The sequence below is a fragment of the Ranitomeya imitator genome, chromosome 2, assembly GCF_032444005.1.
Source record: "Ranitomeya imitator isolate aRanImi1 chromosome 2, aRanImi1.pri, whole genome shotgun sequence".
Taxonomy (NCBI): Eukaryota; Metazoa; Chordata; class Amphibia; order Anura; family Dendrobatidae; genus Ranitomeya; species Ranitomeya imitator.
Genome location: NC_091283.1, coordinates 287,007,044 through 287,148,494, shown reverse-complemented (window position 1 = coordinate 287,148,494; position 141,451 = coordinate 287,007,044). Strand labels below are relative to the sequence as shown.

Here is a 141,451-nt window from a genome sequence, read left to right as displayed (position 1 = left end):
CTGCTGATGATGCTGTATGGCGGCTTTTTTTTGCGGGACAAGATGACGTTTTCAGGGGTACCATGGTTATTTATATCCGTCGTTTTGATCGCGTGTTATTCCACTTTTTGTTCGCCTGTACGATAATAAAGCAATGTTTTTTGCCTTGTTTTTTCTTTTTTTTTTTGCGGTGTTCACTGAAGGGGTTAACTAGTGGGATAGTTTTATAGAGCGGGTCGTTACGGACGTGATGATACCAAATATGTGTACTTTTATTGTTTTTTTTAATTTACATAAATAAATGGATTCACTGGGAAATGTTTTTTTTTTTTGGGGGGGGGGGGGGGGGGTTTCATACATTCTATTTTTCTTTTTTTACTTTCTACCATTGTCCCAGGGTGGGACATCACTGTATTAGATCAGATCGTTGATCTGGCAGTGTGCATAGCACTCTGTCAGATCAATGATCTGACAGACAAGCTTAGGTGGCTTTCCGGCGCCTGCTCTCAGCAACTCTCAGCAGGCGCCGGCTAGCCAGGTCATTTCATGACCCGGAAGGAGTCCGGCGGCCATCTTGGATCCGGGGACTCCTTCCGGGTCACCGGAGCAACGTGATCTAATTGCGTTGCTCCGGTGGGAGAGCGCAGGGAGCCCCCGTCCCTGCGCGATCCCCCACTATGCCGCTGTCACTACTGACAGCGGCATCAGAGGGGTTAAATGCCCGCTATCGGCGATAGCGCCGATCATGGGTATTGCTGCGGGGTGTCAGCTGTCATATACAGCTGACACCCGCACCCGATCACCGCGGTGCTCAGCGCGAGACCGCGGTGATCGGTGCGCCGTACTAGTACTGCTGCTGGCACAAATGCAGTGCCGGCAGCGCAGTACTAGTACGGCGCATGGTGCGAAGGGGTTAACCTATTTCTAAACAAAATTTTGCTGTAAAAAATAAAATACAGGCCACATATTTTACAGTGTGGTATCTCCGTGACACGCCTCTTCTATCTGTGGGCTACAAATTGTGGCATTTCAGGGCTACATTCACCTTTTTTTGCTGTGTGTTACCCTAGTTTTATACAGTATTTTGCTGTAATAAAATAGTTAATACTGTTAGCCTATGCATTGAATGCAAGGCCTGCCCTGCCACAAAGTAACATGCACCCCAATAACACATGGAACAGACGTCCTGGATGGACACATGAAATCAAAGTTGCCATTACGCTTATTTTCTTACTGCCATACAGTTTGCCCATGAAGTGAATGCAAGGCCTGCCCTACACCAAAGTAACACGCACCCCAATAAGCCTTTGAGCCCACATACTGGATGGCCTGTTGTGAATTCTGCTTTTGGGCTCCCTCCGGTGGCTGTAGGTGGTAATGCAGTTGTCCCTGGCCTGCAGTCCTGGACAGGTGTATCTGCTGATTGCAAATCTGACTGGGGTATTTAGGTTTGCAGGACTCATTAGTCCTTGCCAGTTGTCAATGTTTCTTACGAAGTGTTGGATCTTTGTCTGGCTTCTCCTGCTTAGCTGCCAATTCAGCAAAGATAAGTGTCTGTTTCTTTTTCTATGGCACACAAGCTGTGTGCTTGTTTTTTGATTGTATTCCTGCTCTGAGTGTAGTAGTCTCTGGAGTTGCAGATATACGTTCCACGTCTTTAGTTAGATGGAGGAATTTTTTGTATAATCTGCTGTGGATATTTTTGGAAGGGTTTTAATACTGACCGCACAGGACTCTATTCTATCCTTTCCTATTTTAGCTAGAGTGGCCTCTTGTGCTAAATCCTGTTTTCTGCCTGTGTTTGTCTTTCCTCTCCTACTCACAGCCAATATTTGTTGGGGGCTGCCTATCCTTTGGGGTTCTGCTCTGAGGCAAGATAGTATTCCTATTTCCATCTATAGGGGTATCTAGTCCTCCGGCTGTGACGAGGTGTCTAGGGTTTGTTAGGTACACCCCACGGCTACTTCTAGTTGCGGTGTTAAGATCAGGATTTGCGGTCAGTATAGTTACCACCTACTCCAGTGAAAGTTTTCATGCTGCTCCAAGGTCACCGGATCATAACAGTACAACTGGCCCATGATGAGTTAAATGCATCTCAGAAGAAGGGAAGAAAGGTGTTGAGCCATTTTTTTTTCCTCAGTCTGCTTTATCTTCTCTTCCCTCTTTATCTCTGGGTGGCTGAGGAGCCTAGTGCTAGCATGAATGTTCAGGAATTAGCTTCTCGGGTAGACCAGCTTGCTGCTAGGGTACAGGGTATTTCTGATTATATTGTTCAGACTCCTGTTTTAGAACCGAAGATTCCTACTCCGGATTTGTTTTTTGGTGACAGGTCCAAATTTTTGAGTTTTAAAAACAACTGTAAACTGTTTTTTGCTTTGAGACTGGAATCTGGGAGTCCGGCTTTGCTTGATGTAGACTCCTTTTTTCAGGCTTTGGGATTATTATATGATGAACCTAATTCTATGGATCAAGCTGAGAAGACCTTGTTGGCCTTGTCTCAGGGTCAAGAGGCGGCAATTTTCAGAAAGGGTCTTTCTGAATCCGTTAAAGATGTTATGGTGGGGTTTCCCACGCTTTCCGGTCTGAGTGATTCTATGTCTCTGGCCATTCAGATTGACCGGCGCTTGCGGGAGCGCAGAACTGTGCGCGCTGTGGCGTTGTCCTCAGAGCAGATTCCTGAGCCAATGAAGTGTGATAGGATTCTGTCTAGAACGGAACGACAAGGATTCAAACGTCAGAATAGGTTGTGTTATTATTGTGGTGACGCTTCTCATGTCATTTCAGTCTGCCCTAAGCGGACAAAGAGGATCGCTAGTTCATTTACCATCAGTACTGTACAACCTAAATTTCTGTTATCTGTGTCCTTGATCTGCTCATTGTCATCATTTTCTGTCATGGCGTTTGTGGATTCAGGTGCCGCCTTGAACTTAATGGACTTTGAGTTTGCCAGGCGTTGTGGTTTTCCCTTGCAGCCTTTGCAGAACCCTATTCCTTTAAGGGGCATTGATGCTACACCCTTGGCTAAAAATAAGCCCCAGTTTTGGACACAGGTGACCATGCGCATGGCGCCAGCCCATCAGGAAGAATGTCGATTTCTGGTGTTGCATAATTTGCATGATGCTATCGTGCTGGGTTTTCCGTGGTTGCAGGTACATAATCCTGTGTTGGATTGGAAGTCCATGTCTGTGACTAGTTGGGGTTGTCAGGGGGTTCATAATGATGTTCCTTTGATGTCAATCTCTTCTTCCTCTTCTGAAATTCCAGAGTTTTTGTCTGATTTTCAGGATGTATTCGATGAGCCCAAGTCCAGTTTCCTTCCACCGCACAGAGACTGCGATTGTGCTATTGACTTGATTCCAGGCTGTAAGTTTCCTAAGGGTCGACTTTTCAACCTGTCTGTGCCTGAACTTACCGCCATGCGGAGCTATATTAAGGAGTCTTTGGAGAAAGGGCATATTCGGCCATCTTCTTCACCGTTGGGAGCGGGGTTCTTTTTTGTTGCTAAAAAAGATGGTTCCTTGAGACCCTGTATTGATTATCGCCTCTTGAATAAAATCACGGTCAAGTTTCAATACCCTTTACCTTTGCTTACCGATTTGTTTGCTAGGATTAAGGGAGCTAGTTGGTTTACGAAGATTGACCTTCGGGGGGCATATAATCTTGTTCGTATTAAGCAGGGTGATGAATGGAAAACTGCGTTTAACACGCCCGAAGGCCATTTTGAATACCTTGTGATGCCATTCGGGCTCACTAATGCTCCATCTGTTTTTCAGTCCTTCATGCATGATATTTTCCGGACTTATATTGATAAGTTCTTGATTGTATATTTGGACGATATTTTGATTTTTTCCGATGATTGAGAGTCTCATGTGGAACAGGTCAGGATGGTATTTCAGATCCTTCGTGACAATGCCCTGTTTGTGAAAGGGTCTAAGTGTCTCTTTGGGGTGCAGAAGGTTTCCTTTTTGGGCTTTATTTTTTCTCCCTCGTCTATAGAGATGGATCCGGTTACGGTTCAGGCCATTCATGATTGGATTCAGCCCACATCCGTGAAGAGCCTTCAGAAATTTTGGGGTTTTGCAAATTTTTATCGCCGTTTCATTGCTAATTTTTCCAGCGTGGTTAAACCCTTGACCGATTTGACGAAGAAAGGCGCTGATGTGGCGAATTGGTCCTCTGCAGCTGTTTCTGCCTTTCAGGAGCTTAAACGTCGATTTACTTCTGCTCCGGTGTTTTTCTTCCGTTTCAGGTTGAGGTTGACGCTTCTGAGATTGGGACAGGGGCCGTTTTGTCTCAGAGGGATCCTGGTGGTTCCTTGATGAAACCGTGTGCCTTCTTTTCCCGTAAGTTTTCGCCTGCTGAACGCAATTAGGATGTCGGCAATCGAGAGTTGTTGACTATGAAGTGGGCGTTTGAGGAGTGGCGACATTGGCTTGAGGGAGCTAAGCACCGTATTGTGGTCTTGACCGATCATAAGAATTTGATTTACCTCGAGTCTGCCAAGCGGCTGAATCCTAGACAGGCTCGATGGGCCTTGTTTTTTTCCCGTTTTGATTTCGTGGTCTCGTACCTTCTGGGTTCTCAGAACATTAAGGCTGATGCCCTCTCTAGGAGTTTTTTGCCTGATTCTCCTGAGGTCTTAGAATCGGTCGGTAATCTGAAAGAAGGGGTGGTCCTTTCTGCCATTTCCCCTGATTTACGACGGGTTCTTCAGAAATTTCAGGCTGACAAACCTGACCGCTGTCCTGTGGGGAAACTGTTTGTTCCTGACAGATGGACTAGTAGAGTGATTTCTGAGGTTCACTGTTCCGTGTTGGCTGATCATTCTTGCATTTTTGGTACCAGAGACTTGGTTGGTAGGTCCTTTTGGTGGCCTTCTTTGTCGCATGATGTGCGTTCTTTTGTGCAGTCCTGTGGGACTTGTGCGCGGGCCAAGCCTTGTTGTTCCTGTGCTAGTGGGTTGCTTTTGCCATTGCCAGTCCCTGAGAGGCCCTGGACGCATATTTCTATGGATTTTATTTCCGATCTTCCGGTTTCCCAGAGGATGTCGGTTATCTGGGTTGTTTGTGACCGGTTCTCTAAGATGGTTCATTTGGTGCCTTTGCCTAAATTGCCTTCCTCTTCGGATTTGGTTCCGTTGTTTTTTCAGCATGTGGTCCGGTTGCATGGTATTCCGGAGAATATTGTGTCCGACAGAGGTTCCCAGTTTGTTTCTAGGTTTTGGCGGGCCTTTTGTGCTAAGCTGGGCATTGATTTGTCTTTTTCTTCTGCATTTCATCCTCAGACAAATGGTCAGACCGAGCGAACTAATCAGACTTTGGAGACTTATTTGAGATGCTTTGTGTCTGCTGGTCAGGATGATTGGGTGGCTTTCTTGCCATTGGCCGAGTTTGCCCTTAATAATCGAGCTAGTTCGGCTACTTTGGTTTCGCCTTTCTTTTGTAATTTTGGTTTTCATCCTCGTTTTTCTTCTGGGCAGGTTGCGCCTTCTGACTGTCCTGGTTTTGATTCTGTGGTTGACAGGATGCAGCAGATTTGGGCTCATGTGGTGGACAATTTGGTGTTGTCTCAGGAGGAGGCACAACGTTTTGCTAACCGTCGTCGGTGTGTTGGTTCCCGGCTTCGGGTTGGGGATCTGGTCTGGTTGTCTTCCCGTCATGTTCCTATGAAGGTTTCTTCTCCTAAGTTTAAGCCTCGGTTTATTGGTCCTTATAGGATTTCTGAGATTATTAATCCGGTGTCTTTTCGACTGGCGCTTCCGGCCTCTTTTGCGATCCATAATGTCTTCCATAGATCTTTATTGCGGAAATATGTGGAGCCCGTTGTTCCCTCTGTTGATCCTCTGGCCCCTGTGTTGGTTGATGGGGAGTTGGAATATGTTGTTGAGAAGATTTTGGATTCCCGTTTTTCGAGGCGGAAGCTTCAGTACCTTGTCAAATGGAAGGGTTATGGCCAGGAGGATAATTCTTGGGTTTTTGCCTCTGATGTCCATGCCGCTGATTTGGTTCGTGCCTTTCATCTGGCTCATCCTGATCGGCCTGGGGGCTCTGGTGAGGGTTCGGTGACCCCTCCTCAAGGGGGGGGTACTGTTGTGAATTCTGCTTTTGGGCTCCCTCCGGTGGCTGTAGGTGGTAATGCAGTTGTCCCTGGCCTGCAGTCCTGGACAGGTGTATCTGCTGATTGCAAATCTGACTGGGGTATTTAGGTTTGCAGGACTCATTAGTCCTTGCGAGTTGTCATTGTTTCTTGGGAAGTGTTGGATCTCTGACTGGCTTCTCCTGCTTAGCTGCCAATTCAGCAAAGATAAGTGTCTGTTTCTTTTTCTATGGCACACAAGTTGTGTGCTTGTTTTTTGCTTGTATTCCTGCTCTGAGTGTAGTAGTCTCTGGAGTTGCAGATATACGTTCCACGTCTTTAGTTAGATGGAGGAATTTTTTATATAATCTGCTGTGGATATTTTTGGAAAGGTTTTAATACTGACCGCACAGGACTCTGTTCTATCCTTTCCTATTTTAGCTAGAGTGGCCTCTTGTGCTAAATCCTGTTTTCTGCCTGTGTTTGTCTTTCCTCTCCTACTCACAGCCAATATTTGTTGGGGGCTGCCTATCCTTTGGGGTTCTGCTCTGAGGCAAGATAGTATTCCTATTTCCATCTATAGGGGTATCTAGTCCTCCGGCTGTGACGAGGTGTCTAGGGTTTGTTAGGTACACCCCACGGCTACTTCTAGTTGCTGTGTTAAGATCAGGATTTGCGGTCAGTATAGTTACCACCTACCCCAGTGAAAGTTTTCATGCTGCTCCAAGGTCACCGGATCATAACAAATTGGCCACAGGAAAACCAACTTCACATTTTTCAATTGGTACAACCATAATGTTTGCTTATGCATTGAATGCAAGGCCTGTCCTGCACCAAAGTAACACACACCCCAATAAGCCTTTGAACCCACGTACTGGATAGCCACAGGAAACCAACTTCACAATATTATTATTTTTTTAAGTTATATAAAGTTTGCCCATGAAGTGAATACAAGGCCTGCCCCAAACTTGCACACACTCCAATCACTCAAGGGAGAAATGTGGAGGATGGCCTCCGAAAAATGTTTTCCCAGGTTAAAGGAGCGGGTCTCCTATACTTGTAATGCCCATACAGTAAGTGTATGGGCTGACAAACATTTCACCCTAAGGGGTACGCATAAACCTACTGTGTCAACATTTTTTATAATAGCATCATAAACACCCTTGCCAACAGTAACGTGGCTGTTGCATCAAGGATCACGTTCACCCTGGTGATCTAGTGATGGTGGATGAGGAGAAAGAGGATAGCAGCAAGTAGCCAAAATCAGGAAGCGTATACCCATGTATGGATGTGAAAAGGTGCATGAGAATATACCTCCACCCTAAACATCTGGATTTTAGGCTAGGTTTCACTGTTATCATCCCCTGGTGTACAGAAGTCTAGCCCAATCCAGCCCTTGTTCATTTTTATAAGAGTAAGCCTGTCAGCATTTTCAGTTGTCAGGCAGATGCACTTATCAGTTATCATTCCACCAACGGCACTAAAAAAACATGCTTTGACAAACCGCTAGCGACAGGGCAGGCCAGGACCTCCAAGGCGTAGAGAGCCAGTTCATGCCACGTGTCCAGCTTTGAGACCGAATAATTATAAGGCACAGAGGAACCACGGAGGACGTTGGTAAGGTCAGCAAGGTACTCCCTCAGCATCTTCCAAAACTTTGCACTCCTTGTTACATTACCCCATGCCTCATGGCCACTGCAATTGGAGGGTCTGAGAAAACTGTCCCAGAATGTTGCCAGTGTTCCCCTGCCTCTGCTGGTTTGGAGTTTTGTCTCACCTGTACTCCTTGGTTGTCCAATGAACTGTGACGTCTACCGCCAGCGTTTACAGATGGGAATTTTTTTTAATAATTACGCAACAAGGGCTTTCTGGTAAAGCATCATTTTAGTACACCTGTCTGCCTCTGGTAGAAGAGATTGAAAGTTCTCCTTGTAGCGTGGATCTAAAGGTGTCACTAACCAGTAATGACTGTCACCCAAAAGGCAGCGCAACATAAAGTCAGCCATGCGTGCCAGACTGGATACAGGCAAGACTTCTGTGTCCTGTGTCCAAGAGGACGACTGACTATGCTCTCCTCCTCCTCCTCCCTGTCATCAGGCCATCCACGCTGAATAGATGGTATAACAATAGTGCTTGTAGTGACGTCTATAGCGCATGAAATTGGCTCCTGTTCTTCCTCCTCCTCCTCTTCTGCATTGTCACCCAAGCCACGTTGGGATAAGATGAGGCTGGGCTGTGTGTAATCACCCTGTATGGTTCTTTGAACCATCTCATCGTGCGCTGCCTCTAATGCATCCTCTTTGATTGTGAGCAGAAAGCATTTCAGAACACAGAGAAGTGGGATGGTGAAGCTAATTATGGCATCATCGCCGCTCACCATCTTGATGGAGTCCTCGAAGTTTTGGAGGATGGTACATATGTCTGACATCCATGTCCACTATTGAGGTCTTATGTGTGGAGAACTGAATACCAACGGCCTACTTGTTGGTAGTCAACAACCGCCCTCTTCTGCTCACAAATCCTTTCCAACATCTGCAGTGTAGAGTTCCAGTGCGTGGGGACATCACACACCAGTCGGTGAGCCGGAAGCTATAAACTCTGCTGAAGCACGGCAAGGGGGACTGAAGCTGTATCTGACTTTCTAAAATAGGCAAGCAGGTGGCATACTTTGACAAGCAGATTCGGCAGCTCCGGGTAGGTATTGTCAAACCGCTGAACCACGAGGTTCAGGCATGGCCGTGTGTGAGCTGGCCTCAGAGCCGCCACCATGTTCCAGCCATTGTCACACATGACCATGCCTGGCTGTAGGTTCAGCGGTGTCAGCCCCAGATCTGCCTGCTCTTTCAAAGCTGTCCACAACTCTTCAGCATTGTGCAGTTTGTCACCTAAGCATATTATCTACAGCACAGCCTGTTGGCATTTGGCTGAGGCAGTGCTGCAGTTCTTCCAGCTTGTGACTGATGTGGTAATTTCGAAGATGGAGGCTGAGGAGGAGGAAGTGCAGGAGCTGTAGACTATGGGTGGGCAACCCTGATTGATGTAGGGCCCACAATCCTCAGCATCGGGAGTACAAGTTCCATCACAAGGTCTGACTGCTTCCACTATGTTACCCAGTGTGCCATCAGTGAGATGTACCGTCCCTGCCCACAAGCACTTGTCCATGTGTCCGTGGTTAGGTGGACTTTTCCAGTAACAGCATTGTTGAGGGCACGAGCAATGTTGTGGGACATGTGCTTGTGTAATGCTGGGGTGGCACACCTGGAGAAATAGTGGCGGCTGGGGACTGAATAAATTGGGATGGCCACTGCTATCAGGTTGCGGAAAGTTTCCGTCTCCACGAGCCTAAAAGGTAACATTTTGAGCGCAAACAGATGAGAAATGTGTGAATTTAGTACTGTGGCCTGTGGGGCGTTGGCTGCATATCTCCGCTTGCGTTCCAGTGACGGGTATGGACAACTTAAGGCTGCATAGGGACAAGGACGTGGTGCTTCATGATGGTGCTAGTTGAGTGTGGGCAACGACAGATGCAGGGCAGGAGGCATCTTTGTATGCACCGTGGACAGTGGATTGGCTTGCACGTAAAACAGTGGAAGAAGCAGTGGTGTCACCCACAGACACTGTTCCTGGAGCATGTGGTTCAGCCCACAAAGTCGGGTGCTTTCCTGCCATGTGCATGATCATGAAGGTGGTGGTCAGGCTGGTAGTTTTCCCTCCTGATGCGAGCATGGCAGGTGGTGCAAATGGCCTGTTTGGGGTTATCGGCAGAGTTTTTAAAAAGCAACCATACTTGGGATCATCTAACAATTGGACTGGCAACTTCCGTCATGTTGGTGTTACGGGGAATGGTTGCCAGCCTTCTGTCTGCAGCCAACACACTGTTCTTCCTGCCTGTTGGGGTGATACACCTTACTATATCATCAATCACCTCGTCTTCCACTTCCATACCCTAGTCCTCCTTCTGACTTTCTGGCAATTTGTCACGGAGTTACCGCGACAAAGCAATACCAGAAGACCACGGTGTCTGACGGCTTCTGCTTCATCGCTGAGAAGAAGCACTTCTCCTGTGTATTAAGGGTGTTTTGTTTTCTTTCAGCAGGACAGGGGTTAATAGGCCATGTGGAAATTCCTGCTTTCAGCTGTGCTCAGTTAGCCACTCCTTTCTCCTATAAAAGCTAGGCTTTCTGATCAGATCCTTGTCTGAAATAGCACTTGCTTGATAGACCTGGAGTAGTGAGGAGCTGGTGTTTGGAGAGCTGGAGGAATTTATTGTGCGACAGTTGTATGGTTTGTACGCTTGGAATATTCCTCATCCTTACCTGCTTTATTTACCCTCCCCGTCCTTCATACCCTGGTGGATACCTTTGTTATTTGTGAGAGCATATTTTGTGTGAGTGGAGTTTTATTTTTACCCTTGTCTTTGTTCCCCTGTTTTTCGGGTTGGTGTACTGTTGTACACTGTAGCACCTCTCTTCCCCGGGTGGGGGAGGGCGACAGACGCAGGGCAGCAGTCAGGAGACAGGTCGAGGGCAGAGGCCCCAGCATCCTCGCCATCTGAAGTATCCCGGGGAACAGGGCGAGTCAGGGCGCCCCTAGAGCTAGGGCCAGGAAATGTGCCCCTGGTCCCAGTTTACTCGCCAGTACAATTGTACTAGAACTAGGGTAACACAGCAAAAAAAGGTGAATGTAGCCCTGAAATGCCACAATTTGTAGCCCACAGATAGATGAGGCGTGTCACGGAGATACCACACTGTAAAATATGTGGCATGTATTTTTATTTTTTTACAGCAAAATAGTGTATAGAACTAGGGTAATACACAGCAAAAAAAGGTGAATGGAAGCCTCAAATGTCACAATTTGTAGCCCACAGATGAGGTGTGTCACGGAGATACCACACTGTAAAATATGTGGCCTGTATTTTTTTTAACAGCAAAATAGTGTGGCGTCCCAGGGTCCTGGTCGTCACAGTAGCATTGCTTTCCTCATGCGGAGAGTAATGTTACGTTTGGAAGCAATGAAGGACATCTTTTCTCAGGTAACCAAAATGTATACAATATGTTCACACTCCAGACCAGAAGGGGGAGCTCTAAGCCTGTTTAAGGTGATCTTCCCTGTTGTGAATTCCGCTCCTGTGCTCCCTCCGGTGGTTGTAAGTGGCACTTTTGTGAGTTCTGCTCTTGGGCTCCCTCTGGTGGTTTCAAGTGGTATGGCTGCTCCTTGGATTTAGCTGTCTTCAGTTGCTTCCACTGATCGTCTTTTCTGCTCGGCTATTTATGCCTGGCTTTTCCTTCAGCCAGTGCCACTTGTAAATGGTTCCTGGTTGGATTCACATCTCTTTGGATTTCCCTGTTATCCTGACCAGTTCAGCAAAGCTAAGTTCTTGCTTGCTATTTTCTGTCCACAGATTGTGGACTTATCCGTTCTGTGCTTTCTATGTTTGTCCAGCTTATCAGTATGAATTAATTCTGTCTTGCTGGAAGCTCTGGGAAGCAGATTTACCCTCCACACCTTTAGTCAGGTGTGGAGATTTTTTGTAAACTATGCGTGGATTTTTGTAGTGTTTTATACTGACCGCACAGTATTCCATCCTGTCCTATCTATCTAGCTAGACTGGCCTCCTGTGCTCATCCTGGTTTCATTCTGTGTATGTCTTTTCCCTCTCCACTCACAGTCATTATTTGTGGGGGGCTAATCTATCCTTTTGGGATTTTCTCTGAGGCAAGATAGTTTTCCTGCTTCTATCTTTAGGGATAGTTAGCTCTTAGGCTGTGACGAGGTGCCTAGGGAGAGTTAGGAGCATCCCACGGCTACTTCTGGTGTTGTGTTGAGCTTAGGGACTGCGGTCAGTACAGATACCACTTCCTTCAGAGCTCGTTCTATGTTGCTCCTAAACCACCGCATCATAACACTTCCCTATAAAGACATTCTGTTCTGGAGGTAAAGGGTGAGAGAGTGCAGAGAGATCAGAGAGTACAGTTCTTGTCAGAGAGACAGAGGGAAAGGAAGCAGAAGAGCCGTGTAGCCTGATGTGCTACAGCTCCTGGAAAGAGATTATACAGAAAGCCGATTATATTGCAGTGAGCGTTCAGGAGAGTGAAGCAAAAGAGAGGATACCAGAGGAAGACCAGCTGCGAGCAGGCTGCCTCCTTCTAAGGCGCAGACACCGGTAGCTGGAACACCGAGGACTGTAAGGGACTCCATGACTTACATCAAAGACCGGTAGGACAGCTTAACTGCAAGTTACCTGTCCGCCACACACACCTGAGACACAATAGCACATAGAGCCTGGGGCGTGCTGGAGTCCCTATAAACCGGCTCGAGTTACCTGTCATAAGGGTTGTGTCCTATCCTATACAGGGGACAGAGATAAAAACTGTGAGGACTTTATGTGAAGCCATAGGCAGTAAGGAACTACAACACCACCGTGCTAGAGGAAGGCTTTAATCTCCACCTGGAAAAGGGGACTCCCAACTTGCCTCCAAGCCGGCCGGACCCTGCCTGCCCTGTGATCTGGTGCCCTGGACTGTGGCTGCTGAAGTCTTCAGTAAACCAGGTAAAGAGACTGCAAACCTGTGTCCTCATTCTTTACTGCATCATTCACCATCTTCCATCTATACACCGGGAGCCCTGTGGACAGTGGCGTAACTACCGCGGTCGCAGCAGTCGCCAGTGCGACCGGGCCCGGCAGGTCAGGGGCCCGGGCCCGGCAGGCAGGCTCGGACTGGCAGTGCCTCCCCCCGCTCCAGGGCCTCCCCCCCCTTCCCCGCCGCCGCCGCCGCTGCCTTGAATACTCACCCTGCTCCAGCGATGGTCTCGGCGTCTGCACTGCAGCTCGTTCCTGCTTGAGCGGTCACGTGACACCGCTCATTAAGATCATGAATATGCGCATATTCATGATCTTAATGAACGGTGTCACATGACCGCTCAAGCAGGAAGAAGGTGCTGCGCCGGCGCCGCCGTCTGGAGTCGGGACAGAGCGCGAGGGATGTCGGCACGGCCGTGCAGTGGGAAGACAGGTGAGTATGAGGGACGGGGGAACGGGGGGATGAAGGAGGACATAAGCCGGCGCGCCGAGCAGGAGCGGAGAGCTAAGCCTGCATACAGGGGGGAATATGAGCCATGCAGGGGGGAATATGAGCCATGCAGGGGGGGATATGAGCCATGCAGGGGGGAATATGAGCCATGCAGGGGGGAATATGAGCCATGCAGGGGGGAATATGAGCCATGCAGGGGGGAATATGAGCCATGCAGGGGGGAATATGAGCTATGTATATGGGATAGGAGGGAGATGAGCCATGCATACAGGAGGGGGGTCATTATACAGTATTGAGCATCATGTGTGGCCGTTATACAGTATGCAGCATCATGTGTGGCCATTATACAGTATGGAGCATCATGTGTGGTGGCCGTTATACAGTATTGAGCATCATGTGTGGCCATTATTCTATGGGGGTTACATTGAGTTGTATGGCAGGGCTGCAGGGGGGGGGCCCCATTTGGAAGTTCGCACCGGGGCCCCTAACTTTGTAGTTACGCCACTGCCTGTGGATATACTTTACCTGTGGATAGATACACCATCTAGCTGCCATAACATCACCCCAGAGGACCCCTTAAAGCAGCGTTGGTCCCTTCTGACTGAATACCACAGGTGGAGTCACGAACTCTATTCACCAATTCCCTTAAAGACATTTCCCCTTTTACATGGGCGCCCAGGGCCACGGACTGGGTCGCCACCGTGATATCCCACTGGGAACACCGGACCCGGTACCGAGTACCCCACGGCTCTGACGGGCGACTCATCTTGGCGTCACAAACAGGATGGACTGTGATTTATGCTGAGAGACTGTGTATTGCAATTTGCCACCAAAACTGCAGCCATTACAGCGCCACGAGGAAAGTAGGGACATACCTTCGTGGGCGGAGCCAGCAATAACAAGCGCACAGAAGGAAACGGGTGCCGCGCTGCCATAGGAAGGCCGAAAAGTGAAGACGCCGTACAGCGGAGCCAGAAGTGAGGATGCTGCAAAGTGCCGAGCGGCGCACCAGAGGAACCGCTGCAGAATCCGGAGAGGAGACACCGGCCCCTATAAGGTTAGCAAGGGGCAGAAGCTATGTCGGACGAGGGGGAAGAAATGGTAGCGGACGCAGCCGCAGCCCCTGTCATACCCCAAGACCCTGTGGGGGATGCAGCCGCCGGTCTCATGGCACCCCCGGGCCCCACCGCAGACGCACCTGCAGGCCCCATATTGCCACCAGGTCCCGCAAGGCCCACAGCGTCTACCAGCAGACCGGACCCCGCTGCAGCTACTGTGCCCATTATGCCACTGTCCATGCCTTATATTCCTGGGGCGGCCTGGTTTCCACAATATTCCGGGGAGTCACCTACTTTAAGAGACTTTAAGGAAAGACTTTGCAGCCTATTTGAGGTAGTTGGAGCGCCCCCAGACACAGGGCCACGAGTTCTCGGTACCGGGCCTCTCTAGTTCGGTTCTGAGGCTGTCGCGGTGGCTAGACCCGGTCCGCAACCCTGCTAAGGGGCGTCCAATAAAGGTGGTGCAGTCTGTCAGGGGTTCGTGACGCCACCTGTGGTGTTCGGTCAGGGTGACCGACGCTGCTGTGGGGTCCGCTGGGGTGATGGAATGGCAGCTGGATGGTATACCTTCCCACAGGTGAAGTATGTCCCCAGGGCTTCCCAGTAGGGTAGATGGTGATGGTGTGAGGTGCAGTCAATAACGAGGACACCAGGTTGCAGTCTCTTTACCTCTTTACTGAAGACTTCAGGATCCTCACTCCAGAGCACGTTTAACAGGGCTATCTGAGACCAGCCGGTCCGATGGGCACTTCCAGAGTTTCCTTCGCAGATGGAAATCGTTGCCTACCACTAGCGCCTGTGTGTTGTAGTCCTACCCTGCTGAGCATTCGGAATAGTCCTCACAACTGCTGTTCTCGTTCGTCGTTCTCTACAGCTCTCTCTCTTTAGTTCCAGATGTTGCTAGTTTCTCGTCCCCCAGATATGTTATGGCTAGGACGCACCCGTATGACGGGAAGGCCTGGAGGTCTTCCGGGACCCTAGAGATGCCCCTCTCCCACTGTTGCCCTCTATGTCTTCGTAGGAAATTTAAGGTAGACAGCCAACCTATAATTAACTGTCCTGCGGAGTTCGAAGTAAGGCCTAGAGTCAGTTACTCCGGCGGTGTTCCGGCCACCGGCTACACGCCTCTGTAGGATGTTGCCTCGGTCTCACGGCACGACTCCTACTGGTACTCCTTTGTGCTTGATCTCGTTTACACTATTCCACAATATCCTTCCCTTCGTGTCTCTTTCTTAGGATACCGCCGCAAGGTAGTGCAGGCGTGGTTCCGTTACGTTCTGTTCTGTTCACTAGGCACCTGCCAGGTTCCCACGCCTGACAGGGACCCCCCTGTGTCTTCTCCCTGCAACACCCCCTGCCACGGGATGTTGCCTGAATCCAACCCAGTCAGCTTCTGACTAACTTCCTCCCCAACCCCTAGTTTTACCAGTGTGAGGAGTGGCCCAATAAATAAAGCATTTTTCTCCCCCTAGTGGCCGGAGTGTGAAGTGTAATGTGTTCTGGTGATATCTGGTCAGGAGAACTCCTTTAGCGCCATCAGACAAACCATCACTGCCCTTAGTGGCAGAGCGTCATACTGCAACGACCAGGTCTCTGGGGCGCTGCATATATCCCTTGACCGAGCATCAGAAGGTCAGCATCTTGATTGGACAATTGATAGGCGCAACCCTACGAGAAGTGAAATCCTTGTCAAATATGGAAAAAGGAACTGTGCGGCAGATATTTGCTAAATTTAAAACCACCTTTGACACCCGCAGTTTTTTGGGTGCAGGCAGAGGGCACATCAGGTCCCAGCTGAGGCTGACGTACAGACTCTGGATGATAACTCCTTAGCAGTACTGCGCCTCCAGGTCCAGGAACTGACAAAGCGTAGCTGCACTAGCTAAAACCATGCAGTCCCTGCAGGAATCCCCAAAGGAGAAGATCAAGGTGGCTTGCAGACCGGAGGATATCCCCTGGCGATGACAGAAGAGGATTCGCCGATCAGAGGGAGAGACGATGATCGCTATCATCTGGACGGACGACCCATCTGCCGCCACTGTGACCAGACAGGACACATCGCAAGATACTGCCATTTAAAATGAGCGACCCTTGGGGTAGAGGGCCAGCCCCCAGGAGTAGGACGACCAAGCCCACAAAATTGGCGAGCCAAGTACGTCCTCCCTATTGTGATCGATGGCATCCCGATGAACGCTTTATTGGACACCGGTTCTCAGGTAACAACTATGCCTTATATCCTTTATAAACGTTATTGGGCTGACACAGACATTACTCGTGGCCCCGATGATGATTTGACAATAGTAGCCAGTAACAGTCAGTCATTGCCACAAGTGGGATACAAAGAGGTCACCATTAAAGTGGGGCGGGTAGAATTGAAGGCCCAAGGAATGGTGATTGTTGATATTAACCGACGTGAACATAACCCCATGATAACCATTGGCACTAATGTTATAGAAAATTGTCTTGCAGAGGTTATTGTCTTATTACAACAGGTGGCCGAAACTGCTGGTTTCAGTGAACAATGTGGCCCCCCAGGGTCCTGGTCATCACAGTAATGTCGCTTTCCTCACGGGGAGAGTGATATTACGTTTGGAGGCAAGAAAGGATAACTGTCACCAGGTAACCACAAGCATGCAACATATTCACACTCCAGGCCACAAGGGGCAGCTTTTGATCCTATTTACTAGGTGACTCCCCTATATATAGTGGTTTTGGAGGGAAAGTTAGTCCCTCAGGGAGACTGAGGAGAGAGGGTTTACGAAGCTGTGTATGCAACAGCGCTGCAGCTCCTGGGAAGAGACACATAGAAAGTCGGATATATTGCAGTGAGCGTGCAGGAGAGCAAAGCACAGGCGAGGATACCAGAGGGGGACCAGCCACGAGCAGGTTGCCTCCTTCTGAGGTGCAGAAAACCGGTAGCCGGAACACCGAGGTTGTAAGGACCTCTACGCCTTACTTCAGAGACCTGCAGAACAGCTAACTGTACGTTACCTGTCCGTATCTACACCCAGGAGGCACGGTGACACCCCTCAGAGCCGGGTCATCTAAGGGATCCTATAAACAGGCTCAAGTCACTAGTCATACGGATTTTGTCCTATCCTACCCGGGGGACAGAGAGAGAGATAACATCTGTGAGGACCTTATGTGGAGCTTAGCAGTAAGGGACTACACCACTACAGTGCAAAGGAAGGCTTTTATTTCCACCTAGACAAGGGGACTCTGGACTTGCAAAACATCCGGACCCTACGTGCCCTGTGATCTGGTGCCCTGGACTATGGCTGCTGAAACCAACAGTAAACAAGGTAAAGAGACTGCAAACCTGTGTCCTCTTTCTTCTCTGCACCTTTCATTATTCTACCATCCACACACTGGGAAGCCCTGGGGATATACTTCACCTGTGGGAAGGTATACCATCTAGCTGCCATAATATCACCCTAGTGGACCCCTTAAAGCAACGTCGGTCCACACTGACCGAATACCACAGATGGCGTCACGAACACAAACTTTATCCATTTCCCTTTTACATGGACATCCCTGGGCCACGGACTGGGTCGCTGTCGTGACATCCCCCTGTGAAGTACTGGACCCAGGTACCGAGTAATCCCTTGCCCATGGGGTGCCCCAACAACGTGTCCTACAGAAAGAAATCAGAGCTCTGGTGCAGAGACAGCAGGTAGAACTATCTGGTGGAGAAATTGGCAGTGCCACAGAGAGTGATTCGATCCCCATTGCAATACCCCCCAGGAGTGAAATGTTAATATGTTGTCGGGCAGCAATGGCCTCAGAGGTAAAGACTACTAGGCCCTGGTAGAACCTGTGTATTTAGATAGTAGGGCCAGAATCCTGACAGCCAGAGGGGTGGTTGAAATCCGCAAGGGGAGGGTACCAGTACGTGTCCTTAACTGTGGAGAGAAAGAGGTCCACCTAACCAGATATGCCACACTTGCCAAACTGTTTACTGTTGATAATAATGTAATACAGGCAACAGAACCCTTGGACCCATCCAACAAGGTGGAGGGCAATGGCTCTGCAGGACAAATGGAGGATTGGTGTCAGACATTACACGTGGGAACTGACTCTACCACATCACACCAAAAACAAGGGGCTTACCGGGTGGTCCATGAGTATGAGCGGGTATTCAGCAAGCACCCACTAGATTTTGGGCAGGTAAAAGGGGTTCAACATCATTTCCCCACGGGAGATCATCCGCCCATTAAGGAGAGATACTGACCTGTACTTCCAGCTCATTATCAGTGTGCCAAAGACATGTTACGAGTGATGGAGGAGGCTGGGGTAATTAGAGACAGTTGTAGCCCCTGGGCAGCTCCATTAGTCCTCATCAGGAAAAAGGATGGAACAATGAGAATGTGTTATTACAGGCAAACAAACCGCATTACACACAAAGATGCATACCCATTGCCCCGAATAGAAGAGTCATTAGCTGCTTTAAAATCTGCTAACTACTTCTCTACCTTGGATCTCACCAGTGGGTACTGGCAGGTTCCTGTAGCAGAGGCGGATAAGGAAAAGACGGCCTTCACCACACCAATGGGTCTCTGTGAATTCAACTACATGACGTTCGGAATCTGCAACGCCCCAGGAACATTTCAGAGAATGATTGAGTGCTGTCTCGGGCACAAGAACTTCGAAACCGTCTTGCTGTACCTGGACGATGTCATATCTTCTCCAAGACTTATGAGGAACACCTGAAGCATCTGGCAGAGGTGTTCAAAGCTCTGTCCAACTTTGGCCTAAAGATAAAACCATCCAAATGCCATCTCTTAAAGCCCAAAGTGCAGTACCTGGGCCATGTGGTAAGCGCCAAAGGAGTGGCCCCAGAACCTGACAAGGTCACTGTGATCAGAGACTGGCCGAAGCCCAGCAACCTCCATGAAGTCCGGCAATTCCTCGGGTTGGTAGGCTACTACAGAAGATTTATCAAATACTTCACCAAGAAAGCTGCACTACAAAACCTGTTAGTGGGCCAATCTAAGAAAACCAAGGGTAAGAATACCCCATTCGACTGGGACGACGGGCTGTAGAGATCATACACTCAATTGAAGTTGGCTCTCACGGGAGACGAGGTACTGGCCTACACTGAATATGACCAACCGTTTGTGCTATACACAGACCCTAGCAACATGGGACTGGGAGCCGTGCTGTCCCAGGTACAGAAAGGCTACAGTTCCTTTAAGCTGGAGTTCCTCGCTATCGTCTGGGCGGTGACAGAGAGATTCAAGCACTACCTGGCCTCAGCAAGATTCACCGTCTTCACGGACAACAATCCACTGACACACTTGTACACGGAAAAACTAGATGCCTTGGAGCAACGGTGGATGGCCCGGTTGTCCAATTATGAATTCACCATCAAGTACCGTGCAGGGCACAAGAATGTGAATGCTGATGCATTGTCCAGGATGCCCAACTTACCGGGGATGGGAGAAGATTCAGAAACACTCAAAGAAATAGTGTTACTAGCTTTCCATCACCCCAGAGCGACTCAGTATTCCCATTATGTAAGGAACAGGCGCAAGAACAAACAAAAAGCCACGCTTAACCCATTGCCCCACCATGGATGGGCAGAGACCCAGGACAGTGACCCCGCGGTCCATCTGGTGAAAGAGCTGCTGACTCAGGCAGATTCACATCCTGGTCCCGATGATCCGCTAGAGACACAACAGTTGTGGAAGGAGAAAGGTAAACTATTTATCTACGATGGTAAGCTATGGCAGAGAAACATTGATCCACGTACTCATGAGTTAGTCTGGCAGATAGTGGTCCCAAGACAAGACGCGTCAATGGTTCTGGAAGCATATCACGATGGAGCAGGACACTTTGGAAGGAAGAAGTTAGGGATCCTACTTCGTGAAAGGTTCTACTGGATTGGTATGAGAAAAGCCATCAAAAAATGGTGCTGAGAGTGTGGCCCATGTAGCCTGCACAGAAAGGACCGTGACAGCCAGAGGGCTCCCCTACAACCCATAGTCATCAAACAGCCACTTGCATTGGTTGAGCTAGATCATGTGAAGCTAACACCCAGCCAATCAGTCTATGTCTACGCTTTGACTATTGTGGATCATTACTTCAGATTCCTGGTAGTTGTGCATGTCAAGGACCAGACAGCGAGGACAGCAGCCAAAGCCTTCCAACAGCACTTCTGTAGACCACACGGATACCCAGAGAAGGTACTCACTGATCAAGGCCCAGCCTTTGAAGCGGAAGTGTTTCAAGAATTCTGCAACTTGTACAGATGCAAAAAGATCTGAACAACACCGTACCACCCACAAACCATCGGAATGTGTGAAAAGATGAACCAAGTAGTAATTGAATTACTGAAGACTTTGCCTTTACACGAAAGAAACTTATGGCCAGAAAAGTTACTAGACTTGGTAGATTTGTACAACCACATTCCAGTAAATTCCACCAACTGCACTCCAGCATACCTGTCGAGAGGAAGATCCAGTAAACTACTTGTTGATCTAGACATGGGAGTCCTAACCCCAGAAAATACCTCATCTGATGCAGATTGGGATACCGAGAGACAACAAAAGTACCGCCAAGTACAAGAGTGCGTCAAAAGAAGTCTATCTCAAGCCAGACAAAAACAAGAGAGAGACTATAACCAACGTGCTCCTGCAATTCCCTTGTCACCAGGTGAACAAGTGTTAAAGCGTAAAAGGAAAATGCACAAACTTGATGACCAGTGGGATGCAGAACCATATACCATCTTACCATCCAACTTTGACAATACTAAAGTCTGCCTTATCAGTAAAGATGGAGGAGAAACTTCAACCGCAGTATCCAGAGATCAACTCAAAGTATGCCCTAACAAACTGAGAGACCAAGAAAAAGATTCAAGTACTACTCAACCCATGGCAGAAGAAGAAAAGAAAATCCATATTGTTCTTGGAGATTTTCCCCAGTCTTGGACTCAAGTACATCAGGCCATAGTGATACCTGTCTTGACTTTTCCCCAGCTGGAAATGCCAGAACAAATGTGATTCCAGACCATCCTGAACCAGAAGAGACTGTACACCAGCGGGTTCAAGCAGCAAATGTCACCCCAGCAGTGGAACCAGAGAATCCACCCTCTGCTATTGGTGAATCTGTCAGATCTATGGTGAATCTAAGACAACGTAGACACTTGCCTATCTTACCTACACAATGCAGGCCTAAAAATACACACACTAGTGGGTCCACTCCAGTAACAACAGACATGTTAGACCAGGAATTACGTAGGTCTACTCGTAGTACTAAAGGTCAAATCCCAGCCAGGTACAGGGACTAAAAATGTAAATAATTGCTGTTACCTATTTGAATTGCTTGCTTACATTTGTTTCAGGTTTAAAATGGACAATATAGTAATGGACGGTGAATTACTCAAAAACTGTATTTGTACATAGGAACACATGGGCTACTTGCACAGTGAACAAGTCTGTATGATCATGTTCACACACCACCAAGAAACCTGAAGACACAAAAGAGAATAGTAAAACCAAAAACACTCAGTTTGAAAAAATGTTGCAGTAATCCGCAAGTGCTAGTAAAAGATGTAAAAAACAGGGTATTTGGTTGATACGTTTTTTGCAAAAAATGTATACTAAGCTGCTCTACCAATCTTCACGGTATACCCTTATCAGAGCAGTCCTAACTAATGTATGCAATCCCTATCTGATGTATTTAAAAACCTGATCATCTGTATATAACCTGTGTGAACAGGGTTCAGAGAGGAAAAATCCATGTGTGCATACAGGGTAGAACAGCTTTTGTGCAGATAGCCCAAGAGGAGTGGTAGAACTCCCCAGTCTTGTAGACACAAGAGAACAATTATGGAAACAGGAACACATGGGCTACTTGCACAGTGAACAAGTCTGTATGATCATGTTCACACACCACCAAGAAACCTGAAGACACAAAAGAGAATAGTAAAACCAAAAACACTCAGTTTGAAAAAATGTTGCAGTAATCCGCAAGTGCTAGTAAAAGATGTAAAAAACAGGGTATTTGGTTGATACGTTTTTTGCAAAAAATGTATACTAAGCTGCTCTACCAATCTTCACGGTATACCCTTATCAGAGCAGTCCTAACTAATGTATGCAATCCCTATCTGATGTATTTAAAAACCTGATCATCTGTATATAACCTGTGTGAACAGGGTTCAGAGAGGAAAAATCCATGTGTGCATACAGGGTAGAACAGCTTTTGTGCAGATAGCCCAAGAGGAGTGGTGGAACTCCCCAGTCTTGTAGACACAAGAGAACAATTATGGAAACAGGAACACATGGGCTACTTGCACAGTGAACAAGTCTGTATGATCATGTTCACACACCACCAAGAAACCTGAAGACACAAAAGAGAATAGTAAAACCAAAAACACTCAGTTTGAAAAAATGTTGCAGTAATACGCAAGTGCTAGTAAAAGATGTAAAAAACAGGGTATTTGGTTGATACGTTTTTTGCAAAAAATGTATACTAAGCTGCTCTACCAATCTTCACGGTATACCCTTATCAGAGCAGTCCTAACTAATGTATGCAATCCCTATCTGATGTATTTAAAAACCTGATCATCTGTATATAACCTGTGTGAACAGGGTTCAGAGAGGAAAAATCCATGTGTGCATACAGGGTAGAACAGCTTTTGTGCAGATAGCCCAAGAGGAGTGGTGGAACTCCCCAGTCTTGTAGACACAAGAGAACAATTATGGAAACAGGAACACATGGGCTACTTGCACAGTGAACAAGTCTGTATGATCATGTTCACACACCACCAAGAAACCTGAAGACACAAAAGAGAATAGTAAAACCAAAAACACTCAGTTTGAAAAAATGTTGCAGTAATCCGCAAGTGCTAGTAAAAGATGTAAAAAACAGGGTATTTGGTTGATACGTTTTTTGCAAAAAATGTATACTAAGCTGCTCTACCAATCTTCACGGTATACCCTTATCAGAGCAGTCCTAACTAATGTATGCAATCCCTATCTGATGTATTTAAAAACCTGATCATCTGTATATAACCTGTGTGAACAGGGTTCAGAGAGGAAAAATCCATGTGTGCATACAGGGTAGAACAGCTTTTGTGCAGATAGCCCAAGAGGAGTGGTGGAACTCCCCAGTCTTGTAGACACAAGAGAACAATTATGGAAACAGGAACACATGGGCTACTTGCACAGTGAACAAGTCTGTATGATCATGTTCACACACCACCAAGAAACCTGAAGACACAAAAGAGAATAGTAAAACCAAAAACACTCAGTTTGAAAAAATGTTGCAGTAATCCGCAAGTGCTAGTAAAAGATGTAAAAAACAGGGTATTTGGTTGATACGTTTTTTGCAAAAAATGTATACTAAGCTGCTCTACCAATCTTCACGGTATACCCTTATCAGAGCAGTCCTAACTAATGTATGCAATCCCTATCTGATGTATTTAAAAACCTGATCATCTGTATATAACCTGTGTGAACAGGGTTCAGAGAGGAAAAATCCATGTGTGCATACAGGGTAGAACAGCTTTTGTGCAGATAGCCCAAGAGGAGTGGTGGAACTCCCCAGTCTTGTAGACACAAGAGAACAATTATGGAAACAGGAACACATGGGCTACTTGCACAGTGAACAAGTCTGTATGATCATGTTCACACACCACCAAGAAACCTGAAGACACAAAAGAGAATAGTAAAACCAAAAACACTCAGTTTGAAAAAATGTTGCAGTAATCCGCAAGTGCTAGTAAAAGATGTAAAAAACAGGGTATTTGGTTGATACGTTTTTTGCAAAAAATGTATACTAAGCTGCTCTACCAATCTTCACGGTATACCCTTATCAGAGCAGTCCTAACTAATGTATGCAATCCCTATCTGATGTATTTAAAAACCTGATCATCTGTATATAACCTGTGTGAACAGGGTTCAGAGAGGAAAAATCCATGTGTGCATACAGGGTAGAACAGCTTTTGTGCAGATAGCCCAAGAGGAGTGGTGGAACTCCCCAGTCTTGTAGACACAAGAGAACAATTATGGAAACAGGAACACATGGGCTACTTGCACAGTGAACAAGTCTGTATGATCATGTTCACACACCACCAAGAAACCTGAAGACACAAAAGAGAATAGTAAAACCAAAAACACTCAGTTTGAAAAAATGTTGCAGTAATCCGCAAGTGCTAGTAAAAGATGTAAAAAACAGGGTATTTGGTTGATACGTTTTTTGCAAAAAATGTATACTAAGCTGCTCTACCAATCTTCACGGTATACCCTTATCAGAGCAGTCCTAACTAATGTATGCAATCCCTATCTGATGTATTTAAAAACCTGATCATCTGTATATAACCTGTGTGAACAGGGTTCAGAGAGGAAAAATCCATGTGTGCATACAGGGTAGAACAGCTTTTGTGCAGATAGCCCAAGAGGAGTGGTGGAACTCCCCAGTCTTGTAGACACAAGAGAACAATTATGGAAACAGGAACACATGGGCTACTTGCACAGTGAACAAGTCTGTATGATCATGTTCACACACCACCAAGAAACCTGAAGACACAAAAGAGAATAGTAAAACCAAAAACACTCAGTTTGAAAAAATGTTGCAGTAATCCGCAAGTGCTAGTAAAAGATGTAAAAAACAGGGTATTTGGTTGATACGTTTTTTGCAAAAAATGTATACTAAGCTGCTCTACCAATCTTCACGGTATACCCTTATCAGAGCAGTCCTAACTAATGTATGCAATCCCTATCTGATGTATTTAAAAACCTGATCATCTGTATATAACCTGTGTGAACAGGGTTCAGAGAGGAAAAATCCATGTGTGCATACAGGGTAGAACAGCTTTTGTGCAGATAGCCCAAGAGGAGTGGTGGAACTCCCCAGTCTTGTAGACACAAGAGAACAATTATGGAAACAGGAACACATGGGCTACTTGCACAGTGAACAAGTCTGTATGATCATGTTCACACACCACCAAGAAACCTGAAGACACAAAAGAGAATAGTAAAACCAAAAACACTCAGTTTGAAAAAATGTTGCAGTAATCCGCAAGTGCTAGTAAAAGATGTAAAAAACAGGGTATTTGGTTGATACGTTTTTTGCAAAAAATGTATACTAAGCTGCTCTACCAATCTTCACGGTATACCCTTATCAGAGCAGTCCTAACTAATGTATGCAATCCCTATCTGATGTATTTAAAAACCTGATCATCTGTATATAACCTGTGTGAACAGGGTTCAGAGAGGAAAAATCCATGTGTGCATACAGGGTAGAACAGCTTTTGTGCAGATAGCCCAAGAGGAGTGGTGGAACTCCCCAGTCTTGTAGACACAAGAGAACAATTATGGAAACAGGAACACATGGGCTACTTGCACAGTGAACAAGTCTGTATGATCATGTTCACACACCACCAAGAAACCTGAAGACACAAAAGAGAATAGTAAAACCAAAAACACTCAGTTTGAAAAAATGTTGCAGTAATCCGCAAGTGCTAGTAAAAGATGTAAAAAACAGGGTATTTGGTTGATACGTTTTTTGCAAAAAATGTATACTAAGCTGCTCTACCAATCTTCACGGTATACCCTTATCAGAGCAGTCCTAACTAATGTATGCAATCCCTATCTGATGTATTTAAAAACCTGATCATCTGTATATAACCTGTGTGAACAGGGTTCAGAGAGGAAAAATCCATGTGTGCATACAGGGTAGAACAGCTTTTGTGCAGATAGCCCAAGAGGAGTGGTGGAACTCCCCAGTCTTGTAGACACAAGAGAACAATTATGGAAACAGGAACACATGGGCTACTTGCACAGTGAACAAGTCTGTATGATCATGTTCACACACCACCAAGAAACCTGAAGACACAAAAGAGAATAGTAAAACCAAAAACACTCAGTTTGAAAAAATGTTGCAGTAATCCGCAAGTGCTAGTAAAAGGCGTGGCGAACTCTGGAACTGGGTACGCCTTGTAGCCCACCCAAACCCTACGTTGGGGGTTTATGACGGGTCCATCGCTTCGGTACTTTCATTTATAAACAAAGCCACGCTGGTATAAGACCAGATGTACATTTATAAACTTGTTTTTGCAACATTCAAAGCCAACAGTACCTCCCATAAAGGGAAGCCAAAGTTTTATAATTGTTCAAATGATATTCAAATTGTTCGCATTATTTAACATGTATTTTGTTGTTCTTCTTTTCCTAGTTTGGGAATACTGGATTCAATGGGGGGGGGAATGAAATGCCCCAGGGTCCTGGTTGTCACAGTAGCATTGCTTTTCTCACGGGGAGAGTGATGTTACGTTTTGAAGCGATGAAGGAGATCTTTTATCAGGTAACCACAATGCATACAACATGTTCACACTCCAGACCAGAAGGGGGAGCTCTAAGCCTGTTTAAGGTGATCTTCCCTATAAAGACATTCTGTTCTGGAGGAAAAGGGTGAGAGAGTGCAGAGAGATCAGAGAGTACAGTTCCTGTCAGAGAGACAGAGGGAAAGGAAGCAGAGGAGCCATGTAGCCTGAAGTACTACAGCTCCTGGAAAGAGATTATACAGAAAGCCGATTATATTGCAGTGAGCGTGCAGGAGAGCGAAGCACAGGAGAGGATACCAGAGGGAGACCAGCTGCAAGCAGGCTGCCTCCTTCTAAGGCGCAGACACCGGTGGCTTGAACACCAAGGACTGTAAGGGACTCCATGACTTACATCAAAGACCGGCAGGACAGCTGAACTGCAAGTTACCTGTCCGCCACACACCTGAGACACAGTAACACATAGAGCCTGGGGCGTGCTAGAGTCCCTATAAACCGTCTCGAGTTACCTGTCATAAGGGTTGTGTCCTATCCTATACAGGGAACAGAGATAAGAACTTTGAGGACCTTACGTGAAGCAATAAGCAGTAAGAAACTACAACACCACCACGCTAGAGGAAGGCTTTTATCTCCACCTGGAAAAGGGGAATCCCAACTTGCCTGCAAGCCGGCCGGACCCTGCCTGCCCTGTGATCTGGTGCCCTGGACTGTGGCTGCTGAAGTCTTCAGTAAATTAGGTGAAGAGACTGCAAACCTGTGTCCTCGTTCTTTACTGCACCTCTCACCATCTTCCATCTATACACCGGGAGCCCTTGGGACATACTTCACCTGTGGGAAGGTATACCATCTAGCTGCCATAATATCACCCCAGAGGACCCCTTAAAACAGCGTCAGTCCCTACTGCCTACTGACCAAATACCACAGGTGGCATCAGGAACTCTATCCACCAATTCTCTTAAAGACATTTCCCCTTTTACATGGGCGCCCAGGGCCACGGACCGGGTCACCACCGTGACAACCCCCTGTGAACACCGGACCCGGTACCGAGTACCCCACAGCCCTGGCAGGCGACTCAATAGTGTTTAGAACTAAGGTATCACACAGCAAAAAAGGTGAATGGAAGCCTCAAATGTCATAATTTGTAGCCCACAGATGAGGGGTGTCACGGAGATACTACACTGTAAAATATGTGGCCTGTATTTTTATTGTTTACAGCAAAATAGTCTATAGAACTAGGGTAACACACAGCAAAAAAAGGTGAATGGAGGCCTCAAATGCCACAATTTGTAGCCCCCAGATAGATGAGGCGTGTGACAGAGAAAGCCCACATTCACATATACAGGCCTGTTTTTGTGTTTTTTTTTGCCAAGAAAATTGTGTCAATAAGTAGGCATTGGCACAACAACAAAAACAATTCTATGGAGCCCTGAAATGGCACAATTTTGAGCGCAGTGATATGCGACCAGAGTGGCGTACAAAACTCAGTTTAAAATATCTGCCCTGTTGCTAAATATTTTTTGGGCAGCAAAATGGTGTCAAGAAATTGTATAAGAAACTTCAAATTTTTTTTACAGTACCACAAAAAATGGCAGAATTATCTGCGCACTCAGATGTGATCGCTGGGACGGACAAACCCATGTAAAATAGCTGGATTTTTACGCTGAACTATGAAAAGGATCTGGCTGTAGTCTGCAGGGACAACAAGCAAATGGAGAAAAAAAGGGAGCTCTGGATTGCTTTGGAATAACATAATCAGGATTAAGATGCAAAACAAATTATTCCTGGCCACTGGTACCTGGGGCTATGTACATATGTAATAGGCAGCAGCAGACAGTAATGGAATGGACCCTCTTGATGTATGCAGTGATATCTATATACCCACATACAGTGCCTGCAGGCCTTGCACTGATGTGTATAGAGCCACATACACTCCCCTGCCTACCTAGCACTGCAATCTATATACTCCGTAATTAGTCCTCACAAGGACTGTTAGTTTAGCTGGATTTAAGGATTCTATGAGGGTAGACCCTCAGTAACTGAAAACCCCCCACATCTGACCCGGTCTCGGCAGAAGCTCTCCCTACACTGTCTGAATCCAGAGCTGAATGCGACGAGCAGGGTGGCACCAAGTCTCTTATAAACCTGATGATGCTGTTCGGCCAGCCAATCACTGTAATGCCACCACCAACATGGCTACGGCATTACAGTGTGTGGTAGACAATCCCTGCATATTTATTGGCACCAAACATGCAGCGTGGGGACCCAAACTCCCACTGAGCAAACCCGGAAATGCTCGGTGCTCACCGAGTACAGCGATGCTCGGGCTAGTAACGAGCATTACCGAGTATGCTCCCTCATCACTAGTGTACTTCGTTCCCCCAGGTTTTTAGTTGTCTCTGGCATCCAGAGCGCTCCTCCAATGGATCCTCCATTCTGTAGCCTGAGTGATCAGCCGACGCTCCTTGTATCGCATTATTCACCTCATCTACAACACATCCCTCATTTTCCCTTACTCCTATTCACTACACGTTCTATCAGCTTCCACCATAGTATCTTGACCCTGATACATGCTCACTAGGTTTATGTCTCCTGTTACCAGAACAGCCGCGATCGGGAACCAACACGCGCTCTTCGAATAGACAGCCGTCACATACAAGATTCAATCACATTCTTGTTTTGTCAGCACTTCCATTTCTCACTATGTAACACCCCAGGCTGACATTCATTCTTATTAGTTGTTAACCATTGGGTTACGTATTTGTCTTCTGGTTCAATGGATTCTTTTCCAATAATCCTATTTTTTCAGTCCGATGCTGATCCATCAAGTTCTCTAGTGGTGCCCAGCTTTACACCACTATACCTGTGACTTCAGAAACTTACTGATCACCAGTTCACATCTCATATAGGAAACTACTGACACAACTCAATAACACCATTTATAAATGATTTATATAATGGCAAGAACTTTCTCATTCATATCACATACATGTTTATTCATTCTTTTAGGTGACCTCACTTAATTCATAAGTACTTTTAATATAATTAATGTATGTAAATGTTTTTTTTTTCATTAACCATAATTTATCTTTGTTTGATGGACTTTCTCATGAACTTTGACATATCGCGCTTTGTTTGGCTTTTTTTTTTCAAAAAGACTGCATATAAAACTTTCCAAGCTTGACATGTTCATCCGCTATCAGGTTTTGTCCTGAGGAAGAGGTCCTGCGTGACTTTGAAACGCGTTGACTTTGAAAACCTATTTGAATAAACGTTTTTATGGAAATCTCCATATCTGATAGTCTTCATCAGCAGTGCAGGTACAGACACATTATACCCGGATCAACAATTCTGCTCGGTCTTTGGACCCGTGTCCTGCAGGAGCTTATTTATGCATTGAACATGTGGCTAAGGTGCCGCTCTATCAGGTGAGTGTAATACTCCTCTATTTTCACTATATCTTGATATCAGTTAAGACCCTATTTTTCGCTTGTTTGTTCCTCAGTATCTCGACTACAAGAAATCTGTAACGCTTTCAGGTTACTTGATTAAAAGCAATCAAGGACTGCATGGACCTTAACGGGGTCCATCTGAAACCCCAATGCAGAAGCCAAATGTCCTGAGAACTGGACCTGCTGTACCACAAACTGACATTTTTCCAGGTTAGCAAATAAATAGTTGTCACGTAGAACATGAAGAACCTGTCTCACATGCTCACCATGCTCCTCCAGAGTACGTGAGTAACTCAATATATCATCCAGGAAAATTACCACAAATCCACCAGTCAGTGAGAAAAAATATAATTAATGACATTTTCAAAGATTGCAGAAGCATTGGTTACACTTTCCAAAGAATAGCGGGTATTACCGGCACTGATTGCTGTAAGATTCCCCTGTCTATAGCAATTAGATCTTCTGCGGATCGGACACTCTGGGCTCACTGCTGAAAAGGGTGGTGCTCCACATAAGAAATCCACAATCCATATAGCATACAAAACAGGGAAAAGAAATGTGGCACTCGGCCGATTTCTTCAGCTAGAAATGTGTCCTTTATTATTGGAAGACCACCTTCAATACACCTGAGGGGCAGGTTGAACATTTGATGCTGCCATTCAGGTTAACCAATGCTTCTAGCATACAAAACAGAGAAAAGAAATGTGGCACTCACCCGATTTCTTCAGCTTGAAACGTGTCCTTCATTTAACACTTAAGTGAAAAATAACATTCTTCGGCTTTGACAGAAGTAGGTGAGGGAGCGGGGAGTGGTCTCTTCACTCCCCGCTCCCTCACCTACTCCTCTCTTCACTCCCTGCTCCCTCACCTACTCCTGTCAAAGCTGAAGAATGTTATTTTTCACTTAAGTGTTAAATAAAGGACAGTTTATAGCTGAAGAAATCGGGTGAGTGCCACATTTCTTTTCTCTGTTTTGTATGCTAGAAGCATTGGTTAACCCGAATGGCAGCATCTAATGTTCAACCTGCCCCTCAGGTGTATTGAAGGCGGTCTTCCATCCGTCACCATGGCGTATACGTATAAGGTTATATGCCCCTCTCACGTTAAGTTTGTAAAACCATTTATCTCCAGGTAATTGGCTAAACAGGTCAGGTGTAAGGGGTAAAGGATAGGGAAGGTGAGCTGTGATTTTATTAATCTCTCTGAAGTCCAAGCATGGACGCAGCCCTCCATACTATTAACAAAAAAAACCCCACAGTGACTGGAGAGGTACATGGCCGTATATGAGCCTTAGCCGGACACTGGAAGGAGTTAAATAAGGGAGATTTCAGCATTTTAGCTCCTGGTATGGAGTGGATAGCACAATCATATGCCGCCATATACTAGACGTCTGGTAAGGCCTCTTTCACACTTTAGTCTTTCGGCGTCAGTTTGAAACCGCCATTTTCGTCAAATAGCGGATCCGCCATTTTTTTGGGCGGGTCCCCTATTTTCTCATAGACTTGCATTAGCGACGGATTTGTGGCTGATGGTCGTCCGTTCCATCCGCCATGCGACGGATCCGTCGAGATGTGGCAGACGTTGTCTAGACATTGACGGAAATTGTAACCTTTTTGTCGGCGCCGAAATGGCGGTCCGCGGTGGATCTGTCGCGTCTGCCATTTCCTAGAATGGGCGCCTATGGGCGACGGATCAGTCGCGATCCGTCATTTGGCCCCAATCCGCTTTTTTTAATTGAGCATGCTCCAAAAAGTGGATACTTTGCCCAGACAATCCCAAAACTATATAAACAGGACAGGTGGGCTTCATTCCTCAATGTGCCAGGCAGCAAGACAGGCCCTGCCAGCAAGACAGACCCTGCCAGCAAGACAGGCCCTGCCAACAAGACAGACCCTGCCAGCAAGACAGGCCCTGCCAGCCAAACAGGCCCTGCCAGCAAGACAGACCCTGCCAGCAAGACAAGCCCCACCAGCAAGACAGACCCTGCCAGCAAGACAAGCACTACCAGCAAGAGAGACCCTGCCAGCAAGACAGACCCTGCCAGCAAGACAGACCCTGCCAGCAAGACAAGCCCTGCCAGCAAGAGAGACCCTGCCAGCAAGAGAGACCCTGCCAGCAAGGCAGACCCTGCCAGCAAGACAGACCCTGTCAGCAAGACAAGCCCTACCAGCAAGACAGACCCTGCCAGCAAGACAGGCCCTGCCAGCAAGACAGACCCTGCCAGCAAGACAGGCCCTGCAAGCAAGACAGACCCTGCCAGTAAGACAAGCCCTACCTGCAAGACAGACCCTGCCAGCAAGACAGACCCTACCAGCAAGACCCTGCCAGCAGCCAGCAAGACCCTGCCTGAGACAGCCATGTGAGTACTGCCATCCGGCATGAGTTGTGTGTTTGTGTGTGTGTGTGTGTGTCCGCCTGCCCTGTTTATATATTTTTTTTCATATTGTGCTGGTATTTTGAACGGCTATGCTGTGACATGTGTGTGTTGTGTGTGTATAAATGACGTGTGATGTGTGTCCTGCATTTTTGTTATTTTTCATACTGGTATTTAAAATAAAGAGCAGTGTAGCTCCTACTTTTCCCCCCCAAAAAAAAATAATTCAAAAAAATATAGTAATAAAAATTTCACAAAACTGTCCGTAGTCTCATTTCAAGATAAATTTAAAACTGGGTATACATGCAATAAATGTTCTATATACAAATGTGGAATGCAAACCTTTGGTATAGAAAATGTTATCTGGTTTTAGAAAATACAATCTGTAGGGTAATCATAATTAACATTTTTGGGTATTGGTATTTTAACTTTGAATGAGGGAAATTTTTTATAAGGTTGATACTTTGTCTGGGTAGGTTTACCAGCATGCACATGGCGCATATCAAGTTTGAAGTAGTTTTGGTGTTGCTTTCAAGGAACTTTTGGGTTTTTTTGTGTGGGGGAAACAGGAGGTGGAGGGTTTGGCAGCTTGCGCATCAAGCATATCAAGTTTGAAGGTTAACATTTTTTTTTGGGGGTGTGTGTGGTAATTTTTGTAGGGGGGGAATCAAAATGTAAGTTGGCATACCAATTCATAATCATTCTAATTAAAACTGTCTTTAAATTGGAAGATTTTAGAGGGACCAAGCAGGGGACCGACCCAAGACAGACACAGGCAGGCCCCCAAATTTGGAAAACAGATGTAAGTCTAAAGTCCCGAAAGCTGCATCTATCCTTTTGTATAGTAGCATAGAACTCTCTTTATACTTGCATATTCTAGGGACCAAGAGGGACCCAAGCAAGGGACCGACCCAAGACAGACGCAGGCAGACCCCCCAAGTTTAAAACAGGGACCATAATGTCTTCTTCTGGGAGCCCCCCATCACATCGTCAGCCAACTGAGGTGTTTATTTTTGTTCTTCATAATTTTTTTTGGGGTACAACTATGGTAATTGTTTTTTAACCCTATATGTATTTATTCTGTTTTCACAGGAAGATGAAGCAGAGGGGCTTCCAGAAGGAGACGGACAGGGTGGAGAAATGCAAGGATCGGGAGCGCATAGTTTAAGTTTTGCAGAGACAGATCCTCACATACAACACACTACACCCAACACAAAGATTCAGCATAGCACACACAATACATATGCCTCCATCCAAGCACATAATTTATTTATTTTTTTTTTATTAGTCTTCTCAATCCGGGGCTCGCCCTACAGTTCCTCGAAGCACCTCCCATAGTCGTCGGAATGCTAACCGCGGTGGTCACCGAAGAGTAAGTTCGTTTTTGGTTTGGTGTTTAGTAAATTTAAAAATGCATGTGGTATAATCTTTCCCTTTTTAATTTTTCTTTTTTTGTTAAAGGCTTCACAGCGTGCTCCCGAACAGGCTGAGGAAGAGGAGGGGATAGATGTGGACACCCTCATCCAAGAGGTTCAAAATCGGGAGCCGCTGTGGAACATGGCGAACCGCCGCCATGCTGACCAGTCCATCACCCGACGGCTATGGGAGGAAGTGTGCGGTGCTGTTCTGGATAACTGGGAGGAACTCGACGCTGGGGCCCAGGATCTAGCACATAAGTATTCACACTTTATTAACTTATGTTAGCATGATTTAATGTGTTGTATAGTAACCAATTTTTGCTGTATCATTCCAGGTAACAGGGTTATCGTGCGGTGGCGGTCACTCAGGGATCACGTCAAGAGGGAGTTTAACAAGGAGATGCAGGCCCCAAGTGGATCTAGAGGACGCAGGAGCAGGTACAAACATGCCAGAGCCCTGTCATTTCTCCGGTCGACGCCGCTGAGCAGAAGGTAAATATTCAACACCACATGTTTTCAGTCAAACTGTTAAAATGTGTAACCTTCAATTTTTTTGGCAGCAAGGGCAATTGTTATATCAAGATACTAATTTTGTTTTTTTTTCTTCTTTAACAGCACTGTCTGCAGCACTCGGGCGCCTGCATCCGAGTTGCACCCCTCTGGAGCTATTTCACAGGATTCCGCCACCGGGGACCACGTCGAAAGACCCGACCCCTCTGTATCTGAATCTTCCCTTTTACGTAATCCCTCGGCCCCATCCACCAGCGCTGGAGCAGCAGGGCGGACTTGGTCACATGAAGCTGCAGGTGATGTAGAGCAGAGGTCCCCAACTCCAGTCCTCAAGGCCCACCAACAGGTCATGTTTTCAGGATTTCCTTTGCATTGCACAGGTGATGCAATTATTACCTGGCCAAGACTAAGGAAATCCTGAAAACATGACATGTTGGTGGGCCTTGAGGACTGGAGTTGGGGACCCCTGATGTAGAGTTCCCTTTACCCCACCCCCATGACACTGCCGCAACATCTAGAACACCTTTGGGTTCAGGACGGCAGCGCCAGAGAGGTCAGGAAAGGAGCTATGTGCCTGAGTTTTTGCATCTGAATGCAGCCTTCCAGAATGCCATCAAGCTTTTGGGTGAGCAAACATCTGCTGGGTACAATATGGTTAACAAAAGCATACTTGAACTCAGCAGTCTTCTGGATAGGATGCATTCAGATACAGTCATGGCCAAAAGTATTAACACCCCTGCAATTGTGTCAGATAATGTTCAGTTTCTTCCTGAAATTGATTGCAATCACAAATTCTTTGGTATTATTATCTTCATTTAATTTGTCTTAAATGAAAAAACACAAAAGAGAATGAAGCAAAAAGCAAAACATTGATCATTTCACTCAAAACTCCAAAAATGGGCCAGACAAAAGTATTGGCACCCTCAGCCTAATACTTGGTTGCACAACCTTTAGCCAAAATAACTGCGACCAACCGCTTCCGGTAACCATCAATGAGTTTCTTACAATGCTCTGCTGGAAATTTAGACCATTCTTCTTTGGCAAACTGCTCCAGGTCCCTGATATTTGAAGGGTGCCTTCTCCAAACTGCCATTTTTAGATCTCTCCACAGGTGTTTTATGGGATTCAGGTCTGAACTCATTGCCGGTCACCTTAGAAGTCTCCAGTGCTTTCTCTCAAACCATTTTCTAGTGCTTTTTGAAGTGTTTTTGGGTCATTGTCCTGCTGGAAGACCCATGACCTCTGAGGGAGACCCAGCTTTCTCACACTGGGCCCTACATTATGCTGCAAAATTTGTTGGTAGTCTTCAGACTTCATAATGCAATGCACACGGTCAAGCAGTCCAGTGCCAGAGGCAGCAAAGCAACCCCAAAACATCAGGGAACCTCCACCATGTTTGACTGTAGGGACCGTGTTCTTTTCTTTGAATGCCTCTTTTTTTCTCCTGTAAAATCTATGTTGATGCCTTTGCCCAAAAAGCTCTACTTTTGTCTCATCTGACCAGAGAACATTCTTCCAAAACGTTTTGGGCTTTTTCAGGTTAGTTTTGGCAAACTCCAGCCAGGCTTTTTTATGTCTCGGGGTAAGAAGTGGGGTCTTCCTGGGTCTCCTACCATACAATCCTTTTTCATTCAGATACCGACGGATAGTACGGGTTGACACTGTTGTACCCTCGGACTGCAGGGCAGCTTGAACTTGTTTAGATGCTAGTCGAGGTTCTTTATCCAACATTCGCACAATCTTGCGTTGAAATCTCTTGTCAATTTTTCTTTTCCATCCACATCTAGGGAGGTTAGCCACAGTGCCATGGGCTTTAAACTTCTTGATGACACTGCGCACGGTAGACACAGGAACATTCAGGTCTTTGGAGATGGACTTGTAGCCTTGAGATTGCTCATGCTTCCTCACAATTTGGTTTCTCAAGTCCTCAGACAGTTCTTTGATCTTCTTTCTTTTCTCCATGCTCAATGTGGTACACACAAGGACACAGGACAGATGTTGAGTCAACTTTAATCCATGTCAACTGGCTGCAAGTGTGATTTAGTTATTGCCAACATCTGTTAGGTGCTACAGGTAAGTTACAGGTGCTGTTAATTACACAGATTAGGGAAGCATCACATGATTTTTCGAACGGTGCCAATACTTTTGTCCACCCCTTTTTTATTTGGTGTGGAATTATATCCAATTTGGCTTTAGGACAATTCTTTTTGTGTTTTTCTCATTTAAGACAAATTAAATGAAGATAATAATACCAAAGAATTTGTTTGCAATCATTTTCAGGAAGAAACTGAGTATTATCTGACAGAATTGCAGGGGTGTTAATACTTTTGGCCATGACTGTACAAACCAGTCACCAAGACACTGTTTTTTCAGTCGGTCCTCAGGCACATGGAAAATGTAATTCCTGACCTTCAGATGCATGTGATGCAAGGCTGCCACACTGCTCTAGTGCAGGCGATGTCCCAAGCCCCCCCACCTACCCTTCATGTTTCAACACCTTTCCCCTTCAAGCTGCCGTCTATCCTCCCGTTCATTCTCCTCCCGTCCATCCTCCTCCTGTCCATCCTCCTCCCGTCCACCCTCCTTCTACTCCTTCGCCATTCCTTCCTTCCCCCTTAGTCTTTCCTAGTTTTTACCTTCCCCTTTCCATTCTTCCCCTTTAACTTCACCGTTCCCAATCCCACCAACACCTTCACCATACCTCCCACAGTCCACATCTGTACCTCAACTCCCTGCTCAACCTCATGTTTTCACCACCCATTCCACTTCTGATCCTCCCCGAGATGTCCTGTCCCCCTCTATCGACGTGGTCCGCCCTGTCAGCCCCTGCGCTACTATCTCCACCCCAAATTATGAGAACCTGTAAACTTGTAAATAAAACTTTTTTTGGTTGAAAAACAATTTTATTGTCTTTCCTTTTTTTTTACTGTATAAAAACCATCAATCTTATGGTAATAGTAGAAAATGTGTAAAGGGGTACCGGTACAAAACATACAATACTGTGAGGTAAAAGTACAAAGGTTTGGTTCCAAAAGAAAAAACATGGTATATTTACAAGTGTGAAAAAAAAAAACATTTTACACCATTTCGTACTGCCAGTCAACTGATCCTTGAGGAGACATGAAGTAGTCTGCAAAATTGTCCCACATTCTGGAGACTGCAACTGGACTGCGAAAACTTGTGTTGTGGTAATCCCGCAAGGTGGTTTCTGACACATTTTCCTCCAGGAAAACATGTTCTTTGGATAATACAAAATTGTGAAGTACCACACAAGCCTTCACCACATCATCAACAGTCTCAGTCTGCAGTTTAATTGCAGTTAGCAGGACTCTCAATTTAGCAGTTAATATGCCAAAGGCACATTCAACAACTCTTCATGCTCTGGTTAACCGATAATTAAAAATTTTCTTCCTCTGGGTCAGTCCACTACTTCCATAGGGTTTTATCAAGTGTGGTGAAAGCTGGAAGGCGTCATCTCCAACGCACACAAATGGCAATGGTGGAGCGGTGGTTCCAGGGAGAGGTCTAGGCAGTGGAAAGTCAAATGTCTCTCCATACAAACGACGCCCCTTTGGTGAAGTTTTAAAAATCTGGGAGTCATTTGCGCGTCCATACGCACCGATATCCACAGCGATAAATTTGAAGTGTGCATCGGCTATGGCCATCAATACAATAGAAAAGTACTTTTTGTAATTGTAAAATTCAGATCCAGAGCCATAAGGTTTGACAATCCTTATGTGCTTGCCATCGACTGCTCCAACACAATTTGGGAACTGGCATATTTCTTCAAAATTGTGGGCAATCTCCAGCCACCTCTCCTGTGATGGCTCTGGAATGTATTCTGCCTGTAAGCAATCCCACAATGCCTGGGAGGTCTCTCTGATGATCCCTGAGATAGTGGATATCTCAAGCCTGAACTGGAAATGTAGGGATGAAAACGATTCTCCAGTTGCAAGGAATCTGTTAACAAAAGGAAAAGACAATAATTAATAAAAAATTCAAAAAAAAAAATTACAGTTATAAGTCTGATGAATGAGAATCATTAAAAAAAAGAATAACTTACCGAATAGTCACCATCAGACGCTCCGCTGGTGATATGGAGAAGCGCATCTGGGTGTCTCGTCTCTGTATTGATTCTCCAACATGGCCCAACAAAATTTCAAAATTTTCCGCTTTCATGCGCACATAGCTGAAAAATTTTTCAGGATTTTCCCTCAATTTGATATACAGTGTGGAATAAACGCCACGGGCCATGCGTTGGGATGTGATAGGATGGATCCACAGCCTTCTCTTCCGCCGCTGCCGCAGGATGCGCAGTCTTTCTTCCTCCTTGTCCTGAACGATGACTACCAACCGATTAGCAGTGGCGTAACTACCGCGGTCGCAGCGGTCAGGGCCCGGCAGGTCAGGGGCCCGCCGCCCGGCAGGTCAGAGGCACCCGACACCATGTTGAAGTGCAGGAGATCCCTCCCGCACGGCAACAGTCCGAGGCGTATATAGGGCAGTGGCATATCTAGGGGGGGGGGCAGAGCGCAGCCGGCAGGGAGGCGCAGTTGGGCCGCCTAATGTGGCGGTCCGCAGCGTCTCCCCTGGCGGCTGCATTCTGCCGCCCCCGCACTGGGAGTCAGCTGTTCTCTGTGCCGACTGTCAAGCTGACAGCTGGCACAGAGAAGCTGCAGAGCGCTGACTCCCAACGTGTGCAGAGGTGGAGGGGAGCCCCTGCAGAGTGGCTGCGGCAGGCAGGGAGAAATCCCTGCAGCTCCGCTGCCCAGCGATCTGTCTTCCTGCTTCCTCTTGTTGCTTCCTCTCACACAGACGCGCCCCTGGATGACGTCATCATTCAGCGGCCGGCTGTGTCAGAGGAAGGCGATGAGATGCTGTGGCAGAGCGCGAGGAGAGGTGTGTGTGTGTTGCGCTCTGACTGCAGGGGAATGTGCAGAGAAGTAAATGGTGTGTGTGTGTGTGTGTGTGTGTGTAGGGGGAGGAGAGGGCAATGATGGGGATGGTGGTGGAGGAGGAAATGATGGAAGTGGTGGAATGGGCAAGGATGGGGATGGTGGTGGAATGGGCAAGGATGGGGATGGTGGTGGAGGAGAAATGATGGAAGTGGTGGAATGGGCAAGGATAGGGATGGTGGTGGAATGGGCAAGGATGGGGATGGTGGTGGAATGGGCAAGGATGGGGATGGTGGTGGAGGAGGAAATGATGGAAGTGGTGGAATGGGCAAGGATGGGGATGGTGGTGGAGGAGGAAATGATGGAAGTGGTGGAATGGGCAAAGATAGGGATGGTGGTGGAGGAGGAAATGATGGAAGTGGTGTAATGGGCAAGGATAGGGATGGTGGTGGACTGAGCAAGAATGGGGATGGTGGAGGAGGAAATGATGGAAGTGGTAGAATGGACAAGGATGGGGATGGGGGGAGGAGGAAATGATGGAAGTGGTGGAATAGGCAAGGAGGCGTATCTAGGGCAGTGGCGTATCTAGGGGGGCAGCCGGAGCATGTGCCCCGGGCGCAGCCATCAGGGGGGCACATTCGGGCCGCCTAATGTGGCGGTCTGCAGCATCTCCCCCGGCGGCTGCATTCTGCCGCCCCCCACACTGGGAGTCAACTGTTCTCTGCACTGACTGTCAAGCTGACAGCCAGCACAGAGAAGCTGCAGAGCGCCGACTCCCAACATGTTAATAGGGAAAATGTGAATTTGGGTGGAAAATATTTTGGCATGGTGGGGGGGCCCCATTTGAAAGTTCGCACCGGGGCCCATAACTTTGTAGTTACACTACTGCCGATTAGCCTCAAAATTGAAATCCGCACATATCTTCACAATATTCGCCAGTATTCCTTCCATCTTTCTCTACAAGCCACTTTCTCTACAACCTTTCAAAGATGTGGTGTAAATACACTGTATATATAGTTTCCCAGTAGTTTCCAGTAGCCAGTCATTTTCCCTGTACTTTGCAAGAGCCAATCACATTGAGATCCTCGGTTTCCAAAAAACGGATCCGTCAAAAAACGGTTCCAACGGATGTAAAAAACGGTCGCAACGGTTCTAACGGATCCGTTTTTTGACACATCTGTGTAACCGATACGTCAAAAAAACGGATCCGTTAGAACCGTTTTCTTAACAATTTTGACGGATCCGTCACGATGTTGGAGCAGACTGACGCCAAACAACTGAAGTGTGAAAGAAGCCTAACTGGTAATAATTCCCTCATGTGTGGGGTCTATTTGTCTCCAGAGAAATCACACGTTACATTCCACACATAACACTGTGTAGAAAATGCGGCGCGGGGTAATTGTGCCAGTAGTGAGGGCGAATAATGGCGGAAATGTCACTGACTGAGAAGTTTCTATGTAGCGTCTTCACTGCGGATATCATACAATGAGGCCCCTGATCACGTGATCCCTGACTCCTCCCCTCCTGTGACCTCATCACAGGTCCTGTGTGCACAGAGCAGCCAGAGCCGTATATGTGGAGTGCGGCTCTGCAGGTGGAGGTAGGTGCTGGAGATTCCCCATTACTGAGCACGGGGGACATTAACCCCTTCTGCACTAAGACTCTTTTGGTGTTTTTGTTGCCACTTTATAAGAATCATAACGTTTTTGTTCTATTTTCTGTAATAGATACATACGACCCAACTATGGAAGACAGGAAGTGAGGGAACGGATTGTTCTCACAGTACAGGGCCCCTTTCTTGGCCCCCACACAGTGTAATGCCCCCATTATGACCCTGTAAGCAGGTTCTGCCCCACAACCAGCTGCCTCGGGCACTTTACCATGAGCTGGTACCTCAGATTCTTCCCCGCACCCCTTTCTTTTGTTTAGTACCAAATCTGTTCTGCCTTTAGGGCTCTGGCCTTTATAATATCAGTAACTGCGTCATCAAGGTCTCCTGACCAGGTGCACCCTCTAGACTCTTCCCTCCGGAAACCCTCCCTCTTCCCATTGATTTCACATGGTCCTGTGTGGACAGCAGATAGCAGTCTTTTTGTACAAATGCAGCACAGCCCTGAGGATTCTTTTTTATGACACTCCTTTTTACACCCCTTATGCAATATATATGATGCCGCTTAGGGCAGTCCCACACGTCCAGATAATTTCGGTACCGGAAAAAATTCGGTACAGGAATTATCCGTGTCCGTGTGCCCTACGTTTCTGTGGTACATCAGTGTGGCACACGTGTGCCGCCCGTGTGCCCACTGGGTACCACACAGAGCGTGCCGGAGACAGCGCTAAAGTTTAGCGCTTTCCCTGGCATCGTGCTGAAGCCCCATTCATATGTTCCCTGCAGCAGCGTTTGCTGCAGGGAAAATATGAATATTAGTGTTTAAAATGCAGATCCAGGTCCCCACCCCCCCTGTGCCCCTCCCCTTCCCCCCCCGCTGTGATTAAAGTACTCACCTAGCTTCCGGATCCCTCGCCGCAGCGTCCTCTTCTGGCCGCATCGCCTCCTGTATGCGGTCACGTGGGGCCGCCGATTACAGTAATGAATATATACATATTCATGATTTTAATCGGCGGCCCCACATGACCGCTTACAGGAGAAGCTGCGGCCAGGAGAGGACGCTACAGCGAGGGATCCGGAAGCTAGGTGAGTACTTTAATCACAGCGGGGTGGCGCACAGGGGGTGGGAGGGGGTTGGACCTGGATCTGCATTTTAAACACTAATATTCATATTTCCCCTGCAGCAAACGCTGCTGCAGGGAAAATATGAATCGCGGCTTCAGCACCAGTGGGGGGGACAGCGCTTAATGTAGCGCTGTCTCCTGCACGGAACACGGACTGCACACGGACAATGTCCGTGTGCGGTACGTGTTTTACACATTGACTTTAATGGGTCCGTGTAATCCGTGCGCTCCCACGAACACTGACATGTCTCCGTGTTTGGCACACGGAGACACGGTCCGCAAAAAATCAATGACATCTGAAAAGATGCATTGATTTTAATGTGTGTACGTGTGTCAGTGTCTCCGGTACATGAGGAAACTGTCACCTCACATACCGGAGTTACTGACGTGTGAAACTGGCCTTACACAGTATAATGTTTCCACAGTACTGGCATCTCCTAAAAAAGGTATTTTCACACTACCGCCATACCCCCACACACAGTATAATGTTCTCATAGTATCGCCATACCCCCACACACAGTATAATCTTCTTATAGTACCGCCATCCCATCACACACAGTATAATCTTCTCATAGTACCGCCATACTCCCACACACAGTATAAAGTTCCCACAGTGTCATCATCACACCACACACAGTATAATGTCCCCACAGGACTGCCATCCCCTCACTTTCTAATGTTCCCACTGTACTTCCCCCTACATGCACATTATGGTACCATCCACCTCACTGACTACCTCCGACCACCGACAATTAATAAAATACTCACTTAGCCTCATTCTTGGTGCAAATACTGATGAACCCAGGATCTATGAGATATTTACCATACGATAGTTGGATAGGCAGGTGTATCATCCATAAAGGTAGTCAACTCGGTTGCTATGATGCCTATGAATTGGCAGGACCTGGAAGGGTGTGGTATTGGTCACGCTCTCCTTTCCATCATCACAATTTCAGCGATATCCATATTCCCATGACGGTGATACCGTTGAATAGATTAGTGAATCAGGGAGTTGAAAGCTCCTGATCCATCATTCAGCCTTCGCATCTGAGTCTGAGACTCCGTGCCCTGCAGGCACACGTGTAGTATGGAGCCTCAGTACTCATACCGCACAGTCCAGAGCAGCGCTCCTCAGGAACTGGGTTGGGTGAGTAGTGTGTGGTTTTTTTTTTTTTTTCAAATTTCAGGAATTGTGGGTGCATTATAATAAGAGAAGAGCTGTTGGGACTCTGATACTGAATGTGTGGCTGGGAGGGGCCATTATACTGGGATTGTGGTGGACTGTAAATGCCTCCATACTGAGTGGTGGTTTTTATTTTGTGTAGCAGTTTGTGGTGGCCATAATTAGAGATGAGCGAATATGTTCAGAAAACAATCGCCAAACATAAAGCACGAATAAGGTACGTTCGGATTTGTGATCGGTAACACAACCATTTTTCTCAAGATCGAAAAAAGTCAGTAACATTTGGTAAAATATATAATACAAGCCGGCAATACATGTGCCGTGTTTAGTAAAATCACAGCCACCAATGTGGGAGACTGGGGTTTAAATCCTGGCTGTGCCATGTTGGACATAATATACCAGTAGTGGTCCATAACACTATGGTGCCTACCTCAATAAACATGAGTGTCACGGACAAAGAGAGTCATGCCGTCTCGGACGTCACCTGGATTAACAAGGTCCAAGTCAGATGTCGAGGAACCAGAATAAATCTGATGATAAATGGGCTACTGGACCAAACCATACATGGACAGGGCAAGAGAACCTGGATCTGATGAAATGCTACTATAACAGCAGGCCAAATGGGAGAGGATATATGAAGCGTATGAGGAAATTCTGGATGGATACAAGACCTGCATGACCACTGAGAAACAACTAGTCACCCAATGTTTCAATATCATAAAAAAGTATAATTTCTCCTTGCAGAGAGTGACATGTTAAGCTGTTGAGATGAGGAGGCTTAAAGCTGCAATGCTCCTCTGGGAAATATGCAAATTGCCTCTTCAGAGAGCAAGAGGACTAGAACTCTAGTGCCACCTATTGGAAGTAGCAATCGTAACAGTCAATGTCGAACCTTTAACGAGCCTTGTCACAAGAGTTAAGATAAAAGTCAAACCAGAATCTCAATTTGCAGACACTGTTTCGGGGTACTGCCCCTCGTCAGTGCAAAGTGGAGATCTGGTTTGGCTGAGTGAGAGGCATCTGACCGGGAACCAAGAATTATCATTTCTCCTTGCGGAGAGTGACCTATTGAGCATGTCGAAATAAGGAGACTTAAAGTCGCAATGCTCCTCTGGGAAATATGCAAATTGCCAGAATTGGTGCATCTTAGAGATGTGCCTTTTCTTGGGCAGCTGAGAGCTGATGTTATTAGCCTGGGGATATATTGTGTGTATCACGGACATCTCTATATGTATTCTATATGTATATATCTGTTCTATTTATACTATTCTAATACTTGTCACACTGATTTTACTGAACGCGGCACATGAATTGCCGGCTTTTGGAGGGATCCCTTTAGTCTTGATAACCAACCTTGCTGAACCTGACAGCTGATGGCTGCAGCCCCCAGCTGTGAGTTTTGCCTGGCTGGTTATCAAAAATAGAAGGGAACCCACGCAGTTTATTTTTTTATTATTTATTTACAGCGCAGTAGCAGCTGATGAATACACCCCTCAGCCGCTCTGTCTCTCGCTGTTATTAGCGGCTGTAGGTGTCGGATGATGGGATGTAGTCCCATCAGCTGACACCAGTGACCGGAGGTAAACTTTTTACCTCTGATCACAGATGAGTGGTCACGCTGTCTTCTGACAGGGTGGGAACCGCGGCTCTCTGACCGTCGGGGATGATTTTACCGCCGATCAGAAGCACTACGTCGGTGATTACCATGCTGTCACACAGCTTGGGAAACACCGGCTTTTGTGCTGTGCATGTTCGGCTATATTTGGAAATCTAATCGACGATTAAGTCGGCGAATATTGCAAATTCGGTGATCGTGAGTTGAACCGAACATTGAAATATTCGCTCATCTCTAGCCGTAATACTGTGTGAGGTGCTGTAGGGGCCATCATACTGTGTGGGAGACCTCATACTGAGCTACATGGGCAAACAGGAGAACAGTTTCCTTGTGATTGTCTGCTGTCTCTAACATCATGTCCTCCCTCTATCTGAAACTAAATCTCTCCAAAACTGAACTACTTGTGTTTCTCTCTTCTACTAACCTCACTCTACCCAACATCGAAATTACCCTGGAGGGTTCAACCATAACTTCCAAGCAGCATGCCCGCTGTCTTGGGGTCATATTCGACACCGAACTTTCCTTTACTCCCTATATCCGATCACTCACTCACTCTTGTCACCTGCATCTTAAAAACATCTCCAGAATCCGACCTTTTCTCACCTTTTAAACTGCTAAGACTCTTACTGTCGCTCTTATTCATTCTCGTCTGGACTACTGCAACTCTCTTCTGATCGGTCTCCCTCTCACCAAACTTTCTCCTCTCCAATCCATCTTGAATGCGGCAGCCAGGGTCATATTTCTGTCCAGCCGCTTCACCAATGCCTCCATCTTATGCCAGTCATTATACTGGCTACCCATTCGCTACAGGGTCCAGTATAAACTCATCTCTCTCACCCACAAAACTCTCCATAGTTCTGCACCGCCTTATATCTCCTCTCTCATCTCTGTCTATCGCCCTACACGTGCCCTCCATTCTACAAATGATCTAAGACTAACATTCCCCGTAATCCGAACCTCACACCTCCATCTCCAAGACTTCTCTAGTGCTGCACCAGCTCTCTGGAAAGCACTTCCCCAGACGATCAGACTGATACCTAGCCCCGACCTATTCAAGCGCGCTTTGAAAACCCATCTCTTCAAACAAGCCTACCACACCAACTACTCAGTAAACTAACTTTGTCCTGTTCCCTCCTTCCAAATATTATCTGCATCTGAATCTGCACCCTACTATTCATCTGTCTCCACACCCTCCATGCACATGATAACTGCACTTGATACTTGACTATTGCACTTAACCTTCGTCCGGCTGAGTAGGTACAATTTTAAAATTGCAATAACTTTTTTTTTCGAAAAGCCGTAGAGGGCTGAAATTTTGTGACATCTCTGCAGTTTTGGTCCAGAATATATTGGCCAAATTTCAATAAAATATATATGAAGGTACAATTGCCTGTTAACGTTGTAAAATTATGCAGCCTGACGAAGGTTAAACACACTGGCTGATGACCGGATCATGCAGCTTTATATGAAAATCCCTATTTATTATAATTGCCAAACCTGAAATAACAAGCACTTTTCACCTATTGTGTCCCCCCATTTCCTTGTAGATTGTAAGCTTGTAAGCAGGGACCTCACCCTAATAATGTCACTGTTTAAATTGTCTTAACTTGTACTGAATTTATTGTCTGTACATGTCCCCGCCTAATTGTAAAGTGCTGCGGAATATGTTGGAGCTATATAAATAAAAATTATTATTATTATTGTGAGGAGTCAGATAGAAAGTGAGAAGTACAGACCTTTGGTCTATCTGGTTGCAGTCCTCCTGAATTGATATGGTGTTGTGTGCCAGGAGGGAGACATCAGATGGTACGTTCTGAAGGTAAGCAAAGATATAATGGCAGTAAGAATTTGGATTCCAGGCAGGGAGCCTAGTGGAGACAAAGAGCAGGAAGAGGTCATTAGCTCAGGTTTGCTGCACTATTGTGGCTTATAACAAAAGTTATGTACCGCCACATGTAACCGGAAAGTTCCTGACTCTGCACAATGCAGAAGAAGCATTCATAAAGTGTTGTACCTGCTATCTGATGTTAATACTTCTCATCAAGTTCTTGTTAAGTAAAGGAAAGACTATTTTTGAACTTTGGTATCCCTCATTCATCTCCATACCATCTGGTCTGGGCCTACAACGACAGCATGCAATCTGCAGAGTCGGGAGATATGACTGTCAAATATATAATATATACCATATATACTCGAGTATAAGCCGACCCCCCCCCCTAATTTTGCAACAAAAAACTGGGAAAACTTATTGACTCGAGTATAAGCCTAGGGTGGTAAATGCAGCAGCTACCGGTAAATGTCAAAAATAAAAATAGATACCAATAAAAGTAAAATTAATTGAGACATCTGTAGGTTAATTGTTTTTGAATATCCATATTGAATCGGGAGCTTCATATAATGCTCCATACTGTTCATTATGGCCCCATAAGATGCTCCATATACAAATATGCCCCATATAATGCTCCATGCAGTTCTTTATGGCCCCATAAGATGCCCCATATAATGCTCCATTCAGTTCGTTATGGCCCCATAGATGCCCCATATAATGCTCCATGCAGTTCGTTATGGCCCCATAGATGCTCCATATAATGCTCCATGCATTTCTTTATGGCCCCATAGATGCCCCATATAATGCTCCATGCACTATATAGATGCCCCATATAATGCTCCATGCAGTTCTTTATGGCCCCATAGATGCCCCATATAATGCTCTATGCAGTTCTTTATGGCCCCATAGATGCCCCATATAATGCTCCATGCAGTTATGGCCCCATAGATGCCCCATATAATGCTCCATGCAGTTCTTTATGGCCCCATAGACGCTCCATATAGCATTGTGCCACATGCAATGCTGCTGCACTAAAAAAAAAAAGACATACTCCCCTCTCGTCGCTGCTCCTCAGCGTCCCGTCTCTCCGCACTGACTGTTCAGGCTGAGGGCGGTGCACACACTAGTACGTCATCGCGCCCTCGTTCCTGAACAGTCACTGCAGAGGACGCAGAAGACGGAGCGTCGGTGGAATGTGGAAAGGTGAATATGACATACTCACCTGCTCTCAGCGCTCCTGGTGCCGACCCTGCATGTCCCACGTCTCCGGGAGCGGCAGCTTCTTCCTGTAGTGAGCCGTCACGTGGCACCGCTCATTACAGTAATGAATATGCGGCTCCACCCCTATGGGAGTGGAGTCCATATTCATAACTTTAATGAGCGGTACCAGTGACCGCTGAACAGGGGAAGAAGCTGTCGCGCCCGGAGACCGTGGGACATGCAGGGACCGCGTCAGGAGCGCTGGGAGCAGGAGAGTATTTGACAGGCGTCGCTACCCCTCACCCGCCAAGCCCCCCCCACCTTCAATGACTCGAGTACAAGCCGAGAGGGGCACTTTCAGCCCATTTTTTTTGGCTGAAAATCTAGGCTTATACTCGAGTATATACGGTATATACTAGTTGAAGAGCCCGGCATTGCCCGGGCATAGTAACTAACTGTGGTTAGTTATAACAAATTATAATGATCATCCTCCATCCCATAGTCCAGTGCCCATATACTATTATTATTTATTTATATAGCACCATTGATTCCATGGTGCTGTACATGAGAAGGGGTTACATACAAATTACAGATATCACTTACAGTAAACTAACAATGACAGACTGATACAGAGGGCCCAGGACTCTGTCCTTGCGGGCTTACATTCTACAGGATGGTGGGGAAGGAGACAATAGGTTGAGGGTTGCAGCAGCTCCGATGTTGGTGAGGCAGTAGCTCCAGTAGTGGTGAGGAGGCAGTAAGGTCAGTGCAGGCTGTAGGCTTTCCTGAAGAGGTGGGTTTTCAGGTTCCGTCTGAAGGATCCGAATGTGGTTGATAGTCAGATGTGTTGGGGCAAAGAATTCCAGAAGATGGGGGATATTCGGGAGAAGTCTTGGAGGCGGTTGGGTGAGGAGCGAATAAGTGTGGAGGAGAGAAGGAGATTACATGAGGGAAGATATCGGGAGATTAGTTCAGAGACGTATGGAGGAGACAGGTTATGGATGGCTTTGTAGGTCAATATTAGTAATTTGAACTGGATATGCTGAAGGAATGGGAGCCAGTGAAGAGATCTGCAGAGGGGAGAAGTGGAGGAGGAGAGAGATGAATTAGTCGGGCAGCATAGTTAAGGATGGTTTGGAGAGGTGCAAGGGTGTTAGCAGAGAGGCCACAGAAAAGGATGTTGCAGTAGTCGAAGCAGGAGATCATCACACATCCTGCATCCCACAGTCCAATGCCCATATACCCATCATACATATCCTCCATCCTATAGCCCAGTGCCCATATACCCATCATACATATCCTCCATCCTATAGCCCAGTGCCCATATACCCATCATACATATCCTCCATCCTATAGCTCAGTGCCCATATACCCATCACACATCCTCCATCCCATAGTCTCATGCCCATATACCATCACACATCCTCCATCCCATAGCTCAGTGCCCATATACCCAAACATCCTCCATCCCATAGTTTCATGCCCATATACTCATATCCATCATACATATCCTGCATCCCATAGTCCAGTGCCCATATACCCATCATACATCCTCCATCCCATAGTTCAGTGCCCATATACCCATCATACATATCCTCCATCCCATAGTCCCGTTCCCATATACCCATCACACATTCTCCATGCCATAGTCCAGTGCCCATATACCCATCATACACATCCTGCATCCCATAGTCTCATGCTCATATACCCATCACACACCCTCCATCCCATAGTCCAGTGCCCATATACCCATTATACATCCTCCATCCCATAGTCCAGTGCCCATATACCCATCACAGATCCTCCATCCCATCGTCCAGTGCCCATATACCCATCACACATCCTCCATCCCATAGTCCAGTGCCCATATACCCATCACACATCCTCCATCCCATAGTCGACTGCCCATATACCCATCATACACAACCTCCATCCCATAGTCCAGTGCCCATATACCCATCATACATATCCTCCATCCCATAGTCCCGTTCCCATATAGCCATCACACATCCTCCATCCAATAGTCCAGTGCCCATATACCCATCAGACACATCCTGCATCCCATAGTCTCATGCCCATACACCCATCACACATCCTCCATCCCATAGTCCAGTGCCCATACACCATCATACATTTCCTTCATCCCATAGTCCCGTGCCCATGTATCTATCAAACATCCACCATCCCATAGTCCCATGCCCATATACCCATCACACATCTCCCATGGTCTAGTGCCAATATACCCATCATACATATCCTCCATCCCATAGTCCAGTGCCCATATACCCATCACACATCCTCCATCCCATAGTCCACTGCCCATAAACCCATCATACACAACCTCCATCCCATAGTCCAGTGCCCATATACCCATCACACATCCTCCATCCCATCGTCCAGTGCCCATATACCCTTCACACATCCTCCATCCCATAGTCCAGTGCCCATATACCCATCACACATCCTCCATCCCATAGTCCACTGCCCATAAACCCATCATACACAACCTCCATCCCATAGTCCCGTTCCCATATAGCCATCACACATCCTCCATTCAATAGTCCAATGCCCATATACCCATCAGACACATCCTGCATCCCATAGTCTCATGCTCATATACCCATCACACATCCTCCATCCCATAGTCCAGTGCCAATATACCCGTTATACATATCCTCCATCCCATAGTCCCGTGCCCATATACCCATCATACATCCTCCATCCCATAGTCCCGTGCCCATATACCCATCACACATCCTCCATCCCATAGTCCAGTGCCCATATACCCATCACACATCATCCCATAGTCCAGTGCCCATATACCCATCACACATCAACCATCCCATAGTCCAGTGCCCATATACCCATCACACATCCTCCATCCCATAGTCCAGTGCCCATATACCATCACACATCCTCCATCCCATAGTCCAGTGACAATTTAGCCATCACACATCCTCCATCCAATAGTCCAATGCCCATATACCCATCATACATCCTCCATCCCATAGTCCCGAGCTGGGTGGCGCTGAGCAGGGAGTTACTGGAGATGTGCTGTTATGTAACCTGGCAGTGCGGCTCTGTGTGCGGCCGCTAATGATGCGATTTTCTACGCCGGTAACAATAGTGTGCGGCAGTAATAGAGGAGGGGGGATTCATTTATGTCCTGTGCTCTCTGCTCCTTTCTGGGGGGCAGACAATGGCTGGAGCTTATGTTCCCAGGGATGCTAGATTTCTCCCACCCGGTCAGTGTCTGCTGAGGTGTTGTAGAGTGGGAAAACTGTTGTGCTCATAGCAACCAATCACAGCTCAGCTTTTTTAAACAGCTCTGGCGAAATGAAAGATGCTTAGTGGATATGTGGAATGGGCGTGGCTACACACACATGCACACACGCACACATACATACACTCAGATATATATATATATATATATATATATATATATATATATATATATATATATATATATATATATATATACAGTCATGGTCAAAAGTATTGACACCCCTGCAATTTTGTCAGATAATACTCATTTTCTTCCTTAAAATGATTGCAAACACAAATTATTTGGTATTATTATCTTCATTTAATTTGTCTTAAATGAAAAAAACACAAAAAGAATTGTCCTAAAGCCAAATTGGATATAATTCCACACCAAACATTAAAAGGGGGTGGACAAAAGTATTGGCACTGTTCGAAAAATCATGTGATGCTTCCCTAATTTGTGTAATTAACAGCACCTGTAACTTACCTGTTGCACCTAACAGGTGTTGGCAATAACTAAATCACACTTGCAGCCAGTTGACATGGATTAAAGTTGACTCAACCTCTGTCCTGTGTCCTTGTGTGTACCACATTGAGCATGGAGAAAAGAAAGAAGACCAAAGAACTGTCTGAGGACTTGAGAAACCAAATTGTGAGGAAGCATGAGCAATCTCAAGGCTACAAGTCCATCTCCAAAGACCTGAATGTTCCTGTGTCTACCGTGCGCAGTGTCATCAAGAAGTTTAAAGCCCATGGCACTGTGTCTAACCTCCCTAGATATGGACGGAAAACAAAAATTAACAAGAGATTTCAACGCAAGATTGTCCCGATATTAGATAAAGAACCTTGACTAACATCCAAACAAGTTCAAGCTGCCCTGCAGTCCGAGGGTACAACAGTGTCAACCCGTACTATCAGTCGGCGTCTGAATGAAAAGGCAATGTATGGTAGGAGACCCAGGAAGACCCCACTTTTTACCCCAAGACATAAAAAAGCCAGGCTGGAGTTTGCCAAAACTTACCTGAAAAAGCCTAAAATGTTTTGGAAGAATGTTCTCTGGTAAAATGAGACAAAAGTAGAGCTTTTTGGGCAAAGGCATCAACATAGAGGTTACAGGAGAAAAAAAGAGGCATTCAAAGAAAAGAACACGGTCCCTACAGTCAAACCTGGCGGAGGTTCCCTGATGTTTTGGGGTTGCTTTGCTGCCTCTGGCACTGGACTGCTTGACCGTGTGCATGGCAGTATGAAGTCTGAAGACTACCAACAAATTTTGCAGCATAATGTAGGGACCAGTGTGAGAAAGCTGGGTCTCTCTCAGAGGTCATGGGTCTTCCATCAGGACAATGACCCAAAACACACTTCAAAAAGCCCTAGAAAATGGTTTGAGAGAAAGCACTGGAAAAATCTAAGGTGGCCAGCAATGAGTCCAGACCTGAATCCCATAGAACACCTGTGGAGAGATCTAAAAATGGCAGTTTGGAGAAGGCACCCTTCAAATGCCAGGGAGCTGGAGCAGTTTGCCAAAGAAGAATGGTCTAAAATTCCAGCAGAGCATTGTAAGAAACTCATTGATCCATTAATATTTGGATGAAATATTAATATATGTACATATGTGTCTCAATTATATATATATATATATATATACCTATTCTATGTGTACACATTTATTCTACCTATTCTATTGTAAGCTGTCAGTGTGATTTTACTGTACACCGCACTGAATTGCCGGCTTTTCTCTCTAACACCGCTGCGTATTTCTCGCAAGTCACACTGCTGGTCCGTGTGTAATCCATATTTTTCTCGCCCCCATAGACTTTCATTGGCGATTTTTTTTTTTTGCGCAATACGGTGACAAACGCAACATGCTGCGATTTTCTACGGCCGTAGAAGACCGTATAATACGGATCCGTTAAATACGGCTGATAGGAGCTGGGCCATAGAGAATCATTGGGCCGTGTGTTATGCGTATTTTACGGATGTATTTTCTGCGCTCATACATCCGTAAAACTCGCCAGTGTGACGCCAGCCACAGTGTGTGTACGGCGGACACGGGGAGGGGTCACGTTTTATGATGGCTGTGGCTTCTGTATGTATTGCAGCCGGGGATCGTCTTAGGACGTCGATGTGGATTATGCTGGACCTTGTGGATCTCATTGAACCTGCAGGTGTTTTTTTGGGGGGGGTAAATGGGTGAAAGAGGGTGTCTGCTTTTATATTTTAATTACATGTTTTTAATCTGTGTTTCTTTATTTTTACTTACAGTGTTAGTAAACGGGGTGTTTCATAGACACTTCTCTATTACTAACCCTGGGCTTGATGTCAGCTCTGATTTTTGACAAATCACAGTTGTAATTATACTTACAGCCCTGGCAAAAATTAAGAGACCACTGCAAAATGTCCAGGTTGTCTGACAAACAATCAGTAGATTTGGTTTCCAGTACCATCACTATGCTGACGACACCCAATTATACACCTCTTCTCCTGTTGTCACGCCGACCTTTTTAGAAAACACCAGTGATTGTCTTACCGCTGTCTCTAACATCATGTCCTCCCTCTATCTGAAACTAAACCTGTCAAAAACTGAACTCCTCGTGTTCTCTCCCTCTACTAACCTACCTTTGCCTGACATTGCCATCTCCGTGTGCGGTTCCACCATTACTCCAAAGCAACATGCCCGCTGCCTTGGGGTCATCCTTGATTCTGACCTTTCATTCACCCCCCACATCCGATCATTGGCTCGCTCTTCTTACCTGCATCTCAAAAACATTTCTAGAATTCGCCCTTTTCTTACTTTCGACTCTGCAAAAACTCTTACTGTTTCACTTATTCATTCTCATCTGGACTATTGTAACTCTCTACTAATCGGCCTCCCTCTTACCAAACTTTCCCCGCTCCAATCTGTCCTGAATGCTGCTGCCAGGATCATATTCCTCACCAACCGTTACACCGATGCCTCTACCCTGTGCCAGTCATTACACTGGCTACCCATCCACTCCAGAATCCAGTACAAAACTACTACCCTCATCCACAAAGCGCTCCATGGCTCAGCACCACCCTACATCTCCTCTCTGGTCTCAGTCTACCACCCTACCTGTGCCCTCCGCTCCACTAATGACCTCAGGTTAGCATCCTCAATAATCAGAACATCACACTCCCGTCTCCAAGACTTTACACGTGCTGCGCCGATTCTTTGGAATGCACTATCTAGGTTAATACGATTAATCCCCAATCCCCACAGTTTTAAGCGTGCCCTAAAAACTCATTTGTTCAGACTGGCCTACCGCCTCAATGCATTAACCTAATGATCCCTGTGTGGCCTATTTAAAAAAAAAAAAAAAATCAGGTTCCTCGCATTATGTTCTCATTCACTTTATGCAGTTAATAGCCCTCTGTGTCTGTACTGCTACATACTTAGGCAATTAACTGGTTCATGCAGCTTTACATGAACACCCGAGCAGGGCCGCCATCAGGGCATTACAGCCGTGATTGGCGTATGGGGCCCGGTGAGCAGAGGGGGCCCGCATTGGGCCCCCTCTTGCCTGCTCACCGGGCCCCTACCGGCAGCCGCAGGCTGAACCGGGCCCTTAGCGGCGGCCGGTGCTACAGCTGTACGCTATTGACGTGCGGGCCCGCGCCCGCACGTCAATAGTTAACAGTCGCCAGCCGCAGCGTGCAGGCCGCTGGCGTCTGACGTCATTGTCAGTCGCCGGCGAGTGCACGGTGCAGCTGCGTGGAGAGAGGAGCGCGGCAGGTAAGCAGAACTTTTTTTTTTTGAGAGGGGGGGGGGGGGTTTTGGGGCCCAGGGCAGTAAAGCTGGACACAGGGAGGGGGGGCAGTAAAGCTGGACACAGGGAGGGGGGGCAGTAAAGCTGGACACAGGGAGGGGGGGCAGTAAAGCTGGACACAGGGAGGGGGGGCAGTAAAGCTGGACACAGGGAGGGGGGGCAGTAAAGCAGGACACAGGGAGGGGGGGCAGTAAAGCTGGACACAGGGAGGGGGGGCAGTAAAGCTGGACACAGGGGGGGGAGCAGTAAAGCTGGACACAGGGGGGGGTCAGAAAGCTGGACACAGGGGGGGGGCAGAAAGCTGGACACGGGGGGGCAGTAAAGCTGGACACAGGGGGGGCAGAAAGCTGGACACGGGGGGGCAGAGTGCTGGACAGAGATGGGGCAGAGTGCTGGACAGAGATGGGGCAGAGTGCTGGACACTGATGGGGCAGAGTGCTGGACACTGATGGGGCAGAGTGCTGGACAGAGATGGGGCAGAGTGCTGGACAGAGATGGGGCAGAGTGCTGGACAGAGATGGGGCAGAGTGCTGGACAGAGATGGGGCAGAGTGCTGGACAGAGATGGGTGTTGTGAATTCTGTGGCCAGGCTCCCTCCTGTGGTCGTGAGTGGTACTTCGGCTGGTTCTGTCTATGAGCTTCCTTTGGTGGATGAGAGTGGTACTGCGGCTTCTGTTTCCTTCCTCAGGTGATGAGGTTAAGTCGTTAGGTGCTGCTCTATTTAACTCCACCTAGTGCTTTGATCCTGGCCTCCAGGCAATGTTCCAGTATTGGTCTTGCTTTCTCCTGGATCGTTCCTGTGGCCTGTCTATACTGCATAAGCTAAGTTTTGCTTGTGTTATTTTTGTTTGCTATTTTTTCTGTCCAGCTTGCTATATTGGTTTTTCTTGCTTGCTGGAAGCTCTGGGACGCAGAGGGAGCACCTCCGTACCGTTAGTCGGTGCGGAGGGTCTTTTTGCCCCCTCTGCGTGGTTGTTTGTAGGGTTTTGTGTTGACCGCAAAGCAATCTTTCCTATCTTCGGTCTGTTCAGTAAGTTGGGCCTCACTTTGCTAAATCTATTTCATCTCTGCGTTTGTATTTTCATCTCAACTCACAGTCATTATATGTGGGGGACTGCCTTTTCGTTTGGGGTATTTCTCTGAGGCAAGGTAGGCTTATTTTTCTTTCTTAGGGCTAGCTAGTTTCTCAGGCTGTGCTCGAGGCGCATAGGACTGGTCAGGAGCGCTCCACGGCTACCTTTAGTGTGGTTGGATAGGATTAGGGATTGCGGTCAGCAGAGTTCCCACGTCTCAGAGCTCGTCCTATGTTTTTGGTAATTGTCAGGTCACTTTGTGTGCTCTGAACTACAAGGTCCATTGTGGTTCTGAATCACCTGTTCATAACAGTACTGGAGGCCCAAAGTACTAATGCTTCTCAATAGAGGGAAAAGTGAAGTTCTGAGACCATTTTTTTTTCTTTGCACTGTGTTCTGTCTTTCTTTTCCCCTTTACATCAGGGTGGTTCAGAACACAGGTGTGGACATGGACATTCAGGGTCTGTTCTCTTTGATGGATAATCTCGCTATAAATGTACAGAACATTCAAGATTTAGTGGTTCAGAATCCTATGTTAGAACCTAAAGTTCCTATTCCTGAGTTATTTTCTGGAGATAGAGCTAAGTTTTTGAATTTTAAAAATAATTGTAAACTATTTCTGGCTTTGAAACCCCGCTCCTCTGGTGACCCAGTTCAACAAGTTAAGATCATTATTTCTTTATTACGTGGCGACCCTCAAGACTGGGCATTTTCCCTTGCGCCAGGAGATCCTGCATTATGTAATATTGATGCGTTTTTTCTGGCGCTCGGATTGCTGTATGATGAACCTAATTCAGTGGATCAGGCAGAGAAAAATTTGCTGGCTCTGTGTCAGGGTCAGGATGAGATAGAGATTTATTGTCAGAAGTTTAGAAAGTGGTCCGTGCTCACTCAATGGAATGAATGTGCGCTGGCAGCTATTTTCAGAAAGGGTCTCTCTGAAGCCCTTAAGGATGTCATGGTGGGATTTCCTATGCCTGCTGGTCTGAATGAGTCTATGTCTTTGGCCATTCAGATCGGTCGACGCTTGCGTGAGCGTAAATCTGTGCACCATTTGGCGGTATTATCTGAGCATAAACCTGAGCCTATGCAGTGCGATAGGACTTTGACCAGAGCTGAAAGGCAAGAACACAGACATCAGAATGGGCTGTGTTTCTACTGTGGTGACTCCACTCATGCTATCTCCGATTGTCCTAAGCGCACTAAGCGGTTCGCTAGGTCTGCCACCATTGGTACGATACAGTCTAAATTTGTTTTGTCCGTTACTTTGATCTGCTCTTTGTCTTCCTATTCTGTCATGGCATTTGTGGATTCAGGCGCTGCCCTGAATTTGATGGACTTGGAGTATGCTAGGCGCTGTGGGTTTGTCTTGGAGCCCTTGCAGTGTCCTATTCCATTGAGAGGAATTGATGCTACGCCTTTGGCCAAGAATAAGCCTCAGTATTGGACCCAGCTGACCATGTGCATGGCTCCTGCGCACCAGGAGGATATTCGCTTTCTGGTGTTGCATAATCTGCATGATATGGTCGTGTTGGGGTTGCCATGGCTACAAGTCCATAACCCAGTATTAGATTGGAAATCAATGTCTGTGTCCAGCTGGGGTTGTCAGGGGGTACATGGTGATGTTCCATTTCTGTCTATCTCATCATCCACCCCTTCTGAGGTCCCAGAGTTCTTGTCTGATTACCGGGATGTATTCGATGAGCCCAAGTCCAATGCCCTACCTCCGCATAGGGATTGTGATTGTGCTATCGATTTGATTCCTGGTAGTAAGTTTCCTAAGGGTCGACTGTTTAATTTATCTGTACCTGAGCACGCCGCTATGCGGAGTTACGTGAAGGAGTCCTTGGAAAAGAGTCATATTCGCCCGTCATCGTCGCCATTGGGAGCGGGGTTCTTTTTTGTGGCCAAGAAGGATGGTTCGCTGAGACCTTGTATTGATTACCGCCTTCTAAATAAAATTACGGTCAAATTTCAGTACCCCTTGCCGCTGCTGTCTGATTTGTTTGCTCGGATTAAGGGGGCTAGTTGGTTCACCAAGATAGATCTTCGTGGTGCATATAATCTTGTGCGTATTAAATGGGGCAATGAATGGAAAACAGCATTTAATGCGCCCAAAGGCCATTTTGAGTATCTGGTTATGCCATTCGGGCTTTCTAATGCTCCATCAGTGTTTCAGTCCTTTATGCATGACATCTTCCGAGAGTACCTGGATAAATTCCTGATTGTATACTTGGATGATATTTTGGTCTTCTCGGATGATTGGGAGTCTCATGTGAAGCAGGTCAGAATGGTGTTCCAGGTCCTGCGTGCAAATTCTTTGTTTGTGAAGGGGTCAACGTGTCTCTTTGGTGTTCAGAAGGTTTCATTTTTGGGGTTCATTTTTTCTCCTTCTACTATCGAGATGGACCCTGTTAAAGTTCAGGCCATTTATGATTGGACTCAGCCAACATCTCTGAAGAGTCTGCAGAAGTTTCTGGGCTTTGCTAATTTTTATCGTCGCTTCATCAATAATTTTTCTAGTATTGCTAAACAGTTGACTGATTTAACCAAGAAGGGTGCTGATGTGGTCAATTGGTCTTCTGCTGCTGTGCAAGCTTTTCAGGAGTTGAAGCGTCGTATTTCTTCTGCCCCTGTGTTGTGCCAACCAGATGTTTCGTTTCCGTTCCAGGTCGAGGTTGATGCTTCTGAGATTGGAGCAGGGGCTGTTTTGTCGCAGAGAAGTTCTGATTGCTCGGTGATGAAACCATGCGCCTTCTTTTCCAGGAAATTTTCGCCTGCTGAGCGAAATTATGATGTTGGCAATCGAGAGTTGCTAGCCATGAAGTGGGCATTCAAGGAGTGGCGTCATTGGCTTGAAGGAGCTAAGCATCGCGTGGTGGTCTTGACTGATCACAAGAACTTGACTTATCTCGAGTCTCCCAAACGGTTGAATCCTAGACAGGCTCGTTGGTCGCTGTTTTTCTCCCGTTTTGACTTTGTGGTTTCGTACCTTCCGGGCTCTAAAAATGTGAAGGAGGATGCCCTGTCTAGGAGTTTTGTGCCCGATTCTCCGGGTTTGCCTGAGCCGGCGGGTATTCTCAAAGAGGGGGTAATTTTGTCTGCCATCTCCCCTGATTTGCGGCGGGTGCTGCAAAAATTTCAGGCTAATAGACCTGACCGTTGCCCAGCGGAGAAACTGTTTGTCCCTGATAGGTGGACGAATAAAGTTATCTCTGAGGTTCATTGTTCGGTGTTGGCTGGTCATCCTGGAATCTTTGGTACCAGAGATTTGGTGGCTAGATCCTTTTGGTGGCCGTCTCTGTCACGGGATGTGCGTTCTTTTGTGCAGTCCTGTGGGATTTGTGCTCGGGCTAAGCCCTGCTGTTCTCGTGCCAGTGGGTTTCTTTTGCCCTTGCCGGTCCCGAAGAGGCCTTGGACACATATCTCTATGGATTTTATTTCGGATCTCCCCGTCTCTCAAAGAATGTCGGTCATTTGGGTGGTTTGTGATCGCTTCTCTAAGATGGTCCATTTGGTGCCCTTGTCTAAATTGCCTTCCTCCTTTGATTTGGTGCCATTGTTTTTCCAGCATGTGGTTCGTTTACATGGCATTCCAGAGAACATCGTTTCTGACAGAGGCTCCCAGTTTGTTTCGAGGTTTTGGCGAGCCTTTTGTGCTAGGATGGGCATTGATTTGTCTTTTTCCTCGGCTTTCCATCCTCAGACAAATGGCCAGACTGAACGAACCAATCAGACCTTGGAAACATATCTGAGATGTTTTGTTTCTGCTGATCAGGATGATTGGGTGTCCTTTTTGCCTTTGGCTGAGTTTGCCCTTAATAACAGGGCCAGCTCGGCTACTTTGGTTTCGCCGTTTTTCTGCAATTCTGGGTTCCACCCTCGTTTCTCTTCAGGACAGGTTGAGTCTTCGGACTGTCCTGGTGTGGATACTGTGTTGGATAGGTTGCAGCAGATTTGGACTCATGTAGTGGACAATTTGACTTTGTCCCAGGAGAAGGCTCAACGTTTCGCTAACCGCAGGCGCTGTGTGGGTCCCCGACTTCGTGTTGGGGATTTGGTTTGGTTGTCATCTCGTCATATTCCTATGAAGGTTTCCTCTCCTAAGTTTAAGCCTCGTTTCATTGGTCCGTATAGGATTTCTGAGGTTCTTAATCCTGTGTCTTTTCGTTTGACTCTTCCAGCTTCTTTTTCCATCCATAATGTGTTCCATAGGTCATTGTTGCGGAGATACGTGGCACCTGTGGTTCCATCTATTGATCCTCCTGCTCCGGTTTTGGTTGAAGGGGAGTTGGAGTATATAGTGGAGAAGATTTTGGATTCTCGTGTTTCGAGACGGAAACTCCAGTATCTGGTTAAGTGGAAAGGTTATGGTCAGGAAGATAATTCCTGGGTCTTTGCCTCTGATGTCCATGCTGCCGATCTGGTTGGAGCCTTTCATGTGGCTCATTCTGGTCGGCCTGGGGGCTCTGGTGAGGGTTCGGTGACCCCTCCTCAAGGGGGGGGGGTACTGTTGTGAATTCTGTGGTCAGGCTCCCTCCTGTGGTCGTGAGTGGTACTTCGGCTGGTTCTGTCTATGAGCTTCCTTTGGTGGATGAGAGTGGTACTGCGGCTTCTGTTTCCTTCCTCAGGTGATGAGGTTAAGTCGTTAGGTGCTGCTCTATTTATCTCCACCTAGTGCTTTGATCCTGGCCTCCAGTCAATGTTCCAGTATTGGTCTTGCTTTCTCCTGGATCGTTCCTGTGGCCTGTCTATCCTGCATAAGCTAAGTTTTGCTTGTGTTATGTTTGTTTGCTATTTTTTCTGTCCAGCTTGCTATATTGGTTTTTCTTGCTTGCTGGAAGCTCTGGGACGCAGAGGGAGCACCTCCGTACCGTTACTCGGTGCGGAGGGTCTTTTTGCCCCCTCTGCGTGGTTGTTTGTAAGGTTTTGTGTTGACCGCAAAGCAATCTTTCCTATCTTCGGTCTGTTCAGTAAGTTGGGCCTCACTTTGCTAAATCTATTTCATCTCTGCGTTTGTATTTTCATCTCAACTCACAGTCATTATATGTGGGGGGCTGCCTTTTCGTTTGGGGTATTTCTCTGAGGCAAGGTAGGCTTATTTTTCTTTCTTAGGGCTAGCTAGTTTCTCAGGCTGTGCTCGAGGCGCATAGGACTGGTCAGGAGCGCTCCACGGCTACCTTTAGTGTGGTTGGATAGGATTAGGGATTGCGGTCAGCAGAGTTCCCAAGTCTCAGAGCTCGTCCTATGTTTTTGGTAATTGTCAGGTCACTTTGTGTGCTCTGAACTACAAGGTCCATTGTGGTTCTGAATCACCTGTTCATAACAGTTGGGGCAGAGTGCTGGACAGAGATGGGGCAGAGTGCTGGACAGAGATGGGGCAGAGTGCTGGACAGAGATGGGGCAGAGTGCTGGACAGAGATGGGGCAGAGTGCTGAACAGAGATGGGGCAGAGTGCTGGACAGAGATGGGGCAGAGTGCTGGACAGAGATGGGGCAGAGTGCTGGACAGAGATGGGGCAGAGTGCTGGACAGAGATGGGGCAGAGTGCTGAACAGAGGTGGGGCAGAGTGCTGGACAGAGGTGGGGCAGAGTGCTGGACAGAGGTGGGGCAGAGTGCTGGACAGAGGTGGGGCAGAGTGCTGGACAGAGGTGGGGCAGAGTGCTGGACAGAGGTGGGGCAGAGTGCTGGACAGAGATGGGGCAGAGTGCTGGACAGAGATGGGGCAGAGTGCTGGACAGAGATGGGGCAGAGTGCTGGACAGAGATGGGGCAGAGTGCTGGACAGAGATGGGGCAGAGTGCTGGACAGAGATGGGGCAGAGTGCTGGACAGAGATGGGGCAGAGTGCTGGACAGAGATGGGGCAGAGTGCTGGACAGAGATGGGGCAGGATTGGACACAGATGTGGCAGAGTGCTGGACACAGATGGGGCAGGATTGGACAGAGATGGGACAAAGTGCTGGACAGAGATGGGGCAGAGTGCTGGACAGAGATGGGGCAGAGTGCTGGACAGAGATGGGGCAGAGTGCTGGACAGAGATGAGGCAGGATTGGAAACATATGGGGCAGAGTGCTGGACACAGATGGACAGGATTGCACACAGACTGGGCAGAGTGCTGGACACAGATGGGGCAGGATTGGACACAGATGGGGCAGAGTGCTGGACAGAGATGGGGCAGGATTGGACACAGATGGGGCAGAGTGCTGGACACAGATGGGGCAGGATTCGACAGAGATGGGGCAAAGTGCTGGACAGAGATGGGGCAGAGTGCTGGACAGAGATGGGGCAGAGTGCTGGACAGAGATGGGGCAGAGTGCTGGACAGAGATGAGGCAGGATTGGAAACATATGGGGCAGAGTGCTGGACACAGATGGGGCAGGATTGCACACAGACTGGGCAGAGTGCTGGACACAGATCGGGCAGGATTGGACACAGATGGGGCAGAGTGCTGGACACAGATGGGGCAGGATTGGACACAGATGGGGCAGAGTGCTGGACACAGATGGGGCAGAGTGCTGGACACAGATGGGGCAGGATTGGAAACAGATGGGGCAGAATGGATACAGATGGGGCAAGATTGGAGACAGATGGGGCAGGATGGATACGATGGAGACAGATGGGGCAGGATGGGGAGATCATATGGGCCAGAATGGATACTCATGAGGGCAGGATGGGAGAACATATGGCTGGAGACTGGAATGAGACACACGGGGGCTAGGATGGCGAATATTACCATAGGGGCTAATTAAGGGATATTATTATTGCAGTGATGTATTTATTTTATTTTTTGAGTATACTGTTTTAAATGGGGGGGCGGTCCTGTTACTGTGTAGAGTGATACTATGTTGCCTTCTTCATGTGGTATAATGTAGAAGTTGGGAAAATTAAGTAATGTGTTCTACAAGCGGAACTCGAGATAACTGTTTTATTTCCTGCAGAGACGAGTCCTGGCTGGATGAAGTGATGGCGGTCTGTGCTGGATGAAAGATGAAGGACTTCGTCTAGAGACGTCACTGGTGAGTCAGTGTTACCTATACACTGACACTATACACTGTATACTATATACAGAGGTCCTGTGTACAATGTCACCAGTGATCACTGTATTACCTATACATTATATACAGAGCTCCTGTGTATAATGTCACCGGTGATCACTGTATTACCTGTACACAGACACTGCTTACTAATTACATTGTGCATAATGGCACTGCTGGTGATAGTATTGTGGGTTTTTTTTTATTACTGATCAGTATTGTTGTATTCAGTCATTTGTGGTTATATGCGGTCTGGTCATGGTGTAGCGGTATTTGTTCCTTGTATTTTATATTATTCGATCACTGTGGTGGTAATATGTCATCTGGTCATAGTGCGGTGGTATTTGTTCCTTGTATGTAGTATCATAGGTCATTTTAAAAATTGAAAAATAAATAAAAATATACCTAAATTGTAATGCATATTTTAACAAATATTTAGTAGGTTACAGTAGAGTAGGGCCCGGCCAAAAGTGTCTACCGTGTTATGGTGGCAGCTTAAAAAATCTTTTGGCCAAAACAAAAGCTGCCGGCTATATGTGTGATCTGGTGATGGGAACTGTTAATGTGTGATAGGTGAGAAGTGGAGATTTTCCAAGAGAGAGCGGTGGGACTGTGGACAGTTCGTGGGGTGGAGCCTGGAGGCGGGGCTGGGGTGGAGCCTGGGCGGGGTTTAAAGGGGGCCCCGAAAATTTTGCCAGTATGGGGCCCCAAAATTTCTAGTGGCAGCCCTGCACCCGAGCCTTACACTATGGCTGGTCCGAATAACTATAGCAATTGTTACCATCCACCTCTCGTGTCTCCCCTTTTCCTCATAGTTTGTAAGCTTGCGAGCAGGGCCCTCATTCCTCCTGGTATCTGTTTTGAACTGTATTTCTGTGATGCTGTAATGTCTATTGTCTGTACAAGTCCCCTCTATAATTTGTAAAGTGCTGCGGAATATGTTGGCGCTATATAAATAAAAATTATTATTATTATTATTGATGGTTACCGGAAGCAGTTGGTCGCAGTTATTTTGGCTAAAGGTTGTGCAACCAAGTATTAGGCTGAGGGTTCCAATACTTTTGTCTGACCCATTTTTGGAGTTTTGTGTGAAATGATCAATGTTTTGCTTTTTGCTTCATTCTCTTTTGTGTTTTTTCATTTAAGACAAATTAAATGAAGATAATAATACCAAAGAATTTGTGATTGCAATCATTTTCAGGAAGAAAATGAGTATTATCTGACAGAATTGCAGGGGTGCCCAATTCCAGCTGTTGGTCCTCTGATTTCTATCCACTCCACTGTGTTCAGGATAATAGAGTATAATAAAGTAGTTATGGACGAGACTTAACTAACATTGTGCAGTGACTCTGCTTTCCGTATAGTGACAGATATTTCTTGTTGCTGAAACTATGATTTTTTTTCACTTTAAATCTTTGTTAAACCCCTCTGATTAGTGCGATCATACAACATCCAAGCCTCTGATGGCTCCGGTGATGCCCTGTACTACTGTAGTGCCGTGTATCATCACTGCTGTCAGTGTAATACTAACGGCCCCATACATATGAGACAAGTGTTGGCTGAACGGTCATTTGGCAGACGGACATCTCTCCCGACTCCCCCATACACACAAATATTCCAGCTTTCCTGGGGTCTGTATGAGAGAGTCGCCCCCAGACTCCTCTAGCGGAGGATTATCTACAGGAAGAACAAACGGATTATCCTCTGAAATTCAGGATGCCAGATCCTTCTCTGCCCCAGCATCATCTGTCAGGAGGCCCCCAAATACATTATATGGTCGCCCAAACCCCCGAAATCAGTGATTTCATGTAACTTTACTCTAAGGTGTATAGGGGGGGTGGTGAAAGGTAACTTATTGGACGCTGCCTCCGGCCCCGCCTAATAGACCTTCATACATTGCAGCCCAGACACCATTATTAGGTATGTAAGTGTCGTAGTAACTAGGCCGCCCCATACTATCCAGTACTTGGAGGCAGAGGGGCATTCAGTCGAACTCTCACACCTTCTTAGACGCCATGTTTGCTTTTCACAGCAGCAAGTGGTTAAACTGCCAGGGTTTTTGTTGAAGCCTCATCTATGCCGTCCCTGCGGTGCACATCTATGTTCTGTGCACAAAAAGTTTAATTTCTTTTTAATAAATGTTTAACATGTTAAAAATTATAAAATGTGTCTTCTGCTTTTTCCATGTTTTTTTCTTTTTACGAGAATTATTGAGCCAATTTTCTTTAGAAACATTTCAATATCTGTTTTTTTTCTGGTGTTTTTTGTAATATAGGAAATCTAGATCTAACGTGATAGAAGATTACAGTGCGGGGAAGACGGGAAACCTTCATATAGAGGCCGGTGGTGATGGAGTCAGTGACGGACTCTGGACAAATATGTTTCTAGAGCCGTAGTAGAAGATGAAGATGTCGTCCTCACCATGAAGTAGTTATTTCTCCTGTCCCGTGTAATGAATATCTCCTGCAGTATTGCTAATGCCGATTCCAGTGTCGGTAAATGAGACGAGAATTAGCGTTATGGAAGATGAGTCTATGAGAAACGTATTCAGCTGCCGAGTCCGAGGAAGAAACTGCTTGTTGTCTGTGGCCTAAATATATAGGTTTTATTAGTAGATGTAATAAAGGAAACTAAATACTGTAAAATAATAAATCTCATGTGTTTCCCTTATTATCTCCAGTAATTGTATTATTACACAGGATTTTTATGATGTTACATCGGCTCATCTTCTCATTCAGGTCTATACAATATCGGATCCTCTGTGAAGATCTTCTACAAAATAGAATTTTCCTGATTTACCAATCAAAGATGGATTTGACCAGAGACAAGATGGTGGAGAGGATATTACAACTCGCCGTAGAGATCCTCTTCCAGATTACTGGAGAGGTGAGAGATTCTGATGATGTCACATTACATCATTCTTATCTACGGCAACAACAGATGGACAGAACTGGAGAGGTGAAAACTCTGGAAATGTCTGTAGTGAGATTTATTAATGTGTCTCTCCATAACCAGGATTACACAGTAGTGAAGAAGACCTCTGTTGAGCGCTGTCAGGACCCTGTGTCTGAGGGATGGGGAAGACCCCTGAGTCCAATCACAAGGCCTCCACCTCACCCCCTGATCCATGAGGACATCAATGACCAGAAGATCCTAGAACTCATCTACAAGATGATTGAGCTGCTGACTGGAGAGGTGACACTGCTGGGAATGCTGGGACATTATACAGTAACACTATGAAGGGATCGGGGGATGATGGTATCATTGTATGTGTCAGGTTCCTATAAGGTGTCAGGATGTCGCCGTCTATTTTTCCATGGAGGAGTGGGAGTATTTAGAAGGACACAGAGATCTATACAAGAACGTCATAGTGAAGGTTCCCCAGCCTCTCACATCTCCAGGTAATAGACAGGACTAAATACACACGGCCTATAATTATCTGTATGTAAAGAATGAATTCAGTCCCTGTTTGTGTTTCCTCCAGATCTATCCAGTAGGAGGACAACACCAGAGAGATGTCCCCGTCCTTTTCTTCAACAGTACTGTAAACCAGAAGATCCCAATGTTCCTCAGGATCATCAGGTAGATGGAGAGAAGGAGTCATGAGATCTCCCCTATTATATGTAGATGGCTGTGAAGGTCTTGTGTTCAGTCTTGTTTTATCCACCAGTATTATATATTTTATACTTGTGTAATGAGAACGGTGGAGATGGCAGGATTAGAGCTGATCATAGATGTGACTTCTCCATCTGTCTGTGACTTTTACAATATTTGTTTCAGGGTGAAGATCTGACCCATATTAATACTACAGAGACATATGTGAGAGGTGATGAGTGGTGTAAAGAGGAGATTCCTACATATGACTACCCAGGTGAGTAGTGACCATTAAATGCAGAGAAGTCACAGATTCTTCTCAGTCACCGGCTGTGGCTGCTTTATCAGTGATGTAGTCCGGCTGTATTACCATGATCGCCATTTTGCCTCTAGACGACAACATTCTCCTCCACCCAAAACTGCTCATATGACTTTGGGCATTGAAAGCCCTTTTCTATAGAACTTACAACCTGGTAGATCCACCTACCCCCTGGGATTAGGAGACGCTGTTACCTGCCCAGATCTGTAAACTACAAAGCCAAATGACGTAGAATGTGCTGACAAATTAGATTATCACTTGAAGAAAAATATTATGATGGGTCTGTAAGAGAAAGCGGAGGGTAATGATGCTGTTGGCTTCCTAGATCCCTGATATCTTATTGGATGAATCCCCTTCTCTCCCTCCTGTGCTGCTGAATGTGCTCATATGGTCCCTACAAGACCAGGTCCAGTCTTTCTGGCCAAACTTCACTTTTATAATCGACAACATTATATGTGCAGTGAGACCAAGTGTGAATTTCTGTACAATAACAGCAGAGTTTCCCTTTATCCTGACTTTTCAATTTGTATTAAAACCGACTAACTTCAAGGAGGCTTGTGATAAACTACATAAAAACATTACACCTGTGCCATGATATATCTCTGAGCTGTGCGCGGCTGATGGCTGTAATATACATTAATTCACGCCTGCAGGAGATGTGTTGGCTCGAGCTCTGGTTTCATGGATTCACTCCACCCCATAAATGACATTGTTTTTGATCCTAAGAAATTCAGATTACTGCACAATCTCTCCTGAAATGGGGAGCAATATTATTTTCTCTAATCTTCTGGTCAGGATTCATAGTCGCTCCAGTTGTCCACCATTAATGAATGCAACTCTGGTTTACTGTTGTTTAAACTGTATTTGTAGTTTTCAGTTAATGAGATTCTCGTGCTCTGGGGCGGGGCTTTGTGGTGCTCTGAGGCGGGGCTTTGTGCTGCTCTGGGGCGGGGCTTTATGTGCTGCTCTGATTACATATTCATCTGTATTGGCTTATGACAGGTCTCTGATCCCTCACTTACCTACCCCCCAGTTTTACATAATGCATATAATAGTGTTCATATTATTGTTGATAATGCCTATAATATTGTGGCTATTGGGAGGCTTAGAAAAAAAAAATTACATCCAGGAAAATGTCACCAGCGGCGCCTGTCCAGTAGCATCGATCTCTTAGAGACTGCGCAGGCGCTGCCATCACCGGTGACATTTTGCTGGATATAGTTTTTCTTTCTAAGTCTCCCAATAGCCACAATGTTATAGGCGTTATCAACAATAATATTAACACTATTATATGCATTATGTATAAATGAGGGGCAGGTCAGTGAGGGATCAGCGACCTGTCATAAACCAATACAGATGCGTATGTAATCAGAACACCACATAAAGCCCCGCCCACAGCCCCTCCCCAGAGCAACACATAAAGCCCAGCCCACAGCTCACCTAAAGCCCCACCCCAGAGCACCACAAAGCCCCACCCACACCTCCGCCCCAGAGCATGAGAATCTCATTAACTGAAAACTACAAATACAGATTAAATGTATAGCGATTTGGATTAAAAAGTAACCTTTAATTAAACATTAAAATCGGCAACTACCACATAAAACAAACAAAATGAAAATTAGTGCAAGGTGTGAAAGACAAACAACAATCAAAGCATTGTGGGATGCATCATACGCAGATGGGGAAATATATCATAGCACCCCTCTATCTGCTGTGCTTGGATCCTTGATAACCACACCACCCCTTATATTTACCAAACCTTAACCCCTTAACCCCCAGGGGTGGTTTGCACATTAATGACCAGGCCAATTTTTACAATTCTGACCACTGTCCTTTTATGAGGTTATTACTCTGGAACTCTTCAACGGATCCTGATGGTTCTGACATTGTTTTCTCGTGACATATTGTACTTCATGATAGTGGTAAAATTTCTTTGACATGACTTGTGTTTATTTGTGAAAAAAGCTAACATTTTTTCCAACTTTGAATTTTTATGCCCTTAAATCACAGAGATATGTCACAAAAAATACTTAATAAGTAACATTTCCCACATGTCTACTTTACATCAGCACAATTTTGGAACCAAAATTTTTTTTTGTTAGGGAGTTATAAGGGTTAAAAATTGACCAGCAATTTCTCATTTTTATAACACCATTTTTTTTTTTTTAGGGTCTACATCACATTTGAAGTCACTTTGAGGGGTCTATATGATCGAAAATATCAAATTGTGACACCATTCTAAAAACTGCACCCCTCGAGGTGCTCAAAACCACATTCAAGAAGTTTATTAACCCTTCAGGTGTTTCACAGGAATTTTTGGAATGTTTAAAAAAAAAAAATGAACATTTTAACTTTTTTTTCACAAAAAAATTATTCAGCTCCAATTTGTTTAATTTTACCACGTGTAACTGGAGAAATTGGACCCCACAAGTTGTTGTCCAATTTGTCCTGAGTACACCCATACCCCATATGTGGGGAGGGAACGACCGTTTGGGCGCATGGCAGAGCTCGGAAGGGAAGGAGCGCCATTTGACTTTTCAATGCAAAATTGACTGGAATTGAGATGGGACGCCATGTTGCGTTTGGAGATCCCCTGATGTGCCTAAACATTGAAACCCCCCACAAGTGACACCATTTCGGAAAGTAGACCCCCTAAGGAACTTATCTAGATGTGTTGTGAGAACTTTGAACCCCCAAGTGTTTCACTACAGTTAATAACGCAGAGCCGTGAAAATGAAAAATCTATTTTTTTTTCCACAAAAATGATTTTTTAGCCCCCCAAATTTTTATTTTCCCAAGGGTAACGAGAACTTGGACCCCAAAAGTTGTCCAATTTGTCCTGAGTACGCTGATACCCCATATGTTGGGGTAAAACCCTGTTTGGGCGCACAGGAGGGCTCGGAATGGAAGGAGCACGGTTTTACTTTTTCAACGTAGAATTGGCTGGAATTGAGATTGGACGCCATGTCGTGTTTGGAGAGCCCTGATGTTCCTAAACAGTGGAAACCCCCCAATTCTAACTGAAACCCTAACCCAAACACACCCCTAATCCAAACCATAACCCTAACCACACCCCTAACCCGAACGTGCCCCTAACCCTAATCCCAACCACACCCCTAACCCCAACACACCCCTAACCCTAATCCCAACCCTAACCACACTCCTAACCCTGACACACCCCTAATCCCAACCGTAAATGTAATCCAAACCCTAACTTTAGCCCCAACCCTAACTTTAGCCCCAACCCTAACCCTAATGGGAAAATGGAAATAAAAACATTTTTAAATTTTTATTATTTTCCATAACTAAGGGGGTGATGAAGTGGGTTTGATTTACTATTTATAATGGGTATTTTAGCGGATTTTTATGATTGGCAGCTGTCACACACTGAAAGACGCTTTTTATTGCAAAAAATAGTTTTTGCGTCTCCACATTTTGAGAGCTATAATTTTTCCATTTATTCGGACTCCCATGACAGCACTACGAGAGAGGGGATCCGCCCTTCAGGAACAGGAAACCTACAGATACAAAAGGGCGGCACCTCTCCCCCTGCATCAGTTGGTTTCCTGTTCCTGGAGGGACAGGATCCTACAGATTTCATCTCGTAAGGAGCCCAGGCCGGCCGGTCGAATCTGGTAGCGGGGGGGTCTCCTACCTCGACCGGTGCGGAAAGTCCTGGAGACGCCACGGTGGTCCAGGCTGGACTGCACGTCAGTGGCGTTGGCAGCAGGGAGCAGGGTCCGGAGGATTCCTTGTCTCCGGAAGCCGGCGTTGGTAAGTTTCATTTCCCCCCCCTGAGCAGACGGCGGCAGTGAGGTACGGTGGTGTGGGGCGTCGGAAGTGGGCGCCGTCCGGAGCACTGCTGGGCATTCCCGGCGTCCTGCATCGCTCACTGAGCGTTTCCGGAACGCTGGGGCGCCGGGGGTGGAGCCGGCAGGCGCTTCCGGTTTGCGGGTTGACTGCGCATGCGCGGTCTTTCCAAGATGGCGGCGCCCATGGTCCGGTCGCCGGTTCTTCTGTACTACCACCGCTAACCTCCCAGCTGCAGCCTGATCATCAGGAACCAATGGGGACACGCCAGATGGCCTGCTGACCGGAATACAGGGGGATATAAGCAGGTGTTGGCGATAGAACCCTGCTTTTGGCCACAGCTTCATCATGGCAGATGATGGTGAGCAGCAGCCTCGACTTCTGGATAAAGTACGGCAGGAAGCCGTGGGAAAGGATATCAGAAGTGACCAGTCCAGCCGTAAAAGCTCGTCCAGGCAAGGATCTAGAGCTTCGACTGGCAAGGAGCCCCCTCGTGTTCCGGTACCTTTCTCTTTCACGTACACTGGTAAGTGATCTACGTGAATGTTCACTCAGTGACGCGGGCCCCTTATACTTTGTCATTCTAGGGGAAGAGAAGTGCAAAGTCGAAACATAAGGAGTGTGCCCTATGTGAAGTTCCCTTACCAGATTCCTACCCTAAAAAATTGTGTGCCTCCTGTATACAACAGACGGTGAGGTTTACAGGAGTGGAAGGGTTGAGTGACATCAGGCTAGATAGATGGTATCTCCCTTATTGTCCTCCCCTAGGTAGCGGAAGAATCTGCTTCTACGGCTAATCTGCGTGAGATGATCCGTACAGAAGTAAGGGAATCCTTGCGGTCTATGTCCCAGGCGGGAAGTTCAAAACAGAGAGCCTCGGTGATCTCTGATTCGTCAGAGGAAGATAAAGAGGAAGGTTCTTATCGCTCAAATCTCTCTTCCTCGTCATCAGAAGAGGAATCTGGCCGATTCTGTCTGCCTCTGGACCGGGTGGATAAGTTAGTCAAGTCGGTCAGAGGTACGATGGGCCTAGAAGAGCCTAAGACTCAGCTTTCCCGTCAGGAGCTAATGTTCAGCGGCTTGGAACACAAGAAACGCAGATCCTTCCCGGTGATTGATAAGATTCAAGACCTGATTCTCCGGGAATGGAAAAAACCGGAGAAGAAAGGTTCTTTGCCACCGGCTTTAAAGCGCAGGTATCCCTTTGAAGATACGGATGTGGATACCTGGGACAAGGCCCCTAAATTAGATGCGGCGGTGGCGAAGGCATCTAAGAAAGCAGCTTTACCTTTCGAGGACATGGGGTCCCTTAAAGACCCTCTTGACAGGAAGGCGGAGATCTTCCTTAAGGGTACGTGGGAGATGGCAGCCGGATCCTTGAGGCCAGCAGTGGCTGCGACTTGTACAGCCAGATCCCTAATGGTCTGGTTGGAACAGTTGGAATCCCAGCTTAAAGAAGGCGCCTCCAGGAATTCTATTCTAGGTGCGCTTCCAGTGATTCAGGATGCTGCGGCTTTCTTGTCGGACGCGTCGGTGGACTCGGTCAGAATGGCGGCCAGAGCAGCAGGACTCTCCAACGCGGCTCGTAGAGCCTTATGGTTGAAGTGTTGGTCGGGGGATATCCAGTCAAGATCCAAATTATGCGCTATCCCATGTAAAGGGGAATATCTCTTTGGGCCAACCTTGGATGAGCTGCTCGAAAAGGCTGGAGATGATAAGAAGAAATTTCCTAATTTGTCATCAGCTTCTTACCGGCGTCCATTTAACAGAAGGAGATTTGGTCGTGGAAGGAAGCGCGCATCCTCACCCTCTAGAGAAAATTTTAGATGGGAGGATAGACGCAGGAGAGGTACGGGTTACATGTTTCGCCGTTCCTCAAAAGAACGTAAAAAACCAGACCAATGACTAGCAATCCCTGTGGGAGGGAGATTGTCAACCTTCTCTTCCGCTTGGACTAACATCACGAATAGTGTCTGGGTCCGAGGTATTGTATCGGAAGGCCTAAAATTGGAATTTGTTCATTGGCCTCGTGATAAGTTTATGTTAACCCCCTTGCGTTCCTCCACTATTGAGCAGACGGCCTTAGAGTCAGAGGTCATGACTTTATGCCGTAAAAATGTACTGATTGAGGTTCCGGAGTCAGAGAGAGGAAGAGGATTCTACTCTCCTCTTTCTTTGATTCAAAAACCAGACAAGTCGTTCAGGACTATTATCAATCTTAAATCCCTTAATGAATACCTGGTTAATAACACGTTTAAAATGGAGTCAATCAGTTCTGCAATAAAGATGTTGTTTAAACACTGCTTCATGGTAGTTGTGGACTTAAAGGATGCATACTATCATGTTCCTATCCACGAAAACTTCCAGAAGTTTCTACGTGTGGCGGTGTCTATGGGAGGTATTGTTCGCCATTTTCAATTTAGAGCCCTTCCCTTCGGCCTCTCAACGTCTCCCCGGGTATTTACTAAAGTAGTTGCGGAGGTTATGGCGCACTTACGTGAATCCGATATTCTCATTGTTCCTTATCTGGATGATTTCCTAATAGTGGGGAATAGAGTTGAGCGACCTTGACCTTTTTAGAGTCGAGCCGGGTTTTGCGAAACCCGACTATGTCCAAAGTCGGGTCGAGTGAAATCGGCCGATTATGACGTAAAGTCGGGATCGACCGAAACACGAAACCCAATGCAAGTCAATGGGGCAGCATAGTCGGCAGTGAGTGGGGGCCAGGAAAACACCTAGAGTGGCCATTTTAATGTCAAAACCATCCATTCTTCTTAATGAAGCTTGTCAAGCGTAATTTACCTTATAATAATTGGAAGGCATTTGAAATTGGGGGTCATTTGGCTAAAGTTGTGGGGGGTAGGGCTGGTTCAAGTAATTAGTGGGCCCAGGACATCTGGACCACGTCACGGCAGTGGAGCAGGGAGAGGTAAGTATTTCAACTTTGCAAGTGCTGTGAACCTGAGCAAGCAGGGGGGGCCCACTCGTTGGCATTGGCACTGGCACAGGGCCCCTCAAAGTACAGCGGTGTGTTTGCACGGCGGGGGCGCCTCCCACCGGCAGCAACACTTTTGCGTACTATGAGAGGCCCTGTGCCAGTGACGTCGCCAACTAGTATTCCTCCCCCCACCTGATGAAGGAACCTGCACTTTCATCTGCACCTTCCTCTTTGTCCCCGTGTAAGGTGGTATGGTATGCGGGAAGAGCAACCTGACTTTCAGCAGGGTCACAATGTTGTTGTGTAGCGTGCACGGGGAATGTTGCGTTATGGGTCAATGTACCAGCAGACTCATCTATCACTGGCTGGGCAATGGGCACGATGAAGTGGAAACACAGATATAGGCCCAAAGAAGAAAGTGGGCTAAATGCAGTTCAAAATTGGTAACACAGGAATAACCAGGGGGCATTGCAGTGGAGGACAACTGGAATGAGAGGCTGACACAGAGAGTAGGGCCAAATCAGTAAGTAGTCGAAATGCAGTTCAAAATTGGCAACCGTAGTAAACAGGCGGCACAGCTTTGTTCAGTGGAGGAGAACAGCAAGGAGTGGCAGACACCGATAGTAGGCCCCAAACCAACTAGTACGCCAAATGCAGTTGTTCCATTTAACCACAATTTAATGAGAGCCTGAAGATAGAAGCTCAGGAAAGGCAACCTGGGGAACACCTTGGAGTGTAACACACCATCTCTCTCCACCCCATACCCATTTTGTATGGCCTAATGCAGTGTACTTTTCTACAACTACTAAACGAGAGTCGGAAGACCGAAGCAATGGCAAGGAAACCTGGGGAACACCTTAGAGTGTAACACACCCTCTCTCTACACCCCATACCCAATTTGAAGGTCTAATGCAGTGTAGTTTCCAAGAACTACTAAACGAGAGCCGGAAGATCGAAGCTCAGGAAAGGCAACCTGGGGAACACCTTGGAGTGTAACACACCCTCTCGCTACACCCCATACCCAATTTGAAGGCCTAATGCAGCGTAGTTTCCAACAACTACTAAACGAGAGCCGGAAGATCGAAGCTCAGGAAAGGCAACCTGGGGAACACCTTGGAGTGTAACAAACCCTCTCTCTACACCCCATACCCAATTTGTAGGCCTAATGCAGCGTAGTTTCCGACAACTACTAAACGAGAGCATGAAGATCGAAGCTCAGGAAAGGCAACCTGGGGAACACCTTGGAGTGTAACACACCCTCTCTCTACACCCCATACCCAATTTGTAGGCCTAATGCAGCGTAGTTTCCGACAACTACTAAACGAGAGCCGGAATATCGAAGCTCAGGAAAGGCAACCTGGGGAACACCTTGGAGTGTAACACACCCTCTCTCTACACCCCATACCCAATTTGTAGGCCTAATGCAGCGTAGTTTCCGACAACTACTAAACGAGAGCCGGAATATCGAAGCTCAGGAAAGGCAACCTGGGGAACACCTTGGAGTGTAACACACCCTCTCTCTACACCCCATACCCAATTTGAAGGCCTAATGCAGTGTAGTTTCCAAGAACTACTAAACGAGAGCCGGAAGATCGAAGCTCAGGAAAGGCAACCTGGGGAACACCTTGGAGTGTAACACACCCTCTCGCTACACCCCATACCCAATTTGAAGGCCTAATGCAGCGTAGTTTCCAACAACTACTAAACGAGAGCCGGAAGATCGAAGCTCAGGAAAGGCAACCTGGGGAACACCTTGGAGTGTAACAAACCCTCTCTCTACACCCCATACCCAATTTGTAGGCCTAATGCAGCGTAGTTTCCGACAACTACTAAACGAGAGCATGAAGATCGAAGCTCAGGAAAGGCAACCTGGGGAACACCTTGGAGTGTAACACACCCTCTCTCTACACCCCATACCCAATTTGTAGGCCTAATGCAGCGTAGTTTCCGACAACTACTAAACGAGAGCCGGAATATCGAAGCTCAGGAAAGGCAACCTGGGGAACACCTTGGAGTGTAACACACCCTCTCTCTACGCCCCATACCCAATTTGTAGGCCTAATGCAGCGTAGTTTCCGACAACTACTAAACGAGAGCCGGAATATCGAAGCTCAGGAAAGGCAACCTGGGGAACACCTTGGAGTGTAACACACCCTCTCTCTACACCCCATACCCAATTTGAAGGCCTAATGCAGTGTAGTTTCCAAGAACTACTAAACGAGAGCCGGAAGATCGAAGCTCAGGAAAGGCAACCTGGGGAACACCTTGGAGTGTAACACACCCTCTCTCTACACCCCATACCCAATTTGAAGGCCTAATGCAGTGTAGTTTCCAAGAACTACTAAACGAGAGCCGGAAGATCGAAGCTCAGGAAAGGCAACCTGGGGAACACCTTGGAGTGTAACACACCCTCTCGCTACACCCCATACCCAATTTGAAGGCCTAATGCAGCGTAGTTTCCAACAACTACTAAACGAGAGCCGGAAGATCGAAGCTCAGGAAAGGCAACCTGGGGAACACCTTGGAGTGGAACACACCATCTCTCTACACCCCATACCCAATTTGAAGGCCTAATGCAGAGTAGTTTCCAAGAACTACTAAACGAGAGCCGGAAGATCGAAGCTCAGGAAAGGCAACCTGGGGAACACCTTGGAGTGTAACACAACGTCTCTCTACACGACGGAAGGGCTGATTCTTAGGAAGGAAGGCTGTTGGAAATAAGCATTGCGCGTCCGAGGGTGATTATATTCTTATTAGGTATATACTCACCCTCGGACGCGCCCTGCTTCTTTATTTGGAATGAATGTTTATTTGCAATGTGGTGTTGACTTTCTCTATTATTTTGGTAATTAATGATTTTATTATTTTCATTATTTTGCATCTTCTCGGCAATAATATAAAGAAGACGCGACAGGACAACACTCGGTGGATGCCATATGTGTGTTTTCAATTTAAAAAAACTTTCAGTTAACTACTTGCAGGAGAAAGTAATTGTAGCTGGTGGCCATTTTTAGTACTGTACCAGATTTTAGTTGTGTGTTTGTTTTTAATGTTAAAATGTCTGCATTTGATATCTCACCAGTATTTTCTTTTTTATAAGCAAAATACTTATTTTTATATTTTCTGATGTTGGTTCCAGGGGTACACGGCCAGCAGTGCCCTGGTCAGTGTAGTAGTAGTTGAAAGAATGGACCGCAGACAGGCATCGAAGGCCTAAAATAATAACACATGGCTGTAGGCAATTTTAAATTGGTTCCAGGGGTACACGGACAGCAGTGGTGTGGTCAGTGGAGGCCTAGTGGAAGGAGTGACCGCAGACAGGCATCGAAGGCCTAAAATAATAACACATGGCTGTAGGCAATTTTAAATTGGTTCCAGGGGTACACGGACAGCAGTGGTGTGGTCAGTGGAGGCCTAGTGGAAGGAGTGACCGCAGACAGGCATCGAAGGCCTAAAATAATAACACATGGCTGTAGGCAATTTTAAATTGGTTCCAGGGGTACACGGACAGCAGTGGTGTGGTCAGTGGAGGCCTAGTGGAAGGAGTGACCGCAGACAGGCATCGAAGGCCTAAAATAATAACACATGGCTGTAGGCAATTTTAAATTGGTTCCAGGGGTACACGGGCAGCAGTGACCTGGTCAGTGTAGTAGTAGTTGAAAAAATGGACCGCAGACAGGCATCGAATGCCTAAAATAATAACACATGGCTGTAGGCAATTTTAAATTGGTTCCAGGGGTACACGGACAGCAGTGGTGTGGTCAGTGGAGGCCTAGTGGAAGGAGTGACCGCAGACAGGCATCGAAGGCCTAAAATAATAACACATGGCTGTAGGCAATTTTAAATTGGTTCCAGGGGTACACGGGCAGCAGTGACCTGGTCAGTGTAGTAGTAGTTGAAAGAATGGACCGCAGACAGGCATCGAAGGCCTAAAATAAAAAAATTGGGCTGGCTGTAGGCAATTTTAAATTGGTTCCAGGGGTACACGGACAGCAGTGGTGTGGTCAGTGGAGGCCTAGTGGAAGGAGTGACCGCAGACAGGCATCGAAGGCCTAAAATAATAACACATGGCTGTAGGCAATTTTAAATTGGTTCCAGGGGTACACGGGCAGCAGTGACCTGGTCAGTGTAGTAGTAGTTGAAAAAATGGACCGCAGACAGGCATCGAATGCCTAAAATAATAACACATGGCTGTAGGCAATTTTAAATTGGTTCCAGGGGTACACGGACAGCAGTGGTGTGGTCAGTGGAGGCCTAGTGGAAGGAGTGACCGCAGACAGGCATCGAAGGCCTAAAATAATAACACATGGCTGTAGGCAATTTTAAATTGGTTCCAGGGGTACACGGACAGCAGTGGTGTGGTCAGTGGAGGCCTAGTGGAAGGAGTGACCGCAGACAGGCATCGAAGGCCTAAAATAATAACACATGGCTGTAGGCAATTTTAAATTGGTTCCAGGGGTACACGGGCAGCAGTGACCTGGTCAGTGTAGTAGTAGTTGAAAAAATGGACCGCAGACAGGCATCGAATGCCTAAAATAATAACACATGGCTGTAGGCAATTTTAAATTGGTTCCAGGGGTACACGGACAGCAGTGGTGTGGTCAGTGGAGGCCTAGTGGAAGGAGTGACCGCAGACAGGCATCGAAGGCCTAAAATAATAACACATGGCTGTAGGCAATTTTAAATTGGTTCCAGGGGTACACGGGCAGCAGTGACCTGGTCAGTGTAGTAGTAGTTGAAAGAATGGACCGCAGACAGGCATCGAAGGCCTAAAATAAAAAAATTGGGCTGGCTGTAGGCAATTTTAAATTGGTTCCAGGGGTACACGGACAGCAGTGGTGTGGTCAGTGGAGGCCTAGTGGAAGGAGTGACCGCAGACAGGCATCGAAGGCCTAAAATAATAACACATGGCTGTAGGCAATTTTAAATTGGTTCCAGGGGTACACGGACAGCAGTGACCTGGTCAGTGTAGTAGTAGTTGAAAGAATGGACCGCAGACAGGCATCGAAGGCCTAAAATAAAAAAATTGGGCTGGCTGTAGGCAATTTTAAATTGGTTCCAGGGGTACACGGGCAGCAGTGACCTGGTCAGTGTAGTAGTAGTTGAAAGAATGGACCGCAGACAGGCTTAGAAGGCCTAACATAACAAACTTGGGCTGGCTGTAGGCACTTTTAAATTGGTTCCAGGGGTACACGGGCAGCAGTGGTCTGGTCAGTGGAAGTCTAGTGGAAGGAGTGACCGCAGACAGGCTTCCAAGGCCTAACATAACAAACTTGGGCTGGCTGTAGGCACTTTTAAATTGGTTCCAGGGGTACACGGGCAGCAGTGGTCTGGTCAGTGGAAGTCTAGTGGAAGGAGTGACCGCAGACAGGCTTCCAAGGCCTAACATAACAAACTTGGGCTGGCTGTAGGCACTTTTAAATTGGTTCCAGGGGTACACGGGCAGCAGTGGTCTGGTCAGTGGAAGTCTAGTGGAAGGAGTGACCGCAGACAGGCTTCGAAGGCCTAACATAACAAAATTGGGCTGGCTGTAGGCACTTTAAATTGGTTCCAGGGGTACATGGGCAGCAGTGTATGGTCAGTGGAAGTCTAGTGGAAGGAGTGACGGCAGACAGTCTTCGAAGGCCTAACATAACAAAATTGGGCTGACTGTAGGCACTTTTAAATTGGTTCCAGGGTAACACGGCCAGCAGTGGCCTGGTCAGTGTAGTAGTTGTAGAAAGAAGGGACCGCAGACAGGCTTCGAAGGCCTAACATAACAAAAATGTCAAAACAATGGTATTGTCAGTGCCAGGCATTGAAGGATGTCAGCGGCTAGACTACACATTGGTGAAGCTGTGAGAGATAATTTTGCTAGTGGTAGAGCACTGTTTGAGCTGGGGGGGGGAACTGTCTTGTGGCCGGCGGTACAGGCACAGGGCCCCTCATATTACAACGGTGTGTCTGACGTTGGGTGCGCACCACCACCGCCAGAGACACTTTATTGTACTATGAGGGACCCAGTGGCAGTGCCGTCGACCAAAAGCGGCCACACCCACCTCTTCAGACAAACAGCACTCTCAAGGGTCCAAGCGCAAAGTGGCGATAGCACGGCCCCGTGTGGGGAGTTTGGCCATTTCGTGAGGTGGAAACATGTCGTATGCTGGACAATCAGGTGAAGAAAATTACGAGATTGGAAAAGTCATTCAGAATAGTCCACAGGCAAGACCTTTTCATAGGAAAGCTAGGTGTCAGCCGGGCAGGGTGGGGCAAAAGATTTTGAAATCCAGTTGTGGTTCATTTTAATGAAGGTTAGATCATCTACATTTTGGGTAGCCAGACGAGTCCTTTTTTCTGTTAGTATTGAACCTGCAGCACTGAATACTCTTTCTGATAGGACACTAGCTGCCGGGCAAGCAAGCTCCTGCAATGCATATTCTGCCAATTCTGGCCAGGTGTCTAATTTGGATGCCCAGTAATCAAATGGGAATGACGGTTGAGGGAGAACGTCGATAAGGGATGAAAAATAGTTTGTAACCATACTGGACAAATGTTGTCTCCTGTCACTTTGAATTGATGCTGCAGTACCTGTCCTGTCTGCGGTCATAGAAAAATCACTCCACAACCTGGTCAGAAAACCCCTCTGTCCAACGCCACTTCTGATTTCTGCCCCTCTAACACCTCTGGTCTGCTGGCCCCTGGAGCTCGTGTGAGAACGATCACGGGCGCTGTGTGCAGGGAATGCCAGAAGCAAACGGTCAACAAGAGTTGATTGTTTTGTTGCTAATATTAGTTCCAAGTTCTCATGTGGCATAATATTTTGCAATTTGCCTTTATAGCGAGGATCAAGGAGGCAGGCCAACCAGTAATCGTCATCGTTCATCATTTTTGTAATGCGTGTGTCCCTTTTGAGGATACGCAAGGCATAATCCGCCATGTGGGCCAAAGTTCCCGTTGTCAAATCTGCGGTTGTGCTTGGTTGAGGGGCAGTTGCAGGCAAATCTACGTCACTTGTGTCCCTCAAAAAACCAGAACCCGGCCTTGCCACGCCACCAATTTCCCGTGCCCCCGGGAAAGCTTCCTCATTAAAAATATACTCATCCCCATCATCCTCCTCATCCTCCACCTCCTCTTCGCCCGGTACCTCGTCATGTACACTGCCCTGACCAGACAATCGCTGACTGTCATCAAGGCTTTCCTCTTCCTCTGGTGCAGACGCCTGATCCTTTATGTGCGTCAAACTTTGCATCAGCAGACGCATTAGGGGGATGCTCATGCTTATTATGGCGTTGTCTGCACTAACCAGCCGTGTGCATTCCTCAAAACACTGAAGGACTTGACACATGTCTTGAATCTTCGACCACTGCACACCTGACAACTCCATGTCTGCCATCCTACTGCCTGCCCGTGTATGTGTATCCTCCCACAAAAACATAACAGCCCGCCTCTGTTCGCACAGTCTCTGAAGCATGTGCAGTGTTGAGTTCCACCTTGTTGCAACGTCTATGATTAGGCGATGCTGGGGAAGGTTCAAAGAACGCTGATAGGTCTGCATACGGCTGGAGTGTACAGGCGAACGGCGGATATGTGCGCAAAGTCCACGCACTTTGAGGAGCAGGTCGGATAACCCCGGATAACTTTTCAGGAAGCACTGCACCACCAGGTTTAAGGTGTGAGCCAGGCAAGGAATGTGTTTCAGTTGGGAAAGGGAGATGGCAGCCATGAAATTCCTTCCGTTATCACTCACTACCTTGCCTGCCTCAAGATCTACAGTGCCCAGCCACGACTGCGTTTCTTGCTGCAAGAACTCGGACAGAACTTCCGCGGTGTGTCTATTGTCGCCCAAACACTTCATAGCCAATACAGCCTGCTGACGTATGCCAGTAGCTGCCCCATAATGGGAGACCTGGTGTGCAACAGTGGCAGGTGCGGATGGAGTGTTTGTGCGACTGCGGTCTGTGGACGAGCTCTTGCTTCTGCAGGAGGACGAGGAGGAGGAGGAGGAGGGGGTGCGAACGGCTACAGACAACTGTTTACTAGACCGTGGGCTAGGCAGAACTGTCCCAAACTTGCTGTCCCCTGTGGACCCTGAATCCACCACATTTACCCAGTGTGCCGTGATGGACACGTAACGTCCCTGGCCATGCCTACTGGTCCATGCATCTGTTGTCAGGTGCACCTTTGTGCTCACAGATTGCCTGAGTGCATGGACGATGCGCTCTTTAACATGCTGGTGGAGGGCTGGGATGGCTTTTCTGGAAAAAAAGTGTCGACTGGGTAGCTCGTAGCGTGGTACAGCGTAGTCCATCAGGTCTTTGAAAGCTTCGCTTTCAACTAACCGGTAGGGCATCATCTCTAACGAGATTAGTCTAGCTATGTGGGCGTTCAAACCCTGTGTACGCGGATGCGAGGCTAAGTATTTCCTTTTTCTAACCATAGTCTCATGTAGGGTGAGCTGGACTGGAGAGCTGGAGATCGTGGAACTAGCGGGGGTGCCGGTGGACATGGCAGACTGAGAGACGGTGGGAGATGGTATTGTTGCCGCCGGTGCCCTAGATGCAGTGTTTCCTACTACGAAACTGGTGATTCCCTGACCCTGACTGCTTTGGCCTGGCAAAGATACCTGCACAGATACAGCAGGTGGTGCGCTAAATGGTGGTCCTACACTGCCGGAAGGGATGTTGCGTTGATGACTAGCTTCATTGGCCGAGGGTGCAACAACCTTAAGGGACGTTTGGTAGTTAGTCCAAGCTTTCAAATGCATGGTGGTTAAATGTCTATGCATGCAACTAGTATTGAGACTTTTCAGATTCTGACCTCTGCTTAAGGAAGTAGAACATTTTTGACAGATGACTTTGCGCTGATCAATTGGATGTTGTTTAAAAAAATGCCAGACTGCACTCTTTCTAGCATCTTTTGAGGCATTGCAGACTGAGCTTTAACCGGATGGCCACGCTGTCCTCCACCAGGTTTTGGCTTTGCCACGCGTTTTGGGCAAGATACGGGCCCGGCAGATGGAACCTGTGGCGATGTTGATGCCTGCTGCGGCCCCTCCTCCTCCTCTGCTTCAGAACTGCTGCCGCCTGCACCCTGTTCCCCCAATGGCTGCCAATCGGGGTCAAGAACTGGGTCATCTAATAACTCTTCTTGTACCTCCTGCGCAACTTCGTCTGTGTCACCGTGTCGTTCGGTGGTATAGCGTTCGTGATGGGGCAACATAGTCTCATCAGGGTCTGATTCTTGATCAGCACCCTGCGAGGGCAATGTTGTGGTCTGAGTCAAAGGACCAGCATAGTAGTCTGGCTGTGGCTGTGCGTCAGTGCACTCCATGTCAGATTCAATTTGTAATGGGCATGGACTGTTAACTGCTTCACTTTCTAAGCCAGGGACGGTATGTGTAAAGAGCTCCATGGAGTAACCCGTTGTGTCGCCTGCTGCATTCTTCTCTGTTGTTGTTTTTGCTGAAGAGGACAAGGAAGTGACTTGTCCCTGACCGTGAACATCCACTAACGACGCGCTGCTTTTACTTTTACCAGTTTCACGAGATGAGGCAAAAGAGCTAGAGGCTGAGTCAGCAAGATAAGCCAAAACTTGCTCTTGCTGCTCCGGCTTTAAAAGCGGTTTTCCTAATCCCAGAAAAGGGAGCGTTCGAGGCCTTGTGTAGCCGGACGACGAACCTGGCTCCACAGCTCCAGACTTAGGTGCAATATTTTTTCCCCCACGACCACCTGATGCTCCACCACTACCACTACCCTCATTACCAGCTGACAATGAACGCCCCCGGCCACGACCTCTTCCACTAGACTTCCTCATTGTTTTAAAAACGTAACCAAACTAACGTTATTTGTTGCAGTCACACAACTTACACGGTGAGCTATAACTTCAGTATGATTTAGCTACCCCTTTACAGGTTGGTGAGACCACAGCGAAAATCAGGCCCAATGTTACACACTCTTTTTTTGGTGGCTGCAAATTAGAGAGATGCCCCACACGCAGGACTGTCACTGAAGCACAAATGTTAATATTAATGTCACACTATTATTTTTTTTTTATTTTTATTTTTTTCAGGAACACTTTAGAAACCCCCCAAAAAAAAAAAAATAGATTTTTGCAGGGAGAATTTAGAAAACAAATGTAACAAACTATATGCTTTCTATGGGCCACTGAGTGAGAGATGACGCACACAGGAATCAGGAGTGGCACACAAGCCCAGAGGCCAATATTTTTCTACCAATGATTGATGGAGTTATTTTCTCTGGTAGATTTTGGAACCCAAATCAAGGAAAAAAAATGTAGGCTTTCTATGGACCACAATTGGAGAGAGAGAGAGAGAGAGATGGCACACCCAGGAGTCAAGACTGGCACACAAGCAGAAAGGCCAATATTAATCTCCCACTGTTTTTTTTTTTTTTTTTTTTTTTTTTTTTTTCAGGGAGACTTTAGAAAAAAAAATAATAAAAAAAATATGATTTTATCAGGAAGAATTTAGAAACCAAATAAAATAAAATGATTTTTTCAGGGAGAATTTATAAAACAAATAAAAACAAAAATAGGCGTTCTATGGCCCACTGACTGAGAGATGACGCACACAGGAGTCAGGAGTGGCACACAAACCCAGAGGCCAATATTTTTCTACCAATGATTGATGTAGTTATTTTCTCTGGTAGATTTTAGAACCCAAATCAAGGAAAAAAAATATAGGCTTTCTATGGACCACAATTGGAGAGAGAGAGAGAGAGAGAGAGAGAGAGAGAGATGGCACACCCAGGAGTCAAGACTGGCACACAAGCAGAAAGGCCAATATTAATCTCCCACTGTTTTTTTTGGTTGTTTTTTTTTTTTTTTTTTCAGGGAGACTTTAGAAAAAAAAATAATAAAAAAAATATGATTTTATCAGGAAGAATTTAGAAACCAAATAAAATAAAATGATTTTTTCAGGGAGAATTTATAAAACAAATAAAACCAAAAATAGGCGTTCTATGGCCCACTGACTGAGAGATGACGCACCCAGGAGTCAAGACTGGCACACAAGCAGAAAGGCCAATATTAATCTCCCACTGTTTTTTGTTTTTTTTTCAGGGAGACTTTAGAAAAAAAAATAATAAAAAAAATATGATTTTATCAGGAAGAATTTAGAAACCAAATAAAATAAAATGATTTTTTCAGGGAGAATTTAGAAAACAAATAAAACCAAAAATAGGCGTTCTATGGCCCACTGACTGAGAGATGACGCACACAGGAGTCAGGAGTGGCACACAAACCCAGAGGCCAATATTTTTCTACCAATGATTGATGTAGTTATTTTCTCTGGTAGATTTTAGAACCCAAATCAAGGAAAAAAAATATAGGCTTTCTATGGACCACAATTGGAGAGAGAGAGAGAGAGAGAGAGAGAGAGAGATGGCACACCCAGGAGTCAAGACGGGCACACAAGCAGAAAGGCCAATATTAATCTCCCACTGTTTTTTTGGTTGTTTTTTTTTTTTTTTTTTCAGGGAGACTTTAGAAATAAAAATAATAAAAAAAATATGATTTTATCAGGAAGAATTTAGAAACCAAATAAAATAAAATGATTTTTTCAGGGAGAATTTAGAAAACAAATAAAACCAAAAATAGGCGTTCTATGGCCCACTGACTGAGAGAGAGAGAGAGAGATGGAACGCTTAGTACTGGCACACAAGCCCAAAGGGCAATATTAATCTTTCTTTTTTTTTTTCCAGGGAGAATTTCTAAAACCCAAAAAAAAAATAAAATAGGCTTTCTATGGCCCACTATTTGTGAGAGAGATGGGACGCTCAGGACTGGCACAGATGGCACGCTCAGGACTGGCACAGAAGCCCAGAGGCCAATATTAATCTCCCTTTTTTTCTGGGAGAATTTATAAAACCAAAAAAATATTTAAATAGGCTTTCTATGGCCCACTATTTGTGAGAGAGATGGCACGCTCAGGACTGGCACAGATGGCACGCTCACAACTGGCACACAAGCCCAGAGGCCAATATTAATCTCCCTTTTTTCAGGGAAAATTTATAAAACAAAAAAAAAATTAAATAGGCTTTCTATGGCCCACTATTTGTGAGAGAGATGGCACGCTCAGGGCTGGCACAGATGGCACGCTCAGGACTGGCACACAAGCCCAGAGGCCAATATTAATCTCCCTTTTTTTCAGGGAGAATTTATAAAACCCCCAAAAAAAATAAAATAGGCTTTCTATGGCCCACTATTTGTGAGAGAGATGGGACGCTCAGGACTGGCACAGATGGCACGCTCAGGACTGGCACAGAAGCCCAGAGGCCAATATTAATCTCCCTTTTTTTCTGGGAGAATTTATAAAACCAAAAAAATATTTAAATAGGCTTTCTATGGCCCACTATTTGTGAGAGAGATGGCACGCTCAGGACTGGCACAGATGGCACGCTCACAACTGGCACACAAGCCCAGAGGCCAATATTAATCTCCCTTTTTTCAGGGAGAATTTCTAAAACCCAAAAAAAAAATAAAATAGGCTTTCTATGGCCCACTATTTGTGAGAGAGATGGGACGCTCAGGACTGGCACAGATGGCACGCTCAGGACTGGCACAGAAGCCCAGAGGCCAATATTAATCTCCCTTTTTTTCTGGGAGAATTTATAAAACCAAAAAAATATTTAAATAGGCTTTCTATGGCCCACTATTTGTGAGAGAGATGGCACGCTCAGGACTGGCACAGATGGCACGCTCACAACTGGCACACAAGCCCAGAGGCCAATATTAATCTCCCTTTTTTCAGGGAAAATTTATAAAACAAAAAAAAAAATTAAATAGGCTTTCTATGGCCCACTATTTGTGAGAGAGATGGCACGCTCAGGGCTGGCACAGATGGCACGCTCAGGACTGGCACACAAGCCCAGAGGCCAATATTAATCTCCCTTTTTTTCAGGGAGAATTTATAAAACCCCCCAAAAAAATAAAATAGGCTTTCTATGGCCCACTATTTGTGAGAGAGATGGGACGCTCAGGACTGGCACAGATGGCACGCTCAGGACTGGCACAGAAGCCCAGAGGCCAATATTAATCTCCCTTTTTTTCTGGGAGAATTTATAAAACCAAAAAAATATTTAAATAGGCTTTCTATGGCCCACTATTTGTGAGAGAGATGGCACGCTCAGGACTGGCACAGATGGCACGCTCACAACTGGCACACAAGCCCAGAGGCCAATATTAATCTCCCTTTTTTCAGGGAGAATTTCTAAAACCCAAAAAAAAAATAAAATAGGCTTTCTATGGCCCACTATTTGTGAGAGAGATGGGACGCTCAGGACTGGCACAGATGGCACGCTCAGGACTGGCACAGAAGCCCAGAGGCCAATATTAATCTCCCTTTTTTTCTGGGAGAATTTATAAAACCAAAAAAATATTTAAATAGGCTTTCTATGGCCCACTATTTGTGAGAGAGATGGCACGCTCAGGACTGGCACAGATGGCACGCTCACAACTGGCACACAAGCCCAGAGGCCAATATTAATCTCCCTTTTTTCAGGGAGAATTTCTAAAACCCAAAAAAAAAATAAAATAGGCTTTCTATGGCCCACTATTTGTGAGAGAGATGGGACGCTCAGGACTGGCACAGATGGCACGCTCAGGACTGGCACAGAAGCCCAGAGGCCAATATTAATCTCCCTTTTTTTCTGGGAGAATTTATAAAACCAAAAAAATATTTAAATAGGCTTTCTATGGCCCACTATTTGTGAGAGAGATGGCACGCTCAGGACTGGCACAGATGGCACGCTCACAACTGGCACACAAGCCCAGAGGCCAATATTAATCTCCCTTTTTTCAGGGAAAATTGATAAAACAAAAAAAAAAATTAAATAGGCTTTCTATGGCCCACTATTTGTGAGAGAGATGGCACGCTCAGGGCTGGCACAGATGGCACGCTCAGGACTGGCACACAAGCCCGGAGGCCAATATTAATCTCCCTTTTTTTCTGGGAGAATTTATAAAACCAAAAAAATATTTAAATAGGCTTTCTATGGCCCACTATTTGTGAGAGAGATGGCACGCTCAGGACTGGCACAGATGGCACGCTCACAACTGGCACACAAGCCCAGAGGCCAATATTAATCTCCCTTTTTTCAGGGAAAATTTATAAAACAAAAAAAAAAATTAAATAGGCTTTCTATGGCCCACTATTTGTGAGAGAGATGGCACGCTCAGGGCTGGCACAGATGGCACGCTCAGGACTGGCACACAAGCCCAGAGGCCAATATTAATCTCCCTTTTTTTCAGGGAGAATTTATAAAACCAAAAAAAAAAATAAATAGGCTTTCTATGGCCCACTATTTGTGAGAGAGATGGCACGCCTAGGGCTGGCACAGATGGCACGCTCAGGACTGGCACACAAGCCCAGAGGCCAATATTAATCTCCCTTTTTTTCAGGGAGAATTTATAAAACCCCAAAAAAAATAAAATAGGCTTTCTATGGCCCACTATTTGTGAGAGAGATGGCACACTCAGGACTGGCACACAAGCCCAAAGGCCAATATTAATCTCCCACTGTATTTTTATCAGGGAGAATTTATACACCCCACAAAAAAAAATACAGAAAAATGAAAAGGCTTTCTATGGCCCACTATGTGAGAGAGATGGCACACACAGGGATGGCACTCTAGCAGAAATGCCAAATTGCCAATCTTAACCCCTTCATGACCCAGCCTATTTTGACCTTAATGACCTGGCCGTTTTTTGCAATTCTGACCAGTGTCCCTTTATGAGGTAATAACTCAGGAACGCTTCAACGGATCCTAGCGGTTCTGAGATTGTTTTTTCGTGACATATTGGGCTTCATGTTAGTGGTAAATTTAGGTCAATAAATTCTGCGTTTATTTGTGATAAAAACGGAAATTTGGCGAAAATTTTGAAAATTTCGCAATTTTCACATTTTGAATTTTTATTCTGTTAAACCAGAGAGTTATGTGACACAAAATAGTTAATAAATAACATTTCCCACATGTCTACTTTACACCAGCACAATTTTGGAAACAACATTTTTTTTTGCTAGGAAGTTATAAGAGTTAAAATTTGACCAGCGATTTCTCATTTTTACAACGAAATTTACAAAACCATTTTTTTTAGGGACCACCTCACATTTGAAGTCAGTTTGAGGGGTCTATATGGATGAAAATACCCAAAAGTGACACCATTCTAAAAAATGCACCCCTCAAGGTGCTCAAAACCACATTCAAGAAGTTTTTTAACCCTTCAGGTGCTTCACAGCAGCAGAAGCAACATGGAAGGAAAAAATGAACATTTAACTTTTTAGTCACAAAAATTATCTTTTAGCAACATTTTTTTTATTTTCCCAATGGTACAAGGAGAAACTGAACCACGAAAGTTGTTGTCCAATTTGTCCTGAGTACGCGGATACCTCATATGTGGGGGTAAACCACTGTTTGGGCGCACGGCAGGGCTTGGAAGGGAAGGAGCGCCATTTGACTTTTTGAATGAAAAATTGGCTCCACTCTTTAGCGGACACCATGTCACGTTTGGAGAGCCCCCGTGTGCCTAAAAATTGGAGCTCCCCCACACGTGACCCCATTTTGGAAACTAGACGCCCCAAGGAACTTATCTAGATGCATAGTGAGAACTTTGAACCCCCGGGGGCTTCACAAATTGATCCGTAAAAATGAAAAAGTACTTTTTTTTCACAAAAAAATTCTTTTAGCCTCAATTTTTTTCATTTTCACATGGGCAACAGGATAAAATGGATCCTAAAATTTGTTGGGCAATTTCTCATGAGTACACCGATACCTCACATGTGGAGGTAAACCACTGTTTGGGCACATGGTAAGGTTCGGAAGGGAAGGAGCGCCATTTGACTCTTTGAATGAAAAATTATCTCCATCGTTAGCGGACACCATGTCGTGTTTGGAGAGCCCCCGTGTGCCTAAACATTGGAGCTCCCCCACAAATGACCCCATTTTGGAAACTAGACCCCCAAAGGAACTTATCTAGATGCATATTGAGCACTTTAAACCCTCAGGTGCTTCACAAATTGATCTGTAAAAATGAAAAAGTACTTTTTTTTTCACAAAAAAATTCTTTTCGCCTCAGTTTTTCATTTTCACATGGGCAATAGGATAAAATGAATCCTAAAATTTGTTGGGCAATTTCTCCCGAGTACGCCGATACCTCATATGTGGGGGTAAACCACTGTTTGGGCACACGGCAGGGCTCGGAAGGGAAGGCGCGCCATTTGACTTTTTGAATGGAAAATTAGCTCCAATTGTTAGCGGACACCATGTCGCGTTTAGAGAGCCCCTGTGTGCCTATGCATTGGAGCTCCCCCACAAGTGACCCCATTTTGGAAACTAGACCCCCCAAGGAACTTATCTAGATGCATATTGAGCACTTTAAACCCCCAGGTGCTTCACAGAAGTTTATAATGCAGAGCCATGAAAATAAAAAATAATTTTTCTTTCCTCAAAAATGATTTTTAGCCTGGAATTTCCTATTTTGCCAAGGGTAATAGGAGAAATTGGACCGCAAATGTTGTTGTCCAGTTTGTCCTGAGTACGCTGATACCCCATATGTGGGGGTAAACCACTGTTTGGGCGCACGGCAGGGCTCGGAAGGGAAGGCACGCCAATTGGCTTTTTAAATGGAAAATTAGCTCCAATCATTAGCGGACACCATGTCACGTTTGGAGAGCCCCTGTGTGCCTAAACATTGGAGATCCCCCACATATGACCCCATTTTGGAAACTAGACCCCCAAAGGAACTAATCTAGATGTGTGGTGAGGACTTTGAACTTCCAAGTGCTTCACAGAAGTTTATAACGCAGAGCCATGAAAATAAAATAAAAATTTTATTTTCTCTAAAATGATTTTTTAGCCTGCAATTTATTATTTTCCCAAGGGTAACAGGAGAAATTTGACCCCAAAAGTTGTTGTACAGTTTCTCCTGAGTACGCTGATACCCCATATGTGGGGGTAAACCACAGTTTGGGCACATGTCGGGGCTCGGAAGTCAAGTAGTGACATTTTGAAATGCAGACTTTGATGGAATGCTCTGCGGGCGTTACGTTGCGTTTGCAGAGCCCCTGATGTGGCTAAACAGTAGAAACCCCCCACAAGTGACCCCATTTTAGAAACTAGACCCCGAAAGGAACTTATCTAGATGTGAGGTGAGCACTTTGAACCCCCAAGTGCTTCACAGAAGTTTATAACACAGAGCAGTGAAAATAGTAAATACGTTTTCTTTCCTCAAATATAATTTTTTAGCCCAGAATTTTTTATTTTCCCAAGGGTTACAGGAGAAATTGGACCCCAAAAGTTGTTGTCCAGTTTCTCCTGAGTACGCTGATACCCCATATGTGGGGGTAAACCACTGTTTGGGCACACGTCGGGGCTCAGAAGGGAAGTAGTGACTTTTGAAATGCAGACTTTGATGGAATGGTCTGCGGGCGTCACGTTGCGTTTGCAGAGCCCCTGGTGTGCCTAAACAGTAGAAACCCCCCACAAGTGACCCCATTTTGGAAACTAGACCCCCCAAGGAACTTATCTAGATATGTGGTGAGCACTTTGAACCCCCAAGTGCTTCACAGACGTTTACAACGCAGAGCCGTGAAAATAAAAAATCATTTTTCTTTCCTCAAAAATGATGTTTTAGCAAGCAATTTTTTATTTTCTCAAGGGTAACAGGAGAAATTGGACCCCAGTAATTGTTGCCCAGTTTGTCCTGAGTACGCTGATACCCCATATGTGGGGGTAAACCACTGTTTGGGCACATGTCGGGGCTCGGAAGTCAAGTAGTGACGTTTTGAAATGCAGACTTTGATGAAATGGTCTGCGGGCGTCACGTTGCGTTTGCAGAGCCCCTGGTGTGCCTAAACAGTAGAAACCCCCCACAAGTGACCCCATTTTGGAAACTAGACCCCCCAAGGAACTTATCTAGATATGTGGTGAGCACTTTGAACCCCCAAGTGCTTCACAGACGTTTACAACGCAGAGCCGTGAAAATAAAAAATCATTTTACTTTCCTCAAAAATGATGTTTTAGCAAGCAATTTTTTATTTTCTCAAGGGTAACAGGAGAAATTAGACCCCAGTAATTGTTGCCCAGTTTGTCCTGAGTACACTGATACCCCATATGTGGGGGTAAACCACTGTTTGGGCACACGTCGGGGCTCGGAAGGGAAGGAGCACCATTTGACTTTTTGAATAAAAGATTGGCTGGAATCAATGGTGGCGCCATGTTGCGTTTGGAGACCCCCTGATGTGCCTAAACAGTGGAAACCCCTCAATTCTTACGCCAACACACCCCTAACCCTTATCCCAACTGTAGCCGTAACCCTAACCACAACCCTAACCGCAACACACCCCTAACCACAACCCTAACCCCAACACACCCCTAACCCTAACCACAACCCTAATTCCAACCCAACCCTAACCCTAAGGCTATGTACCCACGTTGCGGATTCGTGTGAGATTTTTCCGCACCATTTTTGAAAAATCCGCGGGTAAAAGGCACTGCGTTTTACCTGCGGATTTCACCTGCGGATTCCACCTGCGGATTCCTATTGAGGAATAGGTGTAAAACGCTGCGGAATCCGCACAAAGAATTGACATGCTGCGGAAAATACAACGCAGCGTTTCCGTGCGGTATTTTCCGCACCATGGGCACAGCGGATTTGGTTTTCCATAGGTTTACATGGTACTGTAAACCTGATGGAACACTGCTGCGGATCCGCAGCGGCCAATCCGCTGCGGATCCGCAGCCAAATCCGCACCGTGTGCACATAGCCTAATTCTAAAGGTATGTGCACACGCTTTGGAAAACGCTGCGGATCCGCAGCAGTTTCCCATGAGTTTACATTTCAATGTAAACCTATGGGAAACAAAAATCGCTGTACACATGCTGCGGAAAAACTGCACGGAAACGCAGCGGTTTACATTCCGCAGCATGTCACTTCTTTCTGCGGATTCCACAGCGGTTTTACAACTGCTCCAATAGAAAATCGCAGTTGTAAAACCGCAGTGAAATGCGCAGAAAAACCGCGGTAAATCTGCCATAAATCCGCAGCGGTTTAGCACTGCGGATTTATCAAATCCGCTGCAGAAAAATCCGCAGAGGACCAGAATACGTGTGCACATACCGAAACCCTAATCCTAACCCTAACCCTACCCCTACCCCTAACCCTACCCCTAACCCTAACCCTACCCCTAACCCTAACCCTACCCCTAACCCTACCCCTACCCCTAACCCTAACCCTAACCCTAGTTCTAACTCCAACCTTAGTGAAAAAAAAAAAAAATTCTTTATTTTATTATTGTCCCTATCTATGGGGGACAAATGGGGGGGGTCATTTACTGTTTTTTTATTTTGACCACTGTGATAGATTATATCACAGTGATCAAAATTCACATTGGAACGAATCTGCCGGCCGGCAGATTCGGCGGGCGCACTGCGCATGCGCCCGCCATTTTGGAACATGGCGGCGCTCGGGGAAGAAGACTGACGGACCCCGCCAGGATCGGTAAGTATAAGGGGGGGAGATCAGGGCACAGGGGGGGGAGATCAGGGCACGGGGGGGCGTCGGAGCACGGGGGGGGAGGGATCGGAGCATGGGGGAGAGTGATCGGTGTGCGGGCGGGTGGATCGGTGTGCAGGGGGGGTGGTTCGGAGCACGGGGGGGGATCGGAGTGCGGGGGGGTTTGATTGGAGCACGGGGGGGTGTGATTGGAGCACGGGGGAGCGGACAGGAGGACGGGGGAGCGGAGCACAGGACGGAGGGGAGCGGGCCACAGATCGGGGGGCTGGGGGGGCGATCGGAGGGGTGGGGTGGGGGCACATTAGTATTTCCAGCCATGGCCGATGATATTGCAGCATCGGCCATGGCTGGATTGTAATATTTCACCATTTTTTTAGGTGAAATATTACAAATCGCTCTGATTGGCAGTTTCACTTTCAACAGCCAATCAGAGCGATCGTAGCCACGAGGGGGTGAAGCCACCCCCCCTGGGCTAAACTACCACTCCCCCTGTCCCTGCAGATCGGGTGAAATGGGAGTTAACCTTTTCACCCGATCTGCAGGGACGCGATCTTTCTGTGACACAGCATATGCGTCACAGGTCGGATTGGCACCGACTTTCATGACGCATACGCTGTGTCACAGGTCGGGAAGGGGTTAATCTCCCACCAAAAAAAAAAAAAAAAAAAAAACAGGGAATGTCCTACAATTACTATCTCCCTGCCTGCAGTAATCTCAGCCAGGTATGGCAGGCAGCTACTATCTCCCTGCCTGCAGTAATCTCAGCCAGGTATGGCAGGCAGCAATAAGGAGTGGACTGATGCACAAATGAAATAAAAAGTGTGGACAAACAAAAAAGATAGCTGTGCAGAAAGGAAGGAACAAGAGGATTTGTGCTTTGAAAAAAGCAGTTGGTTTGCACAGCGGCGTACACACAGCAATGCAGCTATCAGGGAGCCTTCTAGGGCAGCCCAATGAGCTACAGCGCTGAGGGGAAAAAAAAAAAAAAAAAAACTTCCACTGTCCCTGCACACCGAGGGTGGTGTTGGACAGTGCAAATCGCTGCAGCACAAGCGGTTTTGTGGTTAATGGACCCTGCCTAACGCTATCCCTGCTTCTGACAAAGCGGCAGCAACCTCTCCCTAAGCTCAGATCAGCAGCAGTAAGATGGCGGTCGGCGGGAACGCCTCTTTATAGCCCCTGTGACGTCGCAGACAGCAAGCCAATCACTGCAATGCCCTTCTCTAAGATGGTGGGGACCAGGACCTATGTCATCACGCTGCCCACACTCTGCGTTTACCTTCATTGGCTGAGAAATGGCGCTTTTCGCGTCATTGAAACGCGACTTTGGCGCGAAAGTCGCGTACCGCATGGCCGACCCCGCACAGGGGTCGGATCGGGTTTCATGAAACCCCGACTTAGCCAAAAGTCGGCGACTTTTGAAAATGTTCGACCCGTTTCGCTCAACCCTAGTGGGGAACTCAGTAGACCATTGCCTGGCTCAGGTTAAAACAGCTATATTTAAACTGGAAAATCTGGGCTGGATCATAAATTATGATAAATCCCGATTGCAACCCCTAAAGACCCAGAGGTTCCTAGGGCTGCTGTTAAATTCCGAGTCCCAACAATGCTGTCTTCCGCCTGATAAATTGCTTCATATCCAACAACAGGTGTTAAAAGCAATTAATAAACCATCCATGACCCTTAGACAGGCTATGTCTTTGTTAGGTTCCCTAACTTCCTGTATCCCCGCCGTCCGTTGGGCCCAGTTCCACTCCAGGCCTTTACAGTTTGATGTACTACATTATGATAGGGTCTTACAGGGTTCCTTGCAGGGTCAGATGACATTGAGTCCAGGGGTTCTTACATCTCTTAGATGGTGGCTAGAGGAAGACAATCTGTCAGCAGGAGTTCCCTGGGTGACTCAGGTGACTCGGGTAATCACAACAGACGCCAGCCCCACGGGGTGGGGGGCACACATGGGTGACGTGGTAGTCCAGGGTCTATGGGACCCCCAAATGTCAGCCTCTTCCAATCAGAAGGAGTTGATGGCAATTGAATTCTCAATTAAGGAACTCCTCGTGTATCTACAGGGTCACCATGTCAAAATCCTCTCCGACAACCAGGTGGCAGTGGCCTACGTGAATCACCAAGGTGGAACACGCTCCGAGTTCCTGATGGAAATAGCGGACCGCCTGCTCCGGATAGCGGAAGACCATTTTCTATCTTTAACAGCAGTGCATATAAAAGGGAAGGAAAATATAAGGGCGGACTTTCTAAGTCGAAACACCTTAAGACAAGGAGAATGGTCTCTGAACTCAAAAATCTTCAACCAAATTGTCCGCAGGTGGGGTCATCCAGAGGTGGACTTATTTGCCAGCAAGGACAACAGAAAAACGAAAATATTCTGTTCCTTGAATCCCAGGGAATATCCGCTGGCAGTGGATGCCTTCCTGATCAGATGGGATTTCCGATTGGCATATGCGTTCCCCCCGCTAAACCTGTTGCCTCTGGTGGTCAGAAAGATAAGGGAGGATCAAGCGAGAATCATACTGATCGCTCCGTTCTGGCCCCGAAGAGCTTGGTTCTCCTGGCTCAGGACCATGTCGGTGGAAGACCCCTGGGTACTGCCGGACATCCCGGACCTACTTCATCAAGGTCCGATCAACCATCCACAAGTGAAGGGTCTCCATTTGACGGCATGGTCTTTGAGAGGTCACTGTTAAAAAACAGAGGATTTTCTCCAAATCTCATTGATACCCTTATGAAGAGTAGAAAACTCATAACAACTAAGATCTACTCTAGAACTTGGAGGAAGTTTCTGGCCTCTTCAAATTTTAATATCGAAGAGGGTTTACCAATTAACCAGATTCTAGAATTCCTGCAGAGAGGGCTAGAGCTAAATCTATCCACGAGTACGCTAAAAGTACAAGTCTCAGCCCTAGGGGCCCTATTTTCTTGTAACATTGCTGGTAATTATTGGGTATCAAGGTTCATCAAAGCAGCTAGTAGGTCCAGACCTATACACAGGAATAGGTCAATGCCTTGGGATCTCAATCTAGTCCTCTCTGCTTTGACTAAAGAACCGTTTGAGCCTTTACATTCAGCCTCACTTAAATTACTATCCCTCAAAACAGCATTTTTGGTGGCAATTACATCTGCTCGTAGGGTAGGAGACATACAGGCTCTTTCTAGGCTGTCCCCCTATACAGAGTTTCTACAGGACAGAGTAGTCCTCAGACCAGATCCAGCTTATTTACCTAAAGTGGTCTCAGATTTTCATAGATCTCAGGAGATAGTTCTACCATCATTTCTCCCTAATCCTTCTAATTCCAAAGAACAGTTACTCCATACGTTAGATGTTAGGAGATGTCTCTTAGAATATATTTCAGTCACTGATGCTTGGAAGAGAGAGGAGGCTTTGTTTCTATCCTTCCAAGGTCCCAGGAAAAGTCTTAGAGTGTCAAAGTGCACGTTAGCGAAGTGGATTAGGGAGGCTATCTCTCTGGCTTATACTGCAGGTGGAGGTCCTGTTCCGCAGAATCTGAGGGCACATTCCACCCGGGCCATGGCTACATCCTGGGCTGAAAGATCTGGAGTTTCCATCGACCAGATATGTAAGGCGGCTACGTGGTCATCCCCTTCCACCTTTTTCAAGCACTATAGGTTGGACTTGGGGTTCTCTTCTGATCTCACCTTCGGGTTAAGGGTGCTACAGGCTATAGTCCCTCCCTAAGGTAGTTTACATCTCTGTAATTCTCTCGTAGTGCTGTCATGGGAGTCCGAATAAAGCATTAAGCTACTTACTGGTAGCAGCATTTTTCGGAGGCCCATGACAGCACCCTTAGTTCCCTCCCTATTCACGTGGGGGTTGCACTTCCTATAATGTATATAATGAGATAGATAGATCTCACGTGTGGTATATAGTTCAATATGATGGATTATTTTTGTACATAAACTGTATACAATGTATGTTTGTGTGCTACTAACCGCGGTAGTCCTCTCAGGCTCTAATATACAACTGATGCAGGGGGAGAGGTGCCGCCCTTTTGTATCTGTAGGTTTCCTGTTCCTGAAGGGCGGATCCCCTCTCTCGTAGTGCTGTCATGGGCCTCCGAAAAATGCTGCTACCAGTAAGTAGCTTAATGCTATTTTGGTCCACAGAGTCATTTGAGGTCTTGTTTTTTTGCGGGACGCATTGATGTTTTTATTGGAACCATTTTCGGGCACGTGACATTTTTTGATCGCTTTTTATTCCAATTTTTGTGAGGTAGAATGACCAAAAACCAGCTATTCATGAATTTCTTTTTTTTTTTTTTGGGGGGGGGGGGGGGGGCGTTTATACCGTTCTGCGTTTGGTAAAATTGATAAAGCAGTTTTATTCTTCAGGTCAGTACGATTACAGCAATGTCTCATTTATATCTTTTTTTTATGTTTTGGCGCTTTTATACAATGCAAACTATTTTATATAAAAAATAATTATTTTTGCATCACTGATTATGCCGTATGGCAGCTTATTTTTTGAGGGACAAGATGACATTTTTAGTGGTACCATGGTTATTTATATCCGTCTTTTTGATTGTGTGTTATTCCACTTTTTGTTTGGCGGTATGATAATAAAGCGTTGTTTTTTGCCTCGTTTTTTTGTGACGGTGTTCACTGAAGGGGTTAACTAGTGGTACAGTTTTATAGGTCGGGTTGTTACGGACGCGGCGATACAAAATATGTGTACATTTATTTATTTATTTTTTTAATTTAGATAAAGAAATGTATTTTTTTTAACTTTTTTACTGTGTCCCAGTGTGGGACATCACAGTATAGTGTCAGATCGTTGATCTGGCGATCTGACAGGCAGTGCAGGGAGGCTTGCTGGCGCCTGCTCTGAGCAGGCGCTTGCAAGTCACATCCCTGCAGGACCCGGAAGGAGCCCTGCGGCCATTTTGGATTCGGGGCCTGCAGGGAGGAGGAGTTTGGAGACCCTTGGAGCAATGCGATCACATCGCGTTGCTCCGAGGGTCTCAGGGAAGCCCGCAGAGAGCCCCCTCCCTGCGCGATGCTTCCCTATATCGCCAGAACGCTGCGATCATGTTTGATCGCAGTGTGCCGGAGGTTAATGTGCCGGGGGTGGTCCGTGACCGCTCCTGGCACATTGTGACGGATGTCAGCTGCAATAGTCAGCTGACACCCGGCCGAGATCGGCTGCGCTCCCACCGTGAGCGCGGCTGATCGCGCTGGACGTACTATCCTGTCACTGGGAATTAAGTCCCAGGTCACCACAACGGGATAGTACTTCCAATGGGATTAAGGGGTTAAACAAAATAGTGAAGTACAGGGTATGCGTATGTACTATGTGCACACGTAGGAAATGTGGTGCAGAATTTTCTGCACTAAATCTGCATCTCCTGGCAGAATCTGCAGGTGCAGATTTTGTGCAGTTTTTGTTGCAGATTTTGTGCAGTTTTTGTGCAGATTTTACCACTGCAGATTTCTATTATGGAGGGGTGCAGAAACGCTGCAGAACTGCACAAAAGAAGTGACATGCACTTCTTTGAAATGTGCAGCGTTTCTGCGCAGATTTTTCTACACCATGTGCACAGCTTTTTTTTTTTCACATTGATTTACATTGTACTGTAAATCACAGTGCAGTTCTGCAGCGTTTCTGCTGCAGAAAAAACGCTGCAGATCTGCACTAAATCTGCACTAAATCTGCATCGTGTGCACATAGCCCTAGGCTATGTGCACACGTTGCGGATTCTCTGCGGATCCGCAACATTTTTTGAGGTGCAGAAACGCTGCAGATCCACAATTGATTTACAGTACAATGTACATCAATGAGAAAAAAAAAAGCTGTTCACACTTTGCGGAAAATCCGCTGTGGAAACGCTGCGTTTTAAAAGAAGTATCATGTCACTTCTTTTTTGTGAATCTGCAGTGTTTTTGTACCCATTCCATTATAGAAAACCACAGCAAATCCGCTAGAAAACTGCAGCAAAAACGCACAAAAAACGCTGTGGAACCGCACAAAAAACGTGACAAATCCGCAGGTGCGTTTTCTGCCAGGAGAGGCAGAATCCGCACCAGAAATTCCTAAGCCTAATCCGCGACGTGTGCACATAGCCTTATAGGATCAAATTAGATTGGGATTAACAATGCTAAATCACCCTCAATCTGTGCAATCTCCACATATGTGGACGGTCAGACACCCATTACTGTGTAAATAAATATTCCATCAAAATAGAACTTTGAGTAGAAATTGCGTTTCAAATGGGTGTAACTTATACTGCTCCGAGGACCCTATACATCCTCTTAGCGCCAGAGACCCTCCACAGAAAAGCCCCTCTTTTGAGACCACATCAAGAAACCAGGGTCCAAAATAAACAGGGGTTAACAGTATCAGACATGTCAATATAAAGGTGGTGTCACTTAATAATGCAACTATTTTACAGCCTAAATAAAAAACAAAAGATGCAGCGGCGCTAGTGAAAAAAAGGCATAAAGAAGCAGCAAGTATAGCCCTTAACCACCCAGGGCAGAGGTAAAACTCAATGAATTGCAATAATTAGTATATACCTGCGCTAAAAAATGCATAGAAGTAGATAACCATTTACCTGAAGCGGAGGATGGTGCTGGGGATAATATTCATATATGCGTAAAGCAATAATATTCAGACTAAGGAAAGAAAAAGAAAAAATGGATCTATATACAGTGGGGCAAAAAAGTATTTAGTCAGTCGGCAATAGTGCAAGTTCCACCACTTAAAAAGATGAGAGGCGTCTGTAATTTACATCATAGGTAGACCTCAACTATGGGAGACAAACTGAGAAAAAAAAATCCAGAAAATCAAATTGTCTGTTTTTTTTAACATTTTATTTGCATATTATGGTGGAAAATAAGTATTTGGTCAGAAACAAACAATCAAGATTTCTGGCTCTCACAGACCTGTAACTTCTTCTTTAAGAGTCTCCTCTTTCCTCCACTCATTACCTGTAGTAATGGCACCTGTTTAAACTTGTTATCAGTATAAAAAGACACCTGTGCACACCCTCAAACAGTCTGACTCCAAACTCCACTATGGTGAAGACCAAAGAGCTGTCAAAGGACACCAGAAACAAAATTCTAGCCCTGCACCAGGCTGTGAAGACTGAATCTGCAATAGCCAACCAGCTTGGAGTGAAGAAATCAACAGTGGGAGCAATAATTAGAAAATGGAAGACATACAAGACCACTGATAATCTCCCTCGATCTGGGGCTCCACGCAAAATCCCACCCCGTGGGGTCAGAATGATCACAAGAACGGTGAGCAAAAATCCCAGAACCACGCGGGGGGACCTAGTGAATGAACTGCAGAGAGCTGGGACCAATGTAACAAGGCCTACCATAAGTAACACACTACGCCACCATGGACTCAGATCCTGCAGTGCCAGACGTGTCCCACTGCTTAAGCCAGTACATGTCCGGGCCCGTCGGAAGTTTGCTAGAGAGCATTTGGATGATCCAGAGGAGTTTTGGGAGAATGTCCTATGGTCTGATGAAACCAAACTGGAACTGTTTGGTAGAAACACAACTTGTCGTGTTTGGAGGAAAAAGAATACTGAGTTGCATCCATCAAACACCATACCTACTGTAAAGCATGGTGGTGGAAACATCATGCTTTGGGGCTGTTTCTCTGCAAAGGGGCCAGGACGACTGATCCGGGTACATGAAAGAATGAATGGGGCCATGTATCGTGAGATTTTCAGTGCAAACCTCCTTCCATCAGCAAGGGCATTGAAGATGAAACGTGGCTGGGTCTTTCAACATGACAATGATTCAAAGCACACCGCCAGGGCAACGAAGGAGTGGCTTCGTAAGAAGCATTTCAAGGTCCTGGAGTGGCCTAGCCAGTCTCCAGATCTCAACCCTAAAGAAAACCTTTGGAGGGAGTTGAAAGTCCGTGTTGCCAAGCGAAAAGCCAAAAACATCACTGCTCTAGAGGAGATCTGCATGGAGGAATGGGCCAACATACCAACAACAGTGTGTGGCAACCTTGTGAAGACTTACAGAAAACGTTTGACCTCTGTCATTGCCAACAAAGGATATATTACAAACTATTGAGATGAAATTTTGTTTCTGACCAAATACTTATTTTCCACCATAATATGCAAATAAAATGTTAAAAAAACAGACAATGTGATTTTCTGGATTTTTTTTTCTCAGTTTGTCTCCCATAGTTGAGGTCTACCTATGATGTAAATTACAGACGCCTCTCATATTTTTAAGTGGTGGAACTTGCACTATTGCTGACTGACTAAATACTTTTTTGCCCCACTGTATAATCCTCAGGAAAAACAAAACATGTGCAGTGTTATATGTTCAACACATAACTTAGTAAATAAATATAGATGGTAAAAAAAAAATATATATATATATATATATATATATATGTGCGATATAAAAGAGCAACCAATAATATGAAGGCTTACACCGTAAAAGCTTCCTTCAAAAAGCACACAATGGTAATTCAGGAACGATTATACGTACTGTCCATTGTAGCGGCACATAGGTCCGAAGGATATCAACAGGAGCAGCAAACGTGGAGCGGTAAGATAAAGACTTGATATTTACTTCCCTTAGATATTTGAAGTGGAGTTCAGAGGTAGTAGTCCCTCGGCGCACTGTCCCGGCCGGTGACAGCCGCCCTTACAACAGGAAGTAGGTAGGCTGAGCGCTCTAGTTCGTTGCAGCTGACAGGACCTGTAGAGACTTCGGGTCACGTGTCCTGTATGTCACGTGGTGCCCCTGTTGAAAGTACGGAGCACCGTAGGAGCCAAGAATAACCGACGCGTTTCGGAATACCACAGATTCCTTCTTCTTCTTTACAGCCTATGCAAATTCAAGGATCACCACCTTCCCCCTTAGAATCTCGAGGGGAATAGTAGGCATCTTAGGAAAACTGAAAAGGTCTCACCCACATTAATGTCACCAGGGACATAACTTTCTTCTGGATGCTGCAGTAGACCACTTCAAAAAAAACTATCCCGACGCGTTTCGCTTATGCTCTTCAGGGGATATAGTGGGGCCAGCATACTATTGCCATCATAGAGATGCTGTAATAGTGTGTGGGCAGGCGAGAGTTGTCCAAACTTACACTCGCGCCCTGTAATCAAATGCCGCCATACCTCCGGTCATTACCATGTGTCACTGTGGACTCATACCTGCAAACAAGAGGATGCCAATTTAAGAGACATAATAAGTTCATATTGAAGACCCTAGAATTCTGATTGACTAACAATGTCTTTCTGTTTGACGGCAAATATTTCCACCAGCTCAGGGGCACTTCAATGGGGAGTCCATGTGCGCCTACGTATGCAAATTTGCTCCTGGGCTGGTGGGAGGAGAAAGTTGTGTTTAAAGATGCCTCTACTGTCACAGAGGACAGAATAGCACTGTGGTTGCACTTTCTTGACGATGTGTTCGTCATTTGGAGGGGCACGGAGATTGATTTTGGTAAATTTGTTGAGGGCCTAAACGTTAATGATCTGGGCCTACGATTCACCTTTGAGGCTAATAGATCGATGCTTGCGTTCCTTGATGTCCTTGTCCAGAGGGGTGAGGGTGGTGAAATCATCACGAACACCTATCGTAAACCCACTGCCACTAATTCCCTTCTGAGGTGGCAGAGCTGTCACCCTAAGCCCCTGAAAAGGGGAATTCCAAAAGGACAATACCTTAGGATCCGTAGAAATTGCTCCAATTTGACTTATTTTAAATTACAGGCAGATGATTTAAGAGGTTTCGGGAGAGAGGGTACCCAGACAATGTGTTGAACGAAGCATATAGATCATCCCTTACCAAAGATCAAAAGGATTTGCTTACACCTACACCCTGAGCAAGGAAGAGAACATCTCTTTTTTTGTGATGAAAATTTCCTATGGATCATGGGAGATTAGGGATATCCTTCGACGCCACTGGCAAATATACCGGATGGACATGGACATCAGAGATGCGGTTGGCCCTTCGCCACAGATTACTTTTCTTAAGGGAAGATCCCTAAAAAACAGGTTGGTCTGCAGCCATTTTTGCACCCCTAGAAATGAGACCTGGTTGGGCTCACAACCCGCAGGTTGTTATAGGTGTGGTAAATGTAAGGCATGTGGCTTCCTACAAAGCAGTAAAACATTCACGGGGAATAATACAGGTAGAACCTATTCGATTAGACAATTCATCAACTGCCACACAAGAGGGGTTGTGTACAAGGCCACATACGAATGTGGCTTGGAATATATAGGGAAAACAAAAAGAGAATTCTGTAGAAGGATTAGGGGACATGTTCGTGACATTATCAATAAGAGGGATATATCTATATCCAATCATGTTAACAGATATCATCAGGGTAACCTGAATAAGGTTAAGTTTGTAGGTATTGACAGAATCAACCCCCCAAGTAGGGGTGGGGATTGGGATCAAATGATCTTGCAAAAAGAATGCAAATGGATTTTCTGGTTACAGACGGTACATCCAAAGGGTCTTAATGACCAACTTTCCTTCTCTTCTTTCCTATAGGTTAATGGTACTTGGGGATTGTAGAGAGGGACAGCTGTCGTCGAGTGGGGGTGCCACTGCGAAGGTCTAGGGTGCCAACTTCCGCGTTAGGTAGGGTATAGGAATTATAGTACGTACTAGGGTCATGTTAGGCCCACCTTCCCCTACTTGTCCTGACTTTTATTTTCCTATGCACGCACGGGCTCCTGAGGGGTCGGCCTGTGAAGCGCACGTACAGTTTGATTCCCTTATTCATACAATTAAATTTGTCTCATAGCCCATATAATTGACATCCAGAGAATGTTTTTTCTTCTTTCTTTTTCCAATTTTGCATTTTCATTTGATCCCTCCTTTTTATGAATTCGGTAGGATATTACGTTTTTTCTCAAATAACTCTGTCTCACAGCGTTCTGAGCTAGATCTCTTATGTAGTGATTTCCTTGGTGTGAAACCTGCACAGGACAAAGTGGTACCATTATAGACCGTATTTTATGGCCTATAGTATGATAATGCCCAGCAGCTGATTGAACGTGCTGCTATAAGTGAGGGGCAATTTCCTTGGAAAGCGACCCATCTGGGCATAGTACAGAGCGGCGCGGCGCACATGAGCGGACCTGTGGACCACGCTTGTTTGCTTGCTATATCAGCGCTTCCGTTCCACAGTAGAGCTGGGGACACAGTTTCTTCAACTTCCGGGTTAGGCTTGCGTTCCACACATTATACTTTTGGACTTTACATGCAGTCCAAAGAGCGGAAGTGACGCATGGTGATGACCGGAGGTATGGCGGCATTTGATTGCGGGGCGCGAGTATAAGTTCGGACAACTCTCGCCTGCCCACACACTATTACCGCATCTCTATGATGGCACTAGTATGCTGGCCCCACTATATCCCCTGAAGAGCTCTACACCCATTTGAAACGCATTCTATTTTGATGGAATATTTATTTACACAGTAATGGGTGTCTGACCGTCCACATATGTGGAGATTGCACAGATTGAGGGTGATTTAGCATTGTTAATCCCAATCTAATTTGATCCTTATAGTACATACGCATACCCCGTACTTTACTATTTTGTTTAAGGTTTGGTAAATATAAGGGGTGGTGTGGTTATCAAGGATCCAAGCACAGCAGATAGAAGAGTGCTATGATATATTTCCCCATCTGCGTATGATGCATCCCACAATACTTTGATTGTTGTTTGTCTTTCGCACCTTGCACTAATATTCATTTTGTTTGTTGTATGTGGTAGTTGCCGATTTTAATGTTTAATTAAAGGTTACTTTTTAATCCAAATCACTATACATGTCATATTAGTTGGATTCCACCACTAACTGATTGATTTAAATACAGATTAAACAACAACAAGACAGATTTCATCACCAGGTATAATTATCAGTATAACGGCACCGACCTCACACTGTCTGTAGTCACTGAGCACAATCCTGCTGACCAGTTTCCTTTAAGACATCTCCGCTCTGCACTATTATACACAGTTCTCTTTAAATATGTAATATTTCTTCTTGAAACTCATCTGACAGTAAATATTGGACTTACAATAGTTTAGATTGAGAACTCACCGAGCCCCATGCTCTAATTACCCCAGAGAGGTTTCACCACTAGCTACTCATTTATTACTGATGGAGACTGTTCCGTTTGAGCAGTTCAGTAAATGTGTTATTGTCTATAGTCACATTTTATTACAGTAGCCAGTGTCAAAAATACTCTGATTTAACCTCTTCCTGCAGCCAGTTTTGTGTTCTTAATCAGGCCCCATTTTTACAATCTGACGTGTGTCTCTTTATGTGGTAATAACTTTGGAATTATTCACAAAGGATAATAGAAAACAAATGGATCTTACAAATTATTTTACAACTCCTCACAATACCCTATATGCGATTGTACACTACTCTGTGGGCACATGGCAGTGTTCAGAATGGAAGGAGCGCCATTTAGCTATTTAAATTCAGACCTAGATGGAATAGTTTGCAGACACAATGTATCGGGAGCATTGTTCATGGTCAACTGGCAGCTCAAAATATCTCCACCTTGAACATTCTTGGCACTATCTTCTCTGCTTTCCATATCCCAAGGATTGCCTTGCTCATCGCCCTTTAACACCATTACATGGATCTGGACTTACACTGAGACCCCTAGGCTTGGACAATGGTGTTACCTGCTATTCTGTGGTATTAGATGGCAAGAAGAATAGTCAGGTAGCTGGGTCAGAACCAGAAGGACAGAATACAGAATCAGAAGACACAAGAGTAGTCTGTAAACGGGCCTTGGTCACAACAGTAACAAATACAGTGGGGCAAAAAAGTATTTACTCAGTCAGCAATAGTGCAAGTTCTACCACTTAAAAAGATGAGAGGCGTCTGTAATTTACATCATGGGTAGACCTCAACTATGGGAGACAAACTGAGAAAAAAAAAATCCAGAAAATCACATTGTCTGTTTTTTTAACATTTTATTTGCATATTATGGTGGAAAATAAGTATTTGGTCAGAAACAAAATTTCATCTCCATACTTTGTAATATATCCTTTGCTGGCAATGACAGAGGTCAAACGTTTTCTGTAAGTCTTCACAAGGTTGCCACACACTGTTGTTGGTATGTTGGCCCATTCCTCCATGCAGATCTCCTCTAGAGCAGTGATGTTTTTGGCTTTTCGCTTGGCAACACGGACTTTCAACTCCCTCCAAAGGTTTTCTATAGGGTTGAGATCTGGAGACTGGCTAGGCCACTCCAGGACCTTGAAATGCTTCTTACGAAGCCACTCCTTCGTTGCCCTGGCGGTGTGCTTTGGATCATTGTCATGTTGAAAGACCCAGCCACGTTTCATCTTCAATGCCCTTGCTGATGGAAGGAGGTTTGCACTCAAAATCTCACGATACATGGCCCCATTCATTCTTTCATGTACCCGGATCAGTCGTCCTGGCCCCTTTGCAGAGAAACAGCCCCAAAGCATGATGTTTCCACCACCATGCTTTACAGTAGGTATGGTGTTTGATGGATGCAACTCGGTATTCTTTTTCCTCCAAACACGACAAGTTGTGTTTCTACCAAACAGTTCCAGTTTGGTTTCATCAGACCATAGGACATTCTCCCAAAACTCCTCTGGATCATCCAAATGCTCTCTAGCAAACTTCAGACGGGCCCAGACATGTACTGGCTTAAGCAGTGGGACACGTCTGGCACTGCAGGATCTGAGTCCATGGTGGCGTAGTGTGTTACTTATGGTAGGCCTTGTTACATTGGTCCCAGCTCTCTGCAGTTCATTCACTAGGTCCCCCCGCGTGGTTCTGGGATTTTTGCTCACCGTTCTTGTGATCATTTTGACCCCACGGGGTGGGATTTTGCGTGGAGCCCCAGATCGAGGGAGATTATCAGTGGTCTTGTATGTCTTCCATTTTCTAATTATTGCTCCCACTGTTGATTTCTTCACTCCAAGCTGGTTGGCTATTGCAGATTCAGTCTTCCCAGCCTGGTGCAGGGCTACAATTTTGTTTCTGGTGTCCTTTGACAGCTCTTTGGTCTTCACCATAGTGGAGTTTGGAGTCAGACTGTTTGAGGGTGTGCACAGGTGTCTTTTTATACTGATAACAAGTTTAAACAGATGCCATTACTACAGGTAATGAGTGGAGGAAAGAGGAGACTCTTAAAGAAGAAGTTACAGGTCTGTGAGAGCCAGAAATCTTGATTGTTTGTTTCTGACCAAATACATATTTTCCACCATAATATGCAAAAAAAATGATAAAAAAACAGACAATGTGATTTTCTGGATTTTTTTTTCTCAGTTTGTCTCCCATAGTTGAGGTCTACCTATGATGTAAATTACAGACGCCTCTCATCTTTTTAAGTGGTGGAACTTGCACTATTGCTGACTGACTAAATACTTTTTTGCCCCACTGTATACAAGCCGCAAGCTGAGCACAGAGGACTGAACCAGAGGAGAACAACGCTGTTTTTGGCAGATTTTGGCCATGTGCTTTGAGCTTTACACTGTGTTCCAAATTATTATGCAAATTGGATTTAAGTGTCATAAAGATTTAATTGTATTGTTTTTCGAATAAACTCATGGATGGTATTGTGTCTCAGGGCTCAATGGATCACAGAAATCAATCTTAAACACGTGATAATTAGTTTTCCAGGTGATTCTAATTAAAGGAAAACTACTTAAAAATTATGTTCCACATTATTAAGCAGGCCACAGGTTTCAATTAATATGGGAACTAAAAAGGATCTCTCTGCTGCTGAAAAGCATTAAATAGTGCAATGCCTTGGACAAGGTATGAAAACATTAGATATTCCACGAAAACTTAAGAGTGGTCATCATACTGTGAAGAGATTTGTGACTGAAACAAGAGCACAGACAGAGTTCATGCAGATAAAGGCATAATGAGGAAGGGTTCTGCCAGACAAATTCATGGGATTAAAAGAGCAGCTGCCAAAATACCATTACAAAGCAGCAAACAGTTATTTGAAGCTGCCGGTGCCTCTGTAGTCCCTCGAACCTCAAGGTGTAGGATCCTTCAAAGGCTTGCTGTGGTGCATAAACCTAATATTCAGCCACCCTTAAACAGTGTTCACAAGCAGAAATGGTTAAAGTGGGCCCAGACATACATGAACACTAATTTCCAAATAGTCTTGTTTACTGATGAGTGTCAAGCAACCCTGGATGGTCCAGATGGATGGAGTAGTGGATGGTTGGTGGATTGCCACCATGTCCCAACAAGGCTGCGACATCAGCAAGGAGGTGGAGGAGTTACATTTTTGGGCCAGAATCACGGGAAAACAGCTGGTAGGATGCTTTAAGGTTCCTGAAGGTGTGAAAATGACCTCTGCAAAGTATTTATAGTTTCTGACTGACAACTTTCTTCCATGGTCTAAAAAGTAGAAACGTGCCTTCAGGAGCAAAATCATCTTCATTCATGACAATGCACCATCTCATGCTGCAAAGAATACCTCTGAGTCACTGGCTGCTATGGGCATAAAAGGAGATAAACTCATGGTGTGGCCATCATCTTCACCTAACCTCAACCGTACAGAAAACTTTTGGAGTATCATCAAGCAAAAGATCTATGAGGGTGGGAGGCCATTCACATCAAAACAGCGGCTCTGGGAGGCTATTCTGACTTCATACAAAGAAATACAAGCAGAAACTCTCCAAAAACTCAAGAATGCAAGAATTGTGAAGGTGATATCAAAGAAGGGGTCATATGTTAACATGTAACTTGGCCTGTTAGGAGGTTTTGGAGTTAAATAGCTGTTTTGTTCAGTGAGTGTGACCTCCTAATACTGCAGATTCCACAAATGAGCATTTTCAGTTCTTTAAAACATATCAAATGTATAGAAATTCTACTGTGCCTAATAATTTGGAACAGTGCATTTTGAGTTTTTATTTATTTTGGAGATTATACTGTTATCATTGGGAGTTTTCTTCTATAAAATTCGATGCATAATCTAACGGGTGATGACTTTTATTAGACTGACTGTCATTTGCCTTAACCTACTGTCTCCTTCCCCATAATCCTGTAGAATGTAAGCCCGCAAGGGCAGGGTCCTTGCCCCTCTGTATCAGTCCGTCATTGTTAGTTTGTTTACTGTATGTGATATTTGTAACTTGTATGTAACCCCTTCTCATGTACAGCACCATGGAATCAATGGTGCTATATATATAAATAAATAATAATAATAATAATTTGCACCGACCATTTAGGAAAATACGAAAAAAATATAATTTGCATAATAATTTGGAACACAGTGTAGTAGAGTGTGGTACTTCCCTATTGGCTGAAGTAGGGAGCAGATTACTCCAGCTGGACAGCAGGACCAGATCCCAGATGAGATTGGATACACCATGTGAAGAAGCCCTAATATAATGAAATGACAGAAAACCAGAATAGTCGAAATCCCCATAAAGTGATTCCATTTTTAGAAATTAATTCACTGAGGGTTATCTATACATATGTGGTCAAAATTGTTGGTACCCCTCGTTTAATGACAGAAAAACCCACAATGGTCACAGAAATAACTTGAATCTGACAAAAGTAAGAATAAATCAAAAACCTATGAAAATTATAAATGAAAGTCAGACATTGCTTTTCAACCATACTTCCACAGAATTTAAAAAAAAAAATATAACTCATGAAATAGGCCTGGACAGAAATGATGGTACCCCTGAAAATAATGTGACAAAAGGGACATGTTAAATCGCGGTGTGTCCAGTAACTAGCATCACAGGTGTCTACAATCTTGATCTTAACATCCATGGGACTGTAGCCAACCTCCCAGGATGTGGCCGCAGGAGGAAAATTGATAACAAATCAAAGAGACAGATAATACGAATGGTAACAAAGAAGCCCAGAAAAACTTCTAAACAGATTAAAAATGAAATTCCAGCTCAAGGAACATCCGTGTCAGATCGCACCATCCGCCGTTGTAGGAGCCAAAGTGGACTTCATGGGAGACAACCAAGGAGGACACCATTGTTGAAAAAAAAAAATCATAAAAAAAGCCAGACTGGAATTTTCCAAACTACATGTTGACAAGCCACAAAGCTTCTGGGAGAATATCCTATAGACAGATGAGACAAAAATGGAATTTTTTGGCAAGGCACATTCGCTCTATATTCACAGATGGAAAAATGAAGCATATCAAGAAAAGAACACTTTCCCTACTGTGAAACATGGAGGAGGCTCTGTTATGTTCTGGGGCTGCTTTGCTGCATCTGGCACAGGGTGTCTAGAATCTGTGCAGGGTACAATGAAATCTCAAGACAATCAAGGGATTCTAGAGAAAAATGTGCTTCCCAGTGTCAGAAAGCTTGGTCTCAGTCGCAGGTCATGGGTCTTGCAACAGGATAATGGCCCAAAACACACAGCTAAAAGCACCCAAGAATTGCTTAGAGGAAAACATTGGTGTTGTGAATTCTGTTATCGAACTCCCTCCTGTGGTCATGAATGGTACTTCGGCGAGTTCTGTCCATGGACTCCCTCTGGTGGCTGTGAGTGGAGCTGCTGGTTCTGAGGTTCCTTCCACAGGTGACCTAGTTTATTCTTTGGCTGGCTGCTCTATTTAACTCCACTCAGATCGTTACTCCATGCCAGATGTCAATGTTCTAGTACTGGTTCAGTTCGCTCTTGGATCTTTCTGGTGACCTGCCTACTCCAGCAGAAGCTAAGTCCCTGCTAGTTTATTTGTTGTTCTTGTTTTCTTGACCAGCTTGCTATCATGATTTTGCCTTGCTAGCTGGAAGCTCTGGGAGGCAGAGTGGCACCTCCGCACCGTGAGTCGTGCGGGGGTCTTTTTGCACACTCTGCGTGGTCTTTTTGTAGTTTTTTGTGCTGACCGCAAAGTTACCTTTTCTATCCTCAGTCTGTTTAGTAAGTCTGGCCTCCCTTTGCTGAAACTTGTTTCATTCCTGTGTTTGTGACTTTCATCTTTAGTCACAGTCAATATTTGTGGGGGGCTGCCTTTTTCTTTGGGGAATTGATCTGAGGCAAGGTAGGCTTTATTTCCTATCTCTAGTGTTATGTCTGCTAATGAAAGGTGTTATGAAGGCAATCCAGAGACACAGTGTGCCTAGCGATCAGAGCGCACACAGTGATCTGACAAATACCCAAAAACAAAGAAACGAGCTCTGAGACGTGGAAACTCTGTAGACCCCACACCTGATCCTATCCTAAACACAACTAAAAGTGGCTGTGGATGCGCCTAACAACTACCTAGGCAACTCGGCACAACCTAAGAAACTAGCTAGCCTGAAGACAGAAAAATAGGCCTGACTTGCCCCCAGAGAAATACCCCAAAGGAAAAGGCAGCCCCCCACATATAATGACTGTGAGTAAGATGAAAAGACAAAACGTAGGGATGAAATAGATTCAGCAAAGTGGGGCCCGATAATCTTAGACAGAGCGAGGACAGTAAAGCGAACTTTGCAGTCTACAAAAAACCCTAAAGCAAAAACCACGCAAAGGGGGCAAAAAGACCCACCGTGCCGGACTAACGGCACGGCGGTACACCCTTTGCGTCTCAGAGCTTCCAGCAAAACAAAAGACAAGCTGGACAGAAAAAAAAACAACAAAATAGCAAAAAAGCACTTAGCTATACAGAGCAGCAGGTCACAGGAACAATCAGGAGAAGCTCAGATCCAACACTGGAACATTGACTAGGAGCAAGGATAGCAGCATCAGGTGGAGTTAAGTAACGAAGCAGCTAATGAGCTCACCAGAACACCTGAGGAAGGAAGCCCAGAAGCTGCAGTACCACTTGTGACCACAGGAGTGAATTCAGCCACAGAATTCACAACACTCTAGGGGTAGTTAGCTCTTAGGCTGTGAAGAGGCGTCTAGGCAGAGTTAGGTACGCTCCACGGCTATTTCGAGTGTGTGTGATCGGATTAGGGATTGCGGTCAGAATAGCTGCCACTTCCCAGAGCTTGTCCTGTGTTAGTTTAACCATCAGGTCATTCCGGGTGCTCCTAACCACCAGGTACATAACAGTACAGCTGGCCCAAAGTGTTAATGCATCTCAATAGAGGGATAAAAGAAGTTCTGAGACCATTTTTGTTTCTCTGCAGTGTGTTTTGTCTTTCTTTTCCCCTTAACCTCTGAGTGGTTCAGGACACAGGTGTAGATATGGACATTCAAGGTCTGTCCTCTTCTGTGGATCATCTCACTGCAAGGGTACAAAGCATTCAAGATTTTGTAGTTCAGAATCCGATGTTAGAGCCCAGAATTCCAATTCCTGATTTGTTTTCTGGGGATAGATCTAAATTCCTGAATTTCAAAAATAATTGTAAACTGTTTCTTGCTTTGAAACCCCGCTCCTCTGGTGACCCCGTTCGGCAAGTAAAAATCATTATTTCTTTGTTGCGTGGCGACCCTCAAGACTGGGCATTTTCCCTTGCGCCAGGAGATCCTGCATTGCGTGATGTAGATGCGTTTTTTCTGGCGCTTGGATTGCTTTATGATGAACCAAATTCAGTGGATCAGGCAGAGAAAATCTTGCTGGCTTTGTGTCAGGGTCAGGATGAAGCGGAGGTATATTGTCAGAAGTTTAGAAAGTGGTCTGTGCTTACTCAGTGGAATGAGTGTGCCCTGGCGGCAATTTTCAGAAAGGGTCTTTCTGAAGCCCTTAAGGATGTTATGGTGGGATTTCCCACGCCTGCTGGTCTGAATGAGTCTATGTCCTTGGCCATTCAGATCGATCGGCGCTTGCGTGAGCGCAAAGCTGTGCACCATTTGGCAGTATTCTCTGAGCAGAGGCCGGAGCCTATGGAATGTGATAGGACTTTGACCAGAGCTAAACGGCAAGAACACAGACGTCAGAATGGGCTGTGTTTTTACTGTGGTGACTCCACTCATGCTATCTCCGATTGTCCTAAGCGCACTAAGCGGTTCGCTAGGTCTGCCACCATTTGTACGGTACAGTCTAAATTTCTTTTGTCCGTTACTCTGATTTGCTCTTTGTCGTCCTATTCTGTTATGGCATTTGTGGATTCAGGCGCTGCCCTGAATTTGATGGACTTGGAGTTTGCCAGGCGCTGTGGTTTTTTCTTGGAACCCTTGCAGTATCCTATTCCATTGAGAGGAATTGATGCTACGCCTTTGGCCAAGAATAAGCCTCAGTACTGGACTCAATTGACCATGTGCATGGCTCCTGCACATCAGGAGGATATTCTCTTTTTGGTGTTGCATAATCTGCATGATGTGGTCGTTTTGGGGTTGCCTTGGCTACAGGTCCATAATCCAGTGTTGGATTGAAAATCAATGTCTGTGTCCAGCTGGGGCTGTCAAGGGGTACATGGTGATGTTCCATTGCTGTCAATTTCGTCTTCCACTCCTTCTGAAGTCCCTGAGTTTTTATCAGATTACCGGGATGTATTTGATGAGCCCAAATCCAGTGCCCTACCTCCTCATAGGGATTGCGATTGTGCTATTAATTTGATTCCTGGTAGTAAGTTTCCTAAGGGCCGACTGTTCAATTTATCTGTGCCAGGACACGCCGCTATGCGGAGTTATATAAAGGAGTCCTTGGAGAAAGGGCATATTCGCCCGTCGTCATCACCGTTGGGAGCAGGGTTCTTTTTTGTGGCCAAGAAGGATGGTTCTTTGAGACCTTGTATTGACTACCGCCTTCTTAATAAGATCACGGTCAAATTTCAGTACCCTTTGCGGCTACTGTCTGATTTGTTTGCTCGGATTAAGGGGGCTAGTTGGTTCACCAAGATAGATCTTCAAGGGGCGTATGATCTTGTGCGTATTAAACAGGGCGATGAATGGAAAACAGCATTTAATACGCCCGAGGGCCATTTTGAGTACCTGGTGATGCCATTCGGGCTTTCTAATGCTCCATCTGTGTTTCAGTCCTTTATGCATGACATCTTCCGAGAGTACCTGGATAGATTTATGATTGTATATTTGGATGATATTTTGGTCTTTTCGGATGATTGGGAGTCTCATGTGAGGCAGGTCAGAATGGTGTTCCAGGTCCTTCGTGCGAATTCCTTGTTTGTGAAGGGGTCTAAATGTCTCTTTGGAGTTCAGAAGGTTTCATTTTTGGGTTTCATTTTTTCCCCTTCTCCTATCGAGGCCATTTATGATTGGACTCAGCCTACATCTGTGAAGAGCCTGCAGAAGTTCCTGGGCTTTGCTAATTTTTACCGTCGCTTCATCGCTAATTTTTCTAGTGTTGTTAAACCGTTGACTGATTTGACCAAAAAAGGTGCTGATGTGGTCAATTGGTCCTCTGCGGCCGTTGAGGCTTTTCAGGAGTTGAAGCGTCGTTTTTCTTCTGCCCCTGTGTTGTGCCAGCCAGATGTTTCGCTCCCGTTTCAGGTCGAGGTTGATGCTTCTGAGATTGGAGCAGGGGCTGTTTTGTCTCAAAGAAGTTCTGATGGCTCGGTGATGAAACCATGTGCTTTCTTTTCTAGAAAGTTCTCGCCTGCTGAGAGCAATTATGATGTTGGCAATCGAGAGTTGTTGGCTATGAAGTGGGCATTCGACGAGTGGCGACATTGGCTTGAAGGAGCCAAGCATCGCGTGGTGGTCTTGACGGATCACAAGAATTTGACTTATCTCGAGTCTGCCAAACGGTTGAATCCTAGACAGGCTTGATGGTCGCTGTTTTTCTCCTGTTTCGATTTTGTGGTTTCATACCTTCCGGGCTCTAAGAATGTGAAGGCTGATGCCCTTTCAAGGAGTTTTGTGCCTGACTCTCCGGGTGTTCCTGAGCCGGCTGGTTTTCTCAAAGAGGGGGTAATTTTGTCTGCCATCTCCCCTGATTTGCGGCGGGTGCTGCAGAAATTTCAGGCTGATAGACCTGACCGTTGTCCAGCGGAGAAACTGTTTGTCCCTGATAGATGGACTAGTAGAATTATCTCTGAGGTTCATTGTTCGGTGTTAGCTGGTCATCCTGGAATCTTTGGTACCAGAGATTTGGTGGCTAGATCCTTTTGGTGGCCTTCCTTGTCAAGGGATGTGCGTTCTTTTGTGCAGTCCTGTGGGACCTGTGCTCGGGCTAAGCCCTGCTGTTCTCGTGCCAGTGGGTTGCTTTTGCCCTTGCCGGTCCCGAAGAGGCCCTGGACGCATATTTCCATGGATTTTATTTCAGATCTCCCTGTCTCTCAAAGGATGTCGGTCATCTGGGTGGTTTGTGATCGCTTCTCTAAGATGGTCCATTTGGTACCCTTGTCTAAATTGCCTTCCTCCTCTGATTTGGTGCCATTTTTTTCCAGCATGTGGTTCGTTTGCATGGCATTCCGGAGAACATCGTCTCGGACAGAGGTTCCCAGTTTGTTTCGAGGTTTTGGCGGTCCTTTTGTGCTAAGATGGGCATTGATTTGTCTTTTTCTTCGGCTTTCCATCCTCAGACAAATGGCCAAACCGAACGAACCAATCAGACTTTGGAGACATATCTGAGATGCTTTGTTTCTGCTGATAAGGATGATTGGGTGTCCTTCTTGCCTTTGGCTGAGTTCGCCCTTAATAATCGGGCCAGCTCGGCTACTTTGGTTTCGCCTTTTTTCTGTAATTCTGGTTTCCATCCTCGTTTTTCTTCAGGGCAGGTTGAGCCTTCGGACTGTCCTGGTGTGGATTCTGTGGTGGACAGATTGCAGCAAAGTTGGACTCACGTAGTGGACAATTTGACATTGTCCCAGGAGAAGGCTCAACGTTTCGCTAACCGCCGTCGCTGTGTTGGTCCCCGACTTCGTGTTGGGGATTTGGTTTGGTTGTCGTCTCGTTATGTTCCTATGAAGGTTTCCTCTCCTAAGTTTAAGCCTTGTTTCATTGGTCCTTATAAGATTTCTGAAGTTCTCAATCCTGTGTCATTTCGTTTGGCCCTTCCAGCTTCTTTTGCCATCCATAATGTATTCCATAGGTCGTTATTGCGGAGATACGTGGCGCCTATGGTTCCCTCCGTTGACCCTCCTGCCCCGGTGTTGGTCAAGGGGGAGTTGGATTATGTGGTGGAGAAGATTTTAGATTCTCGTATTTCGAGACGGAAACTCCAGTACCTGGTCAAGTGGAAGGGTTATGGTCAGGAAGATAATTCCTGGGTTGTTGCCTCTGATGTTCATGCTGCCGATCTGATTCGTGCCTTTCATTTGGCTCATCCTGATCGGCCTGGGGGCTCTGGTGAGGGTTCAGTGACCCCTCCTCAAGGGGGGGGTACTGTTGTGAATTCTGTTATCGAACTCCCTCCTGTGGTCATGAATGGTACTTCGGCGAGTTCTGTCCATGGACTCCCTCTGGTGGCTGTGAGTGGAGCTGCTGGTTCTGAGGTTCCTTCCACAGGTGACCTAGTTTATTCTTTGGCTGGCTGCTCTATTTAACTCCACTCAGATCGTTACTCCATGCCAGATGTCAATGTTACCTTTTCTATCCTCAGTCTGTTTAGTAAGTCTGGCCTCCCTTTGCTGAAACTTGTTTCATTCCTGTGTTTGTGACTTTCATCTTTACTCACAGTCAATATTTGTGGGGGGCTGCCTTTTTCTTTGGGGAATTTCTCTGAGGCAAGGTAGGCTTTATTTCCTATCTCTAGGGGTAGTTAGCTCTTAGGCTGTGAAGATGCGTCTAGGCAGACTTAGGTACGCTCCACGGCTATTTCTAGTGTGTGTGATAGGATTAGGGGTTGCGGTCAGCAGAGCTGCCACTTCCCAGAGCTTGTCCTGTGTTAGTTTAACCATCAGGTCATTCCGGGTGCTCCTAACCACCAGGTCCATAACACATTGGACAGTTCTGAAGTGGCCTTCTATGAGCTCTGACCTAAATCCTATTGAGCATCTTTGGAAAGAGCTGAAACATGCCGTCTGGAAAGGGTAACCTTCAGAGACGAGACAACTGGAGCAGTTTGCTCCTGATGAGTCGGCCAAAATACCTGTCGAGAGGTGCAGAAGTCTCATTGGCAGTTACAGGAATTGTTTGATTGCAGTGATTGCCTCAAAAGGTTGTGCAGCAAAATATTAAGTTAAGGGTACCATCATTTCTGTCCAGGCCCATTTCATGAGTTTTATTTATTTATTTTTTTTCATTCTGTGGAAGCATGGTTGAAAAGCAATGTCTGACTCTCATTTGTTGATTTTCATAGATTACAGCAGGGCCGGACTGGCCATTTGGCAATTCTGGCAATTGCCAGAAGGGCCTGCCTGGTTGTGGGCTGCCTTGTCTGCTATGTTGTTAACAGAATCGGTGTTGTCAAGATACCCATACTCTTTAGAGTTGTGATGGAGCACAAAGTCACTGACTCCGCCACTTACCCCAGCAGGCCACGGGTATCATTAGAAATATTGGTCTTGTAGTAAATCTTGCTTTCCTCCATCCAGGGAAATATTAGTAATATATTACATCTATTGCTTGGGGACAGGGACAACATGGGCCTGTGTGATTTCAAATGCCAGGACTGAATTTCAGCCCCAGTCCGTACCTGGATTACAGTATTTATTTATTATTACTTTTGTCAGATTCAAATTATTTCTGTGACCATTGTGTGTTTTTCTATCATTAAGTGAGGGGTACCAACAATTTTGACCACATGTGTAGGAGGAATGAGTATTTTGACTCCACAGCCACTTTCCGGAAATTAACACGCAGTGGATTTTGGAGAGTGAAAATTACACATTTGTCATTTTATTACTAGCACATGGTGTCCAGATTGTGCTCCAGGAGACACACACCGCAAATTAAGTGGATTCTTCGCACTATATAATATTGCTAAATACGGGGATCTGCTAGAACTGAGAGCGGATTTTGCTGTATTGGGTTATAAAAACTGTTACTTTTCAACAGCCTTTGAGCCACTAATAGTGTGGGAACCTCTGTTTTTCCATTGACAGATGATGGACCTGAGTGGGGACTTGTTTTTGTGAGATGAAAATTGGTATTACTTTCGCCTACATAACATTGATTGATTGGTTTCTTTTTATTTGATATTTGGGAGGCAGAATGAACAAACAGTTGAACACTACGCACTACTTCTATTAGACTGTGAACAATCATTCTCTTGGTAAATAACACCATGTAATACATTTTTTGTTCCTGGCTTCCAAGTGTAATATTTCAACTGCTTATGTTTTTCAAACTTTGATTTTATGACCACAGCCCAGAAAAATTTCATATTTATTTTGACAAAAAAGGCGTGTTCTTGCCTGTGTGACGTTTGGCAGGATCCACCATGCAGAAGTAGCAGTTGCTTGAGTGGTTGGTCTGTTGCCCCCAAATTCGTGGGATGGCAAACTTCATGGCTCTTTTCTCCCCTGTACCAACCTGTAACATAGCAGATATAATTAATTATATAAATTTAAAACCATGAAATTTTACACATTACTTAATACTTATTTTACTATAGTGCATTGACATATGTGAAAATTTTGTCAATTGCAAATCCTTAAACTGTACTAGATCTAAATCATTGAAATTCTACAAAATAAAGCACTGCCATCTAAATGAGCAGCAATTATTCACCTTACCATCAAGAGTTTTCTTGCAATATTCGCATGTGAAATGAGGTGCCCAGGACTTGTCTTGATCCCCAACAGGCATGCAGAATTATGCCTTGTAGGCCTCGCACATCTCACGACATGCTTTCATAGAATACTTTCTCACTCTTTATAAATTGTCCAAACACATAGCAAAATGCATCTGCTGGGCGCAAACAACCTCTTGATGCCATCTAAAAAAAAAATAATTATTCTTAAAGGGAATCTGTCACCCCAAAATTGGCCTATAACCTAAAGGTACCGTTACACTAAACGATTTACCAACGATCATGACCAGCGATACGACCTGGCCGTGATCGTTGGTAAGTCATTGTGTGGTCGCTGGAGAGCTGTCACACAGACAGCTCTCCAGCGACCAACGATGCCGAAGTCCCCGGGTAACCAGGGTAAACATCGGGTTACTAAGCGCAGGGCCGCGCTTAGTAACCCGATATTTACCCTGGTTACCATTGTAAATGTAAAAAAAAAAAACACTACATACTCACATTCTGGTGTCTGTCACGTCCCTCGCCGTCAGCTTCCCGCACTGACTGTGAGGGCCGGCCATAAAGCAGAGCACAGCGGTGACGTCACCGCTGTGCTTTACGGCCGGCGCTCACAGTCAGTGCGGGAAGCTGACGGCGAGGGACGTGACAGACACCGGAATGTGAGTATGTAGTGCTTTTTTTTTTTTTTTACATTTACAATGGTAACCAGGGTAAATATCGGGTTACTAAGCGCGGCCCTGCGCTTATTAACCCGATGTTTACCCTGGTTACAAGTGAACACATCGCTGGATTGGCGTCACACACGCCGATCCAGCGATGACAGCGGGTGATCCAGCGACGAAATAAAGTTCTGGCCTTCTAGCTCCGACCAGCGATGTCACAGCAGGATCCTGATCGCTGCTACGTGTCAAACACAACGAGATCGCTATCCAGGATGCTGCAACGTCACGGATCGCTATCGTTCTCGTTCAAAAGTTGCTCAGTGTGAAGGTACCTTAAGACCACCGGCATCAGGGGCTTATCTACAGCATTCTGTAATGCTGTAGATAAGCCCCCTGATGTATCCTGAAAGATAAGAAAAACCGGTTATATTATACTCACCCAGGGGCGGTTGCGCTGCGGTCCGGGTCCGATGGGTGTCGCGATCCGGGTCGGCGCCTCCCACTTTCTACCCAGGAAAAAAAAAAATATTACATAGTGTTATTAACGTTTTTTACATAGCCTGCCATTTTTATGGACAGTTTAAGTAGAAATGTTTAAAAATATAAAACTCAAGGATATTTTATTAAGAAATAATAATTGTTTTTTTATCTTAGCACATGACTGTACCAGGAGATCAGAGGGACAGCTGACATCTTCAATTTTTAAATCTGATGATCTTGAGATCCTACAAGATACTACTGAAATGAATGCCATTCCTCCAGATATATCATCTTCCATTCACAGCAGAGATCTATCATCTGATCCTATGAAACAGGTCCCATCTTCTGATTCATTACTTACTACTGAGGAAAATCGAAGTCACAAAGGCATTAAAAAACAAACTGCTCCTAAAGCAAAGAAGTCATTTTCATGTTCAGAATGTGGGAAATGTTTTGTCAAGAAATCAGATTTGGTTAGGCACCATAGAACTCACACAGGGGAGAAGCCTTTTTCCTGTTCAGAATGTGGGAAATGTTTTGTCAAGAAATCAGATTTGGTTAAACACCATAAAACTCACACGGGGGAGAAGCCTTTTTTATGTTCAGAATGTGGGAAATGTTTTACCTTCAAAGAAAATCTGGTTACACACCAAAGAACCCACACAGGAGAGAAACCTTTGTCATGTTCAGAATGTGGGAAATGTTTCACCTGCAAAGGGAATCTTGATGAACACCAAAGAACCCACACAGGGGAGAAGCCTTTTTCATGTCCAGAATGTGGGAAATGTTTTAACCACAAATCACATTTTGTAACACACCATAAAACTCACACAGGAGAGAAGCCTTTTCCATGTTCAGAATGTGGGAAATGTTTTACCCAGAAATCAGTTTTGGTTAATCACCAGAGAACTCACATAGGGGAGAAGCCTTTTTCATGTTCAGAATGTGGGAAATGTTTTTACCAGAAAGGGAATCTTGTTAGTCACCAGAGAAATCACACTGGGGAGAAGCTTTTTTCCTGTTCAGAATGTGGGAAATGTTTTACCCAGAAATCAGTTTTGGTTAATCACCAGAGAACTCACATAGGGGAGAAGCCTTTTTCATGTTCAGAATGTGGGAAATGTTTTTCCTACAAAGGGAGTCTTGTTAAACACCAAATAACTCACACAGGGGAGAAGCCTTTTTCCTGTTCAGAATGTGGGAAATGTTTTAACCAGAAATGTCATCTTGTTAAACACCAGAGAACTCACACAGGGGAGAAGCCTTTTTCCTGTTCAGAATGTGGGAAATGTTTTAACCAGAAATGGCATCTTGTTAAACACCAGAGAACTCACACAGGGGAGAAGCCTTTTTCCTGTTCATAATGTGGGAAATGTTTTAAATGGAAAGCACTTCTTGTTAGACATCATAGCAGTCACACAGAGGAGAAGCCTTTTTCATTTTCTTAATGTGGGAAATATTTTACTTGGAAATCAACTGTTAATAAACATCAGAAATGTCACATAGGGGAGAAACCTGTTTTATGCTTTTAATGTTGGAGTAGTTTTAACCAAAATTGAATCTTTTTAAATGGGTTGTCTATTGTCATTCCTCATGTGTGCTGACAAAAGGATAAAACTAAACTTTATTAATTCCAAATGTAAAACTATACCCATAATTCCCCTCCTGAAGGTTAGTCAGTAGGTGACTATTAGAAAAAACATGTACCCCACAGTTCAGTATATGGGGTGAAATGACGTATACTCACTCTCCAAGCCTCTCATTATTCGATCGTCCATGACGGTACCACCAGAGAGAGGGGATCCGACCTTCAGGAACAGGAAACCTACAGATACATAAGGGCGGCACCTCTCCTACGCATCAGTTGGTTTTCTGTCCCTGGAGGAGAGGATGCCTTACAGATCATTCATCTTTACGTCAGGATTCCCAGGCCGGCGTCCGATCCAGGTAGCGAGGGGGTCTCCTACCTCGGTCAGTGCAGGGTCCCTGGAAGCGCCACGGTGGGCAGGGCTTCACGAGAGTGTGGAGCAGGTGGAGCAGAGTCCGGTGGATGGCCGTCTCCAGAAGCCAGCGCTGGTAGGTATTTCCCCCCCTGGGGTCCGTCCTGGTGCCGTTTTGTCCTGCGCTCCGGCCTGTCATGCCGGTCCGAGCCTGGCGCTGCGCCGCTGTTCCCCTGCACGTCCTCGTGTGTTCCTCTGAGCACCGGAAGTGACAGGGCTGGGCTGGAAGTCAGATGCCGGCCGGCTTCTTGCTGTGAGCACCGCTGTGTAATGGCGGCGTGGGGCGGATGAAGCAGCTGGGATAGCGGGTGAGCAGTGGGGGAGGATGGGGGCATCCCGTACGGGGAGGGGGCGGAATCCCTGGCCACAATCCTGCTGACCCAGATACGGGGGAAGGGAGGGCTACAAAAGGAGCCACGGAAATGCTACAGGGTTGCTTTTTGGCCCATCTGCAGCAATGGATGAGCTGGAAGCTCCCTTGGTTTAGCTGGAACAGGAGCGTGCCTCAGAGAGATCCCATGCAATCCCCCAGCTGACAAACCGAGGACGGAGTGGACAGCCCAGCCGCAAGAGTTCCTCCAGACTGATGGATTCAGCTCGCTCCCCCAGTAATCCGGTAATCCGATACCTACCGCTACTGCTTGGGTAAGAGATCTCCGTGAATGTACACTGATGCAGTTTCTTTTTAGTTATGTCCTTTTTCTAGGGGAAGAAATGCTCTGGTAAAACAAAAAACAAGGTGTGCCCTTTGTAATTGTCCCTTACCAGACGCCTGCCCTAAAAGGTTATGTCAACCATGTGTGCGACAGACGGTAGGAAGAAAAGGAGAAAAAAAACACCTTTCCCCACTCCCACAGGCGGTGGAAGAAACCCCTGATCTCACCACAAATCTAAGGGAATTTATCAGAAGAGAAGTTAAGGATTCCCTAAAGCCCCTATCCCAAGGGGAAACTTCTAAAAGGAAAAGGGAAGCAAGTTTTTCAGGGTCAGACTCTTCAGCTGCCCCTAGGAAAGGCGAATATTGTTCAGAATACTCTGCATCCTCTTCAGAAGAAGACTCCAACCGTTTTGCTTTCCCCTGGATCAAATGGATAAACTAGTTAAATCAGTCAGGTCCACTATGGGGGTAGCTGATGCAAAACTGAAACTTTCTGCACAGGACCTGATGTTCGGCTGCCTAGACCCAAGGAAACGCAAATCCTTTCCACTAAATGACAAGGTTCAGAACCTGATAACTAGAGAGTGGAAAAAGCCAGAAAAGAAGGGTTCCCTACCACCAGCCTTTAAACGGAGATATCCCTTCAAGGACCCATTAGTGAACAGATGGGATAAAGCGCCGAAATTAGATGTAGCGGTGGCGAAAGCTTCCAAAAAATCCTTCATTCCCTTTGACGACATGGCCTCCTTAAAAGATCCGCTTGATAAAAAAGCAGACTCATTTCTAAAAGGAACATGGGAAATGTCGGCTGGCGCTCTAAGACCAGCAGTGGCTGCGACGTGCACAGCCAGATCAATGATGGTCTGGCTGGATCAACTCGAATCCCAGCTAGAAGACGGGGCCTCAAAGGAATCCATCCTGAAATCACTGCCAATAATCCAGAATGCAGCAGCCTTTCTAGCCGATGCTTCGGCAGATTCAGCAAGAATGGCAGCCAGAGCCGCAGGTCTATCAAATGCAGCTCGTAGGGCTCTATGGCTAAAGTGTTGGCCAGGGGACATCCAGGCCAGATCCTGTCTTTGCTCTATTCCTTGCGAGGGAGAATATCTGTTCAGCCTGATTCTGGACAAATTCTTAGAGAAAGCTGGGGACGAGAAAAAGAAATTTCCCTGTCTGCCGGCCCTTTTTATAGACGTCCCTTCACTGAGAAAAGATTTTTTCGTAGAAGGTCATCTAGAGATCAAGGCAGATGGGATGAAAAAAAGAGGAGAGGTACTGGATTTATGTTTGGAGGTGGGGGGCGCCAGGAACCAACCCGTGAGGTCAAGAAGCCACCCTAATGACCAGCCGCTCCAGTAGGACGTAGGCTAACTGCCTTCTACCCAACTTGGTCCATAATTTTCAATAGCAATTGGATTCTGAGATTGATAGCCATGGGTGTTAAGTTTCGAGTTCCTGTACCTGCACAGGGGGAATCTCGAACCACCTCCGCTGTGGTCTCCCATTCTTCTCCAGCCGCAGTGGAGCCTGCTCAGCGGAGACATCGGTCCCAGCATCTGGCTCAGGCAGAAACTCTACGCTTGGTTACTGCTGCTCTTCCAGGCTCTGCCATTGTAGCCAGTACTGGTCAGCGGCGAGCAGACGCTTCTGGGACTAAGTCCTGCTCTTTCCCTTCTGAGCATACCCAAAGGAAGACCTCTCATTGGAGGTCGGGGGTCACATGCTCAGGTCCTGAAGCAACTCCCATTGGTCCTCTAGGAAGGTCCAGAAGTTGCTGCAGCTATAAAAGGTTTGCATGGCCGCACGGCCATGATCTAGTATCAGCTTGTTATGAGCTTTGCTATATATTGGTCATGTCTGCTTGTGGTCAGGTTCTGCTGAAATAAGCCACTAGAATGCCGGCACCTCCGGTGAGGAGTTTGTGTGTTGAATTCAGGGCTGGCATATAGGCATTAGAATTCCGGCTCAACCGGAGAGGAGGTGTTTGTGCGCTTTGCTGACTGCATGATCACTGATTGCTTTCTGCTCTGTTAAGCAGCTGTGTTCCTCTGTGAGGTTAACAGGGCACAGCATTTTCCTATCTTGGCAATTCTGTGAAGTAACAGAGTTCGCTTATCCCGCCATATAGTGCTGCCAATTGCTAGCAGCAGGTTCCTCTCCTGCACGGTGGACCCCGGCTGTGAACGCTCCTATAATATCATATATACTCGGTGTGTTCTGCCAGCCCTAACAATGGGTCTGCGGTTAGTTTTCCTGTGTTCCCCAAAACAGGTTCAGGATTACCCCACTCAGGTCCTCCCCAACAGAACAGGCGGCCCTGGAAGCCGAAATTTGTGACCTGCACAGCAAAAAGATACTGACAAAAGTGCTGGAGGAGGAAAGGGGTAGAGGTTTTGTCACGATTCCCCTGACCGCTGTCACCAATGGGTCAGGATTCACACCGTGACCGTCACCCCTACGTCACGGATTGAGGTGACTTTAGGCCAACAGACGGCTATCACATGTGCAGGGGGGCTTATCTTAGTTATCCCTCCACTCCACGATGTGATGAAAAAAACCACACACAAGGCTATTGACCTCTTAGTTTACAGCAGGGGCTTATTCTAGGTATCCCACTGCTTTTCTATATACCACGAACTGCAGGGATTTATGTATATCCCGCTTACAGTTCCACTTAACACTTGCAGCTCTCTGGCGCCCCCTTACTCTCAGGTCAGATTAGGTACTGCACCCTGGGTAATTAGTTGCCAGAAAGGCTGCCTGCTATGTACTGGCTATTGGGCACGCTGCAGCGACGCGATAACTACTCCCACTCAGGCAGGAACAATAATTATCAAACCCGCAGTTGCTTCAGCATAATCCAACAGTCAGCGCACTTTCGCTGCCACCAGCTTCGATTAAACGGGTCCGAAGCTAACCCAACACAACAGTAACAGTAGCGTATTTCCCTTCAGAAGACAGGGTAAGTTTAGAGCATGGAGAACTGAACTAATATTAAATATTATATTCCATAAGAATTAGGCAGTGCTTTATAAAAAAATAGTTTATAAAGATGTTACAAATGAGACAATTGCAAATATGTACAAGGGTAATTATAACATAAAGGGAGTAAAGGTGAAAAGATAACACTTACATGTTTCAAAGAATGGCAGGCAACCATACGTCCCAGCTCATTTGGACGTGCTGCTGGCTTCAGGAGCAGACAAGAAGAAGGAAGAAATCTGAGCTGGGGAAGCCTGCCACACACTTAAACCTTAAGGCTGTGACATCACAGAAAGGCTGGCTTATCCAGACCCTCCTCTCTCTACATTCTGCCTAAACTTTAAACTATTCTCTCTGATTTCTATAACTTCACTACAAAACATGTCAGAGTCAGACCAAACCTATCATTCATCTTGGATTAACGTGAGCATTCTAATGAGATCAAATATGTCCTATCTGGGATACATATTTACAGAGAAAACCCTACTTCTTTACCAGACGGAGTTAGAAGCCCGAGTTTAAAGGGATGGGTACCTACACCGAGTGGGAATACGAATATATATTTTCGTGTTCTTACCGTAAACATGGTGCATAATATCGTACCAAAACCAAACAAAGGATCTTTCATGAATTTTGGAGCCACTTTACCAGTTCTGACTAGTGAAGGTGGGAGGGGTGAGGGACTTTCCTCTGAGCCTGGAATTTACGACCCCACAGCAATAAAACCCCCTTCTAGCACACAGTCCGTAGCCCAGAGAGAAACAAGTATAGTCAGCTAGTGAAGGGGGGTTTAGCCCACCTCATGAGCTGACGAGCAACTAAACTTATATGATATTTCATACCATATCGTGACACCTCCCCCTTTTGGTGTGCGCTAGGGAGGCAGTACCCCACGGTATGCCTCCATGGGCACCTCAGTAGGTTCACCCTGGTGGGAGAGTCCATCTGCATTCCCATGCTCTTTGCCAGTTTTATGTTCAATGGTGAAGTCAAACTGCTGAAGGGCAAGGCTCCAGCGTAGCAACCTGCTGTTGGTTCCACACATGGCGTTTAGCCAGCGCAGAGGGTTGTGGTCGGCCACCACAGTGAAGGTGTGACCGTACAAGTAGGGCTGCAAGCGCTGCAGGGCCCAGACTATGGCCAGGCACTCCTTCTCGATGGTGGAGTAGGCCACTTCCCTCGGCAAAAGTTTCCGGCTCAGGTATAACACGGGGTGCTCTTGGTCCTCCGAGTCAACCTGGCTGAGTACAGCACCAAGGCCAAACTCGCTGGCGTCGGTCTGCACCAAGAACGGTCGACTGCTGTCGACTGCTTTCAACACAGGGGCGTTGCACAGTGCAGTTTTCAACGCCTGGAAGGCCCCCTCACAGCCATCTGTCCAGTTGACAATGTGAGGTAGCTTCTTCCTGGTGAGGTCCGTCAAAGGTTTTGCCAGGCTACTATAGTGCTTTACGAAGCGCCTATAGTACCCTGCAGTGCCCAAGAAGGACATCACCTGTTTCTTGGTCACGGGAGTGGGCCAGTTCACGATCACTCCCACTTTGTCAGGCTCTGGCTTCAGGGTGTTCCCGCCTACCCGGTGCCCCAGGTAGTGAACCTCCCTCATGCCCATCTGGCACTTTCCCGGCTTGATAGTCAGTCCTGCTTGGTGGATTCGCCTGAGCACCTCCTCGAGATGCTGCAGGTGTTCCTCCCAGGAGAGACTGAAGATGGCAATGTCATCCAAGTACGCCACGGCGTACTTCTCCAGTCCCTGAAGCAGGAGGTTGACCATCCGCTGGAAAGTGGCAGGGGCATTCTTCATGCCGAAGGGCATGACCGTGGACTCGTACAGTCCAAAGGGTGTGATAAAGGCGGAATTTTCCTGCGCCTCGGGGCTCAGGGGAATCTGCCAGTATCCTCGACTCAGATCCATTATTGTTAGGTAATTTGCGCCAGCTAACTTCTCAAGCAGCTCCTCGATGCGCGGCATTGGGTGCGCATCCGAGGCTGTGATGGCGTTGAGCCCCCTGTAGTCCACGCAGAACCGTGTGGTCCGGTCCTTCTTTGGCACGAGAACTACAGGCGATGCCCACGCGCTCTTTGACCTTCGAATCACCCCCAGCTGTAACATCTCATCGATCTCTTGGCGCATAGTCTGCTGCACCTGGTCAGAGATTCGATAGGGTGTTCGCCGTAGTGGGGCGTGATTCCCGGTGTCCACCTCGTGGACGGCTAACTCGGTCCTCCCAGGTCGGTTGGAGAATACGACCCGGAAGGGTTCCAGTGTGGTTTGCAACTGCACCCGCTGGGGTTCAGTTAACAAGGCGCTTACCTCCACATACTCGATGGACCCATTGGCCTTGGCTTGGGCCAGCAAGTCCAGGAGGGTGTCTTCCTCCCCGTCTTCGGGTAAGCTGCAGACCGGTAGGACGAAAGGTTCACGTTCGTGATGAGCCTTCATCATGTTGACGTGAAAGGCCTTTCGCCTACCCCGAGCGTGGTCAAGCGTGACCACGTAAGTGACCGGGTTGAGCTGTTGGTGGACGACGTACGGGCCCTCCCAGGCTGCCTGAAGCTTATCGGTTGGTACGGGGACCAGCACCCACACCTTTTGACCCACGTGGTAGGTCCGCTCCCGGGCGTTCTGATCGTACCAGTGCTTCTGATCAGCCTGAGCCTGCGTCATGTTGTCATGCACCAACTGCGTCAAGGTCTGCATCTTGTCACGGAAGCGCATGACATACTCCACTATGGACACTTCAGAAGGGTTCGGCTCCTCTTCCCAGGATTCTCTTACCAATCCAAGGGGTCCCCGGACTCGCCTGCCGTACAGGAGCTCGAAGGGGGAGAACCCCGTCGAGGCCTGCGGAACCTCTCGGTAAGCGAACAGCAGGTGTGGGAGGTACCGCTCCCAGTCGCGCCCTTGAGTCTCAACCAGCATGTGCAGCATCTGTTTGAGGGTACCATTGAAGCGTTCACACAAGCCATTGGTCTGTGGGTGATACGCACTCGATACCAGGTGCTTCACCTGCATTTTCTTACAGAGAGCCTCCATTAGGCGAGACATAAATTGGGTCCCTTGATCAGTAAGCATTTCCCTGGGAAATCCTACACGTGAAAAGATGGCCAACAGGGCATCCGCCACCTTATCTGCCCTAGTTGACGACAGAGCTACTGCCTCTGGGTACCGGGTAGCATAGTCTACCACAGTAAGGATGTATTGCTTTCCAGAGCTGCTGGGGACGGCCAGCGGGCCCACAATGTCCACCGCGATCCTCTGGAAAGGCTCCTCTATCACTGGCAAAGGGATCAGGGGAGCCTTAATAGCAGGCCCCGCCTTCCCCACTCTTTGACAGGTGATACAGGAGCGGCAGTAGTTTGACACATCTGTCCCCATCTTAGGCCAATAGAAGTGTTGAGACAGCCGGGCCTTAGTTTTGCTGATCCCCAAGTGTCCAGCTAGCGGGATCTCATGGGCAATCCGCAACAACTCACCCCGGAATTGCTGGGGGACGACCAGCTGTCTTTCCCTCAACCACTCCTTTTGTGATTCTCCGGGTACTGTCTCCCGGTATAACCTTCCTTGTTCCCAGAACACCTTCTCCTTATCAATCTCGGAGAAGGGCGTCCTGGCAAGTTGTCTCAAACTCTCTAGGCTCGCATCTGTGTGCAGAGCGGCCTGAAACTCCTGGCTAGGGGAAGCCAAAAGCGACGTCAGGGTCCCTTCCCCACGGGAACCCTCTTGGACCTGCTCTGGGTCCACCTCTGGTTCAGTCACAGTGATGACTGAGGAGGGTCCGGAAGGCTGACAGTTATCTGCGTTCCGGGCACTCTGACTGCGGGTGACAGCAGCTACGTAGGCTGTCTCTCCGGGGATTTCTACAGTCCCATCAGCCGGCGCTGCTATGGGCTCTACCTCCCCATCCACCCCCAACACTTCAGGGGCAGTGCTACTTATGGGCCAGTTACCTTCCTCGGTGGCACTGGTCACTTTCATGGCATCACCTTCCTCACGGTTCCCATGCATCTCCCCATTTCCTGTAGCACCGACACTTGCCCCTGTTAGGGGTTCCTCAGCCGTCTCACTCCGCAGAGCGACGTGGCTGGGCACGCCTGTACCTATGGATACATTAACCTTCACAGAAAAATCATTATCAGGTTCAGCTGGCACAGGTACAACATTTTCACCATCAATCCTAGGAAAAAAATGGTTAATAGATGCATCATTACAAGATAAAGCATGGTCAGGTAACACATGCGATCTTCCATTATCATCATCATCAGGGTTAACTTTACCCTCATTAGTAGATTGGGGAGGGGTGTCAGGGACGTAGTATGCAAACATCCTCCCCAAATCAGTCCCCAACAAAACATCAGTGGGCAAATTATCAGACAGCCCCACTTCCTTCACCCCGCTCCCAGCACCCCAATCAATAAAAACCCGGGCCATCGGTAAGGGACAGCTGATGCCCCCAATCCCAGTGACAGTTAGGGTTTTCCCCGGAATGATTTCTTCAGGGGCCGCCAGTTCGGGTCGGATGAGGGTTCGTTCAGCCCCGGTGTCCTTGAGGCCTGTAGCAACATGGCCTCCCACAGTGACGGGCTGTACGTTGTCACACACCCTCCCAACCACACCACCCACCAAAAGAACTGCTGCATTAGGCCCTGGGGCCTTGGCTGGGGTGTTCTTCTGCTTGGTTGGGCAGGAGAGACTGATATGACCAGTCTGATTGCAGGTGAAACACTTGCGAGGTTCGGTGGTAGGTCTGGTGTTGTTGGCCACGGGGACAGGACCTCTGGTGTGCTGGCTGGCAGGGGTACTGGGGTTGGTTGCAGGCTTACCCCCTCTCCAGCTGGTGGTGACTGGCTTCCGCACTTCCGATCTACGGTTGGCCTCATAGGCATCGGCAATCTGTGCTGCTTTCGTCACGTCTTTGGGTTCTCTGTCCATCACGAACTGTCGCACCTCAGCTGGGCAAAGATGAAAGAACTGGTCTTTGATCATCAGGTCTCGCAGCTGTGCAAAGGTGGTCACTGACAGTCCTTGGGTCCACTGGTCAAAGTGGGTCCCCAGTCCATGCACCACATCACTGTAACTGTCGTGTGGGCCACGTTGGAGGGTCCGGAACTTTCTACGGTACACCTCGGGTGTAAGCTGGTACTTGGCTATCAGAGCCTGCTTGATGGCCTCATAGTCACCATCTTGTTCTTGAGGGAGGGCAGCAAATGCCTCCAGAGCTTTACCTCTCAGCCCTGGTGTCAGGTATCGGGCCCATTCATCTGTAGGCAGCCGGTACTGTCTGCAGGCTTTCTCAAAGGCCCGCAGAAAAGTGTCCAAGTCCCCGTCCTTCTCCATAGCAGGAAAGTGATCGGGTCGGGGCTTAGGTATCTGAGCGCTGCTGGGCTCACCTCTCTGGGCGGTGGAGGGCATCCCCCCCTGCCGGAGCATCTCCAGTTCATGTTCTCGCTGGGCTTGGCGCTCGGCTCTCTCAGCCTCCCGCTCGGCTCTCTCAGCCTCCCGCTCGGCTCGCTGGGCCTGGGCCTCTCGCTCGGCTCGCTCCTGGTATTGCTGGATTAGCTGCAGACATCTCTCTAGGTCATCTGCGGAGCCTTGATGCAGAGCCAGCTGCAGGAGGAGGTCTGCGCCCCCCTGGTTGCCAGTAGGGCCCATATTCAGTGGTTGGACCTCTGCTGCAGCACCATGTTCGCTTGTGCTGGCTTCTGCGGCCTCTGAGCTCTGAGATTGGTCTCGAGCGGCTTCCCATTGCACCAGATCTGCGACCAGTTGGGCTTTGTTTTTGCTTGCAGAGTCAATGTGCTGTGACTTGCATAAGGCGACAAGGGTGTCTCTGGTCTGCTGCTCATAGAAGGTTTCTCCCAGCACAACCATGGTTGCCAAATAAAAGATAGGATAGAAAAACGAAGAGAAAGGGAAGGGATAATTACCAGTACGCAATTGTCTCACAACTAAAAAGCACTGAGTTCGTTCTCCAAACTTATTTGCGCAGAGTCCTCGCAAGAACTTTCTGCAAGTTTTTAGTGAGAGGAATGATTACTCAAACCCAATCACTAATGCTCTAAGATATCCCACCGCCTTGCCACCAATTGTCACGATTCCCCTAACCGCTGTCACCAATGGGTCAGGATTCACACCGTGACCGTCACCCCTATGTCACGGATTGAGGTGACTTTAGGCCAACAGACGGCTATCACATGTGCAGGGGGGCTTATCTTAGTTATCCCTCCACTCCACGATGTGATGAAAAAAACCACACACAAGGCTATTGACCTCTTAGTTTACAGCAGGGGCTTATTCTAGGTATCCCACTGCTTTTCTATATACCACGAACTGCAGGGATTTATGTATATCCCGCTTACAGTTCCACTTAACACTTGCAGCTCTCTGGCGCCCCCTTACTCTCAGGTCAGATTAGGTACTGCACCCTGGGTAATTAGTTGCCAGAAAGGCTGCCTGCTATGTACTGGCTATTGGGCACGCTGCAGCGACGCGATAACTACTCCCACTCAGGCAGGAACAATAATTATCAAACCCGCAGTTGCTTCAGCATAATCCAACAGTCAGCGCACTTTCGCTGCCACCAGCTTCGATTAAACGGGTCCGAAGCTAACCCAACACAACAGTAACAGTAGCGTATTTCCCTTCAGAAGACAGGGTAAGTTTAGAGCATGGAGAACTGAACTAATATTAAATATTATATTCCATAAGAATTAGGCAGTGCTTTATAAAAAAATAGTTTATAAAGATGTTACAAATGAGACAATTGCAAATATGTACAAGGGTAATTATAACATAAAGGGAGTAAAGGTGAAAAGATAACACTTACATGTTTCAAAGAATGGCAGGCAACCATACGTCCCAGCTCATTTGGACGTGCTGCTGGCTTCAGGAGCAGACAAGAAGAAGGAAGAAATCTGAGCTGGGGAAGCCTGCCACACACTTAAACCTTAAGGCTGTGACATCACAGAAAGGCTGGCTTATCCAGACCCTCCTTTCTCTACATTCTGCCTAAACTTTAAACTATTCTCTCTGATTTCTATAACTTCACTACAAAACATGTCAGAGTCAGACCAAACCTATCATTCATCTCGGATTAACGTGAGCATTCTAATGAGATCAAATATGTCCTATCTGGGATACATATTTACAGAGAAAACCCTACTTCTTTACCAGACGGAGTTAGAAGCCCGAGTTTAAAGGGATGGGTACCTACACCGAGTGGGAATACGAATATATATTTTCGTGTTCTTACCGTAAACATGGTGCATAATATCGTACCAAAACCAAACAAAGGATCTTTCATGAATTTTGGAGCCACTTTACCAGTTCTGACTAGTGAAGGTGGGAGGGGTGAGGGACTTTCCTCTGAGCCTGGAATTTACGACCCCACGGCAATAAAACCCCCTTCTAGCACACAGTCCGTAGCCCAGAGAGAAACAAGTATAGTCAGCTAGTGAAGGGGGGTTTAGCCCACCTCATGAGCTGACGAGCAACTAAACTTATATGATATTTCATACCATATCGTGACAGGTTTCTACTCCCCTCTGTTCCTAGTCCGTAAACTAGATGGCTTCTTTAGAACTATAATAAATCTTAAAGCTCTCAACAAATTTTTGATCATAAGACCATTCAAAATGGAAACAATCAATTCCGCAATAAAATTGTTTAAAAACTGCTTTATGGTGGTGTTAGATCTAAAGGATGCCTATTACCATATTCCCATTTATGCAGCTCACCAGCGATTCCTTGGTGTAGAGGTCGATTTAGAAGGGTTGGTCCGACATTTTCAGTATAGTGCCCTACCCTTTGGTATTGCAATCGCCCACCGGGTGTTCATTTAAGTCATAGCCGAGGTTATGGCCCATCTGCACGAGTCTGACATTCTGGTAATCCCCTACCTCGATGACTTCCTTATTGTCGGAAAAACAGCGGATCATTGTTTGGAGCAGTTACAGAGAGTAATGTCTGCCCTGGAACGGTTAGGGTGGTTGATAAACATTAAAAAATCCCGACTACAGCCCATGAGAGTTCAGCAATTCTTAGGCCTGATCTTAGATTCTCAGAATCAGGAATACCGTCTACCTCCCGATAAATTAGTTCGCCTGCACTATCAAGTCCTGAACGCCTCCAGTAACCCCACCATGTCCCTCAGGAAAGCCATGTCTCTCTTAGGCTCTCTCGTCCTGTATTCCCGCGGTCCAGTGGGCCCAGTTCCATACAAGGAAATTACAGGGTGAGGTTTTGTTACGCCATAAAACTTTGGGGGGTTACCTAGAAGGCCAGCTAACTTTGTCCCATAACACAATAAAATCCCTCAACTGGTGGCTAGAGAGAAACATTCTATCCAGAGGGGTCCCCTGGGAATATAACGTAACCTGTGTAGTCACCACAGATGCAAGCCCTTCCGGCTGGGGGGCTGATATGGGCGAAGTTTTAGTCCAGGGACTTTGGGAGCATCATCAGGGAAAAATGTCTTCTAACCTGAAGGAGTTAATGGCAGTGGAGCAGGCGGCTAAGGCTAGGTTCCCATTGCATTAAAGCAGCCCATTCAACACATGCGTTAAACGGGCTGCGTTAACGCAACTGCCGACATGCCATCGCGCTAGCGCAGCTAGAGCTAGTAGATGCTCTATCTGCACTAGCGGTGACTGACTCGGAAACATTGCAGCCCGCGTCTGAGGGTCTGTCACTCAATGACGACACATCGCTAGAGCCCGAAATAGGGCTTAATGGCAGCATTAACGGACTGCGTTATGCCGTGGTGTAACGCAGTCCGTCTAACGGACTGGGGAAACGTAATGTGAACCCAGCCTGAGAGACTCCTTGTCTATCTACAGGGTCATCACGTATGGTTGTTCTCCGAAAATCAGGTCACCGTGGCGTATATCAACCACCAAGGCGGGACCGGTTCCAGACCCCTGATGATTGTAGCAGACCGTTTGTTCCAACTAGCAGAACAGCATTTTCTCTCTTTAACCGCTCTACACAAAAGGAATAGAAAATACTACAGCGGATTACTTAAGCTGCAACTCCCTAAGACTGGGGGAATGGTCCTTAAAAACCTCTATCTTCGACCTGATTGTGGAAAAGTGTGGTCAACCAAAGGTGGATCTCTTCGCCACCAGAGAAAACAAGAAATTGAGGTGTTTTTGCTCTTTGAATCCCAGAGAGTATCCATTGGCAGTAGACGCTTTTATGGTAAAGTGGAACTTCAGGCAGCATATGCCTTTCCCCCCTGTCTCTACTTCCTCTAGTGATGAGAAAAATCAGGAAGGACAAGGCCAAGATTATAGTAATCGCCCCGTTTCAGCCCAGGAGGGCATGGTTCTCATGCCTCAGGACCATGTCAGTATCCGACCCATGGGTCCTACCAGACATCCCGGATCTCCTATCTCAGGGCCCAGTCTACCATCCTCAGGTTGATAGCCTGCATCTGACGGCGTGGATTTTGAACGGTCACTGCTAAAAGATAGAGGTTTTTTCCCCAGGCTTATTTAATATCATGCTTAAAAGCAGAAAAATAATCACTACCCACATTTATGTTAGAATCTGGAAAAGATTCCTTCAGAACTCAGGAGTGGTAGCTGGTTAATCACTACCAATAAACCAGATTTTAGAACTCCTACAAAAGGGACTGGACATGGGATTATCCCCTAGCACTCTTAAAGTGCAATTGTCAACCTTAGGGGCTCTCTTTGGATGTAACATTGCCGGTAATTACTGAATTAGTAGGTTCATTAAGGCAGCAAGTAGGTCCAGACCAATAGTGAAAAATAGGGTCATGCCATGGGATTTAAAGTTAGTCCTCAGAGGCCCCATTTGAGCTGATTTCATCGACCTCCATAAAAAACATGGCCCTTAAAGTAGCCTTCCTGGTAGCCCTAATGTCAGCTAGTAGAGTAAGTGACATCAAGGCGTTAGCCAGGCTTCCTCCTTATACGCAATTTAGGGATGATAGGGTAATACTGTCTCCTGATCCAGCATATCTACCTAAGGTAGTTTCCAGATTTCATAGGACGCAGGAAATAGTTATTCCATTCTTCCTCCCTAATCCTAGTAACGAACAAGAAAAGAAACTACACACCCTAGATGTAAGGAGATGTCTCCTAGAATATCTAGCAGTTTCTGATCCCTGGAAGAAAGATAACACCCTGTTTGTGTCCTATCACGATACCAGGAAAGGCCTTAGAGCACCAAAAAGTATGTTGCTAGGTGGATCAGGGAGGCTATTTCGCTAGCATACATCTCAAAGGGCAGGTCGGCACCTGGAGGACTAAGGGTGCATTCCACTAGAGCCATGTCAGACTTATGGGCGGGAGAGATCGGAGGTGTCGATTGACCAAATATGTAAGGCTGCTACTTGGTCCTCTCCAAACACGTTTTTCAACCATTATGGGCTTGCTCTGCGTACCTCTTCAGACCTCTCCTTTGGTGTAAGGGTGCTGCAGGCTGTAGTCACTCCCTAATTAGTTATTACTCTGTGTAATTCTCTCTGGTGGTGCCGTCATGGACGATCGAAAAATACCGTTAATCGATGAGTAACTAAAACTTTATTCGGAGTCCATGACAGCACCCGTAGATTCCCTCCCGTTTTTCTTAGTTCTGGGTGTGCACCTCTTTCTCTTATATTCTACACGTGGTAGATAGTTAGTAGTAATATTATTGTATATAAATCATGTCATTAACCTTGGTGGTCCTCTTGTGCTCTGTAAACCAACTGATGCGTGGGAGAGGTGCCGCCCTTATGTATCTGTAGGTTTCCTGTTCCTGAAGGGCGGATCCCCTCTCTCTGGTGGTGCTGTCATGGACTCCGAAAAATACCGTTAGCCGGTGAGTAACTAAGACTTTTCTATGGGTTTTATCGTCCTCACCAAAGACGAATCATCAGGAGACTATTTAATATTAACCTATATTCAAGCGAGACGAGACAAAAAACTAAAATCATGTATCATGTTATTCGAAACAGTCAGAAAATCAGCCACATATTGGCAGATCCCAATATCAACCTCAGATCTCTCCTAATAAAACACAAAACAAGCCACCCACTCTCCTTCTCCCACTTGCTCTGTCTCTCTCTGCTTCTTCTCACTGCTGGCAACATATCTCCCAATCCTGGACCTTCACATCTCATACCTCCCATTACCCTCTCCCATCGCTCCCAACCCAACATAAACACCTCAAATCCGTCCCCTTCACGTCCACCACTCTCCTCGCTCTCTCTGGAGCACTCTGGAATGCCCCCTCCGTCTGCAATAAACTCCACGCGATTCATGACCTCTTTACATCTTGTAATCTTTCCTTCCTGGGCCTCACCGAAACATGGCTGACACCCTCTGACACAGCCTCCCCTGCTGTACTATGTTGCGGTGGCCTCCACTTCACCCACACTCCTCGCCCTGGTAACAGACATGGTGGAGGATTGGGCCTTCTCCTTTCTTCTAACTACGTTTAACCCAATCCCACCTTTACCCTCCCTTATCCTCCCCTCTTTTGAAGTCCGCATCTACTCCCCCTACAACCTCCAAATGGCCATCATATACCGACCTCCAGGCGCGACCACTGCCTTTATTGACCAATTCTCCACCTGGCTTCTTCAATTTCTCTCTGCTGACATTCCCACCATCATCATGGGTGACTTCAACATCCCCATTGACACCCACCAGTCAGCAGCCTCCAAACTCCTGTCCCTTACTTCATCTTTTGGACTTACTCAGTGGTCTGTTGTGAATTCTGTGGCAGAGCTCCCTCCTGTGGTCACAAGTGGTACTTCGGCTGATTCTCTCTGTGAGCTTCCGTTGGTGGAGGAAAGTGGTACTGCGGCTTCTGAGTTTCCTTCCTCAGGTGATGTGGGGAAGTCGTTAGGTGCTGCTCTATTTAACTCCACCTAGTGCTTTGATCCTGGCCTCCAGTCAATGTTCTACTATTGGACCTGTTTTCTCCTGGATTGTTCCTGTGGCCTGCTGCTCTGCATAGCTAAGTTCCACTTTTGCTATTTTGTTTGCTGTTTTTTCTGTCCAGCTTGTCTATTTGTTTTTTCCTGCTTGCTGGAAGCTCTGGGATGCAGAGGGTGTACCGCCGTGCCGTTAGTTCGGTACGGAGGGTCTTTTTGCCCCCTTTGCGTGGTTTTTGTAGGGTTTTGTGTTGACCGCAAAGTTACCTTTCCTATCCTCGCTCTGTTCAGAAAGTTGGGCCTCACTTTGCTAAATCTATTTCATCTCTACGTTTGTTTTTTCATCTTAACTCACAGTCATTATATGTGGGGGCTGCCTTTTCCTTTGGGGTATTTCTCTGAGGCAAGGTAGGCTTATTTTCTATCTTTAGGCTAGCTAGTTTCTCAGGCCGTGCCGAGTTGCATAGGGAGCGTTAGGCGCAATCCACGGCTGCCTTTAGTGTTGTTGGAGAGGATTAGGGATTGCGGTCAACAGAGTTCCCACGTCTCAGAGCTCGTTCTTGTTTTTTGGGTTATTGCCAGGTCACTGTATGTGCGCTGACCTCTATGTCCATTGTGGTACTGAATTGCCTTACATAACAGTACTGGAGGCCAAAAGTACTAATGATTCTCAATAGAGGGAAAAAAGAAGTTCTGAGACCATTTTTTTTTCTCTGCACTGTGTTTTGCCTTTTTTTTTCCCCTAGACATTTGGGTGGTTCAGGACACAGGTGTAGCAATGGACATTAAAGGTCTGTCTTCATGTGTGGATCAGCTCATGGCAAGAGTACAAAGTATTCAAGACTTTGTGGTTCAGAATTCTATGTTAGAACCGAGAATTCCTATTCCTGATTTGTTTTTTGGAGATAGAACTAAATTTCTGAGTTTCAAAAATAATTGTAAACTATTTCTGGCTTTGAAACCTCGCTCCTCTGGTGACCCAGTTCAACAAGTTAGGATCGTTATTTTTTTTTTGCGTGGCGACCCTCAGGACTGGGCATTTTCTCTTGCGTCAGGAGATCCTGCATTAAGTAATATCGATGCGTTTTTCCTGGCGCTCGGATTGCTGTACGATGAGCCTAATTCTGTGGATCAGGCAGAGAAGAATTTGCTGGCTCTGTGTCAGGGTCAGGATGAAATAGAGGTATATTGTCAGAAATTAAGAAAGTGGTCCGTACTTACTCAGTGGAATGAAGGTGCGCTCGCAGCTATTTTCAGAAAAGGTCTCTCTGAAGCCCTTAAGGATGTCATGGTGGGATTTCCTATGCCTGCTGGTCTGAATGAGTCTATGTCTTTGGCCATTCAGATCGGTCGACGCTTGCGCGAGCGTAAATCTGTGCACCATTTGGCGGTATTACCTGAGCTTAAACCTGAGCCTATGCAGTGCGATAGGACTTTGACCAGAGTTGAACGGCAAGAACACAGACGTCTGAATGGGCTGTGTTTCTACTGTGGTGATTCCACTCATGCTATCTCTGATTGTCCTAAGCGCACAAAGCGGTTCGCTAGGTCTGCCACCATTGGTACGGTGTTATGAGAGGTAATTCAGTACCACAATGGACATAGAGGTCAGTGCACATACAGTGACCTGACAATAACCCAAAAAACAAGAACGAGCTCTGAGACGTGGGAACTCTGTTGACCGCAATCCCTAATCCTTTCCAACCACACTAAGGCAGCCGTGGATTGCGTCTAACGCTCCCTATGCAACTCGGCACGGCCTGAGAAACTAGCTAGCCTAAAGATAGAAAATAAGCCTACCTTGCCTCAGAGAAATACCCCAAAGGAAAAGGCAGCCCCCACATATAATGACTGTGAGTTAAGATGAAAAGACAAACGTAGAGATGAAATAGATTTAGCAAAGTGAGGCCCAACTTTCTGAACAGAGCGAGGATAGGAAAGGTAACTTTGCGGTCAACACAAAACCCTACAAAAAACCACGCAAAGGGGGCAAAAAGACCCTCCGTACCGAACTAACGGCACGGAGGTACACCCTCTGCGTCCCAGAGCTTCCAGCAAGCAGAAAAAAACAAATTGACAAGCTGGACAGAAAAAAACAGCAAACAAATAGCAAAGAGAAACTTAGCTATGCAGAGCAGCAGGCCACAGGAACGATCCAGGAGGAAACAGGTCCAATACTAGAACATTGACTGGAGGCCAGGATCAAAGCACTAGGTGGAGTTAAATAGAACAGCACCTAACGACTTCACCACATCACCTGAGGAAGGAAACTCAGAAGCCGCAGTACCACTTTCCTCCACCAACGGAAGCTCACAGAGAGAACCAGCCGAAGTACCACTTGTGACCACAGGAGGGAGCTCTGCCACAGAATTCACAACAGTACCCCCCCTTGAGGAGGGGTCACCGAACCCTCACCAGAGCTCCCAGGATGACCAGGATGAGCCATATGAAAGGCACGAACAAGATCGGGAGCATGGACATCAGAGGCAAAGACCCAGGAATTATCTTCCTGAGCATAACCCTTCCACTTAACCAGATACTGGAGTTTCCGCCTTGAAACACGAGAATCCAAAATCTTCTCCACAATATACTCCAACTCCCCCTCCACCAAAACCGGGGCAGGAGGATCAACAGATGGAACCATAGGTGCCACGTATCTCCGCAACAATGACCTATGGAATACGTTATGTATGGAAAAAGAATCTGGAAGGGTCAGACGAAAAGACACAGGATTAAGAACCTCAGAAATCCCATACGGACCAACAAAACGAGGTTTAAACTTAGGAGAGGAAACCCTCATAGGAATATGACGAGAAGATAACCAAACCAAGTCCCCAACACGAAGTCGGGGACCCACACAGCGTCTTCGATTAGCGAAACGTTGAGCCTTCTCCTGGGACAAAGTCAAATTGTCCACTACATGAGTCCAAATCTGCTGCAACTTGTCCACCACAGTATCCACACCAGGACAGTCCGAAGACTCAACCTGCCCTGAAGAGAAACGAGGATGGAACCCAGAGTTGCAGAAAAACGGTGAAACCAAGGTAGCCGAGCTGGCCCGATTATTAAGGGCGAACTCAGCCAAAGGCAAAAAGGACACCCAGTCATCCTGATCAGCAGAAACATAGTAACATAGTAACATAGTAACATAGTTAGTAAGGCCGAAAAAAGACATTTGTCCATCCAGTTCAGCCTATATTCCATCATAATAAATACCCAGATCTACGTCCTTCTACAGAACCTAATAATTGTATGATACAATATTGTTCTGCTCCAGGAAGACATCCAGGCCTCTCTTAAACCCCTCGACTGAGTTCGCCATCACCACCTCCTCAGGCAAGCAATTCCAGATTCTCACTGCCCTAACAGTAAAGAATCCTCTTCTATGTTGGTGGAAAAACCTTCTCTCCTCCAGACGCAAAGAATGCCCCCTTGTGCCCGTCACCTTCCTTGGTATAAACAGATCCTCAGCGAGATATTTGTATTGTCCCCTTATATACTTATACATGGTTATTAGATCGCCCCTCAGTCGTCTTTTTTCTAGACTAAATAATCCTAATTTCGCTAATCTATCTGGGTATTGTAGTTCTCCCATCCCCTTTATTAATTTTGTTGCCCTCCTTTGTACTCTCTCTAGTTCCATTATATCCTTCCTGAGCACCGGTGCCCAAAACTGGACACAGTACTCCATGTGCGGTCTAACTAGGGATTTGTACAGAGGCAGTATAATGCTCTCATCATGTGTATCCAGACCTCTTTTAATGCACCCCATGATCCTGTTTGCCTTGGCAGCTGCTGCCTGGCACTGGCTGCTCCAGGTAAGTTTATCATTAACTAGGATCCCCAAGTCCTTCTCCCTGTCAGATTTACCCAGTGGTTTCCCGTTCAGTGTGTAATGGTGATATTGATTCCCTCTTCCCATGTGTATAACCTTACATTTATCAATGTTAAACCTCATCTGCCACCTTTCAGCCCAAGTTTCCAACTTATCCAGATCCATCTGTAGCAGAATACTATCTTCTCTTGTATTAACTGCTTTACATAGTTTTGTATCATCTGCAAATATCGATATTTTACTGTGTAAACCTTCTACCAGATCATTAATGAATATGTTGAAGAGAACAGGTCCCAATACTGACCCCTGCGGTACCCCACTGGTCACAGCGACCCAGTTAGAGACTATACCATTTATAACCACCCTCTGCTTTCTATCACTAAGCCAGTTACTAACCCATTTACACACATTTTCCCCCAGACCAAGCATTCTCATTTTGTGTACCAACCTCTTGTGCGGCACGGTATCAAACGCTTTGGAAAAATCGAGATATAC

The 141,451-nt window shown here is 46.3% G+C and overlaps 1 protein-coding gene across 3 annotated transcripts; it reads left to right on the top strand.

The window, feature by feature from the left end:
- The first annotated feature begins 40,603 nt into the window (after positions 1 to 40,603).
- On the top strand, positions 40,604 to 121,091 carry LOC138663202 (oocyte zinc finger protein XlCOF22-like). 3 transcript variants are annotated; one of them, XM_069749360.1, is made up of 8 exons: positions 40,604 to 40,672; positions 65,063 to 65,214; positions 65,526 to 65,673; positions 65,803 to 65,982; positions 66,065 to 66,188; positions 66,272 to 66,369; positions 66,568 to 66,658; positions 119,765 to 121,091. In XM_069749360.1, the coding sequence occupies exons 2-8, from the start codon at positions 65,210 to 65,212 to the stop codon at positions 120,952 to 120,954; spliced, it is 1,836 nt and encodes a 611-aa protein (XP_069605461.1). In that variant the 5' UTR covers positions 40,604 to 40,672; positions 65,063 to 65,209; the 3' UTR covers positions 120,955 to 121,091. The 3 variants fall into 3 exon arrangements, with proteins under 3 accessions (XP_069605461.1, XP_069605462.1, XP_069605460.1); XM_069749361.1 differs by having other exon boundaries at positions 65,063 to 65,282; XM_069749359.1 differs by lacking the exons at positions 40,604 to 40,672; positions 65,063 to 65,214 and having other exon boundaries at positions 65,374 to 65,673.
- Positions 121,092 to 141,451: the final 20,360 nt, after the last annotated feature.

Coding starts and splice junctions, on each gene's coding strand:
- LOC138663202 (XM_069749359.1), top strand. CDS start 65,494: ATGATGTTACATCGGCTCATCTTCTCATTCAGGTCTATACAATATCGG. Junction 65,983..66,064: donor TTGAGCTGCTGACTGGAGAG/GTGACACTGCTG, acceptor TGTATGTGTCAG/GTTCCTATAAGGTGTCAGGA. Junction 66,659..119,764: donor TCCTACATATGACTACCCAG/GTGAGTAGTGAC, acceptor TTTTTATCTTAG/CACATGACTGTACCAGGAGA.